The sequence below is a fragment of the Gossypium hirsutum genome, chromosome A10, assembly GCF_007990345.1.
Source record: "Gossypium hirsutum isolate 1008001.06 chromosome A10, Gossypium_hirsutum_v2.1, whole genome shotgun sequence".
Taxonomy (NCBI): Eukaryota; Viridiplantae; Streptophyta; class Magnoliopsida; order Malvales; family Malvaceae; genus Gossypium; species Gossypium hirsutum.
In genome coordinates this window covers 1,296,361-1,418,256 of record NC_053433.1, presented here as the reverse complement: position 1 = coordinate 1,418,256, position 121,896 = coordinate 1,296,361, and the positions used below count along the sequence as shown (strand labels likewise).

The 121,896-nt window shown below is 34.6% G+C and overlaps 14 protein-coding genes across 15 annotated transcripts; 4 read left to right on the top strand and 10 right to left on the bottom strand.

Moving 5' to 3' along the window:
- Positions 1 to 963: 963 nt before the first annotated feature.
- LOC107925037 (cysteine-rich receptor-like protein kinase 10) lies at positions 964 to 10,328 on the bottom strand. Of its 2 annotated transcripts, XM_041079476.1 has the most exons (7): positions 9,382 to 10,328; positions 9,130 to 9,273; positions 3,656 to 3,777; positions 2,195 to 2,405; positions 1,867 to 2,104; positions 1,633 to 1,783; positions 964 to 1,553 (listed from the first exon to the last, which is right to left on the bottom strand). In XM_041079476.1, the coding sequence occupies exons 1-7, from the start codon at positions 10,172 to 10,174 to the stop codon at positions 1,221 to 1,223; spliced, it is 1,992 nt and encodes a 663-aa protein (XP_040935410.1). In that variant the 5' UTR covers positions 10,175 to 10,328; the 3' UTR covers positions 964 to 1,220. The 2 variants fall into 2 exon arrangements, with proteins under 2 accessions (XP_040935410.1, XP_016711094.2); XM_016855605.2 differs by lacking the exon at positions 9,130 to 9,273 and having other exon boundaries at positions 9,382 to 10,322.
- Positions 10,329 to 13,852: 3,524 nt separating this feature from the next.
- Positions 13,853 to 15,508, bottom strand: LOC121208540 (cysteine-rich repeat secretory protein 38). The gene is made up of 3 exons (XM_041079478.1): positions 14,572 to 15,508; positions 14,323 to 14,442; positions 13,853 to 14,241 (listed from the first exon to the last, which is right to left on the bottom strand). The coding sequence occupies exons 1-3, from the start codon at positions 15,365 to 15,367 to the stop codon at positions 14,183 to 14,185; spliced, it is 975 nt and encodes a 324-aa protein (XP_040935412.1). The 5' UTR covers positions 15,368 to 15,508; the 3' UTR covers positions 13,853 to 14,182.
- An 8,011-nt stretch (positions 15,509 to 23,519) lies between these two features.
- Positions 23,520 to 24,700, bottom strand: LOC107925038 (cysteine-rich receptor-like protein kinase 29). The gene is made up of 3 exons (XM_016855606.2): positions 24,632 to 24,700; positions 23,765 to 24,002; positions 23,520 to 23,701 (listed from the first exon to the last, which is right to left on the bottom strand). The coding sequence occupies exons 1-3, from the start codon at positions 24,698 to 24,700 to the stop codon at positions 23,520 to 23,522; spliced, it is 489 nt and encodes a 162-aa protein (XP_016711095.2).
- A 5,419-nt stretch (positions 24,701 to 30,119) lies between these two features.
- On the bottom strand, positions 30,120 to 30,759 carry LOC121208541 (cysteine-rich receptor-like protein kinase 10). Its single transcript, XM_041079479.1, has 2 exons — positions 30,615 to 30,759; positions 30,120 to 30,533 (listed from the first exon to the last, which is right to left on the bottom strand). The coding sequence occupies exons 1-2, from the start codon at positions 30,756 to 30,758 to the stop codon at positions 30,222 to 30,224; spliced, it is 456 nt and encodes a 151-aa protein (XP_040935413.1). The 5' UTR covers position 30,759; the 3' UTR covers positions 30,120 to 30,221.
- Positions 30,760 to 30,770: 11 nt separating this feature from the next.
- LOC107925039 (receptor-like serine/threonine-protein kinase SD1-7) lies at positions 30,771 to 40,444 on the bottom strand. Its single transcript, XM_041079368.1, has 8 exons — positions 40,319 to 40,444; positions 40,118 to 40,176; positions 39,424 to 39,608; positions 37,367 to 38,023; positions 31,935 to 31,988; positions 31,281 to 31,379; positions 31,007 to 31,197; positions 30,771 to 30,923 (listed from the first exon to the last, which is right to left on the bottom strand). Exons 1-8 carry the CDS (start codon positions 40,442 to 40,444, stop codon positions 30,771 to 30,773), a joined length of 1,524 nt encoding a protein of 507 aa, XP_040935302.1.
- Positions 40,445 to 47,624: 7,180 nt separating this feature from the next.
- LOC107925041 (cysteine-rich receptor-like protein kinase 15) lies at positions 47,625 to 48,642 on the bottom strand. The gene is made up of 4 exons (XM_016855608.2): positions 48,609 to 48,642; positions 48,269 to 48,506; positions 48,020 to 48,170; positions 47,625 to 47,936 (listed from the first exon to the last, which is right to left on the bottom strand). The coding sequence occupies exons 1-4, from the start codon at positions 48,640 to 48,642 to the stop codon at positions 47,625 to 47,627; spliced, it is 735 nt and encodes a 244-aa protein (XP_016711097.2).
- Positions 48,643 to 57,037: 8,395 nt separating this feature from the next.
- LOC107924967 (cysteine-rich receptor-like protein kinase 15) lies at positions 57,038 to 61,560 on the bottom strand. The gene is made up of 7 exons (XM_016855546.2): positions 60,675 to 61,560; positions 58,750 to 58,872; positions 58,476 to 58,666; positions 58,163 to 58,373; positions 57,819 to 58,056; positions 57,544 to 57,694; positions 57,038 to 57,461 (listed from the first exon to the last, which is right to left on the bottom strand). The coding sequence occupies exons 1-7, from the start codon at positions 61,474 to 61,476 to the stop codon at positions 57,150 to 57,152; spliced, it is 2,028 nt and encodes a 675-aa protein (XP_016711035.1). The 5' UTR covers positions 61,477 to 61,560; the 3' UTR covers positions 57,038 to 57,149.
- An 11,488-nt stretch (positions 61,561 to 73,048) lies between these two features.
- On the bottom strand, positions 73,049 to 75,670 carry LOC107924968 (cysteine-rich receptor-like protein kinase 10). Its single transcript, XM_016855547.2, has 6 exons — positions 75,535 to 75,670; positions 75,270 to 75,460; positions 74,975 to 75,185; positions 73,846 to 74,083; positions 73,613 to 73,763; positions 73,049 to 73,539 (listed from the first exon to the last, which is right to left on the bottom strand). The coding sequence occupies exons 1-6, from the start codon at positions 75,668 to 75,670 to the stop codon at positions 73,240 to 73,242; spliced, it is 1,227 nt and encodes a 408-aa protein (XP_016711036.1). The 3' UTR covers positions 73,049 to 73,239.
- Positions 75,671 to 75,712: 42 nt separating this feature from the next.
- Positions 75,713 to 76,516, bottom strand: LOC107924969 (cysteine-rich repeat secretory protein 38-like). The gene has a single exon (XM_016855548.2). It carries the CDS (start codon positions 76,481 to 76,483, stop codon positions 75,713 to 75,715), a length of 771 nt encoding a protein of 256 aa, XP_016711037.1. The 5' UTR covers positions 76,484 to 76,516.
- An 11,376-nt stretch (positions 76,517 to 87,892) lies between these two features.
- Positions 87,893 to 88,351, bottom strand: LOC107925042 (uncharacterized). Its single transcript, XM_041079367.1, has 2 exons — positions 88,203 to 88,351; positions 87,893 to 88,112 (listed from the first exon to the last, which is right to left on the bottom strand). Exons 1-2 carry the CDS (start codon positions 88,349 to 88,351, stop codon positions 87,893 to 87,895), a joined length of 369 nt encoding a protein of 122 aa, XP_040935301.1.
- Positions 88,352 to 88,995: 644 nt separating this feature from the next.
- On the top strand, positions 88,996 to 93,614 carry LOC107924930 (putative disease resistance protein RGA1). Its single transcript, XM_016855508.2, has 2 exons — positions 88,996 to 93,114; positions 93,388 to 93,614. The coding sequence occupies exon 1, from the start codon at positions 89,165 to 89,167 to the stop codon at positions 91,295 to 91,297; it is 2,133 nt and encodes a 710-aa protein (XP_016710997.1). The 5' UTR covers positions 88,996 to 89,164; the 3' UTR covers positions 91,298 to 93,114; positions 93,388 to 93,614.
- A 5,713-nt stretch (positions 93,615 to 99,327) lies between these two features.
- Positions 99,328 to 101,842, top strand: LOC107924983 (putative disease resistance protein RGA3). Its single transcript, XM_041079475.1, has one exon. It carries the CDS (start codon positions 99,328 to 99,330, stop codon positions 100,066 to 100,068), a length of 741 nt encoding a protein of 246 aa, XP_040935409.1. The 3' UTR covers positions 100,069 to 101,842.
- On the top strand, positions 100,175 to 101,739 carry LOC121208507 (putative disease resistance protein RGA3). The gene is made up of 3 exons (XM_041079366.1): positions 100,175 to 100,252; positions 100,377 to 100,996; positions 101,082 to 101,739. The coding sequence occupies exons 1-3, from the start codon at positions 100,175 to 100,177 to the stop codon at positions 101,737 to 101,739; spliced, it is 1,356 nt and encodes a 451-aa protein (XP_040935300.1).
- Positions 101,843 to 111,012: 9,170 nt separating the features above from the next.
- On the top strand, positions 111,013 to 112,806 carry LOC107925043 (disease resistance protein RGA2-like). Its single transcript, XM_016855609.2, has one exon. It carries the CDS (start codon positions 111,013 to 111,015, stop codon positions 112,804 to 112,806), a length of 1,794 nt encoding a protein of 597 aa, XP_016711098.2.
- Positions 112,807 to 121,896: the final 9,090 nt, after the last annotated feature.

Below are 121,896 nucleotides of genomic sequence, written 5' to 3'. Positions count from 1 at the left end.
CTCTCAACACTCTCCCCAAGTCAGATTTCGGCGAACCGCTGCAGTATCGTCCGCCGTCGTCGGTCACCGCACGTTATTTTTTATTTATATTTCTTTAATTTATTTTTAATATATATGTGTGTAATTGGTTAAAAGAAAATAAAGGAGTAAATAGATTCGAAAAAGAAAAAAAATAAAAAAGAAAATAGATAAAACCTTTCATTCGAAACCTTTAAACCCTGTTTTGATGTTTCTTGCTGCGATCAAGTGTTTATGTTGGTGTTTAAATATTTTTTATTGTATTTCTACTCTGTTTTTTTGTGTTTGAAAGTCTATTTTAATTTCAAAGGAAAAAAAGGTCCCCAAAGTTTACATTTTTTTGGGGCTTTTATAGCCCGATTTCATTACAATTATTCTTGCTACTTGTTTGCTGTCATTTCTTCTCTGATTTTGCAGGTGGCGGTGGGAAGGGCGGTGCTTGCAGTGGCGGTGCAAGTGGAGGCACCTAGGTTTTGCTGCTTTCATGTTTTTTCTGCTGGTGGTTTGGGCTAGGGTAGGTTGGGCTTAGTTGGTTTAATTAGTATTGGGTTTAGTTTAGTTTAATTGGGTTGATGACTTAAGTTTGGGTTTTGGGTTGGTTGTTGGACTATTTATTTTTTGGGTGGGTTGATTTAGTTTGTACCTGGGCTAAAATTGGGCCTCAACAGGTTCAATGATTAGGTGATTAAAATGAAAGTACTTTAAAAATTGAATATCAAAATTATAAAAAAAAATTTAGTGGCCAAAATGAAGCAGTCCAAAAATTTAGTGACTAACTGAGTAGTTTACCATTTTATTAATGCATTTCTCATAAAAAAGCATTAAGCCTTACAATCATCTCAACCTTTGATTCCTTGAATGAAAAAGAATATTTAGAAGTACGAGGACGCCCAGGAGAACAAGGGCACAAATTCTGGTATCGAACCATAACAAAGAATCCATGAATTGGTAGAACAAAAGGTTTATTCGAGGTTGGCAGATAGCTATCCACCTTGATGTTGTTGATGATGCATCCATTTTTTTAAAGTTGCATTATTACAAATATAGTACAATTATAATACAAGTACAAATGTGTGTTCAAAATTAAATAGCACAAAACATAACAGGCGAAGAACTAGAAAGAACAGGAACAATTTGGAAATAACTGAACAAAGCCTGAACATAGCATATGCACATGGTGGGGTTGCATCCATTAACTTACATTATCGGGGGTGTAATTCAGTAATAGATACCTCATTGATAGACCATGGCATTGATCTACTTGTAGATTGATCAGATTCAAGCCCCTTGTCCGGCATCCTCCCATCTGTTCTACTCTGAAGCACAAATGCTGGCTGTTTAGGCACCGGTAGTGTGACAGAGTAACTGTTGAGCAAGAGAACAATGGTGGCCATCGTTGGTCGGTCAGCTGGATCTTCTTGAACACATAATAATCCGAGCTGGGTGCACCTAATGACTTCGTTTCTTGAGTAATTATCCCTCAAAACAGGATTCAACAATTCCTGGGATCTGTCATCCTTCCATAGCTTCCATGCCTGCATTGGTTCATCAAAGGTTCTATAAGTTCTTAATGAAGGATATTTGAACAGACTAGGCCAAAAGCATTTTACTCACATAGCTAATGAGGTCCTGAGCGCCTTCTGCTTCGTAGAAATCACTGTTCCTTTGGCCACTTATGATTTCAAGGACTAAAACCCCGAAACTGTATACATCAGATTTAACCGAAAATTGTCCCTGCATTGCATATTCTGGAGACATGTAGCCGCTGTTGAGTCAGTAACAATGTCAGTGTAATGGGGGTGTTAGGCCATTCCGGTAAAATTGCTTATGAACAAAGTAAGAACTTACTAGGTTCCAACAACTCTTCTGGTTGTTCCTTGAGTTTGATCAACCCCAAAAATCCTTGCCATGCCGAAATCCGAAATCTTGGGGTTCATATCTCCGTCTAACAATATGTTGCTGGCCTTGAGGTCGCGGTGGATGATTCTAAGCCGGGAATCCTCGTGCAAGTAAAGAATTCCACGAGCAATTCCTCCGATAATCTTGTATCTTCTCGACCAGTCCAATTGTCCTTGTTTTGTAGGATCTAAACAAAAACAAGCAATTGTGTGTAAAAACCACCTCAAAAATAAATTCAAATTCTAGAAAGGGTATTTGAAAAGTATGTGAAAAATACCGAAAACAAAATAGTCCAGGCTCTTGTTGGGAACATATTCATAAACTAGTATCTTTTCTTCTCTTTCCAAGCAAAAGCCCAATAGTCTGACTAGATTTCTGTGTTGAAGCTTAGCTACCAATACAGCCTCGTTTTTAAATTCCTCATCACCTTGTCCTGAACCTCTTGATAACCTCTTAACAGCTATTACTTGTTGGTCAGGAAGGATACCCTGAGCATTTACAAATCATTAACCAATTATTAAATGAATTCTTCGGACTCCGCATGAAAAAAAATGACCAAGTACTCAAACTAGTTGTATAAATTGGTGCTGGTAAGCTATTTGAGTTTGAATTCAAGTAGCTTGAGCTATCGATGGAGCCAAATTTGAGTATTGTGATACTCGATTCAAATGGCTCGCGAGCTTAATCAAGCTTTTGATTTTACTTTATTTTTTATATTATGAAATTACAATTTTACTCTTATTATATAGAAAGAGCTTAAGTACGAACGGAATTAATTGAGCATGAGTATGGAAATTGATAAATGAGCTTAATTGAACTTTAGCATGAGTAGCTCAAGTATGTCTTGAGCTTAGAAATTGATGTTTAAGCAAGCTCAAGCTAAGTATTGAACCCTAAATATCGAGTCAAGCTCGAACTCGAGCTTGAGCTTGCTACTATTTAAGCTGGACTCAACTTGATCACAGCCCTAACTCATAGACATGCCAATTAGACCGATCAAGTTAATTTTGGAAGAGATAAATTTGGATTGACTTAATTTAGGTTTTAAAATTTTCAAGTCATGTAAGTTTGGGCTAGTTTTGGGTTTAAGTTATTTTGGGTTGTCCGAGTCTAAGGGCTTTTCAAGTTAGGGCACTATGGTTTTGAATAATCTCTTGTTATTTGTTTGAATTATTTTAGGTTTAGACTAGTTCAAGGGTTCAAATCTATTCAGGTGATTGTTAAGTTTATATAATAAGGTAATCAGTAATGTATTGATGGATGTATCTTTTTTCGTCCCAATAATGCCATATACAAGTATCCATTTATTTTGTTGTACTATTTTAGATATACTAATATTTTTAAAATATTTTTCATATATATTCGTAGCTTAAATTTTAGTTTCTTTCTAAAGCATATACTATATATATAAAAATATATCTCAAATGTCCATATAAATTTTAAAATTATTAATTAAATTTAATAATTTAAAATTAATAAATATCGTCTAATTTTAAATGTAATTATAGAAAGATTTTAAAGATAAAAAAATTGATTTTAAATATAATTTTTTTTACCAATCGATATTAAACAATATGGATAGATACAATCCAGTATAGACCACAGGCTAAACGTACCAAAATTTGACGAAAACAAAACTTAAACTACCAAAAACCATGTTTTATAGTCAGATTAGATTAAGTCGGATTGATTCCATTTTTTTTGGGTTGGGGTCAGAATAAAAAGGGAGTAACAATACCTTGTAAACCTCACCAAAACCTCCTTCGCCTAGCTTGTTAGCATCTGAAAACTTGTTTGTTGCAGCTTCAATTGTGGCAAAATCATACTGCAAGGCCTCTACAGTAGTTATGTCATACCTTGCTGCACAACACAACCAAATAGCAAAAAACCTCAACTTTTATGTGAAAGACAAGGAAAATAAGATTGTTATTATTGGATACCTACAATCTTTGACTTTTCAAAGATGAATAGTGGCAGAAAGTTGGCACCGAAAGGCACCGAAAGTAGAAAGTAAGATTAGTTGGCATGGGATAATTGCAATTTTGGTCCCTAATTGTATAGGGACATTGCAAGTTGATCCTTAAACCTCAACTATAAATAGGCCTAACCATTTCTTACTTTCTTCATCCCACACTTGCCATTCTCTACTTAAGGCAATTGTTCTCTCTCCCTATTTGTAAACTTTCACTTGTATTTTTGGAGTGAAATATATTTGGTAGTGCCCGAGGACGTAGGCAAAATTTGCTGAACCTCGTTAAAATTCTAGTGTTCTTTATTTTTTTGTTCTGCATATTTTGCAAGTGTCATTGTAGTGATTTATTGTGCTATTAAATTACGATAGAGGGATATTCTGGCTAGGAAAGATCTGGTATGTAAGCGATCCTCGTGATCCACCTCTCTTTCCTGGGAATTGAACTTAGTGTGATTTTTTAGTACAATAATTTTACTCTTTCACACGCTTCCGTGCAACAATTGGTACCAGAGCCAGGTTCGTACTTGGGGAATACGACCGTTTACGGTACTATTCACGTATACGGCACTATTCACATATACGGTACTATTCACGTATATGGCACTATTCACGTATACGGTACTGTTCACGTATACAGTAGTTGGGATTGAGGAGAAAAATGGCAGTAGCATCGTCATCAGCAAGGACTACTGTGACAAATGCAAAATTTGAAGTAGAGAAATTTGACGGTACCAATAATTTTGGTATGTGGCAGTGTGAGATCCTGGATGTCTTATGTCAGCAAGAGCTGGATATAGCCCTTGAAGAAAAACCTGACAAGATGGATGACAAGGAGTGGGCCAAGATCAATAGACAGGCGTGTGGTACAATCCGCCTATGTTTGGCCAAAGAGCAGAAGTACTCCGTCATGAGGGAGACATCAGCGAAGAAGCTGTGGGATACATTGGAAGAAAAGTTTCTAACGAAAAGTCTTGAAAATAGGCTTTATATGAAAAAAAAACTTTTTCGGTTCACGTATGCACCCGGTATGTCGATGAATGACCAGTGAACTCATTCAATAAAATTTTAGCAGACTTGCTAAATTTGGATGAGAAATTTGAAGATGAAGACAAGGCATTATTGTTGTTGAATTCCCTTCCTGATGAATATGATCATCTTACCACCACATTGCTTCATGGGAAAGATTCAATCACATTTGATGCAGTCTGTAGTGCGTTGTATAGATCTGAGACTCGAAAGAAAGATAAAAGAGATCACAGAGATACAACTGCAGAAGTCTTAACAGTAAGAGGTCGTTCACACAGCAGCAAACCTGGTAGAAGGGGTAAGTCCAAAGGGAGACCCGCCAAAGATGAATGTGCCTTTTGTCGTGAGAAAGGGCATTGGAAAAAGAATTGTCCTAAGTTACAAAAGGGCAAGTCTATTTCTAATGCATGTGTAGCGGAGCATGATGAGGAGTCAGACTTTAGCTTGGTTGGCATGGCAATGGCATGTCAAACGGATGAGTGGATATTGGATTCAGGATGTACTTACCATATGTGTCCTAATAAGGACTGGTTTTCTAGTCTTGAAGAACTAGAAGGTGGAGTTGTTTTTATGGGCAATGATAGTGCCTGTAAGACAATGGGTGTAGGTACAATCAAATTGAAGAACCATGACGGTTCAATCCAAGTTCTGACAGATGTTCGCTATGTACCCAGCTTGAAGAAAAATCTCATCTCATTAGGGGCCCTAGAATCTAAAGGGCTCACAATCACTTTGAGAGATGGATTACTAAAGGTAGTAGCTGGGGTATTGACGGTGATGAAAGGCACTAGAAGAAATAACTTGTACTATTTAAATAGAAGTACAGTTATTGGATCAACATCAACAGCTTCTGCGAAAGATGCAGATTCAGAGGCTACCAGGTTATGGCATAGGCGATTGGGACATGCTGGTGAAAAAGCTTTGCAGACTTTGGCGAAGCAAGGCTTGTTGAAAGGTGCAAATTCTTGCAAATTGGAATTCTGTGAACATTGTGTTCTGGGCAAGCAGACGAGGGTAAAATTTGGTTCAGCAATTCACAATACGAAAGGAATTCTGGACTATGTTCACAGTGATGTGTGGGGACCTACCAAAGTGGCTTTTTTGGGAGGTATGTACTATTTTGTCACTTTTCTTGATGATTATTCAAGAAAAGTATGGGTGTATCTAATGAAAAGAAAAAATGAAGTTTTGGATGCATTTCTGAAGTGGAAGAAGATGGTGGAGACTCAGACAGGTCGAAAGGTCAAACGACTTCGATCAGATAATGGTACTGAGTACAAAAATGATCCATTTCTACAAGTATGTCAAGATGAGGGCATTGTGCGACACTTCACTGTTCGAGATACACCACAGCAGAATGGGGTGGCAGAACGCATGAATCGGACTATACTGGAGAAAGTTCGATGTATGTTGTCAAATGCTGGATTGGGCAAGGAATTTTGGGCTGAGGCAGTTACATATGCGTGCCATCTAATTAACCGATTGCCATTAGCTGCAATAAATGGAAAAACTCCTATGGAGATGTGGACTGGTAAACCTGCTACTGATTATGATTCTTTACATGTTTTTGGTTCCACTGCATATTATCATGTAAAAGAATCTAAGTTAGACCCAAGAGCAAAGAAAGCATTATTCATGGGTATAACTGGTGGTGTAAAAGGATACCGTCTCTGGTGTCCTGATACAAGGAAGATTGTTTTCAGTAGAGATGTAACTTTTGATAAATCAACCATGATGAAGAACGAGGATTCACAAAAGGATGACAAAACTAGTAGTACTTTGCAGCAGGTGGAGTTTGAAAAGGTTAATGATGATCCAGCTAATATTGAAAGAACAAATGATGAAGAAGTTTCGACCCAAGAACTTCTACAGCAACAAGATTCAATTGCATATAGGAGGCCAAGAAGAGAGATTCGTAAGCCTGCTCGCTTTGATGATATGGTGGCCTATGCACTTCCAATTGTAGATGATGATGTTCCTTCCACTTACACAGAAGCAATAAGTAACTCTGATGGTGTAAAGTGGAAGCAAGCTATGAATGAAGAAATGCAGTCTCTTCATAAAAATAGGACTTGGGAGTTGGTGAGACTGCCCAAGGGAAAGAAGGCAATTGGATGCAAATTGGTATATGCAAAGAAGGAAGGATTTCCTGGTAAAAATGAAATTCGATACAAGGCTAGATTGGTAGCAAAGGGTTACGCTCAGAAAGAAGGAATAGACTACAATGAAGTGTTTTCTTCAGTTGTGAAGCATTCGTCTATTCGAATTTTGCTAGCCTTGGTTGCGCAATACGATCTTGAACTAGTTCAGCTTGATGTGAAGACAGCATTTTTACACGGTGATTTGGAAGAGGAAATCTATATGACTCAGCCTGATGGATTCAATGTTGCTGATAAAGAAAATTGGGTTTGCAAACTGACAAAGTCGCTTTATGGATTGAAACAATCTCCGAGGCAGTGGTACAAGCGATTTGATCAGTTCATGAAAGGGCAAAGGTACACAAGAAGTAAATTTGATCATTGCGTATATTTTCAGAAGCTACAAGAAGGAACTTTCATATACTTGCTCTTATATGTTGATGATATGCTGATAGCATCTAAGAGCAAAGTTGAGATTGAGAGATTGAAGACTCAACTCAATCTCGAGTTTGAGATGAAAGATCTAGGTGAAGCTAAGAAGATTCTTGGCATGGAAATATGTAGAGATAGAGCTCATGGCAGAGTTAGCTTGTCTCAGAAGCAGTATTTGAAGAAAGTACTACAGTAGTTTGGCATGAACGAGCAGACCAAACCTGTAAGTACCCCGTTGGCTTCTCATTTCAAGCTTTCTGCACAACTATCTCCTTCGACGAATACGGAACGAGAATACATGTTGCAAGTTCCGTATTCTAATGCAGTGGGTAGCTTGATGTATGCAATGGTGTGTACAAGACCCGACATTTCACAGGCAGTTAGTATAGTGAGCAGGTATATGCATAATCCTAGAAAAGGACATTGGCAAGCTGTGAAATGGATTCTACGGTATATTCAGAAGACCGTGGATGTTGGATTACTGTTCAAGCAGGATAATACACTTGGTAAAGGTGTTATTGGGTACGTTGATTCTGACTATGTCGGTGATTTGGACAAGCGAAGATCAACCACCGGTTATGTGTTTACACTTGCTGGAGGACCAATAAGTTGGAAGTCTACACTACAGTCTACAGTTGCATTGTCAACCACAGAAGCCGAATACATGGCTGTGACAGAGGTTGTAAAGGAGGCTATTTGGTTACAAGGTATGGCTAAAACCTTGGGGTTGGTTCAGGAGCATATTAACGTGTATTGTGATAGTCAAAGTGCTATTCATTTAGCAAAGAATCAAGTCTATCATGCACGTACAAAACATATCGACGTACGATTCCATTTTGTGCGGGAAATTATTGAAGAGGGGAAAATTTGTCTTCAGAAGATCAAGACTGCAGATAATCCCGCAGATATGATGACCAAGGTGGTAACAACAACCAAGTTCGAACATTGTTTGAACTTGATCAATATCCTGCAAGTTTAACAGTTGAAGAAGGCACTATCAAGTATTGTTGTTAAAGGTAGAAAGAATTGTGTGAAGATAAGATTATCCTAATCAAATCTTCAAGGTGGAGATTATTGGATACCTACAATCTTTGACTTTTCAAAGATGAATAGTGGCAGAAAGTTGGCACCGAAAGGCACCGAAAGTAGAAAGTAAGATTAGTTGGCATGGGATAATTGCAATTTTGGTCCCTAATTATATAGGGACATTGCAAGTTGATCCTTAAACCTCAACTATAAATAGGCCTAACCATTTCTTACTTTCTTCATCCCACACTTGCCATTCTCTACTTAAGGCAATTGTTCTCTCTCCCTATTTGTAAACTTTCACTTATATTTTTGGAGTGAAATATATTTGGTAGTGCCCGAGGACGTAGGCAAAATTTGCTGAACCTCGTTAAAATTCTAGTGTTCTTTATTTTTTTGTTCTGCATATTTTGCAAGTGTCATTGTAGTGATTTATTGTGCTATTAAATTACGATAGAGGGATATTCTGGCTAGGAAAGATCTGGTATGTAAGCGATCCTCGTGATCCACCTCTCTTTCCTGGGAATTGAACTTAGTGTGATTTTTCAGTACAATAATTTTACTCTTTCACACGCTTCCGCGCAACAGTTATGGCTCATAAAATCACACGCCCTTTACCATTACCCCCCTGGACAGCATTGTATTTCTTTGCTCTCCTCTTTGACACCCAACACGCCAGTAATAAAACCAAAATGGAAGCAGCAATTGGAACAACAATGGCAACAATTATTGGCCATGTTCTCCGTCCATTCCCTCTTGAAACTATAATATTATATACCGTTAAGGTCAAAGTGAGTATCATGATCTAACAAAAAGATCAAGACAAAAGAGCAAGGACCCAAAATCATGAATGAAACAGTAAGGATAAACCTGCTGGAACTAAAGGTGGAGGAGATGCAACTTCTGTTTGATTTAGATTATAGAACAGGTAAGTTTCATATCTGACGTTGCAGCTAGGACTCAACACTCTTCCTCCTTGTCTTCCTCTTGGAAGGTTTCCAGTTACGTATCGCAGGCATCTGTCGCAATCAGAGGTTGGCAAATCCGGTGTACACTGAGCAAGGGTATATAGTGTTCGAAAACTCGATGTAAAATTGGCATCTGCCTCTCTAGTCGCGAATTTTTTAGCACCTGGTGCTGCGTTTGCGGCTTGGCTTGCTGTACCACTCATCACTTCTTGAACTTGGCTGTCGAAACGGACTTGGTCACTGATGTTCTGAAAGTTGAACAAGATAATTGCAGGTTCTTCAGCCACGGCGGAAAATATATTTCTGTCCGAGTATCGTAGGGGGCACTCGTCGTACCAAACCACCGCTTCTATTTCAACAGGACAACGTTGGGAAATGTCAGTAGAGCCAAAGGTGACACACGCTTGACAAACGCTGGTAGAAAGATCCCCACGGCAGAGGAAAAGACCGTAAACCGTGTTGGGGTTTCTGCCTGCGGTTGTGTTGTAGAAACCATTACCACGGCTGCCATTAGACGATAGAGAAGTTAAGAGGGTATCACGGTTGGCTTGGTAAGTGCTGTTTATGGGGAAAGTGGTGGTGTTAGGACAATCGTGGTAGCGATAAGTAGGCGGCTGAGCTTCAGTTACAGGGCTAAGCACGGAAAAGACTATTAATAACAGCCACAGGGTTATGAAAACTGTGGAGCTCTGCATTTCTTTTTTTTTTTTTTTGCTTTACCTCCTTGTTTGGATCATAAGACGAGAGAGCTCAGCTATATTCTGAAATTTTATGATATGGGTGCTTTTAGTAAGGGCTAAAGTTTTGGTCCATCATGGAAGATTATCTGATCCTTAATAAAAAAAAAATGAGTCAAGTCAATAGATTTTTGGATTGTTTGTGTATATCATAGTCTACAAAGATGACGAGTTTGGGTCCAGTTGAGGATAGAAGTGAAATAATATTCAATGTGGCAGTTGGCTACATCTACGTCCAAGACAGTGAAAGAGCTCCATTGACATAGTCACATAGATTACCTAAAACATCTGACATATATATAAGGACTGTAGTATGCAAGACTGCAAGTAATAATCTAATTCGCCTCACTTTGAAATGAGTTTTACTGTGAGGTAGATCTGTTAGGTTCTGTTGCTTCCAGTTAAAAATTTTAAATTATTTGTTTAGGATTAATTTTGGATTTAATTAATATGGGTTTGGATCATTTTAGGTTCTGATTCCTTGAGATTTTAGTATTTTTAAGTTACCCCGCTGGGTCATATTGAGTTTAAGTTGTTTAAGGTTCGAGTAGGTTTGATTTACATAAATTCAACTTCAAGATAAACATATTCTAATCACTTCTATTGTTTTCTTTTTAAATATTTTTATTAGAAGAATAACTTTTGTTTAGAATAATCGCTACTTAAATTAACCGTTGTTCAAGAATAGCTATTATGTTCACAACCGTTGATGCCTATAGTAGCAATTGTTTGAGAATATATAGCTCTTGTTAAGAACAATTAATATTTAAAACAACTCTTATTTAGAATAACTGAAGTTCAAGAATAATTATATTCAAAACACCTATTGTCAGGAACAACTTGTCAATTAATAATTATATTGAGAAAATTCATGCTCAGAATATATTAGAACAATTCTTATTTGGAAACAACCTTATTTAAGAACAAATCTTTTACAAAAACAACTCATGTTCTAAGAGATGATATGCAAAAAATGTTTCACATTATACTACATAACTAAAATAGTTGTGAAAATAACAATAGAATTGCTATACATTGGTGATCACCAACCCGAGTCCTAGATAGGATCCGGGTCACCTACCCGTGACCCGGATAGGTCCCACCAGAAGATTGGTGCGAAGCGAGCCATGAGAGGATAGCAAGGCGAGTTCACGGTCTCAAGGTAGAACTAAGGACCCAGCTTGTAATGCAAGGCCACAGATCCATGTCCTTCGCAGAAAGGTCCATGTCCTCCGCAGGCCACCTAGGCACGTGTCAAGTAGGTACGAAGCCCGCCAAGAATGTCAATCCCAGGAATAGAAAAGATCGCGTGCTCCGTAGACACATGCCTAGCAAACCTGGAGCTTGCAAAGAATGTCAGTACTAGGGATAGAGAACATCAGTACTAGAGGCAGCAGAGTCAAAACAAAATAGGGGAGGCCTAATCATGAGCAGTAATAGCTTTTGTAACAACATATATAAATACTCGAACACTTATATCAATAAGACATGAGAAAATATTACTCGACAAGAATATGATATCCTTCAATTATCTTTATTCTTTTGATATTTTGGAGAGTTTAATTTGGTGTAATAAATCAATCCGTCTATCTTCAACAAAGAAACTTAAAGCACAAGAACTCTTATCGATAGTTAAATGTTACATGTTAACATTTTCTTGTAACATTAAATACATCTTCCATTTTTTTTAAATGGACTATTCACTATTATACAAGACTTAAATTCTTTAATTGTAAAAATGCCTCTTGTTACTCCTATTTAATGTGCAACTTTATTACTCTTGTACCTACAGCCACACTTAGTAAATTTCCATTTCCACCTTATAAACTATCATCTATCTTTACACTTAATGTTATAAAAGATCTGTTCTATTCTTTCTTTACATCGTCTTTTGTTGCATTCCGTTTCACTTATAAAATTCCTTTTTTCCATAAAAAATCCTCTACAGAAATGAGAATATGAGGATACAAAACATGATGCGATTGTAGTAGACAAACAGTGTTGTTTTTTCTGGTACAGCTAATAACCACAAGTTTATAAGTCTTGGTCTTTGGGTTCCTTTGTTTTTGTCAGTAAAGGTTGTGGAAAAATATATGGGTAGAATTTAAAGACATTTTGATCATCTATAATGCAGCTAATAACGACAAGTTTATACGACTTGCTCTTTGGGTTCCTTTGTGTTTTTGTCAGTAATTGATGGATTGCTCATAAAATGGCAATCAAGTTGTGGAAAAATATATGGGTAGAATTTAAAGACATTTTGATCATCTTTAATGCATACCCAACTATCAGACTGCCTTGATTTATGATTTAGGACTTGACTTGATTTCTAGGTGTTTACTATTCTTCAAAATCAAGTTAATTTGGTTACTTTTATTAGAAAAGATTTTTCCAATAAAACTGAAATGCAATGTTCAATTTGGTTGTAGATTATTCATTATTGGATCCATTATCAAATAAATTTTTAGATTTTATAATTTAAATTAACCCATTTTAGAGTATATTTATAAAAAAAACACATGTAACCTTTTGAATTTTTATTTTTAGTATAAAAATTGAACTCTTCCTTACTACTACTATATGTTTTCTAATCGCAATATACATAAGGAAGAAGGTTCGATTGAATAGAGTGAAAAAATTTCGAGTTAATCAAGTTGATGTGTTCTATTTTATCATCTTAATTTGATTTGAAATTTTTTCAAATCGAATTGCGTGAAATGAAATTTAAGTCGAGTCGAATTGAGTAAAATTGTTCGAGTTAAATTAAAAAATTAATCATGTCAAATTAAAATATTATTACAATATAACTAATTTCATGTTTAAGCACGTAAATTTGAAACTGTATATATTTGATAAGAAAAAAAAGAAGATATTTTACTATGATAAACTTGAATAATTAATTAAATTATTTAAGTCCCTAAAATTATTATTTTAGAAAATTTTAAAATTCTAACTTCCTTTATATATTATTTAGAATTTTTTTTACAATTTTTTTTTACAATTCTTTAAAAAAATGTAAAGTTCGAAATTTTTATAAATGTTTTGAATTTTAAAAATTATTTTGAATTTTTTGTAATTTTTGTTAAAAGAGAGACCAATTTGCTCATTTTTAAAATTGACGGAACTAAAGGAGTAGTTATACCAAAATGTTATTAAATTATTCAAGTTATTCGAATTATAAAATTCAACTCGACTTAAACTTGAAACTTGAATTACTTATTTATGTTGACTCAAAATAATTAAATAACTCGATTCAGTTAATTTGAAATTTGAAATTTTTTGATTTTTTTAAATCAAATCAAATTTTGCTCATCTCTAATATAAGTTTGCAGAGCGGATTGAAAGAAGAAAGGGTAGCTAAATTTTGTATATTTTTGGGAGTATAATTTGATGCAAGTTTGAAATTTCTTTACTAGTTAAGTTGCTTCAACACATTAAAAATAATATTCATAAATTGATTAGTTATCAGCTTTATACTAATTTTTACATTATCTTAAAATTAAAATAGTGATCAAATCAGCGAGCTGAAAAAAAAATTCATCATTTGAAATGTGTTTGATTGATTCTGCAATGATATGCCCACAAAGGATGTTGGTTTAATTGCACAAGAAAGCTTTACGGTATTGGTTGCCAACATGACAATAAGAGATGATTTGATTAGTCTGAGTACCAGATTTTCTTGCATGTACAATAACCCAAAATGCATTTAAGCACCTCAAAAATTACACTCGACGGAATAAGGAACTTATCTATTAGCTCTATTCCTTCACCCTTAGATAATAGTTTCCATACCTAAAATTGTAGCTTAGTAGGGAAAAAAGGGAAAAAAGCACATGATTTCATTTTTGAACTCAACAAGCTTTTGATCGGAAGTTCTTGATAGCCTTTTAACTGCAGTTGTTTACCATCCGCTAGTGTGCCCCGAAAGAATACATTTATTTATACCTAACGTTACAAACTTGATTCTCACATATCAATTCTTCCCTCTACCAAGTCAAGTAATTGAATTTCTCTGTACTCTGTATCTGAAATTAATAAAAGAAGAAAGTAAGAAAGTGATCAATATAACAATACAAAACAAATTTGTAATGTTTGCCATTGCATACCTTCATTGTTTCTCCTCTTCCAGATTAAGAAACCTGAGATAGAAACCACAGCTACCCCAAAAATCACTGATAAACTTGCAACAAGTACTGGAGTCCTTTTTGATTTGTTTGGTTCCTCATCTAATTAAATAAGGGCAGAATCAGATTTTCTCGATTCAACAAGAGTGATAGGCTAATATAGTGCCTCCAAATTGAAGCTGTGCTAACAGGTGGTTGGAAGAAGTGACAGTGGAAGGAAAATAGTCGTACCTTCTTTTTGCCGAGCGCCCAAGGGTGACGGTGGTGGTGGAAACTCAGCTCCGGCTTCAACAAAGGGATATGTTTCGAACCTCAAGTTACAGCTAGGACTAAGAACCCGGCATCCCCTCTGCTTAAGGCAACACCGCAGAATCCCGTTGGTTGCTGCCTTATCAAGACAATGATTGCAGTCTCCCTCAGACAAATCAGGAGTGCACTGCACTAGAGCGTATAACCTTTCCGAAGCCCTGAGCGACGAGTTACCTGCTGCATATTTAAGAAGAGCACTCCCTGATGCTGCTTTATTACGCAGGTCACTCAACAACTCTCCCAGTCGGAGCCGAAAGTACTCATCAGCCGTAGATCCTGTATTATATAGACAGGTTTGAGGATTAATTTCCAACTTCTCAGAGAGGTTTGTGTTCGAGTACCGTAACGTGCAATCTGCAGACCATCCGATGGCTTCTTTGTTGTTAGGACAATCCAGCTTGACCCTTGATATAGTTTCATTTAAACAACCAGTGCAAACATCTAGCTTAACATCTGCTCTGCAAAGTGCCATGGCGTTGACTTCGCCGACTTTCTTGCTGTAAAATCCGTAATTCGATTTTGTAATAGAGGTGATCTGTTTGAAGATGGTATTAAGGTCACGCTCGTAAGCGCTATTGGCGGTGTAGTTGCCCATGTTGTTAGCATAATAATGCAGGAAATAAGGGTCGAAGGAAATGGTAAGAGTAACGAGGAATGTAAATGTTAAACCTGAAAACAAGAAGTGAAACAACATTGCTCTTGAAATTTCCGTTGCCATTTTCTCTAGGGAATTCACTTACAAATTAAACGTTTAATTGTTGAAGGTGGCTGTATTTTGTTGACTGGTTCTAACAATACGAAGATGATAAAGCAATTTTGTTATGTAAATTGGTCTACAAGGAGAGTTGGGTCGGCAATGAATGCGTGGGATGATAGATAATTATTCTGTTGCACGGAAGCGTGTGAAAGAGTAAAATTATTGTACTGAAAAATCACACTAAGTTCAATTCCCAGGAAAGAGAGGTGGATCACGAGGATCGCTTACATACCAGATCTTTCCTAGCCAGAATATCCCTCTATCATAATTTAATAGCACAATAAATCACTACAATGACACTTGCAAAATATGCAGAACAAAAATAAAGAACACTAGAATTTTAACGAGGTTCAGCAAATTTTGCCTACGTCCTCGGGCACTACCAAATATATTTCACTCCAAAAATACAAGTGAAAGTTTACAAATAGGGAGAGAGAACAATTGCCTTAAGTAGAGAATGGCAAGTGTGGGATGAAGAAAGTAAGAAATGGTTAGGCCTATTTATAGTTGAGGTTCAAGGATCAACATGCAATGTCCCTATACAATTAGGGACCAAAATTGCAATTATCCCATGCCAACTTTTAACCCAACTTGCCAACCAATTTTACTTTCTACTTTCGGTGCCCACCCTTTTTGACTTTTCAAACAATGGGTGGGTTCCAATAATCTCCACCTTGAAGATTTGATTAGGATAATCTTATCTTCACACAATTCTTTCTGCCTTTGACAACAATACTTGATAGTGCCTTCTTCAACTGTTAAACTTGCAGGATATTAATCAAGTTCAAACAATGTTCGAACTTGGTTGATGTTACCACCTTGGTCATCATATCTGCGGGATTATCTGCAGTCTTGATCTTCTGAAGACAAATTTTCCCCTCTTCAATAATTTCCCGCACAAAATGGAATCGTACGTCGATATGTTTTGTACGTGCATGATAGACTTGATTCTTTGCTAAATGAATAGCACTTTGACTATCACAATACACGTTAATATGCTCCTGAACCAACCCCAAGGTTTTAGCCATACCTTGTAACCAAATAGCCTCCTTTACAGCCTCTGTTACAGCCATGTACTCGGCTTCTGTGGTTGACAATGCAACTGTAGACTGTAGTGTAGACTTCCAACTTATTGGTCCTCCAGCAAGTGTAAATTCATAACCGGTGGTTGATCTTCGCTTGTCCAAATCACCGGCATAGTCAGAATCAACGTACCCAATAACACCTTTACCAAGTGTATTATCCTGCTTGAACAGTAATCCAACATCCACGGTCTTCTGAATATACCGTAGAATCCATTTCACAGCTTGCCAATGTCCTTTTCCAGGATTATGCATATACCTGCTCACTATACTAACTGCCTGTGAAATGTCGGGTCTTGTACACACCATTGCATACATCAAGCTACCCACTGCATTAGAATACAGAACTTGCAACATGTATTCTCGTTCCGTATTCGTCGAAGGAGATAGTTGTGCAGAAAGCTTGAAATGAGAAGCCAACGGGGTACTTACAGGTTTGGTCTGCTCGTTCATGCCAAACTGCTGTAGTACTTTCTTCAAATACTGCTTCTGAGACAAGCTAACTCTGCCATGAGCTCTATCTCTACATATTTCCATGCCGAGAATCTTTTTAGCTTCTCCTAGATCTTTCATCTCAAACTCGAGATTGAGTTGAGTCTTCAATCTTTCAATCTCAACTTTGCTCTTAGATGCTATTAGCATATCATCAACATATAAGAGCAAGTATATGAAAGTTCCTTCTTGTAGCTTCTGAAAATACACGCAATGATCAAATGTACTTCTTGTGTACCTTTGCCCTTTCATGAACTGATCAAATCGCTTGTACCACTGCCTCGGAGATTGCTTCAATCCATAAAGCGACTTTGTCAGTTTGCAAACCCAATTTTCTTTTCCAGCAACCTTGAATCCATCTGGCTGAGTCATATAGATTTCCTCTTCCAAATCACCGTGTAAAAACGCGGTCTTCACATCAAGCTGAACTAGTTCAAGATCATATTGCGCAACCAAGGCTAGCAAAATCCGAATAGACGAATGTTTCACAACTGGAGAAAACACTTCATTGTAGTCTATTCCTTCTTTCTGAGCGTAACCCTTTGCTACCAATCTAGCCTTGTATCGAATTTCATTTTTACCAGGAAATCCTTCCTTCTTTGCATATACCCATTTGCATCCAATTGCCTTCTTTCCCTTGGGCAGTCTCACCAACTCCCAAGTCCTATTTTTATGAAGAGACTGCATTTCTTCATTCATAGCTTGCTTCCACTTTACACCATCAGAGTTACTTATTGCTTCTGTGTAAGTGGAAGGAACATCATCATCTGCAATTGGAAGTGCATAGGCCACCATATCGTCAAAGCGAGCAGGCTTACGAATCTCTCTTCTTGGCCTCCTATATGCAATTGAATCTTGTTGCTGTAGAAGTTCTTGGGTCGAAACTTCTTCATCATTTGTTCTTTCAATATTAGCTGGATCATCATTAACCTTTTCAAACTCCACCTGCTGCAAAGTACTACTGGTTTGTCATCCTTTTGTGAATCCTCGTTCTTCATCATGGTTGATTCATCAAAAGTTAGATCTCTACTGAAAACAATCTTTCTTGTATCAGGACACCAGAGACGGTATCCTTTTACACCACCAGTTATACCCATGAATAATGCTTTCTTTGCTCTTGGGTCTAACTTAGATTCTTTTACATGATAATATGCAGTGGAACCAAAAACATGTAAAGAATCATAATCAGTAGCAGGTTTACCAGTCCACATCTCCATAGGAGTTTTTCCATTTATTGCAGCTGATGGCAATCGGTTAATTAGATGGCACGCATATGTAACTGCCTCAGCCCAAAATTCCTTGCCCAATCCAGCATTGGACAACATACATCGAACTTTCTCCAGTATAGTCCGATTCATGCGTTCTGCCACCCCATTCTGCTGTGGTGTATCTCGAACAGTGAAGTGTCGCACAATGCCCTCATCTTGACATACTTGTAGAAATGGATCATTTTGTACTCAGTACCATTATCTGATCGAAGTCGTTTGACCTTTCGACCTGTTTGAGTCTCCACCATCTTCTTCCACTTCAGAAATGCATCCAAAACTTCATTTTTTCTTTTCATTAGATACACCCATACTTTTCTTGAATAATCATCAAGAAAAGTGACAAAATAGTGCATACCTCCCAAAGAAGCCACTTTGGTAGGTCCCCACACATCACTGTGAACATAGTCCAGAATTCCTTTCGTATTGTGAATTGCTGAACCAAATTTTACCCTCGTCTGCTTGCCCAGAACACAATGTTCACAGAATTCCAATTTGCAAGAATTTGCACCTTTCAACAAGCCTTGCTTCGCCAAAGTCTGCAAAGCTTTTTCACCAGCATGTCCCAATCGCCTATGCCATAACCTGGTAGCCTCTGAATCTGCATCTTTCGCAGAAGCTGTTGATGTTGATCCAATAACTGTACTTCCATTTAAATAGTACAAGTTATTTCTTCTAGTGCCTTTCATCACCGTCAATACCCCAGCTACTACCTTTAGTAATCCATCTCTCAAAGTGATTGTGAGCCTTTTAGATTCTAGGGCCCCTAATGAGATGAGATTTTTCTTCAAGCTGGGTACATAGCGAACATCTGTCAGAACTTGGATTGAGCCGTCATGGTTCTTCAATTTGATTGTACCTACACCCATTGTCTTACAGGCACTATCATTGCCCATAAAAACAACTCCACCTTCTAGTTCTTCAAGACTAGAAAACCAGTCCTTATTAGGACACATATGGTAAGTACATCCCGAATCCAATATCCACTCATCCGTTTGACATGCCATTGCCATGCCAACCAAGCTAAAGTCTGACTCCTCATCATGCTCCGCTACACATGCATTAGAAATAGACTTGCCCTTTTGTAACTTAGGACAATTCTTTTTCCAATGCCCTTTCTCACGACAAAAGGCACATTCATCTTTGGCGGGTCTCCCTTTGGACTTACCCCTTCTACCAGGTTTGCTGCTGTGTGAACGACCTCTTACTGTTAAGACTTCTGCAGTTGTATCTCTGTGATCTCTTTTATCTTTCTTTCGAGTCTCAGATCTATACAACGCACTACAGACTGCATCAAATGTGATTGAATCTTTCCCATGAAGCAATGTGGTGGTAAGATGATCATATTCATCAGGAAGGGAATTCAACAACAATAATGCCTTGTCTTCATCTTCAAATTTCTCATCCAAATTTAGCAAGTCTGCTAAAATTTTATTGAATGAGTTCACATGGTCATTCATCGACATACCGGGTGCATACGTGAACCGAAAAAGTTTCTTTTTCATATAAAGCCTATTTTCAAGACTTTTTGTTAGAAACTTTTCTTCCAATGTATCCCACAGCTTCTTCGCTGATGTCTCCCTCATGACGGAGTACTTCTGCTCTTTGGCCAAACATAGGTGGATTGTACCACACGCCTGTCTATTGATCTTGGCCCACTCCTTGTCATCCATCTTGTCAGGTTTTTCTTCAAGGGCTATATCCAGCTCTTGCTGACATAAGACATCCAGGATCTCACACTGCCACATACCAAAATTATTGGTACCGTCAAATTTCTCTACTTCAAATTTTGCATTTGTCACAGTAGTCCTTGCTGATGACGATGCTGCTGCCATTTTTCTCCTCAATCCCAACTACTGTATACGTGAACAGTACCGTATACGTGAATAGTGCCGTATACGTGAATAGTACTATATACGTGAATAGTGCCGTATACGTGAATAGTACCGTAAACGGTCGTATTCCCCAAGTACGAACCTGGCTCTGATACCAATTGTTGCACGGAAGCGTGTGAAAGAGTAAAATTATTGTACTGAAAAATCACACTAAGTTCAATTCCCAGGAAAGAGAGGTGGATCACGAGGATCGCTTACATACCAGATCTTTCCTAGCCAGAATATCCCTCTATCGTAATTTAATAGCACAATAAATCACTACAATGACACTTGCAAAATATGCAGAACAAAAATAAAGAACACTAGAATTTTAACGAGGTTCAGCAAATTTTGCCTACGTCCTCGGGCACTACCAAATATATTTCACTCCAAAAATACAAGTGAAAGTTTACAAATAGGGAGAGAGAACAATTGCCTTAAGTAGAGAATGGCAAGTGTGGGATGAAGAAAGTAAGAAATGGTTAGGCCTATTTATAGTTGAGGTTCAAGGATCAACTTGCAATGTCCCTATACAATTAGGGACCAAAATTGCAATTATCCCATGCCAACTTTTAACCCAACTTGCCAACCAATTTTACTTTCTACTTTCGGTGCCCACCCTTTTTGACTTTTCAAACAATGGGTGGGTTCCAATATATTCAATGTGGCAGTTGGTTACTTGACCATGTTCGGGTCAATGAAAGCACTCCATTGACTTGGTTACCGAATACATGACATGTCTTCAAGGACTGTAATATGCAAGCCTGCAAGTAATCTAGTTTTAAAGCTTTAGATGATTTCAAGTAGGATTAAATTAGGATTTTGAATTATTTGGGGTTGAGGTACTAGCCTTTTAAGTTGTATCAATATAAATTTGGATAATTTCGAGTTTTGATCTTTTTAGACTTTAGTAATTTTAAGTTATTTATTTAAGTCGGTTTGAGTTTAAATCGATTTAATTTGTATCAATTCAAGTTCAAAATAATTAAATTTGAATTGTTAATTTTTTTAATAATAAAAATCTAATAAAGTCAAATTAGATTCATATTAATCTAGTTGAATTTTCAAGTTCTAATAAGAATTAAGAGATCTAAGTTGAAGGAATAACAAGGTATATAATAAGATAGAATTGTAATAGGTGGACACTAAGTTTTTCCTAATACACGTAGTAATAAAGACAATTTATAGAGTATGAAAGATACTTTTGAAAAGGGATAATTTGAAAAGGGATAAATTCTAAAACTATATATCAACTATAGTTTAATGTGTGTAATTGTATACACGAACTTTGATTTTGTGTAATTTTATATATAAAATTTTGATTTGATCAAATTCTTGTAAATTATTAACACTAACATCATTTTATATTTATATATTGCATACATAAATAATTATATTTATTCAAATAAAAATAAATTGTTGTATTTTTTTAAATGTGTAGGATTAAATCAAAATTAAAATTTCAAGTATACATTTGAACCAAAATTAGAGTTTCACGTGTATAATTGCACCAAATTGAAGTTTATGTATACAATTTTACATTAAATTAAAGTTTAATCATTTATAATTTTAAGATTTATCCCATTTGAACAAAAAAAAGAGAAAATTTTATAAGTCAAGGTCTTATTGAATTTCATTTTTCTATTGTTATTAATTGATACATTTGAGAAAAGATTATGTAGAGTTTAAGACATTTGAAAGGACAATATGTGTGTGATTTTTCTTGGTAAGGCATAGCCAATTATCAAACTATGTAGTTCATTTAATTGATTTTTTGGGAATAAACTTTTCCGATAGAGCTTAAATGCGATGTTCATTTCTGGTGGTGGACATATTATTCATTATTTTTATCCCACCCACCAATAATTCATAGGCACCAACCATTGGTGGTGTAGTTGCCGATGTTAATTTCACAATCATGCTTGTAAAATTTATCGACGGAAATGGCAAGGGTAAGGAGGCATGTAACTGTCAAACCTGAGAACAAGCGTTGCCATTTTCTCTCGCAACTTGCAGTAAGAACGGAATTGACATGCAAATTAAACGTCGATTTGTTGAAGGTGGCTGTGTTTTGTTGACTGGTTCTAACAATATGAAGGTGATAAAGCAGTTTGTGTTCCAGGAAGCTACACTATTCACTCACATCTTTATCAATATGACTAAAATGTTAATTTCTTCTAGAAAAAAATAAGACTTCTTCTGAAGATATTAAAGGTGGGCCACTCTACTGTGACCCCAGATAAAAATACTAATTTCTTCGGAAAAAAAATGGAAAGAGGTGGGAAAACTATTAATAATTTTCAAGAAAACATGAAATTTTCTTGAATTTCATGCCAAATATTTGAAACCGTTATACCATTGGTAAAGCACTAATCTTGAAAATTTTAATAACTTAATATTTGAACAATCATTCAGCTTTCGAATAGTTTTGTCTACAAGGTGAGTTGCGTCAGTGATGAATCGATTATCAATGATTAACGATAGTTTGACCTTTACTAATTCAGGTGCTTTCTATAAACTAAAAACAATATTCATAAATTGATTCATTATCAACTTTATACTATTTTTACATTCAAATATATATTTAACTATAAGTTGTTAAAATTAGAATAATGATAAAATCATCCAATTGCAAATTTTGAAGTTGTGACTTCGTTTATAAAAAAAACTTCATCATTTGAAATGTGCTCAATTAGTTGCAATGATATGTACAACAGAAAATGCTTGTTCAACTGAACCAGGAAACTTTATAGTATCACTTGCCAACATGACAATCACAATGGGTCTTCTTGCACACACCATAAATAAATGTAAATGCATTTACGCACATAAGACACATTAGACGGAATAAATAGCTTTTCTGTTAGCTCCATTCCTTCACCTATACCAAAAATTGTAACTTAAAATTATTTTTAAAGTTATAGCATATGTTATTTTTGATTAAGTTGGTGTTATGAGTAAATTGCGCATCAACTCGTTTAGAAAATTATAAAAATGATATTCTTTATTTAAAATAAATTATATTATTTGAAAGTATTTTAGTTTATAACTCTAACATAAAGAATCTTGGGACATTTCCTTTAATAATATTGAATATTTTCTTTCAATCTAGTCCAATTTCAAATCAGATATATATGTAGGATCAAGCCGAACAAAACGACGTCCAGGCTTCTGTTAGGCATCAATTCATGTACAAGTAACTTTTCATTTTCCCCTGAATAACATCCTACAAGTCTTAATAGATTTCCATGTAATTTAAGCTTTATTTAGTACTAAGGATTGAAAAGAGTGAAGATGAAATTTTTTTCAATCTATTGCTTAAGCTACCAAGTAAGAAAATAATTATAAATTAACAAATTTTCTATCTTCACTCGTTTTCATCCTTCACATTAACATGATTTCACATTAACATTTCAGACAAATCAGGAGTGCACTGCACTAGAGCGTGTAACCTTTCCAAAGCACTCAGCGACGAGTTACCTGCCGCATACTTAAGCAGAGCACCCCCTGCTGCTACTTTACTACGCAGGTCACTCAAAAACTCTCTGAGTCTGAGCTGAAAGTACTCATCAGCTGTAGAGCCTGTATTATATAGACATGTTTGAGGATCAATTTCCTATCTCAGAGAGGTTTGTGTTCGAGCACCATAACGTGCAATCCGTAGACCATCCGATGGCTTCTTTGTATAGTTTAAACAACTAGAGCAAACATCTAGCTTAACATCTGCTCTGCAAAGTGCCATGGCGTTGACTTCGCCGACCTTGTTGCTGTAAAACCCATAATTGGATTTTGTTATAGAGGTGATCTCCTTGAAGATTCTATTCAGGTCACGTTCGTAGGCACTATTGGCGGTGTAGTTGCCGATGATGTTCGCCTGATAAAGCTAGAAATAAGGGTTTGTTGAAGTTAGTTCCCATGCAACACATGCAGCCCATGCAGATTCATGCACGTAAGAATTTATGCACATATATTGTCCGGGTAAAGTACGTACAACAGAAGATGTTAATATGATAATGCTACTGTTTCATCTCAGTTTCATTTTGTTACTTTTTTAACAATGTTTTTGTAATTTAGTTCATTTTGAATGACAAATTGATGTAACTTGATGGTCAAAGAGCTGGTTACCAGCTTTGTTTAAGTGTGCAAGCAAAATCACCTAGTCCCTATGTAACTAGTGGAGTTAGGTAGTATTTAGGTGATGAATTTGTTGATTTTTTGACCAGCTAATGTTTGGTATATGTAATGGATTTAAGCCAAAGTTTCTTTTGAATGAAATCATCAGATTTTACTTCTATATGCTCCACTTCTCTTTGCCTTCAAAATTTTGTTCTCTATTTTTGCAAGAAGCTCAAAGCTTGAATTTTTCAGCATTTTTCCTTTATTCTTTATCCGGGTATAATACACTGCTGTTAAAGTCCAGATTGAAGTTCTTACTTCATCCGGTTAAAGAGTGCCAAATCTCCAACAATTGATATCAAGAGCTCATTTCTTAGTGGACCTGTTCGAGCATACTTTCAAGACGATGGCTTCATCAGGCTTCTCACCAGCTGCACTCCAGTCTTCAATGGAGAAGAATATCATATTTGGGTGGTCAAGATGAGGACTTACCTCCAGGCATTCGATCTATGGGAGGTGGTCAACTCAGATATTGAACCAGCACCACTCAGAGCCAACCCTACAGTGGCTCAAATCAGACAGCACGCAGATGAGAGGACTAAAAGACACAAGGCCATGTCATGCATTCAGAACTATGTTTTTGATGTTATCTTCACCAGGATCATGGCTTGTGAGACTCCCAAGCAAGTTTGGGACAAGCTCAAGGAGGAGTTCCAAGGTACTGAGAGGACAAGGCAGCAACAGTTGTTGAATCTGAGAAGAGAGTTCGAGAACTTGAAGATAAAGGAAGAAGAAACTGTCAAGAAGTATTCTGATAGAATCATGGCTGTAGTTAACAGCATAAGGCTCCTTGGTGAGCAATTTGATGAGGCAAAGATTGTAGAGAAAGTGCTCTCTACCTTACTAGAAAGGTATGAAGCAAAAATATCCTCCTTAGAGGATTCTAGAGACTTGGAAACTATCTCCCTAACTGAGCTCATTAATGCTCTTTATACTCAAGAGCAAAGAAGAGCCAGTAGAATGGAGGAGCATCAGAAGGGAGTTTTTCAAGCCAAGGCCAAAGCAACCTCGAGCACTTTACCTTTTAAAGGCAAGAAGAACTGGAAAAACAGGCCTAAGTCTGATGCTGCAAGAGGAGGAGATCGACTTTGCAGATTTTGCAAAAGACCTGGTCATCCAGAGGCCAGATTCTGGTTCAGGCCAGATGCTGTGTGTCAACATTGCAAGAAGAAGGGCCATGTTGAAAGGGTCTGCAAAGAAAAAGGCAGACCTGGCCAAAACCAACCACAACACAAGAATGAAGAAGCTCGAGTGGCTGAAGACAGTAGTGACCATGAAGAGCAAGTCTTTGCTATTTTTTGCTCAGTTGGCCAGAAGAAAAGTACAAAAGGCTGGTTGTTGGACAGTGGCTGCACTAACTACATGTCACTTGATGCAACCATCTTTAAGACCTTGGATAGAAGCTGCAAGACCAAAGTGAAAGTTGGGAATGGACAGTTCATAAAAGCTGAAGGCAAAGGAGATGTGCTGATATGCACTCCTACAGGCAATAAAGTCATTCCAAATGTGTTGCTAGTGCCTGAGATTAACAGAAACTTTCTCAACATTGCTCAATTGCTTGAGAAAAGTTATTCTGTTATGTTCAAAGGTGAAGAATGCCAGATAACTGATCCAAATGGATGAAGCCTTATGATAGTCACCATGAGTGACAAATGCTTTGAAGTCAACTGGTCAAGTGACTCACACTCAGTCCATGTGGCTTTAACAGAAGACACCAAGCTTTGGCATCAAAGACTTGGTCATGCCAACTTCAAATCTATGGCTCGGATGGTCAGTAAGGGAATAGTTGAAAACTTCACCAAGCCAGTTCAGATTGAAGATGTTTGTGAGGTTTGTCAGATGGGAAAGCAAGCCAGGCTTCCATTTCCTACAAACACCACCTGGAGAGTATCAAACAAGTTGAAATTGGTGCATACTGATGTTTGTGGCCCCATGAGGACTGAATCACTAAGTGGCAACAGGTACTTTATTCTCTTCATTGATGACTGTACCAGATATTGTTGGATTTATTTCTTGAAGCATAAGTCTGAGGTTATTCAAATGTTTATGAAGTTTAAAACTGCAGTGAAAACAGAAACAGGCTGCAAGATAAAGACTATTAGGTTTGATAATAGAACATAGTATACTTCATTCGGGTTTAATACCTTCTGTGATGATGCTGGCATCAAACATCAGCTAACTAATATTTACACACCCCAACAAAATGGGGTTAGTGAAAGGAAGAACATGAGCTTGATGGATATGGCCAGATGCTTATTGTTTGAGAAAAATTTGCCCAAGACTATGTGGGTTGAAGCTGTCAATACTGCTGTCTACATTCAGAATAGGCTTCCAACTAAAGCACTTGCTCACAAGACACCTTTTGAGGCCTGTTTCGGGTTCAAGCCATCATTGGCTCATATGAAAGTCTTTGGTTGCCTATGTTACAGCTAAGTACCAGTTGTAAAGAGAGATAAATTGTCCAAAAGAGCTCTTCTTGGTATTTTAGCCGGGTATAATACGGTCAAAAAGGGTTATAGGATTCTGGATCCTTTAACCAACAAAGTCCAAGTGAGTAGAGATGTGGTGTTTGATGAGAAGGCTTATTGGAATTGGGAAAAAAATGAACCTGAAGTCATTTCTGAAGAACTTATGACAGATTAGTTTGAATCTGATCAAAATGATCCAGAGATAGATGTTGATGATGAACCAGACAGGGGTATAATGACTTTGGTTGATGTTTATGAGAGGGCTCATGTTGCACAAGAAGAACCATACAGTTTTGAAGAAGCTGAAGCTGATGAAGGATGGAAACAGGTTATGGCTGATGAAATTGCCATGATCGAGAAGAACCAGACATGGGAATTGGTTCCTAGACCAGCTAAGAGGAAGGTTATTAGAGTAAAGTGGGTCTATCGAGCCAAGCAAAATACTGATGGGAGCTTGAACAAACTGAAGGCCAGACTTGTAGTCAAAGGATTCAACCAAAAATATGGCCTGGACTACCTGAAAACACTTGCACCAATGGCCAGGCTAGACACTATCAGGTTACTGGTTGCCTTGGCAGTTCAGATGCAGTGGAATATTCACCAGCTTGATGTGAAGTCTGCATTTCTCAATGGTTTCCTTGAAGAAGAGATCTACATTGATCAGCCTCAAGGCTTCATTGTATCTGGCAAAGAACAAATGGTGTACAGGCTTAAGAAGGCATTATATGGCCCGAAACAGGCTCCTAGAGCCTGGTATGCTCGAATTGACAGGTACTTGGTCAATTTGGGATTTCAAAGAAGCCTCAGTGAGCCAACATTGTATGTTAAGAAGAAAGGAGTTGAAACACAGCTCATTGTGTCTCTCTATGTTGATGATCTTTTGGTCACAGGAGGAGACCAAGCAATGTTGGCTGATTTTAAAGCCAAAATGGAGCAGGAGTTTGAAATGTCTGATTTAGGAAGGATGACTTATTTCCTTGGCATGGAAGTGACTCAAGCTCAAGGAGGAATCTTTCTAAGTCAGAGAACGTTTGCCTTGAAGGTTTTGTCCAAGTTCTCAATGCAGAATTGTAAGCCAACAAGCACTCCGATTGTTGTTGGAATGAAGCTGTCAAACCAAGGAAATCATGAACCAGTCGATGAGTCTACATACATGAGCCTAGTTGGTTGTTTGCTATATTTAACTGCTACTAGGCCAGACATTATGTTTGCTGTCAGTTTGCTCTCAAGATTCATGCATTGTTGCAATGAGAAGCACTTTCAAACTGCCAAACGAGTGCTTAGATATATCAAGGGTACTTTAAGCCATAGGATGCTATTTAACAAGGCTGAAAGTTTGAAGCTTGTTGGATACACAGATAGTGACTGGGCTAGTTCAAGTGATGATATGAAAAGCACCTCTGGATATGCTTTTACTCTTGGCTCAACCATGTTTTGTTGGAGCTCAAGGAAACAATCAATGGTGGCTCAATCAACAGCAAAAGCTGAATATGTTGCAGCTTCCAATGCTGTAAATCAAGCCATTTGGTTAAGAAAAATTCTAGCTGATCTTAACCTACATCAATGGGAAGCAATAGAGATCTTTTATGATAACAAGTCTGCTGTTGCAATTGCAAAAAATCCTGTCTTCCCTGGTAGAACGAAGCACTTCAGCATCAAATTACATGTGATAAGGGAGATGGAACAAGCTCGAGAAGTGGAGCTGATTCATTGCAATTCAGAAGAACAGGTTGTTGATATCTTCACAAAGGCCCTTGGTGTGACAAGATTTATAAGACTGAAAAAGTAGCTAGGTGTTACAAGCATGGAAACTAAGGAGGAGTGTTGAAGTTAGTTCCCATGCAACACATGCAGCTCATGCAGATTCATGCACGTAAGAATTTATGCACATATGTTGTCCGGGTAAAGTACGTATAACAGAATATGTTAATATGATAATGCTACTGTTTCATCTCAGTTTCATTTTGTTACTTTTTTAATAATGTTTTTGTAATTTAGTTCATTTTGAATTACAAATTGATGTAACTTGATGGTCAAAGAGCTGGTTACCAGCTTTGTTTAAGTGTGCAAGCAAAATCACCTAGTCCTTATGTAACTAGTGGAGTTAGGTAGTATTTAGGTGATGAATTTGTTGATTTTTTGACCAACTAATGTCTGGTATATGTAATGGCTTTGAGCCAAAGTTTCTTTTGAATGAAATCATCAGATTTTACTTTCATATGCTCTACTTCTCTTTGCCTTCAAAATTATGTTCTCTATTCCTGCAAGAAGCTCAAAGCTTGAATTTTCCAGCATTTTTCCTTCATTCTTTATCCGGGTATAATACACTGTTGTTAAAGTCCAAATTGAAGTTCTTATTTCATCCGGTTAAAGAGTGCCAAATCTCCAACAGGGTCAAAGGAAATGGTGAGAATAACGAGGTATGTAAATGTTAAACCTGAAAACAAGAAATGAAACAATATTGTTCTTCAAATTTCCGTTGCCAGTTTCTTTAAGGAATTCACTTACAAATTAAAGTTCAATTGTTGAAGGTGGCTGTATTTTGTTGACCGGTTCTCACAAGATGAAGTTGATAAAGTAGCTTATGTTCGAGGAAGCTACCCAAGTCAGTCAATTCTTTGTCAATATGACTAAAAACATTAATTTACGCATGTTGAACTATTCTTGCTGCATTTTGTTTAGGGTTTCCCAATGAATGGATGGAGCGGAAGTGAACAAAAAATAATATTCAATGTGGCAGTTGGCTACATGAGGGACAGTGAAGGTGTTCCATTGACATGGTTACTGATATTACTAAAGGTAACAGTTTATTTTCTGATTCAATCATCGGATTTGAATAATGAAATGTTATATTTGTTGTCGAGGCAACATACATCATATAATTTTATAATTTTGTCAAACACAGTTATAATTTCCAATATAATTTAAATTAATCTAAACTGAGCATATGAGAAACTTGCACAAAGTAGCGACACTTTGCACAAGGTAACACGTATCCAAACTCTTAATTTCTAGATGCAAGACTATTCTTTGGAAGTTAATTGGTTTCTTTTATTGGAATTGAATTCCAGATTAAGTGTAAACTAATAAAATAAATTATTGCAACTCCTTTATCATTACAAGAGTATTAAAATCACACTCTTCCCTGCTATATGTTTGTTTCCTTATGCAAATCGCAAAGAATAGCTAAATTATATATACTTTAGAAAGTATAAATCCATATAATTTTCAACTTCTTAGGTGCTTCGATACATTAAAAAAATTGAGTAGAAAATTAATATTCTTAAATTGATTTATCACCAACTTCATACTCAATTTAAAATTCAAATATATGTATATAAAGGTTCAGGTTCAAGTTCTTAAAAATCATGGCTTTAGTATTCATAGTTGTTAATTCAAACTGGGAAATAAAAATGAAAGTTTTTTGATAAACTAGTATTGTTCGTACAACAATCAAATTAGCGAGGTGAGAAATTTGAAATTGTGACCTCATTAACCGAAAAGACTTGATCATCTGAAATAGGTTCAGTTGGCTTTGCAATTGCACGCCCAACGGAAAATGCTGGTTCAGATGGACAAAGAAGTGTTATGGTACTATCACTTGCCAACATGAAAATCACAGATGACATGGTTGGTCTGTCTGCCGGGTTTTCGTGTACACATAATAGCCCAATATGAATGCATTTAAGCACCTCAGAAGCCACACATGAAGGAACAAGGACCTGATCTATTAGCTCCATTCCTTCGCCCTTGGACCATAATTTCCATGCCTACAATTGTAAGCTTAAAATTATTAGTAGAATAGTTAAAACGTATAGTCTAAGAGGAGAAAGGGAGGATAAAAAACATACAAAAGTCAACAAGCTTTCACCATGCTCTAAATGATGAAAACCATTGATATTTTTTCCACTAATAATCTCCAACAAAAGGACACCGAAACTGAAAACATCAGATTTGATAGAAAAGAGTCCTTCCATAGCATATTCTGGTGCCATATATCCACTATTTTAATTCTCTAAGCAACATCCTAAGAGCCTCACAAGGTTTCTATGTTGTAGTTTAGCAATTAACATGATTTCATTCTTGAATTCAACAAGCCCTTGACTGGAAGTTTCTGACAGCCTTTTAACTACAATTTCTTTACCATCTGCTAATGTTCCCTGGAAGAATTCATTCATTTACATAACATATCAAAATTCAAATGCAGGAATATTCACATACTTAATTCAAGTTATATAATTACTTTGTATACAGGACCAAATCCGCCCTGTCCCAGCTTATTTTCATCAGAAAAGTGATATGTCGCTGTATGTAAAACATCCAACTGTATAGAAGGAAACTCCTGAGATCTCTCCCCATTTTCTCCGTTAAAAGTTTCCCTTGAGTTCTCATTTACCAAGTCAAGTAATTGAACTTCTTGGCTGTTTTCTTTGTCTGTAATAAAATCATAATATGATCAGCATAAGAATATAAAAATAAGTTATAATGCTTTTCAGAAATATCACTTCGATGTGTACCTCGACTGTTTCTCCTCCTCCAGGTGAAGAAACCAGAGATAAAAACCACTGCCAGCCCAAAAATTACTGATAAACTTGCAACAAGTATTGGAGTCCTCTCTGCAACAAGTATTTATCAATTAACAGTAAAGATAAACCTGGTGCTGGAGGAGGTTGAGGTGAAACTACCGTTAGATTATAGAAGGGGTAAATTTCATATCTGACGTTGCAGCTAGGACTCAACACCACAACTAGCCCAAAAATCGCTGATAAACTTGCAACTAGTATTGGAGTCCTATTCGATTTCTTTTGTTTCTCTTCTTCTAATTAAACACAAAACCAGATATTCTCAATCAGTTCATTGTAATCCTTACGATAGGGGATATTGTTTCCATTGGGGAAAAAGAAGTAAACAATGAAAACCTCAATAGATTCATAAAATCATAGAGTTCCTTTAGTATATGTAAGGAGGCTAGTGAGATGAACTTGATAAGAAGATAATTCAATCAAGTACTGGAGTCATTTTTGATTTGTTTGGTTCCTCTTCTAATTAAATAAGGGCAGAAACAGATTTTCTCTATTCAAAAAGAGTGATAGACTAATATAGTGCCTCCAAATTGAAGCTGTGCTAACAGGTGGTTGGAAGAAGTGACAGTGGAAGGAAAATTATCGTACCTTCTTTTTGCCGATGGCCCGAGGGTGGCTGTGGTAGTGGAAACTCAGCTCCGACTTCAACAAAGGGATTGTTGAAAAGTCAAAAATAGTGGGAGGTGCAATTGGCACCGAAAGAATAAAGTAAAAAGTGGTTAACAAGTTGAGTTTAAAGTTGAATGGGATAATTGCAAGTTTGGTCCCTAATTTTTTAGGCTATTTGTAAGTTAGTCCCTGAACCTTAACTATAAATAGGCCTAACCATTTCTCATTTCAACTATCCCAACCAATTTTTCTCTCTTAATTTTCTCTCTTCTCCCATTTGAGAATTCTTAAGGAATTCTATTTGTTTGTAATATTTTGGAGATAATAAAGTTATCATCTGGTGTTAGTGCCCGAGGACGTAGGTATAATTTACCGAACCTCGTTAAAACTCTTGTGTTTTTTCTTGTCCTATTTTTCTTTCAATATTTGAGGGTATAATAGTAGTATTTAATTGTGCTATTAAATTATTATAGAAGGAATATTCTGACTAAGGAAAGACTTGGTATTTAAGAGATCCATGTGATCCACCTCTCTTCCCTGGGAATTGAACTTTGTGTGATTTTTTAGTACAATAATTTACACGCTTCCGACCCTATAGGAACAACAAGTGGTATCAGAGCCGAAGGTTAATCGTAGTATGCTCTGTGGTTGCAGTTTAAACTGATCTTCCACATCAGAAAAGATTTCCTTAGGTATATTGAAAGATTATGGAGAAAACGGTCGATTTAGGAGCTTCAACATCGTCCATGTGGACAAGACTGACAATTACAAATGCAAGATTGACCGTGGAGATCTTTGATGGCACGGGCCATTTTGGTATGTGGCAAAGTGAGGTTCTAGATGCCCTTTTTCAGCAGGGTCTAGACATTGCCATTGATGAAGAGAAACCAGATGATGTACAGGAGAAAGATTAGAAGGCGATCAATCGGTTGACATGTGGCACAATTCGATCATGCCTTTCTCGAGAGCAGATGTATGCTTTTTCAAAGGAGACTTCTGCAAATAAGTTGTGGGTGGCACTTGAAGAAATTTTTTTGAAGAAAAACAGTCAAAATAAGCTCCACTTGAAGAAAAGACTGTTTCGCTTCACTTACGTCCCAGGTACCACAATGAATGATCACATCACCAAATTTAATCAGTTAGTCACTGATTTGCTAAATATGGATAAGACATTCAAAGATGAAGATTTGGCTTTAATGCTGTTGGGGTCATTTCCTGAGGAGTTTGAGTTCCTAGAAACTACTCTACTTCATGGCAGGAGTGATATATCTCTGAGTGAAGTCTGTGCGGCCTTATACAGTTATGAACAGAGAAAGAAGGACAAACAGAAAAACTCAATCAGAGATACATAAGCTTTAGTAGTCCAAGGTCGTTCGTACACTCGGAAGAAAACTTAGAAGGGGAGATCAAAGTCAAAGTCCAGACTTGGGAAAGATGAATGTGCCTTTTTTCATGAGAAATGCCACTGGAAGAAAAATTTTCCAAAGCTGAAGAATAAGGGAAAAGCTGTTGTAGATGCTTGTGTTGCAAAGCATGATACCAGTGACTCTGAACTATCACTGGTTTCATCATCATCGTCATTCTATTCAGATGAGTGGATATTGGATTCGGGTTGTACCTATCATATGTCCCCTAACCGGGAGTAGTTCTCTGATTTAGTAGAACTAAATGGAGGAGTTGTTTATATGGGCAATGACAATGCCTGTAAAACTGTTGGGATAGGTTCAATCCAATTAAAGAATCAAGATGGATCAACCAGAGTTTTGACTGATGTTCGGTACGTGCCTAGTTTGAAGAAAAATCTCATCTCATTGGGAACCTTGGAATCCAATGGTTCAATTGTTACTATGAGAGATGAGGTTTTAAAAGTGACATCTGGCGCACTTGTGATATTGAAGGGTATCAGGAAAAATAACTTGTATTACTACCAAGGTAGTACAGTTATTGGAGCAGTCGCTGCAGCTTCCGGTAACAAAGAATTGGACTCAATGCAGTTGTGGCATATGAAGTTGAGGCATGCCAGTGAAAAATCCTTGCAAATTCTAGCAAAGCAAGGATTGTTGAAAGGTGAAAAGGCTTGCAAATTAAAATTTTGCGAGCATTGTGTTCTGGGAAAACAAAAGAGAGTGAAATTCAGCACTGCTATCCATAATACAAAAGGTATTTTGGAATATGTTCACTCAGATGTGTAGGGCCTTCCAAAACACCTTTGTTGGGAGGAAAACACTACTTTGTTACTTTTGTTGATGACTTTTCCAGAAGAGTTTGGGTGTATACTATGAGAACTAAGGATGAAGTGCTTGGATTTTTTCTTAAATGGAAAACTATGATCGAAAACCAGACTGGCAAGAAAATCAAGCGGCTTAGGACGGACAATGGAGGGGAATATAAAAGTGATCCATTCTTCGATGTGTGCCAAGAGTATGGTATTGTTCGACACTTCACAATTAGGGATACACCATAGCAGAATGAAGTGGCAGAGCGTATGAATCGAACATTGCTAGAGAAAGTTCAATGTATGTTGTCCAATGTTGGTTGGGCAAGCAATTTTGGGCTGAGGCCGTGACATACGCTGGCCATCTTGTTAATCGTTTGCCATCATCTGCATTAGAAAGAAAAACTCCTATAGAGGTATGGTCTGGAAAACCGGCTACAGATTATGATTCCTTACATGTGTTTGGATCCACTGCATATTACCATGTGAAGGAGTCAAAGTTAGATCCGAGGGCAAAGAAAGCTCTCTTTATGGGAATTACTTCTGGAGTGAAGGGATTTCGTCTTTGGTGCTTAGACACAAAGAAAATGATCTGTAGCAGAGATGTTACCTTTGATGAATCTGCCACATTGAAAAAGGTAGCAGATAAAGATATTCAGACGAGCGATACTCCACAGCAGGTGGAGTGTACTCCAAAACAGGTGGAGTTTGAGTAGATGGGGATTTGCCCAGTTAATAAGTCTAATTCTCCAGCCACAATGGAGGAATTAGAGGTTGAAGAGGTTCTGACCCAAGAACCGTTAAGTACACCAGAACCAGTTGCAGTTGCAAGACCACGGAGAGAAATTCGTAGACCTGCTCGATTTACTGATATGGTAGCCTATGCCCTTCCCGTTGTTGATGATGATATTCCTGTCACTTATCAAGAAGCAATGCAAAGCTTAGAAAGTAACAAATGGAAAGGCGCCATGGATGAAGAAATACAGTCTCTCTAGAAGAACAATACTTGGGAGTTGGCGCAATTATCGAAAGGTAAATGGGCAATCTGATGCAAGTGGGTATTTGCAAAGAAAGATGGATCTCCTAGCAAGAAAGATGTTCGCTACAAGGCAAGATTGGTAGCTAAAGGCTACGCTCAGAAGGAAGGAATTGACTACAATGATGTATTTTCCCCTGTTGTGAAGTATTCCTCCATTAGAATTTTGTTGGCCTTGGTAGCACAGTTGAATTTAGAGCTAGCTCAACTTGATGTTAAGACGACTTTCTTACATGGTGAGTTAGAAGAAGAGATCTATATGACTCAGCCCAAAGGATACACAGATGCTGGTGGTAGAAATTGGGTTTGTAAGCTGAACAAACCGCTATATGGATTGAAGCAATCCCTGAGGCAGTGGTACAAGCGATTTGATAGCTTTATGAGAATGCAGAAGTACACAATAAGCAAATATGACAATTGTGTGTATTTGCAGAAGCTGCATGACGGATCTTTCATTTATCTACTTTTGTGTGTTGATGATATGTTAATCACTTTGAAGAGCCAAAAGGAGATAGATAAGCTGAAGGCTCAGTTGAATCAAGAGTTCGAGATGAAAGATCTAGGTGAGGCCAAAAAGATTCTCGGCATGGAGATAAGTAGAGATAGACAAAGAGGCAAGCTTTGCTTGAATCAAAAGCAATATCTGAAAAAGGTATTACAATGTTTTGGTGTAAATGAAAACACAAAACATGTAAGTACCCCACTTGCTTCTCATTTGAAACTTAGTGCTCAATTATCTCCAAAGACTGAAGAAGAAAGAGAATATATGGCAAAAGTTCCATATGCTAATGCAGTTGGGAGTTTGATGTATGCGATGGTGTGTACGCGGCCTGACATTTCACAAGCTGTTGGAGTTGTGAGCAGGAATATGCATGATCCTGGAATAGGACATTGGCAAGCTGTGAAATGGATTCTTCGGTATCTTCAAAAAATCGTAGACGTTGGTTTAATTTTTGAGCAGGATGAAGTACTTGGTCAGTTTGTAGTTGGATATGTTGATTCCGACTTTGCTGGTGATTTAGATAAACGTCGTTCAACTACGGGGTATCTGTTTACTTTTGCGAAAGCCCCAGTGAGTTGGAAGTCTACCTTATAGTCTACAGTAGCTATGTCTACAACAGAGGCAGAATACATGGCAGTTACAGAAGCTGTTAAAGAGGCTATTTGGCTTAATAGATTGTTGAAAGACTTGTGAGTTGTTCAAAGTCATATTAGTCTATATTGTGACAGTCAGAGCGTTATTCATTTAGCGAAAAATCAAGTCTATCTTTTAAGAACCAAGCATATCGACGTAAGATATCACTTTGTGCGGGAAGTCTTTGAAAAAGGAAAAATTCTACTTCAGAAGATTCCTACAACAGATAATCCCGCAGATATGATGACCAAGGTGGTAACAACAATCAAGTTTAATCATTGTTTGAACTTGATTAACATCCTGAGAATTTGAGCACCTTCAGATGTATGGCACTCGAGAGCGCATTTGGAGGCACTACAAAAGATAGCTTTATCGAATTTGGGGAGTTGAAAGAAGTATGTGAAGATGTGATTATCCTAATCAAATCTTCAAGGTAGAGATTGTTGAAAAGTCAAAAATGGTGAGAGGTGCAATTGGCACCGAAAGAATAAAATAAAAAGTGGTTGGCAAGTTGAGTTTAAAGTTGAATAGGATAATTGCAAGTTTGGTCCCTAATTTTTTAGGCCATTTGCAAGTTAGTCCCTAAACCTTAACTATAAATAGGCCTAACCATTTTTCATTTCAACTATCCCAACCGATCTTTCTCTCTTAGTTTTCTCTCTTCTCCCATTTGAGAATTCTTAAGGAATTCTATTTGTTTGTAATATTTTGGAGATAATAAAGTTATCATCTGGTGTTAGTGCCCGAGGACGTAGGTATAATTTACCGAACCTCGTTAAAACTCTTGTGTTTTTTCTTGTCCTATTTTTCTTTCAATATTTGAGGGTATAATAGTAGTATTTAATTGTGCTATTAAATTACTATAGAAGGAATATTTTGACTAAGTAAAGACTTGGTATTTAAGAGATCCATGTGATCCACCTCTCTTCCCTGGGAATTGAACTTTATGTGATTTTTTAGTACAATAATTTACACGCTTCCGACCCTATAGGAACAACAGGGATATGTTTCGAACCTCAAGTTACAGCTAGGACTAAGGACCCGGCATCCCCTCTGCTTAAGGCAACACCACCGAATCCCGTCAGTTGCCGCCTTATCAAGACAATGATTGCAGTCTCCCTCAGACAAATCAGGAGTGCACTGCACTAGAGCGTATAACCTTTCCGAAGCCCTGAGCGACGAGTCACCTGCTGCGTATTTAAGAAGAGCACCCCCTGCTGCTGCTTTATTACGCAGGTCACTCAACAACGCTCCGAGTCTGAGCTGAAAGTACTCATCAGGCGTAGATCCTGTATTATATGGACAGGTTTGAGGATTAATTTCCAACTTCTCGGAGAGGTTTGTGTTCGAGTACCGTAACGTGCAATTCGCAGACCATCCGATGGCTTCTTTGTTGTTAGGACAATCCAGCTTGACCCTTGATATAGTTTCATTTAAACAACCAGTGCAAACATCTAGCTTAACATCTGCTCTGCAAAGTGCCATGGCGTTGACTTCGCCTACTTTCTTGTTGTAAAATCTGTAATTCGATTTCGTAATAGAGGTGATATGTTTGAAGATGGTATTGAGGTCACGCTCGTAAGCACTATTGGCGGTGTAGTTGCCGGTGTTGTTTGCACAAGAATGCAGTAAATAAGGGTCGGAGGAAATGGCAAGAGTAACGAGGAATGTAAATGTTAAACCTGAAAACAAGAAGTGAAACAGTACTGTTCTTGAAATTTCCGTTGCCATTTTCTCTAGGGAATTCACTTACAAATTAAAGGTTTAATTGTTGAAGGTGGCTGTATTTTGTTGACTGGTTCTAACAATACGAAGATGATAAAGCATTTTTGTTGTGTAAATTGGTCTACAAGGAGAGTTGGGTCCGCAATGAGTGGATGGGACGGACGAGACCATGTTAAGGTCAATGAAAGCACTCAATTGACTTGGTTACCGAATACATGACATGTATCCAAGGACTGTAATATGCAAGCGTGCAAGTAATCTAGTTTTAAAGCTTTTAGATGATTTCAATTGGGATTAAATTAGGATTTTGAATTATTTGAGTTTTGAGGTACTGACATTTTAGGTTACGTTACTAAGTTCGGATTATTTTGAGTTTTGATCTCTTTAGATTCTAATAATTTTAAATTAATTGTTCGAATCATTTTAAGTTTGAATTGATTTAATTTGTGTCGTTCAAAGTAATTAAATTCAAATTGTTAACTATTTTTAGCAATAAAGCGGGATTAAGTTAGATTAGAAGATAGAATTGTACTGGGTGGACACCAAATAACATTCAATGTCAGAGTTGCCACATGACATGTATATATAGGGACTGTAATATGCAAGCCTGCAAAGTAATCTAATTCGCACTTGAATTGAGTTTTACGAGAGGATCTGTCAGGTTCAACTCCGTCGAGATGGTTTGAAGTTGGATAAATTTGCATCGTGTGAATTTGAGTTTTATAAATTGTAGATTATTTGGATTAGCATCAATTTACGAATATTTAGGTCACTTTGTGCTTGAGTTATTGGAGTTTAAAGTTTCCTTTTCAAATTTAGATAATTTCAAATTTTGATCCTTTAGGTTTTAGTAATTTCAAGTTATTTGTTTGGGATTTTTTGAGGTTTTTTTTTCTAATTCAAGTCAATTATTTGTGCCAACTTAATTGAAAAAAATAGATTCAAATTGTTAACTTTTTTTATAATTAAATCGGATTAGGTCCAAATTAAATTCGAATTAATTAGTTAGAGCTTTCAAATCAAAATAAAGATAAAGAAGTCTAACTTGAGGCTCAACAATGAGGGGAATAATAAAATATATATAACGTGATTGAATTGTAATAGGTGAACATTGATGTTTTTCCCTATACACTTAACAACGACCAAGACGATTTTTTAAGTCTAGGTCATTTAATTCTATGAAACATAGTGAATGTATCATAGAAGAAAATTTGAAACTAAATATTAATGCATCATATATTAATTCTTTTCATTTGGATTTATATTTAATGTATTATAATTTGATAACACAACATAAAAAAAACTTAAAATTAAATTTTTGATAAACTAATATTGTTAGAACAGCTATCAAATTAACCCGTCAAAAAATTTGAAAGTGTGACCTCATTAATTGAAAGCACTCCATCACTTAAGATGAGTTTAGCTGGTTTTGGAACGACACGTCCAACAGAAAATGCCGGTTCAGATGGACGAGGAAGTGTTATGGTACCATCACTTGCCAACATGAAAACCACAGATGACATAGTCGGCTGTGTGCTGGATCTTCTTGCACACACAATAGCCCAATATGAATGCATTTAAGCACTTCAGAAGCCACACACGATGGAACAAGGAGCTGATCTATTAGGTCCATTCCCTCTGTTGGGGTTTTGACAGCAGAGGATGAAAATAGAAGCAAGTAATCCGGATGAAGTAAAGTTAAACTTCAATACTTGAATAAGAAACATGCCTTATACATAAGTAATCCGGATGATGTATGTTGGACTTTGAGTAAAACAAAGAAGAAGAGAAAACGGATACCAAAGTTTGAACAAGAAGAAAACTAAATTTGATCTCTAAAATCTGATTTTTCATTAGCTTGAGATGCATTCATATTAGAAAGAAATAGAGCAGTTATCTAATGTTTAACTGCTCCCACTAAAACATGACTAAGGCTTAGCTAAAATTACACACAAAATGTAGCTGACATACTAGCTATTACATTAAATATAAATCAACAACTACTCCTATTAACTTGAAGTACAAATTACAAAGGAACTATATCAAGTTACAAAAGAACAAGATAAACAAAATGCTGCTGCTCCTTTGGTTCAGCTTGAATGCTGGTTTCCTGTTGCATTGCAGGCCAAAGTTTAACACCCTTACCCTTGGACTATAACTTCCATGCCTATAGTTGTAGCTTAAAATTATTAGAACAATTAGCATATCTGATCTGTAGTTTGAAGATATACAATAGAAGAAGAAAGACATACAAAAGTCAACAAGCTTTCACCACGTTCTGCAAGATCAAAACTATTATTCTTTTTTCCACTTATAATCGCCAGCAAAAGGACTCCAAAGCTGAAAACATCAGCCTTGATTGAAAAGAGTCCTTCCATAGCATATTCGAGTGACATGTACCCACTATTTTAATTTATAAAAAATAGTGAGAAAAATATTAAAACTTTATTAAATATTAATATTATTAAACATTATTGTTGGAAAGCCATTTTACAAACTATAGTCACTTTCTCTACCACTGAAGCTGAGCACATGGCGATTACTAAGGCTTGTAAAGAAGTTATTTGGTAGAAGAGACTATTTAGTGAACTCAATGAATACCTTCAAATCAGTACAATATTTTGTGACAGTCACGGTGCCATATTCCTTACAAGAGATCAAATGTTTCATTAGAGAACAAAACACATTGATATTCAGTGTCATTTTGTTCGTGACATTATTACTTGTGGTGATATTGTTGTAAGCAAAATTAATACTCATGAAAATCCTACAGATATGATGACTAAGTCACTTTCTATAGCCAAGTTCGAGCATTCCTTAGACTTGGTTGATGTTTATTGTTGAAGTTAAACCCTTAAAGGGTTTTATGGAAGAGGTGGAGAACTTATTCATTGAGAGTTCGCGAGGAAGAACTTATTCATTGAAAATTCATGTCAAGTTGGAGATTGTTAGAATGAAGTAACCCGAATTCTTATTTAAATAAAATACAGTGATAACATAAAATAAAATTAAAATCCATATAAAACTACACTCTTTTATTTTATTTTAGAATAAGTTTTTTAAACCTTATTGAACTCCATCTATTTAATATTAATTAGAATAAGGTGTTTCAATCTTACTGCACTTCTATTAGAATATGATTTTACAAGCCTATAAATAGACATAGTCTACTCCTCTTGTAATCATTCGAATTTGACATAGTGAATTTTTTTTTCCTCTGCCTGTGGTTTTTTTCCAAAAGGGTTTCCATGTAAAATCAGTGTGTTCTTTATTTTTATTTCTCTTTTCTTTACTATATATTATCATTATCGACATTCTAATTTTTTGACAAATATAAATTCGGATAATTTCGAGTTTTGATCTTTTTACACTTTAGTAATTTTAAGTTATTTGTTTAAGTCATTTTGAATTTAAATCGACTTGATTTGTGTCAATTCAAGTTCAAAATAATTAGATTTGAATTGTTAATTTTTTTAATAATAAAAATCGAATTAAGTCAAATTAGATTCATATTGATCTAGTTGAATTTTCAAGTTCTCATAAGTATTAAGAGATCTAAGTTGAGGGAATAACAAGGTATATAATAAGATAGAATTGTAATAGGTGGACACTAAGTTTTCCCTAATACACGTAATAATAAAGACATTTATAGAGTATGAAAGATACTTTAGAAAAGGGATAATTCCAAAACTATATATTAACTATAGTTTAATATGCAATTGTATACACGAATTTTGATTTTGTGTAATTTTATACATAAAATTTTGATTTGATCAAATTCTTGTAAATTATTAACACAATTATTAATATAACATCATTTTATGTTTATATATTACATACATAGATAATTATATTTATTTAATATAAAAACAAATTGATGTATTTTGTAACAGCCTCATTTAGACCCTATTCGGAACGGTGATTTTGGAACCACAAATCCGAATCAGAAAAATATTTAAATATTATTTTATGTGTTTATAATGTGTGAATTTATATGTGTGAAATTCTCGTATTTTAATTTTGTTGTTTGAGTGCCGATTTAATAAAAAAGGACTTAATCGTGTAAAATGAAAATTTGATGGTTTAATTTGTAAGGGCCAAATTGTTGTTGTCTTTAAAAATGGAGGCATTTATAATGCAATATTACCATGTTAGCTTGAGGTAGACGTTTATAGCCATTAAATATAATGGTTTTATATTTTATTACCATTAAATATAATGGTTTTATGTTTTATTATAAAGGTTATTTATGTAAAATGGTAAATAATATATGATATAATAAAACATAATTAAAATAAGCATGCATAATCACCTTGTTTTGGCCGAAACTTAAAGAAAATAAAGCTTTAGAAAGTTTTGAACATTCGGCACTTTGGAAGCTTGATTCAAGGTAAGTTTTTGTTCAGTTTTTAATAATTTTTATGTTTTTGAGATCGTTGTAGTGTAATGTACAAAGCCCAAACTTGAATTTCTGATTTTGATGAATATTTTGAATTATGCCATTGATGAATAATTGAGCTTTGTGATGTTAGATGATGAATTATGAAAGATATGTTTTAGATTAATATGTTTTGTATTGGAATTTTTGATGATTTTGAGTAATTAGGGCTAAATTGAAAAAATAATAAATTCAGGGACTAAAATGTGAAATAAATGAAATGTATGGACTTGTATGAGCATGGGTAGTAATGGTGTGTGCAAATTTTGCATGTTTTCTGTTTTGTGCAATTTGGACTAAATTGTAAAAAGTGTTAAATATTAGGGGTAAAATGGTAATTTACCTATTTATGTGTTTTTGGACTAAATTGAATGGAATTATATTTGAATGAGTTTAATTTGAATATGTTTAGATCAAGAACTAAAGAAATTGGATTTGGATCGAGGGAAAACCAAAGTTATCGATTAGTCGTCCCGTTCCGATTATCGTTGTCCGAGGTAAGTTTATAAGCAAATAGATGTTATTTAATTGATTAAATTCAAACTATATATGCTTAAATGAATAATGTGATAATATATATATGATAGCCGAATATGAATATGCTTGAAAGCTATGTATATGAGTTCAATTAGATCGAGTTACAACGTCAGAAAGCCCCGTACGAACCTTAGGAATAGCTAGGATACATATGTCATGACATAGGATTTTCGATATGTGTTCTCATGTAAGAACACGTCTAGGACGTTGGCATCGATATATGTGATTACGTGTAAGACCATGTTTGGGACATCAGCATCGTATTTGATTAGTATAAGACTCTATCTGGGACAGTGGCATCGATATGTGAGTACATGTAAAACCACGTCTAGGACGTTGTCATTGTACAATATGTGTGATTATCCGAGTATCCTATTCAATTCCGAATGGTTCAACGAGCAGTAATAAGTTGTGATCGAATATGTAAAACGAGCTAAAACGATCAGGTATGTGATAATTGGTCTCCTATTTGAAAATAAGATAAGTTGGTTAATTGATATGTGATCTTAAAGTTTGATTCAAGAGTATATGCTTATGATCAGTATATATATTTGGTTATATAATGGTACCATGGTCTTGAAATTGAATATTACTTTGATAATAGACATATGTGTATATTCGGCCAAGGTAAAACTTATATATGAAAGTATATGTTGTATATGAATTTGTAAGCTTGAAATTAAATGTGATTATGATAGCATAAATTGAGTTGATATTGTCATTGAGTTATTTATTTACTTATGACTTACTAAGCTATACTAGCTTACTCTGTGTGTATGTTTGTCTCTGTTTCATAGATTTTGGAGTCAAGTTACATGCTCGGGGATCGTCAGTGAAGTTTATCACACTATCGACTGTTTTCGGTATTTTATAAGTTTGAAACTTTGAACATATGGCATGTATAGGCTTGATATATTAGTATGTTTGGTTTTGAAATTGTATATATTTAGCCATGTGAATATGGCTTGATCATAATGCTTAAATTCAGGTAAATTTGATTATGGTATAAGTTATTTTGGTGATTATGTCTCATGGCATGTATGTATGATGTTTTGATTATATGTCCTTGTTGTGAATGATATGAAAATCTTATAAATGACTTATTTTGATAAGCTTGATATATGGATGATAGATGTGATTTGGGTTGTGATTGTTAATGACTTACTGTTGAGATGTATAATTTGTAACATGAATTAGTTTGGAAATTGTTTATAATGTGCTTGTGTATTCGGTTATGTGATGAAAATATATGAGATGATTATAATCAACTTTGTGATTCGACAATGATGGTTTAAATCATGTAATCAAGTGTTTAGTTAAATGTTAATGTCGAATTTATTGTATCGGTCATGTGTGGACTAAGATAGTCTTGATAATTTGATTAAAGAATGTGGTTATATTGAATCGGTTTGTATTAGTATGCCGGCATTGGTGATTTGGTTTGAAATAATGAATAATGTGTATGAGCATTTTCGGCTTGTTAAATATGTTGTATGGTATATGGCATAATTATATAAATATAATGTATTGAAGATATCTTATATGACCGAATAGGTAGTTAATTTATTGGTTATGTGTATGTATTTTAAGCATGGTATTTTGGCATGTGAAATGGGTGTACTTTTAGTTGTTATTTGTGCTCAAGAGGGTTTAAATTATTATGCATGGTCTTATGTGCATAGACTTGTGATGAGTTAAAATAGCTAGGTATATGGTTTGGTTTGATTATTGAGTATACGGATTAGATGCTATGAAATGTCTTTGATGTCTGAAAATGATTAAAGATATTATAGTGAATTGCTCATGAATTAGTAATATACATGTTTATAATATGAATGTTTTAAAAATATGAATGTTTTAAAAGCCATATGATATGTATTATTTGATTTTATAATTCGAATGTATATAAGCATTTTTAAATGTGCATTAGCCAATTATTTAATGAAATAAATACGTGCAAATTGAAGGTTGTAAAATAGGTGCTTGGTTTTAATTTAGGTAGTCGAATATCATGATTGTGATGATTTGTGCTTATGTTCGTTAATACCTCGTAATCCTAATAAGGCGACGGATACGGGTTAGGAGTGTTACATATATTTTTTTAAATGTGTATGATTAAATCAAAATTAAAGTTTCAAGTATACAGTTGAACCAAAATTAGAGTTTCACGTGTATAATTACACTTAATTAAAGTTGATGTATATAATTGTACATTAAATTGAAGTTCATTCATGTATAATTTTAAGATTTATCCTCTTTGAAAAAAAAAGAAAATTTTATAAGTCAAGGTCTTATTGAATTGCCTTTTTCTATTGTTATTAATTGATGCATATGAAAAAAATTATGTAGAGTTTAAGACATTTGAAAGGACAATATGTGTGTGATTTTTCTTGGTAAGGCATAGCCAATTATCAGACTATATACTTCATTTAATTGATTTTTTTGGAACAAACTTTTCCAATAAAGCTTAAATGCGATGCTCATTGCTGGTGGTGGAGATATTTTTCATTATTTTATCCCATCCACCAACAATTCATAGGCACTATTGGTGGTGTAGTTGCCGATGTTAATTTCACAATCATGCTTGAAAATTGGGTTGACGGAAATGGCAAGAGTAAGGAGGTATGTAACTGTCAAACCCGAGAATAAGCGTTGCCATTTTCTCTCGCAACTTGCAGTAAGAACGGAATTGACATACACATTAAACGTCGATTTGTTGAAGGTGGCTGTATTTTGTTGACTGGTTCTAACAATATGAAGGTGATAAAGCAGTTTGTGTTCCAGGAAGCTACACTATTCACTCGCATCTTTATAAATATGATTGAAATGTTAATTTCTTCAAGGAAAAAAAGAAGACTATTTCTGAAGATATTAAAGGAGGGTCACTCTAGTGTGACCCCAGATAAAAATACTAATTTCTTCGGAAAAAAAATGGAAAGAGGTGGGAAAACTATTAATAATTTTCAAGAGAAACATGAAATTTTCTTGAATTTCATGCCAAATATTTGAAATCGTTAAACCATTGGCAAAATCTTAATAACTTAATATTTGAACAATCATTCACTTTCGGAATAGTTTTGTGTATATTAGTCTACAAGGTGAATTCCATCAGCGATAAATCGAGGGAACCGAAGTGAACAATAAATAACATTCAATGTGACAGTTGGCCACATGACCACGTCCGGAAGAGTGAAAGCAGTAGCATTCCATTGGCTTGGCCCCCAAAAACATGACATGTATATAGGAACTGTAATATTCAAGCCAGCAAAGTAACCTAATTCGCACTTGAATTGAGTTTTACTTGAGGATCTGTCAGGTTCAATTCCGTCAAGATAGTTTGAAGTCGGATAAAATTGCATCGTGTGAATTTGAGTTTTATAAATTTTAGACTATTTCGATTAGCATCAATTTAGGAATATTTAGGTCACTTTGCGCTTGAGTTATTGGAGTTTAAAGTTCCTTTTTCAAATTCGGTTATTATGGATTTGGATAATTTTAAACTTTAAATTTTAGTAATTTCAAATTATCTGTTCGGGAATTTGAGTTTAAATTGTTTTTAGTCCGAATCAGTTTGATTTATGCCAATTTAAGTTTGAAATAAATAGATCCGAACTATGAACTTTTTTATAATAAAATCAAATTAGATTCAAATTAATTAACTCGATTTTTTAAATTCAAGTAAGAATGAAGAGATCTAACTTGAAGGCTCAACAACAAGAGGAATAATGGAATATATATAACGTGATTGAATTGTAATAGATGAACACTAATGTTTTTCTTTGTACACGTAACAACCAAGACAACTTTATAAGTTTGGGTCTTTTAAGGTATAAGTCTTGATTTTTTGAGGATATATAATTCTATGAAACATAGTGAATGTATCATAGAAGATTTAAAACTAAATATTAATGCATCATATATTAATTCTTTTTATTTAGATTTATATTTAATGAATTATAATTTTATACGTCATGATTACACATTATAAAAAATATTAAACTTCTGATAAACTAATATCGTTAGAACTGTTGTTCCAATAGGGTCGGAAGCGTGTAAATTATTGTACTAAAAAATCACACAAAGTTCAATTCCCAGGGAAGAGAGGTGGATCACATGGATCTCTTAAATACCAAGTCTTTTCTTAGTCAGAATATTCCTTCTATAGTAATTTAATAGCACAATTAAATACTATTATTATACCCTCAAATATTGAAAGAAAAATAGGATAAGAAAAAACACAAGAGTTTTAACGAGGTTCGGTAAATTATACCTACCTCCTCGGGCACTAACACCAGATGATAACTTTATTATCTCCAAAATATTACAAACAAATAGAATTCCTTAAGAATTCTTAAATGGGAGAAGAGAGAAAACTAAGAGAGAAAGATTGGTTAGGATGATTGAAATGAGAAATGAGAAGGCCTATTTATAGTTGAGGTTCAAGGACCAAACAATAAATAGCCCATTATCTCAATGACCAAAAAAAATTATCCCATGCCAGTTTTTCAAAGTCAACTTTAGGGTGCTAAACTTGCACCACTTTGTATTGTTTGCCATTAATGTTAACAAGAACAACTATCAAATTAGCGTGGCAAAAAATTTGAAAGTGTGACCTCATTAATTGAAAACACTCCATCATTTAAAATGAGTTTAGCTGGTTTTGGAATCACACGTCCAACAGAAAATGCCGGTTCAGATGGATGAGGAAGTGTTATGGTATCATCACTTGCCAACATGAAAACCACAGATAACATAGTCGGGCTGTCCACTGGATCTTCTTGTACACATAATAGCCCAATATGAATGCATTTAAGCACTTCAGAGGCCACACACGATGGAACAATGAGCTGATCTATTAGCTCCATTGCCTCACCCTTGGACCATAACTTCCATGCCTATAATTGTAGCTTAAAATTATTAGAACAATTAGCATATTTGATCTATAGTTTGAAGATAAAATAGAAGAAGAAAGACATACAAAAGTCAACAAGCTTTCACCACGCTCTGCAAGATGAAAACCATTATTCTTTTTTCCACTTATAATCTCTAGTAAAAGGACTCCAAAGCTGAAAACATCAGATTTAATTGAAAAGAGCCCTTCCATAGCATATTCGGGTGCCATGTATCCACTATAGTGAGAAAAATATTAAAACATTAGTAAATATTAATATTATAATGTTAATTATGACCCATTAGCTTATGAGGCAAGGAGTATATGTATACTTACTATGTTCCAACTACTCTATTGGTATTTGCTTCATTTATATCTTCACCAAAAATTCTTGCCATTCCAAAATCCAAAATTTTCGGATTCATTTTATGATCAAGTAAAACGTTACTAGCTTTAAGGTCTCTATGTATAATTTTGAGGCGAAAATCTTCATGTAAATACAAGATGTCTCGGGCAATTCCTTTAATAATATTGAATCGTTTCTTCCAACCCAGTTGTGCAGCCAAGTTCGAATATGACATAAGTGTGAAAAAAGAAGTAAAAAAAAGTTATTACATTTTGATTATTCATACACTTGCTAAGGTTGTTCATAAGTTAAAAGGTTTAAGGATCAAACCAAACAGGAAGACGTCTAGGCTTTTGTTGGGCATGAATTCATATACAAGCAGCTTTTCGTTTTTCTCCAAGCAACATCCTAAGAGTCTCACAAGATTTTTATGTTGTAATCTAGCAATTAACATTACTTCATTCTTGAACTCAACAAGCCCTTGACCCGAAGTTCTTGAGAGTCTTTTAACTGCAATTTCTTTCCCATTTGCTAGTCCGCCCTAAAAGAATTCATTTCGTTTATGTAACATCTACATATTTGATTTACACAGAGCAAATCTAAAGTTAGCTAAATATTCCAAAGCCATATTTACCTTGTATACAGGACCAAATCCACCCTGACCTAGCTTATTTTCATTAGAAAAGTGATCTGTCGCTGTATGTAAAATATCCAACTGAATAGAAGGAAATTCTTGAGCCTTTCCCACATTTTCTCCGTTCTCATTTACTAAGTCAAGTAATTGAACTTCTTGGCTGTTTTCTTTATCTGTAATCAAATGGAATTGTGATTGGAATTGGAATAGAACGAATTTGTAACGCTTGGTAGGAAGATTACTCCACCAATGCATACATTGATTGTTTCTCTTCCTCCAGATTAAGAAGGCAGAGGCAAAAACCACAACTAGCCCAAAAATCGCTGATAAACTTGCAACTAGTATTGGAGTCCTATTTGATTTCTTTTGTTTCTCTTCTTCTAATTAAAGACAAAACCAGATATTCTCAATCAGTTCATTGTAATCCTTATGATAGGGGATATTGTTTCCATTGGGGAAAAAAGAAGTAAACAATGAAAAACTCAATAAGTTCATTATTGGAACCCACCCACATTGTTTGAAAAGTCAAAAAGGGTAGGCACCGAAAGTAGAAAGTAAGATTGGTTGGCAAGTTGGGTTAAAAGTTGGCAAGGGATAATTGCAATTTTGGTCCCTAATTGTATAGGGACATTGCAAGTTGATCCTTAAACCTCAACTATAAATAGGCCTAACCATTTCTTACTTTCTTCATCCCACACTTGCCATTCTCTACTTAAGGCAGTTGTTCTCTCTCCCTATTTGTAAACTTTCACTTGTATTTTTGGAGTGAAATATATTTGGTAGTGCCCGAGGACGTAGGCAAAATTTGCTGAACCTCGTTAAAATTCTAGTGTTCTTTATTTTTTGTTTTGCATATTTTGCAAGTGTCATTGTAGTGATTTATTGTGCTATTAAATTACGATAGAGGGATATTCTGGCTAGGAAAGATCTGGTATGTAAGCGATCCTCGTGATCCATCTCTCTTTCCTGGGAATTGAACTTAGTGTGATTTTTCAGTACAATAATTTTACTCTTTCACACGCTTCCGCGCAACAATTGGTACCAGAGCCAGGTTCGTACTATTCACGTATACGGTACTGTTCACGTATACAGTAGTTGGGATTGAGGAGAAAAATGGCAGCAGCATCGTCATCAGCAAGGAATACTGTGACAAATGCAAAATTTGAAGTAGAGAAATTTGACGGTACCAATAATTTTGGTATGTGGCAATGTGAGATCCTGAATGTCTTATGTCAGCAAGAGCTAGATATAGCCCTTGAAGAAAAACCTGACAAGATGGATGACAAGGAGTGGGCCAAGATCAATAGACAGGCGTGTGGTACAATCCGCCTATGTTTGGCCAAAGAGCAGAAGTACTCTGTCATGAGGGAGACATCAGCGAAGAAGTTATGGGATACACTGGAAGAAAAGTTTCTAACGAAAAGTCTTGAAAATAGGCTTTATATGAAAAAGAAACTTTATCGATTCACGTATGCACCCGGTATGTCGATGAATGACCATGTGAACTCATTCAATAAAATTTTAGCAGACTTGCTAAATTTGGATGAGAAATTTGAAGATGAAGATAAGGCATTATTATTGTTGAATTTCCTTCCTGATGAATATGATCATCTTACCACCACATTGCTTCATGGGAAGGACACGATCACATTTGATGCAGTCTGTAGTGCGTTGTATAGATCTGAGACTCGAAAGAAAGATAAAAGAGATCACAGAGATACAACCGCAGAAGTCTTAACAGTAAGAGGTCGTTCACACAGCAGCAAATCTGGTAGAAGGGGAAAGTCCAAAGGGAGACCTGCCAAAGATGAATGTGCCTTTAGCCGTGAAAAAGGGCATTGGAAAAAGAATTGTCCTAAGTTACAAAAGGGCAAGGCTATTTCTAATGCATGTGTAGCGGAGCATGATGAGGAGTCAGACTTTAGCTTGGTTGGCATGGCAATGGCATGTCAAACGGATGAGTGGATTTTGGATTCAGGATGTACTTATCATATGTGTCCTAATAAGGACTGGTTTTCTAGTCTTAAAGAGCTAGAAGGTGGAATTGTTCTTATGGGCAATGATAGTGCTTGTAAGACAATGGGAGTGGGTACAGTCCAATTGAAGAATCACGACGGCTCAATCCAAGTCTTGACAGATGTTCGCTACGTACCTAGCCTGAAGAAAAATCTCATCTCATTAGGTGCCCTAGAATCTAAAGGGCTCACAATCACTTTGAGAGATGGATTACTAAAAGTAGTAGCTGGGCAACTGACGGTGATGAAAGGCACAAGAAGAAATAACTTGTATTTTTTAAATGGAAGTACAGTTATTGGATCAACATCAACAGTTTCTACAAAAGATGTAGATTCAGAGGCTACCAGATTATGGCATATGCGATTGGGACATGCTGGTGAAAAAGCTTTGCAGACATTGGTGAAGCAAGGCTTATTGAAAGGTACAAATTCTTGCAAAATGGAATTCTGTGAACATTGTGTTCTGGGCAAGCAGAAGAGGGTAAAATTTGGTCCAGCAATTCACAATACGAAAGGAATTCTGGACTACGTTCACAGTGATGTGTGGGGACCTACCAAAGTAGCTTCTTTGAGAGGTATGCACTATTTTGTTACTTTTGTTGATGATTATTCAAGAAAAGTATGGGTGTATCTAATGAAAAGAAAAAGTAAAGTTTTGGATGCATTTCTGAAATGGAAGAAGATTGTGGAGACTCAGACTGGTCGAAAGGTCAAACGACTTCGATCAGATAATGGTACTGAGTACAAAAACGATCCATTTCTACAAGTATGCCAAGATGAGGGCATTGTGCGACACTTCACTGTTCGGGATACACCACAACAAAATGGGGTGGCAGAACGAATGAATCGAACTATACTGGAGAAAGTTCGATGTATGTTGTCCAATGCTGGATTGGGCAAAGAATTTTGGGCTGAGGCAGTTACATATGTGTGCCATCTAATTAACCGTTTGCCATCAGCTGCAATAAATGGAAAAACTCCAATGGAGATGTGGACTGGTAAATCTGCTACTGATTATGATTCTTTGCATGTATTTGGTTCCACTGCACATTATCATGTAAAAGAATCTAAGTTAGACCCAAGAGCAAAGAAAGCATTATTCTTGGGTATAACTGATGGAGTAAAAGGATATCGTCTCTGGTGTCCTGATACAAGAAAGATTGTTTTCAGTAGAGATGTGACTTTTGATGAATCAACATGTTGAAGTACAAGGATTCACAAAAGGATGACAAAACCAGTAGTACTTTGCAGCAGGTGGAGCTTGAAAAGGTTAACGATGATCCAGCTAATATTGAAGGGACAAATGATGAAGAGGTTCCTACCCAAGAACCTCTACAGCAACAAGATTCAATTGCATATAGAAGGCCAAGAAGAGAGATTCGTAAGCCTGCTCGCTTTGATGATATAGTGGCCTATGCACTTCCAATTACAGATGATGATGTTCCTTCTACTTACACAGAAGTAATAAGTAACCCTGATGGTGTAAAGTGGAAGCAAGCAATGAATGAAGAAATGCAGTCTCTTCATAAAAATAAGACCTGGGAGTTGGTGACACTACCCAAGGGAAAGAAGGCAATTGGATGCAAATGGGTATATGCAAAGAAGGAAGGATTTCCTGATAAAAATGAAATTCGATACAAGGCTAGATTAGTAGCAAAGGGTTATGCTCAGAAAGAAGGAATAGACTACAATGAAGTGTTTTCTCCAGTTGTGAAGCATTCGTCTATTCAGATTTTGCTAGCCTTGGTTGCGCAATATGATCTTGAACTAGTTCAGCTTGATGTGAAGACCGAGTTTTTACACGGTGATTTGGAAGAGGAAATCTATATGACTCAGCCAGATGGATTCAAGGTTGCTGGAAAAGAAAATTGGGTTTGCAAACTGACAAAGTCGCTTTATGGATTGAAGCAATCTCCGAGGCAGTGGTACAAGCGATTTGATCAGTTCATGAAAGGGCAAAGGTACACAAGAAGTAAATTTGATCATTGCATGTATTTTCAGAAGCTACAAGAAGGAACTTTCATATACTTGCTTTTATATGTTGATGATATGCTAATAGCATCTAAGAGCAAAGTTGAGATTGAAAGATTGAAGACTCAACTCAATCTCGAGTTTGAGATGAAAGATCTAGGAGAAGCTAAAAAGATTCTCGGCATGGAAATATGGAGAGATAGAGCTCATGATAGAGTTAGCTTGTCTCAGAAGCAGTATTTGAAAAAGGTACTATAGCAGTTTGGCATGAACGAGCAAACAAAACCTGTAAGTACCCCGTTGGCTTCTCATTTCAAGCTTTCTGCACAACTATCTCCTTCGATGAATACGGAACGAGAATACATGTTGCAAGTTCCGTATTCTAATGCAGTGGGTAGCTTGATGTATGCAATGGTGTGTATAAGACCCGACATTTCACAGGCAGTTAGTATAGTGAGCAGGTATATGCATAATCCTGGAAAAGGACATTGGCAAGCTGTGAAATGGATTCTACGGTATATTCAGAAGACCGTGGATGTTGGATTACTGTTCAAGCAGGATAATACACTTGGTAAAGGTGTTATTGGGTACGTTGATTCTGACTATGCCGGTGATTTGGACAATCGAAGATCAACCACCGGTTATATGTTTACACTTGCTGGAGGACCAATAAGTTGGAAGTCTACACTACAGTCTACAGTTGCATTGTCAACCACAGAAGCCGAGTACATGGCTGTAACAGAGGCTGTAAAGGAGGCTATTTGGTTACAAGGTATGGCTAAAACCTTGGGGTTGGTTCAGGAGCATATTAACGTGTATTGTGATAGTCAATGTGCTATTCATTTAGCAAAGAATCAAGTCTATCATGCACGTACAAAACATATCGACGTACGATTCCATTTTGTGCGGGAAATTATTGAAGAGGGGAAAATTTGTCTTCAGAAGATCAAGACTGCAGATAATCCCGCAGATATGATGACCAAGGTGGTAACAGCAACCAAGTTCGAACATTGTTTGAACTTGATTAATATCCTGCAAGTTTAACAGTTGAAGAAGGCACTATCAAGTATTGTTGTCAAAGGCAGAAAGAATTGTGTGAAGATAAGATTATCCTAATCAAATCTTCAAGGTGGAGATTATTGGAACCTACCCACATTGTTTGAAAAGTCAAAAAGGGTGGCCACCGAAAGTAGAAAGTAAGATTGGTTGGCAAGTTGGGTTAAAAGTTGGCATGAGATAATTGCAATTTTGGTCCCTAATTGTATAGGGACATTGCAAGTTGATCCTTAAACCTCAACTATAAATAGGCCTAACCATTTCTTACTTTCTTCATCCCACACTTGCCATTCTCTACTTAAGGCAGTTGTTCTCTCTCCCTATTTGTAAACTTTCACTTGTATTTTTGGAGTGAAATATATTTGGTAGTGCCCGAGGACGTAGGCAAAATTTGCTGAACCTCGTTAAAATTCTAGTGTTCTTTATTTTTTGTTCTGCATATTTTGCAAGTGTCATTGTAGTGATTTATTGTGCTATTAAATTACGATAGAGGGATATTCTGGCTAGGAAAGATCTGGTATGTAAGCGATCCTCGTGATCCACCTCTCTTTCCTGGGAATTGAACTTAGTGTGATTTTTCAGTACAATAATTTTACTCTTTCACACGCTTCCGCGCAACATTCATAAAATCGAAGAGTTCCTTTAGTATATGAATGGAGGTTAGTGAGATGAACTTGATAAGAAGATAATTCAATCAAGTACTTTCTAATACATTTATAATCACCATTTACAAATATGAAACTCTGCATGTCATATATGTACATGAACAGTAAAGAATATCTTAGAGTGCCAATAAATTGAAGTTTGGATGATTTATCGTATTTTGCATAATAGTATTAAAATGGAACCAAATGAATAAAATTTGAATAAATTAAATATTAAACTTAATTGACCCGAAATCAAAATATCTAAATTTAATTGTCTTAAGTGTTAAATTTCATAAATTTCAAAGCACTTATTAGTGTTAACTTAAGTTGATTATACCCCAAATTATTTAATTTAGATTCTTTCAAAATTATCAAAATTTAGTTAACTGCCACAAATAAACTTAATATAGAACTAAGGACAATTATCAAAGCACTTATTAGTTAACTGCCACGACTAAATTTAGTTAAAGTCTGACTCCTCATCATGCTCCGCTACACATGCATTAGAAATAGCCATGCCCTTTTGTAACTTAGGACAATTTTTTTTCCAATGCCCTTTCTCACGACAAAAGGCACATTCATCTTTGGCGGGTCTCTTCCCTTTGGACTTTCCCCTTCTATTAGGTTTACTACTGCGTAAACGACCTATTACTGTTAAGACTTCTGCAGTTGTATCCCTGTGATCTCTTTTATCTTTCTTTCGAGTCTCAGATCTATCCAACGTACTACAGACTGCATCAAATGTGATCGTGTCCTTCCCATGAAGCAATGCGATGGTAAGATGATCATATTCATCAGGAAGGAAATTCAACAACAATAATGCCTTGTCTTCATCTTCAAATTTCTCATCCAAATTTAGCAAGTCTGCTAAAATTTTATTGAATGAATTCACATGGTCATTCATCGACATACCGGGCGCATACGTGAATTGATAAAGTTTCTTTTTCATATAAAGCCTATTTTCAAGACTTTTCGTTAGAAACTTTTCTTACAGTGTATCCCATAACTTTTTCGCTGATGTCTCCCTCATGACAAAGTACTTCTGTTCTTTGGCCAAACGTAGGCGAATTGTACTACATGCCTGTCTATTGATCTTGGCCCACTCCTTGTCATCAATCTTGTCATGTTTTTCTTCAATGGCTATATCCAGCTCTTGCTGACATAAGACATCTAGGATCTCACATTGCCACATACCAAAATTATTGGTACCATCAAATTTCTCTACTTCAAATTTTGCATTGGTCACAGTAGTCCTTGGTGATGACGATGCTTCTGCCAACAGTGTCGTATACGTGAATAGTGTCGTAAACGGTCGTATTCCCTCAGTACGAATCTAGCTCTGAAACCAATTGTTGCGTGGAAGCGTGTAAAAGAGTAAAATTATTGTACTGAAAAATCACACTAAGTTCAATTCCCAGGAACGAGAAGTGGACCACGAGGATCACTTAAGTACCAGGTCTTTCCTAGCCAGAATATCCCTCTATCGTAATTAATAGCACAATAAATCACTACAATCACACTCACAAAATGTGCAACATAAACAATAAAGGACACCAAAATTTTAACGAGGTTTAGCAAATTTTGCCTACGTCCTCAGGCACTACCAAATATATTTCACTCCAAAAATACAAGTGAAATTTACAAATAGGGAGAGAGAACAATGCCTTAAGTAGAGAATGACAAATATGAGATGAAGAAAATGAGAAATGGTTAAGCCTATTTATAGTTGAGGTTCAGAGATCAACTTGTAAAGTCCCTATACAATTAGGGACCAAAATTGCAATTATCCCATGCCAAATTTCAAACCAAATTTCGGTGCCATAAATACTCTTATTTTCGGTTCCAACTTTCTGACACCCGTAACTTTGACTTTTCAAAGATATGGGTAGTTGCTAATAGAGCTGATCATGGGCTGGGGGCCCGGCCCGGCCCGAAGGCCGCCCGAAAAATGAGAGGGTTTGGGTAAAAATATAGGCCCGAAAAATGGGTTTGGGAAAAAAATGAGGCCCGTTTAGAAAACGGGCCAGGCCTCGAGTAAGAGTTTTTTGGCCCGGGCCCGGCCCGAATTATATATTAATATATTTTTTTATTTTATTTTTAATCATTTTAAAATTTTAATATAACTTTTTTTTATTATATTCTCAATTTGTGTATTGTTTAAAAAATTATTTTAGTATTATTTTTATTTGTCTTAATATTTGTTTTTATGTTTTTAAATATATTTGATTTATTATATTTTTAAAATTTTTTATTTAATGAAATAAGAAAAAAAATTAATATGGGTCAGGCCGGTCCGGACTCGGGCTTAGTAATTTTATTTCGGGCGGGGCCCGGGCCTAGTAAACGGGCTTAAAATTTTATTTGGGCCCGGCCCGGCCCATGATCACCTCTAGTTGCTAATAATTCAAATATAAAGTAATGATGAGAAAATTTGAAGTAATACCTTTCAAATGCATTGCATCAATTGGATTTAGATTTGCTGGTTTAGACAAGAAAATAAAAATGAAAAACTTTTACATAAGCTTGAATGTTTAAAACAACGATCAAATTAGCGAGGTGAGAAATTAGAAACTGTAATCTCATTAACTGAAAAGACTTCCTCACTTGAAATGGGTTCAATTGATTTTGTAACAACACGTCCAACAGAAAATGCTGGTTCAGTTGGATGAGGAAGCTTTATGGTACCATCGCTTGCCAACATGAAAATCACAGATGACATGGTTGGTCTGTCTGATGGGTCTTCCTGCACGCACAATAACCCAATATGAATGCATTTAAGCACTTCAGATGCCACACACGAGGGGACAAGGAGTTGATCCATTAGTTCCATTCCTTCACCCTTAGACCATAGTTTCCACGCCTACAATTGTAGCTTAAAATTGTTAGTATAATCCGTACATTAAATAAATTGTTTGAAGACAAAAGAAAGGATGAAAACATACAAAAGTTAGCAAGCTTTCACCACGCTTTGCAAGATGAAAACCATTGTTCTTTTTTCCACTTATTATCTCCAACAAAAGTACTCCAAAACTAAAAACGTCAGATTTGATAGAAAAGAGCCCTTCCATAGCATATTCAGGAGCCATATAACCACTATTTTAATTCGTAAGAGATAACAAACAAAAAAAGATTAAAAGAAAATTAGATTATATCGTAGCAAATTTTAGAAACAAAAAATTATTAAATACCATCAAGCAATGAGTGTATATATACTTACTATGTTCCGACTACTCTATTGGTGTTTGCTTGGTTTATATCTTCACAAAAAATTCTTGCCATACCAAAGTCTGAAATTTTCGGATTCATTTTATGATCTAGTAAAACATTACTAGCTTTAAGGTCTCTGTGTATAATTCTGAGGCGAGAATCTTCATGTAGGTACATAATACCTCGGGCAATTCCTTTAATAATATTGAACCGTTTTTGCCAATCCAATTGTGTAGCCAAATTTGAATCTGAGATAAATGTGAAAAAAAAAAGAGTAAAAAACAAGTGATTACATTTTCATTACTTCATTTACTTGTCAAGGTTGTTGATTAGTTAAAGGTTTAGGGAGCAAACCGAACAGGAAGACGTCTAGGCTTCTGTTGGGCATGAATTCATATACAAGCAACTTTTCATTTTTCTCTAGGCAGCATCCTAAGAGTCTCACAAGATTTTTATGTTGTAATCTAGCAATTAACAGGACTTCATTCTTGAATTCAACAAGCCCTTGACCCGAAGTTCTTGACAGCCTTTTAACTGCAATTTCTTTACCATTTGCTAGTGTACCCTGAAAGAATTGTTTCAATTATATAACTTCTCTGGAATACTTACATACTTATTGATTCACACAGATCAACTCTAAAGCTACCATATAGATAACTGTAATTACCTTGTATACAGGACCAAATCCACCCTCTCCGAGCTTATTTTCATCAGAAAAATGATTTGTCGCTGCATGTAGAATATCCAATTGTATAGAAGGAAACTCTTGAGACCTCTCCCAATTTTTTCCACTAAAAGTTTCCTTTGAGTGCTCATTTTCCAAGTCTAGCAGTTGAACTTCGTGGATATTTTCTTTGTCTGTAATAAAAATCAAAATGTGATCGGAATAAGAATATAAAACGAATTTGTAATGCTTATCATGAAGTTACTCCATTGCATACCTTCACTGTTTCTCCTCCTCCATATAAAGAAACCAGAGATAAAAACCACAGCTACCCCAAATATCACCGATAAACTTGTAATGAGTATTCGAATTCGGTTTAATTTGATATGTTTCTCTCCCCCTAAATAAGAGCAGAAGTTCTCAATTCAGTTCATGGTAATCCTTATGAACACGGGATTTTTCTCTTTTCTTAACATTGATAGGTTCAAATGCACTTTCCACAGCCAAATTAAACACATCCATCCTATAACACACTCTTGATTACAAGGCAATCGCGATGATAAATGGGCACTTCTGGTGTGCAAAATGCTCGGGAATTATACATAATGTTAATTAATTACAAACCAAACACAACAAAACATTGCCTCCTAATAAAAATAACAATGCTATTGATATTTAAATTTCACCAAATAAGTAAATTCCAAATAATCCATGTGTCAAACTCAATTGATATGAAATCAAATTTATACTAATCAATCAAATGTCGAATCCAAAATATCTCAAAATTTTAAAATACTAATAACCAAATGTCGAATCCAAAATATCTCAAAATTTTAAAGGCACGAATTAGTTTAACCTAATTTAGCTCGATCCGAATTCAATCAAACCCTTCAATTAATGGTTCTAAATTGATTTGTTTATGGATTGGTCTACCTGTTTAAGTTTAAAGGCTTATCCGAAATATGAAAAGTTTGAAAAAAAAATATAAGACTCAAAAAATAGGTTTAGATATAAAATTTAAATCCATTTAAAATGTGAGTCGAATTTGAGCTTCAAAATTCAAGTCTTGATTATGTAATTTATATCATATAAAAGTAAGGCTTAAAATAGCATTTGGTATTCTGAAACTTTTTTTTAGCCCAATTTGGTACTTGAACTTGACACTTTTCCTAATTGGGTACCTAAACTCTTTGTGGACCCAATTTGGTACATGAACTTGGCATTTTTTCCTAATTTAGTGCCTAAATTTTATACCTAAATTTATTAAATGTTATACAAATTACGCAAAATACTAATGGTGTTATTTTTTTTTGTTATGCTATAAAAATATTATCAGTGTTAGAGGAAGTTAATGTAAAAAAAAAAGGTATTGAGCTATGATTAGAGAATTAATATTAAATAAGAAAAAAAAGAGTTCTAAAAACCCAAATTAAAAGAAATTCATAATTTTTTATTAATAAAATAATTAACTAAATAAATAAAACTAAAAGTAATTCAACATATAAAATACAAAAAAAATCATATCATCTGTAACATGTCGATCATACATTGATGCTACCTCATAAAAGAATAACATTGTTAGTGTATTGGAATAATTTGTAAACGTTTGAAAAGTTTAAGTACTAAATCAAACAAAAAAAAAGATTAGGTACCAAATTGGACCCCAAAAAGATTAAGTACTAATTTAAGAGAAAGTGTCAAGATTAGTACCAAATTAAGAAAAAGTGTCAAGTTTTTTAGTACCAAATTAAAAAAAATAGTAACCAAATGGGGAAAAAAATGTCAAGTTCAGATATCGAATATTATATTAAGTCTAAAATTAAATATGTAATAATATAGTACTATGTAAACATTAAATAGTATGCGAGGTTATCTAAATTTAATGTTTTAATAAAAGAAAAACATCTAAAACATTAAATTAAAAATAATAAATTTTAAAAAATTAATATGAATAGAAAATATTAGTAAATTTCAACAAAAATTAAACCTATATTCAAGCACAGCTAGGCCTGGGTAAACATAAATTGCACTCAATGTTTTGGTAATTTCTGGTCCGACTAATTCGATCGTTTGGTGTGATTTTATTAAATAATTTTATAAAAATAGAAAATAGAAAAACTCGATTCAACTAGTTGAGTTTTTTTGGGGGCTAAAATCAATAGGAAAAAAAAAGGAAGAACAAAAAATTATGGTGAGAGAAACCTTTAGCTGGAAGAGCTGCAACCACGGTTAGATTAAAGAAGGGGTTAAATTCATATCTGACGCTACAGCTTGGATTGAAAGCTCTTCCACCTTGCCGTCCAGCCGGAATATATGCTCTGGCTCGTCGCAAACATCTACCGCAATCCGCACCTGATAAGTCCGGTGTACAATCGACCCTGATGTACAGTGTTTGAAAACTAGATATATTCTCAACTCTAGTCACGTATTTTGAAACACCTACCGGTCTACTTTCCGCCATGGCTATAGTTTCATTGATCACCTTAAGAACAAACTTCTCGAAACGGTCTTCCTCGGAGATAGTCACAATCGAAGACCTACCGCTCAAGAAGTAAATTGTAGGGGTTTCAGTCACAACCGAAAAGATGTTTCGGTTCGAGTAGCGTAGGAAGCATTCTTCGTACCAAACCACCGCCGTCTTGTCGAGGGGACAACGTCGGGAAATGTGGGTGGCGGCGTAGGTGACACAAGCTTGGCAGGCGCTGGTAGAAATATCCCCACGGCAGAGGAAAAGACCGTATACCATGTCAGGGCTATTCCCTGCGGTTGTGTTGTAGAAAAAAACGCCACGGGTAACATTAGACGATAGCGAAGACAAAAGGGTATCACGGTTGGCTTGGTAAGTGCTGTTTATGGTGAAAGTGGTGGTGTTTGGACAGGATGGGATTCCAAGTCTATGCTGTTGAGCTTCAGTTGCGGGGCTAAGCAAGGAAAGAACTGTTAGTAACAGCACCAGGTTTATGAAATTGGTGGAGATGTGCCTATGTTTTGTAATAGAAGGCATCTCCTTATTTTACCTTTGCATCATAAGACTGAGAGACCAACTTTATAAATCTGTCCTGTCAGCCATAAATTATAAAGTTAATTCACTTTTGGGGACTATTGGAATCTCTCTAGTTGACCTATTGGTTAAGCGCTTTTACTCTTCGAGTTGTAAGAAATATCTAGTTATGATGTGCATGTGTATTGATGGTGATTTACTTTTGTCAATTGTGTACGAGATTTGTAAAAGTTATTATGAAAATATGTTTCTAAAGTATTTATTTAATTTGTTATATAAATTAAAGATTATTTTAAAATATACTATTAAACATATGGTGAATCACAAGTTAACAACATGATTTAGCCGATAAAAAAACTCTTACTGTGTAAATTAAAATAAAAATGATATATTATAATAAAGTAAATAAGTATATAACCCAATCGAAACACATCGATTATTTAATACTAATTTAAGAATGAAAGGATACAAATATGAATATTATATCCAACACATGAATAAGATAAGAAGTGAAGTTGATAATTGAGACCCAGCATCCTAAATGTGAGTGCTTATTGGACCCTCCACACTACTACCAATAATGTTAAGTAATGATGATGATTTAGTAATTCACCCAATCCTTTTGTTATTGGACGAATATTTTATGAAATTATATTTAATAAATGGGTAAACTTCATTTTATATTTTTGTCATTAAGTTAAGTTTTTTTAAAAGTTTAGTTAGTAAATTTTAAATGACGATTTGACAATTAATTCGATGGAACAGTATTCATTGAATAAAAGAATATATTTTAAATTTAAACTAATTTAATAGTCGATATCAAAAATTAAAAAAATTATTTAAATTTTAATATAACATAACATTAAAAAAAATCATGTTGAGATGTATTTGAAAAAGTCATAATAATTAGCGCAATCTTCATCCATTCTTAAAAATAGAAAAATATAATGAATGCACTTAATTACATTCAATTCGATAAGTCCACTAATACATTATAATATACAGAAACATCACACATATGAAAGAAGGCATTGTAATATTTGAAATACAAAAGGGATAGTCCACTTTCAAGTATTCTTATCATGAGTTCACATTAGTGATTCTACAATATTACAACTCGTGTGCATTACTATTTCTTTATTATAATCCAAACTTTTAAGTAAACTATATGTATTTATAAGATGTGGAAAGTTTTCACTCATCCGCCATTGTTGAATTCTCATTCAATGAATTTGCCCCTGCATTTACGATGGCAGGCTATAGGTGCATTGTATTTATTATCCTTTTATAGTTCATTGTGTTTAAAATCGAATCAAGTAGATTGGATTAATTGAATCAAGAATCGATTGAAATATTGATCTGGAATAAGAGGTTGAATCAATTGACTCACGAATAGAGATGTTCATGTATCAGGTCGAGTCGGATTCAGGTAAAACTTAAGCATGATATTAATTTTTTATGCTTGCCAAGCTCAGCCTGGCCTAAAATATAGGCCTAAAATTTTGTCCAAATCCGTCCATATTTATAAAAGATTAACTTAAACACATTTCAGACCCACTTATATTTTTTAAAAATTATTTTTATTATTTTAATTTAATATTTTTTATTTATTATATTTTTTTATAAAATCATCTTAACATTATTTTAATGTTTACATTAGAATAGTATTATATATTTAGTATAAGTTTATTTTTTTTACTGTGTTATAGATTACATAATACAAAGTAATATAAACTTAAAATCGGGTCAGGTCTGGCTGGGCCAAGGTTGAGCCTTGAATGTTTAAGCCCGAGGCTAACTCATATCTTAAATGGGCCTAATTTTTTTTTGCCAAACCCATTTTTGGGATTAATATTTTTACTCAAACCCTCCCAAATTTCAAACGGGCAGTCAGGCCTGGACAGGTAGCCTGGCCATAAACAAGTCTACTCACAAACCAATTGAATTGATTGATCGAATAGATTGAACCAATTTTTTTATTTTTTATTTTTAAATTTTTTTAAATAATTTATCTAATTAAATCAAATAAACCGATCAAACCAAAATATAGTGGTCTAACCAGTTTGATCACTGATTCGGTTCTAAAAACCTTAGCTAGTTCTCAAACTTTACGAGAACCTTAAAATTTGAAAATTTCCCCCAAAACTAAAATTTATCAACATTTTATTTGAATCTAAAGAAAGAAATATTAAATTATTAACTTATGTTATCATACTAGTTTTTTTTTGTCTATGCACAAGTTTTGTTGTTTATATCAATTTTTAATATTTTGTATTTATTTAATATTTATTATAAAATTTGTTTCGCTTCAATAATACTATGGTTGAGAATGTAAAAATACAAATGTTTGAATTTTAGAATTATACAGTTTGTATTATGATGAATATAAATTAGGAATGGAAAATTTTAATATTTAAAATAAATTTGAATTAATTACTAATATTCATTGAAATTTAAAAAAAATTGTAATGATTCAATTTTAGCCGATGTCAAAAAATACAATTTTGGAACTTAATTTCGTATATCGAGTCTATGAAATATTGAATAGAAAGATTTACATATTTTGTATAAAAATATATTAGTTGACAGTTGAATAATTAAATCGAGAAAGCTATTAATTATAATATAGAGATTAAATTATAATGTACAATCGTTATTAAGTTTTAATTTATAATTGCTTAATTATAATATAGAGATTGTACATTACAATTTAATCTCTATATTATAATATATTAGTTAACCAAAGGACTTAATGGTTATTTAACCATTATTAAATTGACTTAGTGAATGGGCTGATCATGATCATCCATTTCCACTAACTTTGTCATGATTAACTATTAGCCATTAAATTAGAATCAATTAAGGTAAACTAGTGTCTTAATGACATGTTTATAAATATGAGGTGGGAGAGAGAATATATATATATCATCCTCTCCACCATTGTCGTCCATTGCTAGGAAATGAAAAGAAAGAATCTTCTTTTCCTTTTCAATTTGCTCCAAAATCTTTAAGGTAAACATACTTTTCTTTTGAATTCTTTATGAAATTATGGTCTTGTAAACTAGATTTAGTAGACCCATGTGTTTAGAAATTTGAATTGGTTAATGTTCACCAAATTACCATGTTGAACCTTAGTGAAATTTGAGTTGATTATGATGAATTATAACAAAATATGTATGGATTTTGTTGATATTATATTAGAAAGGTAGTGAAATTAGCTTAGTATTAAAGGTTTAAATATATAGTTAATTTTGATATTAGGGATTAAATTGAATAAAATGAAACTTGTTAGAAAATTTTGTCATAGATTGAAAGCTTTGGGTCCCTAATGAAAGAATATGAAACTTGATTTTGATTCAATACTAGATATCGAAACATATGAGCATTTCAAATATAGTGACTAAAATGAATAAAATGTAAACTATGTTTAATTGATATGTTTTTCATGTGATTGCGTGAAAACGAATATTATTTCTATAATCAAATTATTGTGCATAGCTAAAGATGACATCAGGCGGTCTAGAGATAAATAAAAGGTGAAGCCCATAGACAAGTAGCCTATTTCGGTTTGTGCTACCATGACTTGGTTTAGTTCATAGTTTAACTAAATATTAAATTGAGTAAGGAAAGTTAAGTTTTACCTATGACTTAATGTTTAATTGTAATTGCTATTTGATGAAAGATGTTGTGATAACATAAATGATGACATGAATATGATAATTTGATATAAATATGTGAAAATATAGTGTTAGAATTAAATGACCCGAATCCTGATTTAAATAAAATACAGTGGTAAAATAAAATAAAAGTAAAATCCATGTAGAACTACACTTCTTTTATTTTATTTTAGAATAAGGTCTTTTAAACCTTATTAAACTCCATATATTTTATATTGATTAGAATAAGGTGTTTCAGTCTTACTAGAATATGGCTTTACAAAGCCTATAAATAGACATAGTTTATTTCTCTTGTAATTATTTGAATTCAACATAGTGAATTTTCTTTTCCTCTGCCCGTGATTTTTTCCCGAAAGGGTTTCCACGAAAAAATCTGTGTGTTCTTTATTTTTTTATTTTATTTTATTTTATTTTCACAAATTGGTATCAGAGCTTCCGAGTAGTTTATCTCGATCACGGTAATGGCGTCTTTGAATTATAAAATTTCTCTGTTAGACCGCAACACCAGATTTGCATTGTGGCAGATTAAGATGCAAGCAGTTCTTGCGCAAATGGATCTGGAGGATGCCTGCTAGGGATAGATAAGATGACTTCAACATTAACAGATGAAGAAAAGAAGCGTAAGGATCGAAAGGCGTTAACACAATTACATCTGTATTTGTCTAACGAAATTTTATAGGATGTGATGAAGGAGAAGACCGCCGTTGCATTATGGAAGAGGCTAGAACAAATATGTATGTCGAAAACTCTAACAAGCAAGTTGTATATGAAGCAGCGTTTTTATACTCATCGTTTGGAGGAAGGTATGTTTGTACACGAATATTTAACAGTGTTTAAAGCAATTCTCTCAAACTTTGAGGCCATAGAGGTTCAGTATGATAAGGAAGATCTAGGTTTGATTCTACTTTATTCGTTGCCTTCATCTTATTCATCTTTAGAGACATGATTTTATATAGCCGCGAGTCTCTCACAGTTGATGAGGTTTTTGATTCTTTGACCTCGTATGATAAGATAAAGCATCTTGTGGTTAAACCCGACTCTCAGGGAGAGGGTCTCATTATTCGTTAGAGACAAGATCGGAATGCTGATAATGATCGTGGTAGGACACAGGAACAGAATCCTCGTGGTAAATCTAAGGGTAGATCAAAGTCTTCAAACAGAGGTAAAATTTGTAACTTTTGCAAGAAGAAAAGGTACATTAAATCTAAGTGCTATAAGCTACAAAACAAGATTAAAAGGGAGGCTGCAAATCAAAAGAGAAAACAAACAGAAAATTCTGGTGAAGCTGATATTGTAGAAGACTACAGTGATGGTGAACTTCTAGTCGCTTTTGTCAATGATTCTAAAGTAAGCGAGGAGTGAATACTTAATTCAGGCTGCACCTTCCACATGAGTCCTAATCGGAATTGGTTTACAACTTACGAAAACAGTGTCTGAAGGTGTTGTTTTGATGGGAAATAATGCTTCATGTAAAATCGCAGGTGTTAGAATAATTAAAGTTAAGATGTTTGATGGAGTTGCCAGAACACTTAGTGACGTACGACATGTTCCAGAATTGAAGAGAAATTTAATTTCTTTAAGTACTATTGATTCAAAAGGGTACAGATATTTAAAGATTTCCAAAGGTTCCTTTGTTGTGATGAAAGGGCAGAGAAAGACTACCAAGTTATATGTTTTGCAGGGTTCTACTGTTACTGGTAATGCAGCTGTCGCTTCCTCTTTCTTATCAGATAATGATATTACTAAAATTTAGCATATGCGCCTAGGGCATATGAGTGAGAATGGCATGGCAGAATTGAGTAAAAGAGAACTTCTTTATGGGCAAGGAATTTACAAACTGAAGTTCTGTGAGCACTGTATTTTTGGAAGCAAAAGAGAGTTTGATTCACCAGAGGAATCCATAACACGAAGGGAACGTTGGAGTATATTCATTCTAATCTGCACGGGCCATCCAGAGTGCCTCCGAGAGCTGGAGCTAATTATATGCTAACTTTTATTAATGATTTTTCTAGAAAAGTTTGGGTGTTCTTCCTGAAGTAGAAAAGTGATGTGTCTTCCGTATTTAAGTCTTGGAAAATTATGATTGAAAAATAGACGGGAAAAAAAATAAAATACCTCCGCACAAACAATGGCTTAAAGTTCTGTTCTGATGAGTTTAATAGATTGTGCAAGTCAGAAGGGATCGTGAGACACTTGACAATTAGTCATACTTCACAGCAAAACAGCGTTGCAGAATGAATGAACAGAATGATCATGGAGAAGGTTCGATGTATGTTGTCAATTCCAACTCACCGAAGTCGTTTTGGGCAGAAACAGCCTATACTGCATGTTTTTTGATCAACCGATCTCCATTCGTTGCCATTGAAAAAAAGACTCCACAAGAGGTATGGTATGGTAATCCTGCTAATTATTCTTATTTGAATATCTTTGGGTGTCTTGCGTATGCTCATATTGATAATGGAAAATTGGAACCGAGATCTATTAAATGTATTTTTCTTGGTTATAAAGCTGGTGTAAAAGGGTATAATTTATGATGTCCTGAAATTAGAAAAGTTGTTGTACAAGTCCAATTTAGCCTTACCCTAACCCAAAAAAAAACTAAACCCAAATTTAATCCCAATACCCACTAAACTAACCCAACTACCTACCCAAACAGCAAAATAAGCCCAAATGGCCCAAACCCAAACCCATTAGTCAAACTAGAGTTTCAAAAAAGTTGAAACCCTAGCTTATCTTCTGCCACCAGCCGCACCTACCCTAGCCATTGCCTCTGCCATGCCGCAGACGTCAGCACGCCACCGCCCTTTGTCACCGTCCAACTTGCACCTGCAAAACATCAATGAGAAAAGACAGCAAACACAAAAAAAACATGTAAATGGCTATAAAAAGCCAAGCATAAAACCATTGTAAGGATTCGGCAATTGGAGAAATACAAAAAAAGGATTTGATTTTTCTTTAAGAACAAAAAAACAGCAAACAAGCAAATCAAAAAACAAATTCATCGCACAAAGGTTTTGATTTTTTTTAGTTTACTCTTCTTCTTTTTTCTTGAATATACGTATACATATTTCCTTTATTTTCTTTTTAAAAAAAACAACATATATATAGATATATACAAAATACAAGAGAAAAAAGAATAAAAAACGCACCTTTTGGATTTTTCAGCCACCGTGCGCGGTGGCCGGCGACAGCGGCCGACGCGGCAGCGATCGCCGAAGTTCTTGCCAGATCTCGGGCTTGCAGAGAAAACAAAAGGGGAGGGAGAGAATTTGTTTTAGTTTTTTTTGAGGAAGTGAGAAAAATAAATTTTTTTTAAAAATTTTTGGTTTATATAATGATGCAAAACAGCGCCGTTTTGGGCCTTAGCCTTAAGCACCAAAATGACGCCGTTTAAAGCCTTGACCCACACGCTCCGACCCGACCCGCCTCAGGATCCGCGTGTTTTTAAGCGGAAGGGCTAATTGTACTTTTAGCCCTTCCGCTATTTTATTGTTTTGAAATTAGATTTTTCATTATTTATAATTTGACCCTGTAATTTATCTTGACTTTCAATTTGGTCCTTCTTGGTGCTGTGCGTTTTGGGAGGATGGGATATTGCCCATTTTGGTCCTCCCTTTGTTATCCGTGCGCCCAAATTGGTCCTTTTCTTTGTATTTTTATTCCGAATTGGCCCCGAACTTTCATTTTAAGTTCAGTTTAGTCCTTTTAAGTTATTTTTACTAGTTTTACCATTAACATTATTATTATTATTATTTAGTTATTATTATTATTATTGTTATATTATCATTATTATTCTTACTATTATTATTACTACTACTGTTATTTTTATTAACATATTATTTTTTTACCATATTATTATTTCCTTTTTTTATATATTATTATTGATATTAACATATACTATTATTAATGTACTATTATTTTCTATTTATTACTATTATACTTATTACTATTATTAATACTTTTTTTTCTTTAGTACTACCACTATTATTATATTTTTTATCTTATTAATGTACTATTATCATTTCCCACTTAGCTATTATTACTATTATTATTTTTACTATTTAATTATTATTAATATTTTATTATTCTCTTACATTGCTTGTTTGTTTTGTTCCTCCATTTCTGTTCTCATCATTCTTATTATGCGTTTATTTTTATTCTGTTATGTTCGTTAATATCGAAATTCATATTTGTTTGTTCATTCTTCGCTATTCCATTTTACCACGAATTTATATTAACCTTTACCCGACAAAAATAATTCTTTCATAAAAGCGATATTCCGTATTTGAAAATTCGAGAAAATCGTGCCCTAACTTACTGGGTTTCGATTTTTTCTCATTTAACCTAAATAATGGAATATTCTTTTTAATTGCAACACGAGTTTTGAATAAAATACTTATTCTCAGAGATACGAGGTGCTATGTCCTAACTTACTGGATATGACATCTTGTTACCTCGAGATGAGATTTTTGCAAACAAAGGCAGTATTCGGTATTTGGAAGTTCGAGATATCATGCCCTAACTTACTAGGTTTCAATTTCCTTCATTTACTCTAAATAATCGAATACCCTTTAAAAAAAGTTAAAATACACGAATTTTAAGGCAAGCTCATTCTCAAAAAGTTCGAGATGTCGTGTCCTAACTTATTGGATGTGACATTTTATCACTTTGAGACGAGAAGGTCTTTAACATTTGAGTGTATTTTACGAAAGAGGGATCGTATTTCAAAGTCCTTCAAGCTTTCAATTTTCGATACTAAGACACTAATTAATCAACTGGGTACCAATTTTTTGGGCGTATCGAGGGTGCTAATCCTTCCTCCAGCGTAACCAACTCCTGAACTCATTTTCTAATTTTCGTAGACCAAAAAATTATCGTTTTAGTAAATCTTAACTTTTATTAAAATGATTAATTTGAGGTGACCCGATCACACCTCGTCAAAAAGGATTGGTGGCGACTCCCATTCTTTCGTTTTCATTTTCAAAACCAAGTCGACCCTGTTTTTCAAAAAAAATGGTTTCGACAGTTGTGATTAGCAGAGATGTTTTTTTTATGAAACTGCTATGCTATCTAACTTATCTCTTTAAGACTCTTCCAATAAAGAAAATCAAAAGCAGGTGGAGCATCAGATTAATACAGAGTCAACTCCTCAAGCCAGTACAAAAATTGAGAATAGAGTTGCTTCTTCAATGCAATACTCCATCGTCAAAAACAAAACTAAAAGAGAAATTAAACCTCCAAAGAAGTATGCTGAGGCTGATCTAGTTGCTTATGCTTTAAATGTGGCTGAAAATATAGATACGAATCAAGAACCATCTAATTATTCTGAAGCGGTTAGCTGTGAAGACTCAGAAAAGTGGATGTTTGTTATGCAAGAGAAGATGAAATCACTCCACAAAAATAGAACATGGGATCTTGTAAAACTTCCTAAAGTTAAAAAGGTTGTTCATTGTAAATGGGTGTTTAAAAAGAAAAAAGGGACTCCAGGAGTTGAAGAACCCAGATATAAAGCAAGGCTTGTTACAAAAGGTTACAGTCAAATTCTAGGAGTGGACTTCACAGATGTGTTCTCCCCTATTGTTAAGTATAGTTCGATTCGAGCTTTGCTTAGTATTATGGCCATACATGATTTGGAGCTTGAGCAGTTAGATGTAAAAACTTCTTTTATGCATGGAGAACTTGAGAAGGATATTTACATGCAACAACCAGAGGGTTTTACAGTCTCAGAAAAAGAGGACTATGTTTGCTTGCTGAAAAAGTCCTTTGACGGTTTGAAACAGTCACCAAGATAGTGGTACAAGAAGTTTGATTCCTTTATGACTTCTCATGATTTCAAAAGAAGTAGTTTTGATAGTTGTTTTCTTTAAGAAAAACAGTGATGGTTCTTTTGTGTATCTACTTCTTTATGTTGATGACATGTTGATAGTAGTAAAAGATAAAGGAGAGATAAGAAAGGTTAAAGCCCAACTAAGTGAAGAATTTGAGATGAAAGATTTGGGACCAGCAAAGAAGATACTTGATATGGAGATTCTTAGAGATAGAAAAGCAAATAAATTGTACCTAAGTCAGAAGGGGTGCATTGAGAAATTTCTTTGCAGATTCAATATGCAAAGTGCTAAGCTTATTAGTACTCCTTTAGCAGCCCATTTCAGACTTTCATCGGCTTTGTCTTCACAATCAGATGATGAGATTGAGTACATGTCACATGTTCCATACTCTAATGCACTGGGATCTCTCATTTATGCTATGGTTTGTTCACGTCCAGATTTATCATATGCAGTCAGTGCAGTTAGCAGATACATGGCGAATCCTGGTAAAGAATACTGGAAAGCAGCTCAGTGGATTTTAATATACTTACGAGGTACTACTGATGTTTGCTTACAGTTTGGAAAAACTAGAGATAGAGTCATTGGGTATGTTAATGCTGATTTTGCTGAAGACCTTGATAGAAGAAGATCTCTCACAGGTTATGTCTTTACAATCGGAGGTTGTGCAATCAGTTGGAAAGTCACTTTGCAAACTACAGTTGCTTTGTCTACCACTGAAGCTGAGTACATGGCAATTACTGAGGCTTGTAAAGAAGCTATTTGGTTGAAGGGACTCTTTAGTGAACTCAATGAAAACCTTTAAATCAGTAATGTATTTTGTGATAATCAGAGTACAATCTTCCTTACAAAAGATCAAATGTTTCATGAGAGAACAAAATACATTGATGTTCGATATCATTTTGTTCGTGATATTATTGCTCGTGGTGATATTGTTGTGAGCAAAATTAGTACTCATGAAAATCCTGCAGATATGATGACTAAGTCACTTCCTATAACCAAGTTTGAGCATTGCTTAGACTTGGTTGGTGTCCATTGTTGAAGTTTAACCCTTAAGGAGTTTTATGGAAGAGGTGGAGAATTTGTTCGTTGAGAGTTCGCAATGAAGAACTTGTTCATTGAGAATTCGTGTTAAGGTAGAGATTGTTAGAATTAAATGACCCGAATCCTTATTTAAATAAAATACAGTGGTAAAATAAATTAAAAGTAAAATTAATATATAACTATACTTTTTTTATTTTATTTTAGAATAAGGTCTTTTAGACCTTATTAAACTCCATCTATTTTATATTGATTAGAATAAGGTGTTTCAGTCTTACTAGAATATGACTTTACAAGCCTATAAATAGACATAGTTTATTCCTCTTGTAATTATTCGAATTCGACATAGTGATATTTTCTTCTCCTCTGCCTGTGGTTTTTTCCCGAAAGGGTTTCCACGTAAAAATCCGTGTGTTTTTTATTTTATTTTATTTTATTTTATTTTCACAAATAGTTATGATATAAATGAAGTAATAGAAATTGAAAGTATGAACTCATATGTAAATAAAATGTAGACATGGAATTTGATTTGTATGTGATATGTGAGATTCTCGTATATATTTTTCATGAAATTGGAACATAGTAATGATATCTAATGTTAAACAAATGATTGAGTATGAACTGAATTTACTATGTAATGGCTTATAATATGTGGATCTTATATATTTTGAAACATTAAATACTTTATTGATGATCTTGGATAAAATCAGATATAACTGACATATTATAAGATTAATGTATATTGGTGGAGTAACCATCATACTTAGATATTTATACCAAAAGTTTAAGATGTTTAGACGACAGTCTTTGGCCCTTGATAACCCGCGTTGCTACGCTAGTGCTATTCATCATGTTAGATCTTCAAGTACATATAGAATTCCCCTAGCAATTCCATTAGTAATGTTAATACCTTTGCTTCAATTTAATTGTCTAAGTTTCTTTGAATCTGATGCAAAAACAAATTTCTAGTGAAGAATTTGAGTAATTTCCTTACATTAATTAGATTCAATGGATCAAATTAAACATCTGAAACCAAATATAGAGTTAAGAATAGACTAAACAGGACTATATCTATAATTACATTGATTTAATCATGCCTATTCACAAAAACAACCACATCAACATTCCTGTTATATCATTTGAACAAATGGGAAATTGAAATTTCGGACATCCAATCCTACAGTAGTTAGGTTAAATTCTATTCTTACTAGGAGCCAATTTTTTCAGCGGGCCGAGATGTTAGACATTGTCATCTGGTTTATCGACGGATCTATTATTGAAGACTGATAGTTCGTAATCATTCTTCCGACCGAAAATGCAGGTCTTTTGGGTTCGCGAAGCGTAATCGTGTCACTTCCTAAGACAACTACTACATCGGACATGGTTAGTCTATCTGTCGGATCTTCCTGCACGCATAAAAGCCCGACATGTATGCACCTCCTTATTTCGGGTATCGAGCATGATTCCAGTAAACAAGGGTCCATTAATTCCAATTCTTTCCCTTCTTTCCATAGCCCCCAAGCCTGCAAAACCCCAATGCATTCATTTAATCAAAATTCTAGACATCAATGAACATAATGTTACAGCTATACTTACATATGCAAGTAGTGTTTGAGCATGTTTGGTTTGGTAGAAACCGCTGTTTTTTTTCCCGGAAAGAATCTCTAGCACTATCACGCCGAAGCTAAAAACATCGGATTTCACCGAGAATAATCCTTCCATTGCATATTCCGGAGCCATATATCCACTGTTTCACCAGAATGTTTTCTACTTTTAGTAATTAAATATCAAAATTAAAATTACAAAGCAAAGCATATTTAGCTACTCACTATGTTCCCACAACTCTTTTAGTGTTGGCTGCGTTCTGGTTTTCACAAAAGATCCTTGCCATCCCAAAATCTGATATTTTGGCGACCATGTCTTGATCCAACAACACATTGCTGGGTTTTAAATCTCTGTGAATGATTTTAAGCCGAGAATCCTCATGAAGATAAAGAAGTCCTCTGGAAATTCCAGTAATGATGTCGAACCATGTTTTCCAATCAATTTGTGAGCGTTTCTCAGGATCTGAAATTGAAAAATTAAACATCAATTAATAAACAAAATAAAAGGGTTAATTTCACTCAATGTCCCCAATTATCGCCCAGAGTCTAAATTGGTCTCTAACTTTAGAACATTGTAAGTGAGTCATTAAAGTATCAATCAAGTCTTTTTGTCCACCTAACTTGAATATGACATGTAGCATATTTAAAACACATAGATCAATTTGAAAACATGTCTGTACTTATTAATAATTTGGTTTGGCATGTTCAAAAAAGAAATAATCCTCCTCAATTTTATTAGTACGGTCTTTTTTTGGTCCTAATTTGGTACTTGAGTATCAAATTTAAAAACTAAAGTGTCAAATTGAGCATTGAAACCAAATTTAAGTGCTTAATTCGGACAAAAAAACTTAAGTATTAAATTGGAAAAAAATTCAAATACCAAATGGAATATTCAAGCCAAATTAAGGCACCAAATTAGGACAAAAAAAACTTAAGTACAGTATTAACCCTTTACAATTTGATCTACACCAAAGTCAAATTGCTTCTAAGGTCCTTGAAAAATTATAAAATTATAAATTAGTATAATGATAAAATTACCTTTTGACCTTCCAAAAATTTTTAATTAAATTCCAACCCCCTAATTTTTCTTTCAACCTTCACCCCTAATCTACATGTTTCGAATATGCTATATTTCTTATTCAAACTAGCATTGAATGCCTAATTTCACAAGTGGATTGATAAAAGTACCTAATTAATCTAATACTTTGATAATTCAATCAAAACATTTTGAAATTTAGGAAGTAATCTAGAGTCTGCACTATAGTTTTGGGACTTTTAGTGGAATTAACCCAAAACATATAAATAATTTCTAAGCTTCTACCCTAAAGAGAAAGAACAAAAAAAGGGTACCTACCAAAGATGAAGAAATCAAGGCTTTTGTTAGGCATAAGCTCATATATAAGCAACTTTTCATCACCTTCAATTCCACATCCCAATAGCCTTACAAGGTTTCTATGTTGAAGCTTTGCAATCAAAATAACTTCATTCTTCAATTCTTCCAAGCCTTGCCATGATTTTCTTGATAACCTTTTAATTGCCACTTCCTTCCCATTTGGTAACACACCCTTAAAATAATTGAATTCAATTCACAATTTCAGACACCATGAACCAAAATGACAAAAAATTAGACCATAACAACACTCAAGTACCTTATAAACCGTGCCGAATCCGCCTTGTCCGAGCTTGTTTGAATCCGAAAAATCATCCGTAGCTACCCTTATTGTAGCTAAATCAAAGAAAGGAAATTCTTGAGCAGTCACCAATTCGCCTTCTTGTGTTATGATCACTTCTTTGGGACTTGCCAATTCATATAGCAATATTGTCTGGCTTCTTTCCTCATCTGCAAGTACATTTCATAAGTTGATCACTTAATACAATATCAAAGACGGTTTTAAATTTCTTTTGTGATTTTACCCTTTTGTTTCCGTTTCTTCCATCGGGTGTATACGAAACCGGAAACAGCGACAAGCGCAACAACCAGTACGGCGGCACATACGACCGCGATAATCATCCCAAAGCTCCATTTAGACCCTGTTTGGAGACCAAACATGTAAGATAAAATGTTTCAAGGAATGAACAAATTAAATGATGTTCATATACCTGTTTTGGATTCAGCGTATATTAATGGAGAATTCATGACATTATAAAATTTATAAATTTGGAACCTCACGTTACAGTTCCTACTAAGAACACTTCCCCCTGTCCGAGACCGGCAACAGCCATTAAGATCTTTAAGTGCTGAATCTAAACAGCTACGACATGTATCACCAACAATGTCCCTTGTACATTGAACTAACCCATATAATGTTTCCTTTTTATTAACCTTCACTTCTCCAGTTTTGAACATCAACTCGGAATCATACGCTGCATCGTTCGATACATTGTTCATTAAAAACGTCAATACATCATCAAACCGACCGGGATTCGATATGTTTTTCTCTTTGTTGTTCGAATCTGGGTATTTTCCGGTATATACCATCAACGAACTGTTTTGAAATGAGTACTGAACTTGACAATCATCATACCATACGATTGCTTCTAAGGTCTTGCAACCGTCAAGGACGTCTTGGCTAGCGTTTTTAACGCAATTTCGACATAACGTAGCGTTCACGTCTCCCCGACAAAGCGCTCGTGCGTAGACGCGATCGACGCCTTCTCCGATCAAGGTACTATAGAAACCTGTACCCGAAGTATCGGATGGTAAGGAGTCCAGTACCCATTTAAGGTTGTTCTCAAATGTGCTGTTACTTGTGTAATTGCCTGTATTGTCTGAACAAAAAGTATAAAGAGGATTTGAAGAAACTTTAATGGAGAAAATGAACATAATCAACAAAAGCATAGCTGAAAATGCAGAATTGTACATTTTTTAAAAAAGAAAAAAAAGAGAAGAAAATTGGAATATGTTTTCATTGGATTAATTTTTTGTCTTAATAACTGTAAATATGGAAGTCGACTTTGATTACTATATTCAAATTTTTAATATGGTCAAGCTAATGAACGTCACGGTGAAATTTACGCTACAGTAGTGAAGCTGGAAATTCAGGCAGCATTATAGAAAAACTCAGACCAGACCGGATTAAGTCACCCCTGTAATTATTATTATTTAGTCAAAATATGGTTTTAGTTCCTTTACTATACTTTGGGATATGTTCTTTGTATTTTAAATTCTTCTATTTTTATAATATCAAAATATTTATAAATATATTTTAAATATATTCTATATAAAAATTTACTTTTTTATAAAATATTTATAATTTATTTTTTAAAATTTTTATCAAATAATGTTCAAAAAAACATACAGCTCATTTTTTTCAATTTCAAAATAAGTTCAAAAACCTAAAACTAGTATGAAGAAATTGAAAATTAAACCAAATTATAATAGATGGTTCATGTAATTTAAAAAACTTAACCGAACCGAATCAAACCTACCTTTAATGTTATTGGCTAATTCAGATGACCACCATTGTTAGCTTTTTCAATTAAAATCATAACTTAACTTTTCTTAAAAACATCTTTTTTTAAATAAAAAAATTCATGTCAATATTCTTTTAAAAAAAATCCATGTCAATACAAAGGATATTTAAAAGAAATCAACATTAACAATTTAACCATTGAAATTAAATAATAACATTATTTAAATTAAAATAAAGAGACTAAATTGTTTGAAATTAAAATATAAAAATTAAATATCAAATTTCAGCATAAGACAAGGATCAAAATCAAAATTTCGCCTATTTTTTTTAGTTAAACGTGATTCATAACGATTGACCCTAATAGGACGTCTCAAACTTATCCGATGGAATTCATAACGATTGACCCTAATAGGACGTCTCAAACTTATCCGATGGAATTTTCTTAATAACATTTCTATCAAATACTGATTAAAATACAGTTGTAATGATACAATCAAGGGAAAATGACGACTAAAATGGATGGTTGAATTTCTAATTTAGAAATTCCAGGGGCACTTGTTTTTGTTTACAAGTGAGGAAAGCTCATAGTTAGTACTGCACCTATGGGTATTTTATATAAATTTTATAAACATTGAAATTGATAAATTTAAATTTCAAGTTGAGTTAAATTCGAGTTAAATTTACGGAAAAAAATAACTCAAAAAAATAAAATTTGATTTTTCTTAAATAAATGTGATTATAGCGAAATCAAAATTCTAATATCAGAGAATTAATAGTCAAGAAATGCAACCGGAAAAAGACTAGCTTAGGTTAGCTCTAGGTTATGAGGAATAAAATATGTGTACTAATTGTGTAATTGTCATTGTTTTCTCAAGACTAATTTTTTAAGTATGGTCAACTTTTGACTAATATTGTTTTTGTCATTATTTGCTAAGGCAACCAAATTTTTAAGGTCACTTAAATTTACGATTTAATCTCTCTAAATAGTTAGATTAAAATATTACTCTTTTTGATATAATATATAAAATTATTTAAAGTTCCTCCCTACCCATGAATAAGATAATAATGCACTTCAGCGCACTCGAACTCACTTTTTCCGATATTAACAACAATGTCTATGCTAATCAAACTAAGACTCAATTAATTTTTTAAGATATTAATATTTTATCTATGATAGTAATACTATATAAAATACAAGACTTGATTTTATTTTATTTGACCTTTTCAATGTATTGAATGAATAAATTATATATTTATAGTCAATGCTTCTAATTCTACATGAGCACTTAGTTGTTGGTTATGATCAAAACTAAAGGTTTATATGTATGTATGTATGCATGCATTATTTTCATATTAAGCAATTGAATTAAAAATTATCTCAGAAATTTATATTCATCAAATATGTGTTAATTGGATGAGACATCCCTTAGAAACTACTTTGAAAATGAAATTTTGATAATCAATTAATTTCATTTGTTGGAATTAAAAATTCAACTATTATTTTATGAAATTGAGAAAATTGGGTGGATTGATATAAAGTCAAATATTGATCCTAATTAACTTGTTTATCCCCTAAGAATAATAAATTAGAAATTTCAAATGAAAATAAAAATAGTCTTTTAAAGTTTTAATGATTTTTTAACACAGTAATTCTGATAATACTCTAAAATGACGTGTTTTTATATATTAATCATGTATTTATTTTGAGCTTGAGCCTACTAATTTGAGCTATTTATGTCTTTTTATCTTTTAGGGACTAAATTGGAGGCGAAAAGTAAATTCAAGGGAAAAAGCGTCAATTTGGAGATTAAATGGGCCAATATGCAACGTGGGACAAATATGGTGCCAAAAGTGCGAACATGGAAGGCACAAGGACTTAAAAGCAAATAGAAGAGATTTTATTTTGGAAGACTCTATTTTATTTTATTTTATTAGGATAATTAATATTAAGATAATTATTAGGATTATTCAAATTTAGGATTTTATTTTAATTATCTTTGTTTATCTTTAATTAAATGTATTTATCTTTTTAGAATTTAAGTTCAATTAGACTATCTCCCTAGCACTATAAATAGGAGGTGAAGTGACTCTATTTGGGAACATCTTTTCTGTAAACACTCTCCCCCCAAAAGTCTTTTGTTCTTTCCATATTTTTTGTTCTTTCAATAAAATTTCTTTTTCCATAATTTTATTTACTTTCCCACCATTATTATGAGCCACTAAAACCCTTCTAGCCAAAAGTTGTCAATATTTCCCCAAAAAGGGTTCTTGAGGCCTAGAATCTGTACTTAGCCTTCTCGTCAAGTATTCATCGTTTCTCCGCACTACGGGATGACACTTCCGTCCATAGCCCTTAAGAAGTAAGCTTTTCCGCATATGCAAAGGCGGCTGCTTTGCATGTTTTGGAAGGATTGCATAGTCGGTTCGTTAACTTACTACTTCAGAGGTTGGCGAGCCAAAAAAACAAAATGGCGTGGGATTCGCCATTGAGAAACGTTGATCTAGCATAGATTACTGGCTAGAGTTAGGTTCCCTAAAAATCGTAAGTCTAATCTTTGGAGCTAGTAGTCGGAGGCGTCCTCTTCCACTATAACTGGCTTACTTGAGTCAAGAAGGATCATACAAAAGCCAAGGATTGAGCCCAAGGCGGAATGAGACAACCGGAGGCTGGAACTTTCCCATAAGATTTTCTTTTCACTTAAAACTCTCTTTATTATTTTTATTATTTTCGTAATCATAATTTCAGTAAACTTTAAATTATGTTTTTATTTTATTTTCGCTTCCAAAATCAATTCTTAAATTCTGTTTTTTTATTTTTTACAGGAACGCAGGTTTTCTTGGGCACGATTCTGCCCAGGATTTCGAGAAACGGGCATTTGTATAATCCGGTCCCTGAGGATTCGATTAATGTATAAGAATAATTATTTCGATTAAAAAATAAGAATAATTAGAGATTGAAATTGGACCTTCTGTAATACAAATAATTATTGGGCCCGTTAATCTCATATTTGGACCATTGCTTAAAAGTTCCACTTAAAATTGGAGTTGTGCCTATAACGTATATCTATCAATTGAGTGGACCAAGTTGTAGTTTAACTGAGTTAATTCGAGTTCAAGTTATTAAAAATGAAATATTTTAGTTCTATGTATTTAAAAATGATAAAATTGCATGTTAACATTTCTAAATATAAAAAAAAATCTATTTAGTCTCTTGAAAAAATGACATTATAAATTAATACATGGTAAAATTATATTTGGATCTCTTAAAAGTTTTATAATTCAGTTCCAGACCTCTTAAAAAGTTCCTAGCTTGGCCCTTGATTTAGATCACTTCAAGTTCAAAATTTTGAGCTTTTCAAGTTAGGTCATTACAGAATTCAAATCATTTCGGGTGCCGATCACTTTATATTTAGGTCATTTTAGCTCCTTGATCCGAGTCATTTTAAATTCAAGTTGTTTCAAGCTCATGCCATTTTCGAATTTGCATTTGGATTTATGGTCTAATAAACATAATGATATTGCTTCATTTCATCATATGAAATTATATTTATGTAATAGCCTAAATTTTCAGTGGTGTCGGAACAGTGATTCGAGATCACTAAATCTGACAAATGAGTAGAAAATATTAATAATTTAGTGAATATAAGTTAAGTGTGAAGTTAGGAAAATTTTTGAAATAGCGAATAGTGTACTAGAAATAAAAATTTTAAAAATTTGAATCGGAAATGAGATATCAAGAGTTTGAAAATTTTAAAACGAGCCATAAATATTTTTATAAATATTTATGGAGTGTTAATAAGTTAGTATTAAAGTTTCAATAGTTAATTGAATAAAAAGGATTAAATTGTAACAAATGTAAAATTATAAGAAATGATTAAATAGCTTAAATGATAAAAGAAAGAGAGTTTAAAAGGCAAATAGACCCAAGGTCTATTTGGGCTGGACGGCAAGGTGCATGAAATCAGCAGGAAAATTAATGAATTAAGGGCAAATTTGGAATATTGCAAAATTTACTTAATAAACTAGGACTAAAGTGGAATTATCTAGAATTCTCATTATTTTTCTGCATTCTCATCAGCAAAAACACCATAGAAGGGTTTTCTTAAGCTGGTTTTTCATATTTTTACTGCAAGTAAGTTCAATTCTTGATTATTTCTTGAAATTTTTGTGTTTTTATGACTTTTACAACTAGGTCCACTTGTTGAATTCATTAGTTTTTGATTCTATGAAAGAAATTGGAAGTTTTTATGAATATTTGTTGCAATTATATGATGATTTAGCATGTAATTAGAATTTTAAATTGTTTATATGCTGATTTTATTGAAAGAATTGAATAGAAAGTGAATGTTTGGGACCTAATGGTGAAAGAGTTTGAAGTTAGGGTTTTATGTGGAAATTATGAATTTAAATAATTGTGAAATAACTTATAATGTCTAGGTAAAGCATTAATTGGGAAAAAAATTAGCTTCATTGAGGGATTAATTGAGCAAGAACTGAATTGTATGAACTGTGAAATTTGGGGCAAAAATCGAAATCAACATTTGCACTAAAACAGTTTTGGACAGTAGCAGTAGTCTAACTTTGAAAAATCAACATAAATTGTAGAAATTGAATTATAAGATGAAAAAAATATGAAATTAAAGCTTATTGAGTCTAATTTCTCATAGAAGAAACGTGTAAGCAACGAAATTGTAGATCATGAGATATAATAGATTTTGTGAGACAATGTCAGAATGATTTCGGGTTCCCCTGTTTTGACTTTGGAGAATCATAAAAAATTGGATAAAAGTAATTATGGGCTTAAATTTATATTTTTAAAATCCTTAATGAGTCTATTTTCAATAGAAACAAACATTAATATCATCCAAATTATGTACGAAGAGATAATTAATTTTTAGTGAAGAAGGGTCGGAATTGTCAGACAGCAGAACAGGGGTGACTTTAAAGAATAAACTGTACTTATTGGCTAAACCAAAAATTCTAAAAATTTTATGATAAGAATATATATGAGTCTAGTTTTAGGGAAAATTAGAAGATCCTAATTTGGAGTTCTGTAGCTAAAGATAAAAATAATTTAATGACTATGGCACTGATGGACAGCATTGGAATATACATAAGTAAATAATGAAATTATAGATAATATTACTTATAAGCGGGTTGAAGATGAAGTCAATACTGATAAGTGAATGGTTTTACAATGATAGATCGAGAACCCAAAGCAAGTCGAGGAAAAAAAAAAGTAGCTGATTAGTCCTTGAACTTTCACAAATTTTGCAAATCGACCCAGGTAAGTTCATATGGTTGAAGTTTAATGATTATATGTTAATTTTATGAATTATATAATGTAATATGTATGATGAAATATATTTATTGATAAATAGAAAATAAAATAACAACATGAAAATCGAATAAATGATTAAATTGAGCGGAATGTCGGATTTGAGTACTTCTGATCAGTGACAAGTGATAAGTGGTAGCCTCAGCTACACTTATCTGATCAGTGATAAGTGACAAGCGACAAGCGACAAGTGATAAGTGATAAGTGGTAGTTTTAGCTACACTTATCTGATCAGTGACAAGTGATAAATGTGATCAGTGTAAAACCGTGGCAAGACTATGACTTCAAAAGGTGATAAGTGATCATACGCAAGACCATAGTTATACTATGGCAAAGTGAAAGTGAAGTACTCAATTTTCCATAACCATTCCCTAATTTGGTTAAAGAATGATATGTGACAAATGGGCCCAAAAGAATTAAAGGAAATGGATAAGTAGTAGTAAGTTTATACAAGGAAACTCACCAATGGATGTGGTTGACAGGTGAACTTAATAATTGTGTATATTGTATAAGTGTATAAATATTTGGTAAGATTTATGTTTTTTGCCTATGAACTTACTAAGCTTCTATAAGCTTATATGAGTGTAATCAATGTCTCTTGTAGATTGACGTGGAAGTATACGGAGGATCGGATCAACACAGAGGATCACACTATCCAGATTATCTCCGGTAGCTTTTGTAAATTTCTTTTTGATTTATATGGCATGTATAAGGTTTGATGATTATATAAATACTAAGACTTGTTTAAGAAATATACATTAAAGTAAAGAATGATGAATATGTTAAATAGTATAATTATAATAGTAGTATAATTGGGTATCAAATTGATTGAAATGAATGGCTGGTTGGATTGGTCTCGGTTTTAAAATTTTCAGGGAAGGTTAGATATTTATAAAGGGGTTATATTGAGCAAAAAAAAAAACAAACTTTGGGATTTTGCAAAAAAATTCCCTATGGTTTCGATTTAATTCTGGTTTGGTCTCGAAATATGTTTTGGGCTTTGAAGGCCATCTAAAGGATGCCATGACATGTTTTAGTAAATGAATAGTATTTAACTCGTATTAATGGAAAATTAATTCGGTAAACTCCGGTAATGCCTCCTACCCTATTCCGGCGACGAATACGGGTAAGGGGTGTTACAATTTAGATCCCTAAATCCGTGATGGATGAAAAAGAAACTCTCTTCTTAAACCGGTCAACAAAATACAAAACCAAGATTAAAAAAAAACATATTACAACAATAAACATACATAAAGAACCTCAAAAAGCAAATCAAGCACCAACAATGCTTCATAATTTCCATTTTTTCGATGCACGTCGAAGTTTAACCTCCTTATTGTTCAATATCATCCCATCTTTACCAATTCCTATCTTCCCTTCCCTATTAATCCCTTGTTGCTTACTCTTTATGCCCCACGTATAGTACACGATCTTTGTCGACAAATCAACCCTTAATTCAGCTGATGCATTCATTATTGCTTTACGAAGATCGGTCCAAAGACGAGTCTCAACATCCATTTGATCAATCAATCGATGAATTTCACTCTTCTCTCGGTTTCTCCCTTGGTAAAAGCAAGGGATAGTTTTGTTCCCTACTTTATCTTCTCCATAATAGAACGTGAGGAAGGTATCGTCGTACAAGATACAAGAGTCTCTGTTCGGATTTTTGACATCGAGCTTGTACTCTATTCTTCCATGACTGGACCCGTTGTTGTGATTCGTCAACGGGACTGAAAATTTGATGATACTGTAAGCGGGGCTTCTAGGATGTACGGCTAGCCATAGACAAAAAGCAAGAAGGCCTAATATGTAAACAAGCTGGACAAGCCACAAGCAGAGGTTTTTGGTTTCGCACATTATTGCTGCAAAGAGAAATGAAAAGCAAAGGAGGTTTCCATGAATTACTGGAATTTTGCCAATTTGGTTTTAATTGTGCGAGGGTAGAGAAAAAAAAAGTGATGGTTTGAGTGAGAATAAAGTCTAAGAATATTAAGAATTTCATTCATTGATGGACATGGGAAGTTTAGCAACAACTTTTATCAGTGTATTTGGCCTTGGTGTGGGTGAATGAAGAACTACATTCTTTTCTTTTAGAGTGTTGTTTTGCTTTTATGTGATTCAAGCTTTCAATAACTAGCTATGAACATTGTTACGGTGAATGAAAGTTGATCTTTTCGTTGTGTATACTAATAACAATATTGTCTCAAATATTTGAGTTTAATTTTTTTTTCTATACGAGAATAATATACCTTACCATTGCGTTCAATACTACTAAAATTTAAAATTTAATCTCTATTATTTTATTTTTAAGAATTTAGTTTATCTATTTTTCAGATTTCAAAATTCAAATCCAATTGTTGATATGCTTAAATTTTTTCTTAAATTTATTAGCGTGACATTTTAAAATTAAAAAAAAATCTTATTGGTAGCCATTAACTAAAAAAACTGAAATTGTAATGAACTTGAATTTAACGAAATAATTTTTTAATATTGTTAGCAATTAGATATAAATTTTGAAACCTAAAAAATAAATTAACTAAATTTCTAAAAATAAAAGTATAAATTAACTAAATTTCTAAAAATAAAAGTATATATACTAAATTTAAATTTTATAAAAAGTATAATGACTTAGTACATATTTTAACGTTCATTTTACTATATCATACTCTATGTTAACCTGAGATGCCAAGATTTAAAAATAAAAAAAAATTAAAATTAAGAATTTTATATGTTGACTTGGAATATATATAAGTATTTTTTTCAACACTACTAAGTAATAAATAAAAAAGAAAATCAATACAATTTAATCTTTGATGATTTTGAAAGTGAGTAAGTAAGAATTTTTAACCACGATATTGATGCCCTCCATCAATTCTACATAAATTTTATTAATATAATAACAAATTTAGCTTTTAGTGTTTATACATTTTGTCTATTTTGTCTCAATTTTAAAAAATTCTACAAATTTAGCCTCAACATTTACACATGTTGCAAGCTAGATTTGGCAAATCAAGACCAAATTGACAGAATATAAACTTTAAGAGCTAAATTTGTTATTATATCAATCAACATTAATACAATTAACGAAAAAAATATTAACACTATGATCAATGATCCTGAATTACTCATTTTCGAATTACATACATTTTTTTACCAAACAAAACAATAGTACATAGCATTGTTTCATTGCATGTATTGCATTTAGAAACCTAAATCATTCATCCATAAAGTTTTTTTTTTTTTACAATCTAATTAACATATACAACTCCAAAGAGAAAAAGAAAATGGTAATTACGACAACAAATATATAAACAAGATCAAAAGTAAATCAAGTACTTAAGAGAAACCTAGTACTTCGTTGTTTCCATTTTTTTGATGCATGTCGAAGCTTAACCTTCTTCTTCTTGTTCGATATCTTACCATCTTTACCAATAGGTATCTTTGTTGAAAAGACAAATTAAAAGAGGTGTTGAAAAGTCAAAAAAATGGGAGGTGCAAGTGGCACCGAAAGAAAAAAATGGTAGGCAAGTTGTTTAAAGTTGAATGGAATAATTGCAATTTTGGTCCCTAATTTTTTAGGCCATTTGCAAGTTAGTCCCTGAACCTCAACTATAAATAGGCCTAACCATTTCTCATTTACACCATCCCAACCAATCTTTCTCTCTTAGTTTTCTCTCTTCTCCCATTTGAGAATTCTTAAGGAATTCTATTTGTTTGTAATATTTTGGAGATAGTAAAGTTATCATTTGGTGCTAGTGCCCGAGGACGTAGGTATAATTTACCGAACCTCGTTAAAACTCTTATGTTCTTTTTGTCCTATTTTTCTTTCAATATTTGAGGGTATAATAGTAGTATTTAATTGTGCTATTAAATTACGTTAGAAGGAATATTCTGACTAAGGAAAGACTTGGTATTTAAGAGATCCTTGTGATCCACCTCTCTTCCCTGGGAATTGAACTTTGTGTGATTTTTTAGTACAATAATTTACACGCTTCCGACCCTATTGGAACAACAATCTTCCCTTCCTTATTGATCCCATGTTGCTTACTCTTTATGCCCCACGTATTGTACCTAATCTTTGTCGACAAATCGACCCTTAATTCAGCCGTTGCATTCAGTATTGCTTTATGAAGAACAGTCCAAAAACGGGTCTCAACATCCATTTGATCAATCACTTGACGAGTTTTATCCTTCCCTTGATAAAACGAAGGTATAGCTTTGCTCCCAACTTTATCTTCCCCATGATAGAACATAAGGAAGATATCATCGTAGTATATACCGGAATCTTGGTTTGGGTTTTCGATATCGAGTTCGTATTGTATAGAACCGTGGTCGGATTCGTTGCTTGTATTTGCCCCCGGGATTGAAAAGTTGACGATGGTGTAGTTGGGGCTTTTAGGACGCATGGCTAGCCATAGACAAAGAGCAAGAATGCCTAACAAGCCAATGACTTGGAGAAGCCAGAAGTAGAAGCTTTTGGTTTCACACATTGTTGCAAAGAGAAATGAAAATACAAAGGAGGTTTGAATGGGATTTTGCAAATTTGGTTTAATTGGGAGGGATAGAAAAAAGTGATGGTTTGAGTGAGAATAAAGTTTAAGAATCTTAAGAATTTCATTAGTTGAAGGATATGGAAGTTTAGCAACAGCTTTTATTAGTGCTTTTTGGCCTTTCTTGGGGGGTAAAATTGACACACTAAATTCTTTTCTTTGGGATGTTATTTTGCTCAATGGGGGACAAGCTTTCAAGGACTAGCTACTAAATATTCCAAGTCAACATGAAATAACAAATAGTTTAAAATTCGACATATTATTACTTCAATTAAAACCAAAAACTTTCATAGGTAAAATCATATTATTTAGAAATTAAAAAGAATATAGTAGTTTTAAGGAATTTTTTTAATATATTAGCCAAAAAGGGGAAATTTTTCCCCTTATAGCACTTTAGTGATAGGAGGATTGGAATAAAATTAAAAAAATTTGAGGGACAAAACTAAAAATTTCTGTATTAAAAATTAATTAAATTGTAGTTTTAACTTTTGGTTGTGGCTTAAAAAAATAAAATTACAATTTTTTATCTAAAAAAGCTAAAAAAATTAAATTAAATAATTAGAGAGGGTAAAAATACAATTATACTATAAAGTCAATGGTGTCAAAGCCCCTGTTTCCCAACCCTACACCCCTGGTCATGGGACCATTCTAACAGAATTTAAGAACTGAGGCAACTTAATCCTTAATTATTTATATATGCTTGCTGATACAACATAAATGGAGAGATAGAAAGAGAAATGAAAAGGTGAGAAGAAGTGCCGAAACAAAAAGATGAGTAGGATCCTTCATGGTCTGAAGTTTGACTCTAGGATTTGGATCAAAGTCGAGTTATTATATAATAAAATATAATATATATAAAAATTATTATCATCGTAAAACAATGCTAAATACATATAAAAATAATTTTAAAAGTTCCTATCAATCATAATTCCAAACATATAACATTACAAATCAAATAAAAACTGCAAGAATCAACTGAAATAGACAGAACATTTCCTGTTCTTCCAAGCCAGCAATATCAACCCATCTGAACCAACAGCAACATCACAATTTACATGCATTTCATGGTGCACACTCTTCCATGTCGAAATCTTAAATCTAATCACCGACATTATACGTAATCGAAAAACCACAGTTCCATGTTGCCTATCATCGGCTGTTGACAGCAAGCGTAGCTGCACCGACACCGAACTGACCGTACACAACCGTAGTTATCTTTGGTTCTTGGAAAAATGGTTGCAACAATGGGGTCAACCCTATTTGTTTTTGTAATAAACGAACCCTTTCATGGAATTGTAATAGATTCCATTATGCTGGTTCGAATTCCTAGCAGTGACATTGAACGTTATTACAGCATTGTCCAGCCCGGTTTTTGAGCCAAAGTAGGAACCGTGAAATCTATCATGTGGAACCTTGGACGATGAGGGCATAAACTAATCCATACGATGAAAAAAATAATGAGAGCAACTAAAAGGAAAGACAAGAAAATGGCGCATAGTGGTGAAGCTTTCACGAACACGCTGCGCGTAGTAATGGGCGGAGTGGTGGTGTTAAACGGGTTGCGGTTGCAGCCGGGTGTCTCGGATTGGTAACCTGTCGGAACCGGACATCTTTTTTTTTTCCGATGAATTGGAGAAGGGTTTTTCCGAGGAAGCTTTGGTGAATGAAAAGGAAGTATATGTAGGACGGGTGTTTGTATCTAAAGGTGGCACAGGGAAAGAATTAAGGCACGTTAAAAACTTTGGGGTCCTTTTTCTTTTTCTTTTTTTTGCATGGAGATGGCCAAAGAAAGGAATCAGTCTATCTGTCACTCTACAGGTTATCTATGTCTTAAATGATGGTATGCTATTATATTCTACTGCATCAAACTTCATAATTTGTGTTTTGATTATGATTTTCAAATTTCAATATCATTATCGTTATTATATTTTAATACCATAATTATCTGTATTAATCCACTTGCATTTATCTATATTTTGATAATGGAATCACATGCAAGCACATGAATGCGACAACAATACATAATTGAATTATTTTAGTAATTAGCTGTAATGGTCCTCCCGATCCACTTTGCAATAAAAATAACGAAAAGAAACTCGGAATACGAGTTAACTTCACTGTAATCTATGATCAGATCCAGATTTTGACCTTGCCATCAAATTTCTTTCACCACAACCTTCATTCGTTCAGCAAAAAAACCATCCGAAATAGTGTTTCCATCAGCGAAGGAAGAAATTTTGGAAATGGCAGGGGGCATTTTGTTCGATCTTACTAGAAAATTGTTGGAGGCTCTGATATCGTTAGCAGCAGAAGAGCTTGGAGCAGCATGGGGTTTGAAAGAGGAAATCGATAAGCTGGAAAAAACTGCTTTGACTATCAGAGCAGTGCTACGTGATGCGGAAGATCAACGCAACAGAAACAATCACCAAGTACTTCTCTGGCTTAAAAATCTTAAGGATGTGCTTTACGATGTGGAAGACTTGTTGGATGAGTTCTTTTGTGATGCTCTTCGGCAGAAAATAGTGGCAGGCGATGGCAAGCTGAAAAAGGTACGCCTTTTCTTCTCGAAATCAAACCAACTTGCTTATGGTCTCAAGATGGCTCCTAAAGTAAAAGCCATTAGAGAGAGACTACATGCTATTGCAGCTGATAGAGACAATTTTCAGCTCAGTGACTGCCCTGTAAAGACACCAATTGAAATTAGGGAGAGGGACCAAACATATTCCTTTGAGCGTTCTGAAGAAATAATTGGAAGAGATTATGATAAAAACAAAATTGTACAACTGCTGCTGGAATCAGAACCAAAACAAAATGTTTCAATTGTTCCCATAATAGGCATCGCAGGACTAGGAAAGACCACGTTAGCTAAAATGGTGTTCAATGATGAAAAGCTTGGAGATCATTTCGAGCTAAAAATGTGGGTTTGTATTTCGGAAAAGTTTGAGTTAAAAGTCATTGTGGAGAAAGTCATTGAGGCCGCGACTAAGACAAAGCCTGAAAGGGTCCTTCAGCTGGAAACACTGCAACATCATCTTCGAGACAGCATTAATAGAAAGAAGTACTTGCTGGTTCTTGATGATGTGTGGAACGATGATCCTGAGAAATGGCGCAATTTACGGAATCTGCTATCAGGTGGTGCGAGAGGAAGTTGGATTGTTATCACTACACGCAGCGAATTGGTTGCAGAAATCACAGGCACTGTTCCACATCATAATCTTCAAGGTCTGTCAAGAAGTGAATCTTGGTCTCTATTGAAGCAAACGGCCTTCAAAGAAGAAAGTCGAGAATCTAATAATTCACGCATAGAAGCGATTGGAATGGAGATTGTAGACCAGTGTAAAGGGGTCCCTCTTGCCTTGAGGGCAATAGGAAAAGTATTATATAAAAGTACAGAAGCAGAATGGGTAAAGTGGAATAAAAATGTACATAAATATCTAACTCATGAAGAAAATGGCATCATGCCAATATTAAAGTTGAGTTATGATCATCTTCCATCGCATTTGAAACAATGTTTTGCTTACTGCTCTTTAGTCCCAAAGGGTACTTCGTTTCCGGTGCTAGATTTGATCAAGCTTTGGATGGCCCTAGGGTTTATCCAGCCCCTAAGTGAAGACGAAGATCTTGAAGACGCCGGCTATGAGTATTTCAAGTATCTGGTTTGGAGATCATTTCTTGATTGTGAATCAATGGATTATTTAGGTAAGTGTTGGTTCACAATGCATGATCTCATGCATGATCTTGCATACTCTGTTGCTGGAGAAGAGTATTGCATTGTGGGTTTGAAAACAGAAAATGTAAATGGAAGAAGTCGCCATGTTTCATTTGACGCTCATTTAGTTTCCCCTTTGGAAATTCGGAACACCTTACTTAGAGCAACCAAAGTGAGGTCTTTTGCTGGAAATATGAATTTGCCATTGTTTCTTCAGTATTATATGGCTCCAATAGCCAATTGTAAGTATCTGCGCATGTTGGATTTGCCTGGCTCAAATATTAAGATGTTACCGCATTCCACTGGAAACTTGAAGCATCTAAAGGCTCTTTATCTTTCTAATATTAAATCTCTATTAAAATTGCCTAGTTCATTGCCGAGGCTTCAACTCTTGGAAACATTAGATCTCGATTGGTGCAGTAGCCTTGGAACATTGCCGAGCAAAACAAGCAGATTAGTCAGCCTCAAGCATCTTCAACTTGAAGGTTGTGCTGAATTGGATTACATGCCACGTGGACTTGGGAAACTAACTCGCCTGCAAAAATTATCTTGGTTTGTTGTGGGGAGAACAACAGGTAAGAATGTTGGTCAGTTAAGCGAGTTAAATGGGCTGAACAAACTTGAAGGAAAGCTGCATATGTTAGGTTTACAAAATCCTATTGCGTAGCAGGGATATACATACTTGAAAGACAAACTGAATTTGAAATCCTTAGTATTGGAGTGGGGGTGCAGGGGAGGTGAGGATGAAACTGCCCTTGAATGCCTCCAACCACACCCAAATCTAGAGAAGCTGCTGGTGATAGGGTATCCAGGAAGCAAGATGTCAAGCTGGCTGTCTTCAATCACGAATTTAAGTGAACTAATATTAGACGGTTTTGCTAATTGCCAGCATCTGCCACCATTGCATCAGTTGTATTCCCTCAAAGTTATTCGGCTTTCAAGATTAGAAGCTTTAGAGAATGTTTCAGAGACTGAAATGCAAGAAGAGTTGGTTTCGGGGAAATCAACAACAATATTTTTTCCATCCTTGGAAGAACTACAGATAGATGATTGCCCAAATTTTAAAGGATGGTGGAAGGGTGATGTTGGTGAAGCTTCAAATCCACACTTGCCGTGCTTTCCTTGCCTTTCACGTTTAACTATCAATCATTGCCCTAATCTAACCACTATGCCATTGTTTCCATCTGTTACGGAGTTGGAGTTGAAAAATACCAGCTCAAAGCCATTCCAAGAGACAATGAAGTTGAAGCTGACAAAAATAGAAGCACCATCATCAATTCTAGATCCTCGCTCCAGACTGGAATATCTGTACATTGATGAGGTCAAAGATCTTGGTTCTATGTCATCATTGCATCAGTTGTATTCCCTAAAAGTTATTAGGCTTTCAAGATTAGAAGCTTTGGAGAATGTTTCGAAGACTGAAATGCAAGAGGAGTTGGTTTCAGGGAAATCAACAACAATATTTTTTCCATCCTTGGAAGAACTACAGATAGATGATTGCCCAAATCTTAAAGGATGGTGGAAGGGTGATGTTGGTGAAGCTTCAAATCCACACTTGCCGTGCTTTCCTTGCCTTTCATGTTTAACTATCAATCATTGCCCTAATCTAACCACTATGCCATTGTTTCCATCTGTTACGGAGTTGGAGTTGAAGAATACCAGCTCAAAGCCATTCCAAGAGACAATGAAGTTGAAGATGACAAAAATAGAACCACCATCATCAATTCTACATCCTCTCTCCAAACTGGAATCTCTGGAAATTGATGAGGTCAAAGATCTTGATTCTCTGTCATCATTGCATCAGTTGTATTCCCTCAGTTATTTGGCTTTCAAGATTAGAAGCTTTGGAGAATGTTTCGGAGACTGAAATGCAAGAGGAGTTGGTTTCGGGGAAATCAACAACAATATTTCTTCCATCATTGGAAACACTATATATAATAGATTGCCCAAATCTTAAAGGATGGTGGAAGGGTGATGTTGGTGAAGCTTCAAATCCACACTTGCCGTGCTTTCCTTGCCTTTCACATTTAGCTATCGAGCATTGCCCTAATCTAACCACTATGCCATTGTTTCCATCTGTTAAAACGTTGAAGTTGAAGAATACCAGCTCAAAGCCATTTCAAGAGACAATGAAGTTGAAGATGACCAAAATAGAAGCACCATCATCATCAACTCTACATCCTCTCTCCAAACTGGATTCTCTGGAAATTGATAAGGTCAAAGATCTATATTCTCTACAAGAGGAGTTTCTGCAAAACCTAACTTTTCTTCAGATGTTGGTGATTAGAGAATGCATTAACTTGACATCAATGTCAGAGGGGATGCATCGTCTCACTTCCTTGATCTACTTGAAAATTATTGATTGTCCCCAATTATCGAAAAGATGCCAAAGGGATACTGGTCTGGACTGGCCTAATATTGCTCACATTAAACGCATTATGATTGAAGAGGGAGGCATTGTGCAAACTCGCAAGGGTTTCTATGGTACAAACTAAAATTCAATCTTCCTTTTACCAAAATTTATACCAATTCATATATATAACTTTCCTTACTTACCTACCAAAAATATATTAATCATTTAGAATAATGAATGTATAAAAACAGAAAAATTAGTGGAGCTCATCTCACACGCTCACCACTGAAATTCCGTTATGTGATATTGTTGATTTATAGGAACTAATTAATGGAAGGATGGATATTTAGGTGATTTTATTTATTTTTCTCTTTCCTAATACTTCATTTTCAATTGATTTTCAGAGTGAAGAGGCACAGAACTGAAGTGAATGGAACTCTTTTACGAAGCATTAGTGTCGTTTTTTTTTTGAATATGCAACGGTGTTGGTGTTTCTAGGCTTGGTGGTGATAATGTTTCTCTATTCTTTATTATGCTTTGTTGTATTCCCTTTGGTATGTTTTTTACTTTAAGTTTGGACTTGTTTCTGTTGTTGTTGGGTGGTTTCTTCTGATATGCTCCTTTGTTACTACTTTCTTTTGCCTTTGGACTATGCTGTCTTTTGTTCCACGAAATCTCTTTACTTATGTGATCTAATCATAAATCAATTAAAAATTTGAGTAAAACAAGTGCACATATTAAATAGTAGTATAGTTACAGTGAGTAAAGATATCATTCCCACAAAGATTAAAAATATTAGTAATTAGCATCTTTCTATTATTTAATTGATAAATTCAAGTCATTGATTTAAGTATATGCTCATTTATTTTGATAAGTACATATAAAGTATATTAATGGTACCTCACAGTTGTCACCATAGATATAAGTGTTGTGGTCTACTCTATTTATTTTAATTTTGATTAAAATATATTATAAATTATTATATTTTAAAAAATTAAAATTTAACCTTTATATTTTAATTTCTATAAATTTAATAATTTCGGAAAACAATCTCTATAGGGTGCTTAAATATAATCCAAAAATATTACTTTGCGGTATTTTTAAATAGAACGTCTCCGAAACTATTTAACGGGAGGGTTAAAGAAGGCATTAAAAAATACCAGCTTAAAACCCCTCCCAGAGACAATGGCGTTGGAGAAGACCAAAATAGAAGCACCATCATAATCAACTCGACCTCCTCTCTCCAAATTAGAATCTTTAAACATTGAAGATCCAGATTCTCTACAAAGAGGAGTTTATGCAAAACCTAACTTTTCTTCAAAAGTGGGATACTTGTCGGTACTTTAACTTGACATCGATGTCAATGCCAAAGGTGATGCGTCACCTCACCTCTTTGATCAACTTGAAAATTATTAATTGTCCCTAACTTCAATGGGATAATGGTATGATGACTGTCGATTCCACCAATATAAACCTACACCTAGTTTGCAAATTAAAGCAATATAGGGAGTAGGGTCGATCCCACAGAGACTGGAATTACTAAAAATTGTTTGTTTCTTGACCAGATTAGTGTCTGGGCAGTTGTCGTGCCCGCGACGTTTAGGGGGGAAATAAAATATGAAACCTGAAATAAACACAAGAAAACGTAAAAAGTAAAAAGTAAAAGATGAAATAAAAATAAAAAGATGAAATAAAAATAAATAACAAAATAATTTAAAGGAAAATCAATAAAACTTAGCTCAGCCTTAAGCACGAGTTTTCCCGTCTTTGACCCGTTCCTGAAATTAGGTGAACTCCTCTTTTTCGATAAGCTAGTTATAGCTACCAAGGACTCCTCAAACACCAACTCTTCCTTGTGTAAATTAGTTATGGAACGTCCTATAACTAACCCTTACCGATCGAACAACCTACGAAACGTTCGTGATTTAGAACTCCGGCAGCTTTGCGTTCTAGAAGAGCCTAGCTCGAACCAATGCCCTCAAACGTTGAGACATTTAAATCCGGTTACTACTTCCCTTGACGGAACCAAACAGCAATCCCCACTTGGCACGCCAATGTGTTCACGGAAGACCAATTAGACAATCGATCCTTTCGGAATTCCAACTGTACATCTAGTCACACTAACTCAAACGACGTCTTTTTTGACTTAGTGTTGTCTTGACTTTGTGAGTTAACGAAGTCATACTCTTAATCCGGAGAAATAATAAATATCGAAAGTTGGGAGTTAAACAGCTCGGGTTCGTAACTCACGGGTTTTTTGACGGGGTTAACACCGGCTTAAAGCTGAAAGGGGTTTAGTGTGGCATAAATTTAATCATGCTTGAAGGTTATGGAAATGATAGAAATTATATGAAAAAGGTAGTGGAAATGGATAGGAAAAATTGCAAAGAGAATTAGACAAATTTTGTAAAAAGAAGACAAAATAATCTAATGCTCAATTGAATTAAGAAAAAGAAAACAAAATGGATAATGGAATTCCAAAATGAAATAGGAATGTAAAGACAATTAATTAATGGATGATTTCCTAAGAACTAAAACCCCCTATTTATATAGATAGGATTTACTAAAAATAGCTTAAGAAAATTAATATAAAATCTAAAATAATAATAATTAAAAATAAATAAAATTAAAATAAACTTAAAATAGAATTTCCTATTTTTGGCTTTTTACAAAGTCAAATTTATGACTAGTCCTTGGCTTGCTCCATCTTTTCGCTTTAGCCCATTCCAATAATTTTCTTCTAATTTGGCCCCTTTTCAGTTTGCTTTTGATCAATTGCATCCCTGACAAGAATTAAATCATAAAAACACTTAATTAGTGGGATTCAGTTCATCAATAAACCGAATTAAGCATAAAAAATATGCAATTTGACATGTTTATCATGTACTAATATTGCTCACGTTAAAATATGATACTAAGAATTTGTTTTAATTGCATTGATGAGATTTTTAGAAATGAATGGTGGAAGAATCCAGAATATGCTTTGTTGCTATTTGCTAATATTAAGAGGTCATTATTTTTTTTTTTATTCCATGTAATTAGTTGAACCATAGTTTGTTATTTGCTGTATTGAAACATGCATTACAGGGGTTTTGATTCATTATTTTAAAAAGAAAATATATAAATGGATATTGGAATTATTTACTCAATATTTTTTTTAGGTATACTTTAAAATTTTCGGATTGAGATAATCATTGTCGCGAGAGAAGATCAAAAGCTTTCATATTATTACTTCAATTAAAACCAAAAGCTTTCATAGGTAAAATCATATTATTTAGAAATTAAAAAGAGTATAGTAGTTTTAAGGAATTTTTTTAATATATTAGCTAAAAAGGGGAAATTTTTCCCCTTATAGCACTTTAGTGATAGGAGGATTGGAATAAAATTAAAAAATTTTGAGGGACAAAACTAAATAGTTTTTTATTAAAAATTAAGTAAATTGTAGTTTTAACTTTTGATTGTGGCTTAAAAAATTATAATTTTTATCTAAAAAAGTTAAAAAAAATTAGATTAAATAATTAGAGAGGGTAAAAATACAATTATACTATAAAGTCAGTGGTGTCAAAGCCCCTGTTTCCCAACCCTACAGCCCTGGTCATGGGACCATTCTAAAAGAATTTAAGAACTGAGGCAACTTAATCCTTAGTTATTTATATATGCTTGTTGATACAACATAAATGCAGAGGTAGAAAGAGAAATGAAAAGGTGAGAAGAAGTGCCGAAACAAAAAGATGAGTAGGATCCTTCATGCTCTGAAGTTTGACTCTCGGATTTGGATCAAAGTCGAGTTATTATATAATAAAATATAATATATATATATAAATTATTATCATCGTAAAACAATGCTAAATACATATAAAAATAATTTAAAAAGTTTCTAAATACATATAACATTACAAATCAAATAAAAACTAGACAGAACATTTCCTGTTCTTCCAAGCCAACAATATCAACCTATCTGAACCAACAGCAACATCACAATTTACATGCATTTCATTGTGCACACTCTTCCATGTCGAAACCTTAATTCTAATCACCGACATTATACCTAATCGAAAAACCACAGATGTTGCCTATCATCGGCTGTTGACAGCAAGCGTAGATGCACCGACATCGAACTGACCGTACACAACCGTAGTTGTCTTTGGTTCTTGGAAAAATGGTTGCAACAATGGGGTCAACCCTATTTGTTTATCTTTGTAATAAGCGAACCCTTTCATGGAATTGTGATAGATTCCAATATGCTGGTTCGAATTCCTAGCTTGACATTGAACGTTATTACAGCATTGTCGAGCCTGGTTTTTGAGCCAAACTAGGAACCATGAAATCTATCATGGGGAACCGTTGACGATGAGAGCGTAAACTAAGCCATACGATGAAGAAAACAGTGAGAGCAACTAAAAGGAAAGACTTGAAAATGGTGCATAGTACTTTGGTGACTCTAGTGGTGAAGCGTTAACGAACACGCTGCTCGTAGTAATGGGCGGAGTGGCGGTGTTTGATGGGTTGAGGTTACTGCCGGGTGTCTCGGATCGGTAACCTATAGGAACCGGACATCGTTTTTTTTTCCCGATGATTTGGAGAAGGGTTTTTTCGAGGAAGCTTGGTGAATGAAAAGGAAGTATATGTAGGACGGGTGTTTGTACAGGGAAAAAATTAAGAATTTCGAGTCTTTTTCTTTTTTTTTTTTTTTTTGCATGGCGATGGTCAAAGAAAGGAACCAGTATATCTGTTTACTCTACAGGTTATCTATGTCTTAAATGATGGTATGCTCTTATATTCTACTGCATCAAACTTTATATAATTTTTGTTTTGATTATGATTTTAATTATTCTAGTAATTAGCTGTAATGGTTCTTCGGATCCACTTTACAATAAAACTAATGAAAAGAAACTCGGAATACGAGTTCACTTCACCGAAACAAGATGTTTCTATTGTTCCCATAATAGGCATCGGAGGAATACGAAAGACCTCGTTAGTTAAAATGGTGTTCAATGATGGAAAGGTTGGGGATCATTTCGATCTAAAAATGTGGGTTTATGTTTCGGAGAAGTTTGAGTTAAAAGTCATGGTGGAGAAAACCATTGAGGCTGCGACTTAGAGAAAGCCTGGAAGGGACCTTCAGCCAGAAATACAGCAACATCATCTTCGAGACAGAATTAAGGGAAAGAAGTAATTGATTTCCATAATTTAATTACGGTTAAAATCAGTCATAACTCTATTTACTATTCATAAATTTATAATTTAGCCTTTATAATTTTATTTATTAGAATTTAATCAGTTAAAAAAATTATTCAATTTATTGATAAGACATTTTAAAATAAAAAAATACTCATTTAGTAGTAAAATAATTAAAAAATAGTTTTATCATGAATTTAAATTTAATAAAATTAACAGTTAGACTTAAATTTTGAACTCTGAAAAGTAAAAAAATTAAACTATTAGAAATAAAAGTAAATGAACTCAATTTTAAATTTACTAAAAGTTCAAGGACTCATGATATATTTGTAACCTTTAATTATTCTAATAAATGATGATTGGTTGTGAAGGATATCCATATCTACTTTGCAATAAAAATAATAACAAGAAACAAGGAATACGAATTCACTTTACTGTAATTTTGATCGGATTTGACCTTGACCTTGACCTTGGCATCAAATTTCTTTCACCACGGCCTTTCATTCTTTCCGGAAAACCCATCTGAAATAGTGTTTCCAATGGCAGAGGGCATTTTGTTCGATCTTGCTGGAAAACTGTTGGAGGGTCTGGGATCATTAGCAGCAGAAGAGCTTGAAGCGGCATTGGGTTTGAAGGAGGAAATGGAAAAGCTGGCCAAAACTGGTTCGGCTATCAGAGCAGTGCTACGTGATGCGGAAGATCAGCGCAACAGAAATAATCACCAAGTACGTCTCTGGCTGGAAAATCTTAAGGATGTGCTTTACGATGTGGAAGACTTGTTGGATGAGTTCACTTGTGATGCTCTTCGACAGAAAATAGTGGCAGGCGATGGCAAGCCGAAAAAGGTACGCCTTTTCTTCTCGACATCAAACCAACTTGCTTATGGTCTCAAGATGGCTCCTAAAGTTAAAGCCATTAGAGAGAGACTAGATGCAATTACAGCTGATAAAGCCAATTTTCAGCTAAGTGACTGCCCTGTAGAGACACCAATTGAAGTTAGGGAGAGGGACCAAACATATTCCTTTGAGCTTTCTGAAGAAATAATTGGGAGAGATTATGATAAAAACAAAATTGTACGACTGCTGCTGAAATCATAACCAGAACAAAATGTTTCAATTGTTCCCATAATAGGCATCGGAGGACTAGGAAAGACCACGTTAGCAAAAATGGTGTTCAATGATGAAAAGCTTGGAGATCATTTCGAGCTAAAAATGTGGGTTTGTGTTTCGGCAAAGTTTGAGTTAAAGGTCATTGTAGAGAAAGTCATTGAGGCTGCGACTAAGACAAAGCCTGAAAGGGACCTTCAGCTGGAAACACTGCAACATCATCTTCGAGACAGCATTAAAGGAAAGAAGTACTTGCTGGTTCTTGATGATGTGTGGAACGACGATCCTGAGAAATGGCGCAATTTACGGAATCTGCTATCAGGTGGTGCGAGAGGCGGCTGGATTGTTATCACTACACGCAGTAGATTTGTTGCAGAAATCACAGGCACTGAGCCACATCATAATCTTCGAGGTCTGTCAGGAAGTGAATCTTGGTCTCTATTGAAGCAAACGGCCTTCAAAGAAGCAAGTCGAGAATCTAATAATTCACGCATAGAAGCGATTGGAATGGAGATTGTAGACAAGTGTAAAGGGGTCCCTCTTGCCTTAAGGGCAATTGGAAAGGTATTATATAAACGTACAGAAGCAGAATGGGTAAAGGTGAATAAAAATGTACATAAATACCTTACTCATGAAGAAGAAGGTATCATGCCAATATTGAAGTTGAGTTATGACCATCTTCCATCGCATTTGAAACAATGTTTTGCTTACTGCTCTTTAGTCCCAAAGGATACTTCGTTTTTCGGTGCCAATGTTGATCCAGCTTTGGATGGCCTTAGGGTTTGTCCAGCCCCTAAGTGAAGACGAAGATCTTGAAGACACCGGCTATGAGTATTTCAAGGATCTGGTTTGGAGATCATTTCTTGATTGTGGATCAATGGATTATTTAGGTAAGAGTTGGTTCACAATGCACGATCTCATGCATGATCTTGCCTGCTCTGTTGCTGGGAAAGAGTATTGCATTGTGAGTTTGGAAGAAGAAAAGGTAAGTGAAAGAAAGTCGCCATGTTTCATTTGACAATTCCTCTGGGGAAATGGGGAACAACCTCCTTAAAGCAACCAAAGTGAGGTCTTTTGCTGGAAATATGGAATTGCCATTGTATCTACAGAATTATACGGCTTCCATAGCCAATTGTAAATATCTGCGCATGCTGGATTTGTCTGGTTCAGATATTAAGATGTTACCGCATTCCATTGGAAACTTGAAGCATCTAAAGGCTCTTTATCTTTCTGGAAATAGATATCTATTAAAATTGCCTAGTTCATTGTCGAGGCTTCAACTCTTGGAAACATTAGATCTCAATGGGTGCAGTAACTTTAGAACATTGCCTAACAAAACAAGCAGATTAGTCAGCCTCAAGCATCTTCTAATTGATGGTTGTCATAAATTGGATTATATGCCACGTGGACTAGGGAAACTAACTCGCCTGCAAACATTACGTTGGCTTGTTGTGGGGAGAACAACAGGTAAGAATGTTGGTCAGTTAAGCGAGTTAAATGGGCTGAACAAACTTAAAGGAGAGCTGCATATTTTAGGTTTACAAAATGCTATTGCGAAGCAGGGATCTACTTACTTGAAAGACAAATTGAATTTGAAATCTACTTACTTGAAAGACAAATTGAATTTGAAATCCTTAGTATTGGGATGGGGGTGCAGGGGAGGTGAGGATGAAACGGTTCTTGAAAGCATCCAACCACACCCAAATCTAGAGAAGCTGCGGGTGATAGGGTATCCAGGAAGCAAGATGTCAAGCTGGCTGTCTTCCGTCACGAATTTAAGTGAACTAATATTATACGGTTTTGCAAATTGCCAGCATCTGCAACCATTGCATCAGTTGTATTCCCTCAGTTATTAGGCTTTCAAGTTTAGAAGCTTTGGAGAATGTTTCGGAGACTGAAAGGCAAGAGGAGTTGGTTTCGGGGAAATCAACAACAATATTTCTTCCATCCTTGGAAGAACTAGAGATAAAATATTGCCTAAACCTTAAAGGATGGTGGAAGGGTGATGTTGGTGAAGCTTCAAATCCACACTTGCCGTGCTTTCCTTGCCTTTCACAGTTAACTATTGAGCATTGCCCTAATCTAACAACTATGCCATTGTTTCCATCTGTTAAAACGTTGAAGTTGAAGAATACCAGCTCAAAGCCATTTCAAGAGACAATGAAGTTGAAGATGACCAAAATAGAAGCACCATCATCATCAACTCTACATCCTCTCTCCAAACTTGAATCTCTGGAAATTGATGAGGTCAAAGATCTACATTCTCTACAAGAAGAGTTTCTGCAAAACCTAACTTCTCTTCAGACATTGATGCCAGAGGGGATGCGTCGTCTCACCTCTTTGACCCTCTTGGAAATTATTGATTGTCCCCAATTATCGAAAAGATGCCGAAGGAATATTGGTCTGGACTTGCCTAATATTGCTCACATTGAACGCATTCGGATTGAAAAGGGAGGCATTGTGGAACATTAGAGGGGTTCTAGAGGTAGAAACTAAAATTCAATCTTCATTTTACCAAAATTTATATGTATAATTTTACTCTAAATTATCAATGATTGCCCTAATCTGACCACTATGCGACTGTTTTCATCCGTTACAAAGCTGACATTGAAGAATACCAGCTTAAAGCCCACCCCTCCAAGAGACAATGACGTTGAAGATGACAAAAATAGAAGCAACAGCTACCTCCTCTCTCCAAATTGGAATCTCTAAACTGTTGTGCGGAAGCGTGTGAAAGAGTAAAATTATTGTACTAAAAAATCACATTAAGTTCAATTTCCAGGAAAGAGAGGTGAATCACGAAGATCACTTAAGTACCAAGTCTTTCTTAGCCAGAATATCTCTTCATCGTAATTTAATAGCACAATAAATCACTACAATTACATTCACAAAATATGAAAAATAAATAGTAAAGAACACGAGAATTTTAACGAGGTTCAGCAAATCTTGCTTACGTCCTCGGGCACTACCAAATATATTTCACTCCAAAATACAAGTGAAACTTTATAAATAGGGAGAGAGCACAATGCCTTAAGTAGAGAATGACAAATGTGGGATATTGAGAATGAGCAATGGTTGGCCTATTTATAGTTGAGGTTCAAGGGCCACCTTGCAAAGTCCCTATTCACTTAGGGACCAAAAAATTGCTATTATCCCATGCCCAACACTAAATAAATATTTGGTGCCCATAACTTTGACCTTTCCAATGTATAGGTAGGTATGGGAAAGGTATGGGCAAGGTATGGGATATATTCTAATTCAATCTTCATTTTACCAAATTTTATATGTATAATTTTACTCTAAATTATCAATGATTGCCCTAATCTGACCACTATGCGACTGTTTCCATCCGTTACAAAGTTGACATTGAAGAATACCAGCTTAAAGCCCACCCCTCCAAGAGACAATGACGTTGAAGATGACAAAAATAGAAGCAACAGCTACCTCCTCTCTCCAAATTGGAATCTCTAAACATTCAAGACATTGAAGATCTACAAGAAGAGTTCCTACAAAACCTAACTTCTCTTCTAAGGTGGGATACTTGTCGGGGGCTTTAACTTGACATCAATGTCAATGGCAGAGGATGCATCACATCACCTCTTTGACCAACTTGGAAATTATTAATTGTCCCCAACTCCAATGAGTATATTGGTCCGTACTGGCCTATTATTGCTCGTTAAAGCAATTTGTGTTCTTTAATGGAACAACCTCGCATTAGTTATAAACTAAGATCCAGTCTTCCTTTATATAATAATCTTTTAGAATAATTAGTGTATAAATAAATAATTTATAAATATAAATTAATAAAAGAGAGTTGACTTTATTTATGAGAATGAAATATTTAGGTCATTTTATTTATTTTTCTCTTTTTATCTATTTTCATTTTTATTTTAGGTTCCATTTGTTTTATTGAAAATGACCTCCGAAAAATAATTTTCTGAAAAATAATTTATTTTTTTGGATGAATCTGTGTACAATATTTTTTGTTATTTGGTAGATTTCTTAAAAATATTCATAAAAGTTGTTTTCAATTAAACAAACATACATTTGAGATTTTCTTTTTTTTATTGTTTAATTGAATTTATTTTTATCTATAATTGAATATTTTACATTGTTTTTGTATATATTAAAAATATTATGTTAAATTAATATTCACTATAACATCATTTTTAAATTACATTACTACTAAGTGAGTATTTTTTATTTAAAAATATGATGTCAACAAAATTGACAAAAAAATTTAACGATGTCAACAATTGGACTTAATTTTTAAATTTGAAAAGTAAAGGGACTAAATTCTTGAAAATAAAAGTACAAAGACTAAATTACAAATATGTGAAGTGTATATAGACTTATGACATATTTTAACATTTATACTACAAAATATTTATTATTAATATATTTATAATTGTAATAAATATTTATTATTAAAATATTAATATTGAATATTTTCAATAATATGTAAATAATATTATTTAAAATTATTGTTTTTAAAATTTATTATTAAAATAAATTTGAAATATTAATTAATTTATTAAAATAATAAATTTTATTTAATATATTAATAATTTATTATATGACTAAATATTATTAAATATGTATGTTTAATAATATTAAAAAATATAATATTTTAAATATTTTAAATATGTATGTTTAATAATATTAAAAAATTTAATATTTTAAATATTTTTAAAAATAAAAATAAAAATAAAATTTATTATCAATATAATAATATTAAGCTTGATTTAAATTAATTTTTATAAAAAATAAAATTACCTAAAAATAGCTCTTTTTCGAAAAATGACTTACGTCTTTTAAAAAGGTAACAAGAAAGATAGTTTATTTTACCTTAACTTGTAAGTCATTTTTCGTTAACTAAACTATTTTATGTGAAAACGAAAAAATATAAAAAATATTTTTCATAAAATATTTTTTTAAAATTATTTTCGTAAAATCTTTTATATGTAAATAAACATACCCTTAATTTGAAAAAAACACGTAACAAAAGTAAATGGAACTCTTTTACGAAATATTAGTATCCATTTATAAATATGTTATTTCCCTTTCATCAATAAATTTCTGCGTAGCTAAAAAACAGAATATGTATGGATGTATGTATGTGAAGGATATTCATGTCCCCTTTGCAATAAAAATAATAAAAAGAAACTTGGAAAACGAATTCGCTTCACTGTAATCTACTGATCAGATCTTGACCTTGACCTTGACCTTGGCATCAAATTTCTTTCACCACAGCCTTTCCTTCTTTCCGGAAAACCCATCTGAAAGAGTGTTTCCAATGGCAGAAGGCATTTTGTTCGATCTTGCTGGAAAACTGTTGGAGGTTCTGGGATCATTAGCAGCAGAAGAGCTTGGAGCGGCATTGGGTTTGAAAGAGGAAATCAAAAAGCTGGCCAGAACTGGTTCGGCTATAGGAGCAGTGCTACGTGATGCGGAAGATCAGCGCAACAGCAACAATCAACAAGTACGTCTTTGGCTGGAAGAGCTTAAGGATGTGCTTTACGATGTGGAAGATTTGTTGGATGAGTTCTCTTGTGATGCTCTTCGGCAGCAAATAGTGGCAGGCGATGGCAAGCCGAAAAAGGTACGCCTTTTCTTCTCGAAATCAAACCAACTTGCTTATGGTCTCAAGATGGCTCCTAAAGTTAAAGCCATTAGAGAGAGACTAGATGCTATTGCAGCTGATAGAGCCAATTTTAAGCTCAGTGACCGCCCTGTAGAGACACCAATTGAAGTTAGGGAGAGGGACCAAACTGTTAACATTAATGGAAGACATTAATAATGGTTGCCATTAACATTAATGGGAGACAATCAATAATGACAACCACCAACTTTGGAAAAGTGGCAAGGGATAATTTTTTTTTGGTCCTTGAGATAATGGGCTATTTATTGTTTGGTCCTTGAACCTCAACTATAAATAGGCCTTCTCATTTCTCATTTCAATTTATCCCAACCAATCTTTCTCTCTTAGTTTTCTTTTTCTCCCATTTCAGAATTCTTAAGGAATTCTATTTGTTTGTAATACTTTGAAGATAGTAAAGTTATCATCTGGTGTTAGTGCCCGAGGACGTAGGTATAATTTACCGAACCTCGTTAAAACTCTTGTGTTCTTTCTTGTCCTATTTTTCTTTCAATATTTGAGGGTATAATAGTAGTATTTAATTGTGCTATTAAATTACTATAGAAGAGATATTCTGTCTAAGGAAAGACTTGGTATTTAAGAGATCCATGTGATCCACCTCTCTTCCCTGGGAATTAAACTTTGTGTGATTTTTTAGTACAATAATTTACACGCTTCCGACCCTATTGGAACAACAAGTGGTATCAGAGCCGAAGGTTAATCGTAGTATGCTCTGTGGTTGCAGTTTAAACTGATCTTCCACATCAGAAAAGATTTCATTAGGTATATTGAAAGATTATGGAGAAAACGGTCGGTGTAGGAGCTTCAACATCGTCCATGTGGACAAGACCGACAATTGTAAATGCAAGATTGGCCGTGGAGATCTTTGATGGCACGGGCCATTTTGGTATGTGGCAAAGTGAGGTTCTAGATGCCCTTTTCAGCAGGGTCTAGACATTGCCATTGATGAAGAGAAACCAGATGATGTACAGGAGAAAGATTGGAAGGCGATCAATCGGTTGGCATGTGGCACAATTCGATCATGCCTTTCTCGAGAGCAAAGGTATGCTTTTTCAAAGGAGACTTCTGCAAATAAGTTGTGGGTGGCACTTGAAGAAAAATTTTTGAAGAAAAACAGTCAAAATAAGCTCCACTTGAAGAAAAGACTGTTTCGCTTCACTTACGTCCCAAGTACCACAATGAATGATCACATCACCAAATTTAATCAGTTAGTCACTGATTTGCTGAATATGGATGAGACATTCAAAGATGAAGATTTGGCTTTGATGCTGTTGGGGTCACTTCCTGAGGAGTTTGAGTTCCTAGAAACTACTCTACTTCATGGCAGGAGTGATATATCTCTGAGCGAAGTCTGTGCGGCCTTATACAGTTATGAACAGAGAAAGAAGGACAAACAGAAAAACTCAATCAGAGATACAGAAGCTTTAGTAGTTCGAGGTCATTCATACACTCGGAAGAAAACTCAAAAGGGGAGATCAAAGTCAAAGTCCAGACTCGGGAAAGATGAATGTGCTTTTTGTCATGAGAAAGGCCACTGGAAGAAAAATTGTCCAAAGCTGAAGAATAAGGGAAAAACTGCTGTAGACGCTTGTGTTGCTAAGCATGATACTAGTGACTCTGAACTATCACTGGTTGCATCATCATCGTCGTTCCATTCAGATGAGTGGATATTGGATTCGGGTTGTACCTATCATATGTCCCCTAACCGGGAGTGGTTCTCTGATTTAGTAGAACTAAATGGAGGAGTTGTTTATATGGGCAATGACAATGCCTGTAAAACTGTTGGGATAGGTTCAATCCAATTAAAGAATCAATATGGATCAACCAGAGTTCTGACTGATGCTCGGTACATGCCCAGTTTGAAGAAAAATCTCATCTCATTGGGAGCCTTGGAATCCAATGGTTCAGTTGTTACTATGAGAGATGAGATTTTGAAAGTGACATCTGGCGCACTTGTGATATTGAAGGGCATCAGGAAAAATAACTTGTATTACTACCAAGGTAGTACAGTTATTGGAGCAGTCGCTGCAGCTTCCGGCAACAAAGAATTGGACTCAATACAGTTGTGGCATATGAAGTTGGGACATGCCAGCGAAAAATCCTTGCAAATTCTGGCAAAGCAAGGATTGTTGAAAGGTGCAAAGGCTTGCAAATTAAAATTTTGCGAGCATTGTGTTGTGGGAAAGCAAAAGAGAGTGAAATTCGGTATTGCTATCCATAATACAAAAGGTATTTTAGAATATGTTCACTCAGATGTGTGGAGGCCTTCCAAGACACCTTCATTGGGAGGAAGACACTACTTTGTTACTTTTGTTGATGACTTTTCCAAAAGAGTTTGGGTGTATACCATGAGAACTAAGGATGAAGTGCTTAGAGTTTTTCTTAAATGGAAAATTATGATCGAAAACCATACTGGCAAGAAAATCAAGCGGCTTAGGACGGACAATGGAGGGGAATATAAAAGTGATCCGTTCTTCGATGTGTGCCAAGAGTATGGTATTGTTCGACACTTCACAGTTAGGGATACACCACAGCAGAATGGATTGGCAGAGCGTATGAATCGAACATTGCTGGAGAAAGTTCGATGTATGTTGTCTAATGCTGAGTTGGGCAAGCAATTTTGGGCTGAGGCTGTGACATACGCTGGCCATCTTGTTAATCGTTTGCCATCATCTGCATTAGAAAGAAAAACTCCTATGGAGGTATGGTCTGGAAAACCGGCTACAGATTATGATTCCTTACATGTGTTTGGAACCACTGCATATTATCATGTGAATGAGTCAAAGTTAGATCCGAGGGCAAAGAAAGCTCTCTTTATGGGAATCACTTCTAGAGTGAAGGGATTTCGTCTTTGGTGCTTAAGCACAAAGAAAATGATCTGTAGCAGAAATGTTACATTTGATGAATCTGCGACATTGAAAAAGGTAGCAGATAAAGATATTCAGACGAGCAATACTCCACAGCAGGTGGAGTGTACTCCAAAACAGGTGGAGTTTGAGCAGATGGGGATTTGCCCAGTTAATAAGTCTAATTCTCCAGCCACAATGGAGGAATTAGAGGTTGAAGAGGTTCTGACCCAAGAACCACTAAGTACACCAGAACCAGTTGCAGTTGCAAGGCCACGGAGAGAAATTCGTAAACCTGCTCGATTTACTGATATGGTAGCCTACGCCCTTCCCGTTGTTGATGATATTCCTATCACTTATCAAGAAGCAATGCAAAGTTTAGAAAGTGATAAATGGAAAAGCGCCATGGATGAAGAAATGCAGTCTCTCCGGAAGAACAATACTTGGGAGTTGGCGTAATTACCGAAAGGTAAAAGGGCAATCGGATGCAAGTGGGTATTCGCAAAGAAAGATGGATCTCCTAGCAAGAAGGATATTCGCTACAAGGCAAGATTGGTAGCTAAAGGCTACGCTCAGAAGGAGGGAATTGACTACAATGATGTATTTTTCCCTGTTGTGAAGCATTCCTCCATTAGAATTTTGTTGGCCTTGGTAGCACAGTTGAATTTGGAGCTAGCTCAACTTGATGTTAAGACGACTTTCTTGCATGGTGAGTTAGAAGAGGAGATCTATATGACTCAGCCCGAAGGATACATAGATGCTGGTGGTAGAAATTGGGTTTTTAAGCTGAACAAATCTCTATATGGATTGAAGCAATCCCCGAGGCAGTGGTACAAGCGATTTGATAGCTTTATGAGAAGGCAGAAGTACACAAGAAGCAAATATGACAATTGTGTATATTTGCAGAAGCTGCATGACGGATCTTTCATTTATCTACTCTTGTATGTTGATGATATATTAATCGCTTCGAAGAGCCAAAATGAGATAGATAATCTGAAGGCTCAGTTGAATCAAGAGTTCGAGATGAAAGATCTAGGTGAGGCCAAAAAGATTCTTGGCATGGAGGTAAGTAGAGATAGATCGAGAGGCAAGCTCTGTTTAAATCAGAAGCAATATCTGAAAAAGGTATTACAATGTTTTGGTGTAAATGAAAACACAAAACATGTAAGTACCCCACTTGCTTCTCATTTGAAACTTAGTGCTCAATTATCTCCGAAGACTGAAGATGAAAGAGAATATATGGCGAAAGTCCCATATGCTAATGCAGTTGGGAGTTTGATGTATGCGATAGTGTGTACGAGGCCTGACATTTCACAAGCTGTTGGAGTTGTGAGCAGGTATATGCATGATCCTGGAAAAGGACATTGGCAAGCTGTGAAATGGATTCTACGGTATCTTCGAAAAACCGTAGATGTTGGTTTAATTTTTGAACAGGATGAAGCACTTGGTCAGTTTGTAGTTGGATATGTTGATTCCGACTTTGCTGGTGATTTAGATAAACGTCGTTCAACTACGAGGTATCTGTTTACTCTTGCGAAAGCCCCAGTGAGTTGGAAGTCTACCTTACAGTCTACAGTAGCTGTGTCTACTACAGAGGCAGAATATATGGCAGTTACAGAAGCTGTTAAGGAGGCTATTTGGCTTAATAGATTGTTGAAAGACTTAGGAGTTGTTCAAAGTCACATAAGTTTATATTGTGACAGTCAGAGCGCTATTCATTTAGCGAAAAATCAAGTCTATCATTCAAGAACTAAGCATATCGACGTAAGATATCACTTTGTGCGGGAAGTCTTTGAAAAAGGAAAAATTCTACTTCAGAAGATTCCGACAGCAGATAATCCTGCAGATATGATGACCAAGGTGGTAACAACAATCAAGTTTAATCATTGTTTGAACTTGATTAACATCCTGAGAATTTGAGCACCTTCAGGTGTATGGCGCTCGAGAGCGCATTTGTAGGCACTACAAAAGATAGCTTTATCGAATTTGGGGAGTTGAAGGAAGTGTGTGAAGATGTGATTATCCTAATCAAATCTTCAAGGACGAGATTGTTAACATTAATGGAAGACAATTAATAATGGTTGCCATTAACATTAATGGGAGACAATCAATAATGACAACCACCAACTTTGGAAAAGTGGCAAGGGATAATTTTTTTTGGTCCTTGAGATAATGGGCTATTTATTGTTTGGTCCTTGAACCTCAACTATAAATAGGCCTTCTCATTTCTCATTTCAATTCATCCCAACCAATCTTTCTCTCTTAGTTTTCTTTTTCTCCCATTTGAGAATTCTTAAGGAATTCTATTTGTTTGTAATACTTTGAAGATAGTAAAGTTATCATCTGGTGTTAGTGCCCGAGGACGTAGGTATAATTTACCGAACCTCGTTAAAACTCTTGTGTTCTTTCTTGTCCTATTTTTCTTTCAATATTTGAGGGTATAATAGTAGTATTTAATTGTGCTATTAAATTACTATAGAAGAGATATTCTGTCTAAGGAAAGACTTGGTATTTAAGAGATCCATGTGATCCACCTCTCTTCCCTGGGAATTGAACTTTGTGTGATTTTTTAGTACAATAATTTACACGCTTCTGACCCTATTGGAACAACACAAACATATTCCTTTGAGCGTTCTGAAGAAATAATTGGAAGAGATGATGATAAAAACAAAATTGTACGACTACTGCTGAAATCAGAACCAGAACAAAATGTTTCAATTGTTCCCATAATAGGCATCGGAGGACTAGGAAAGACCACGTTAGCAAAAATGGTGTTCAATTATGAAAAGCTTGGAGATCATTTCGAGCTAAAAATGTGGGCTTGTGTTTCGGAAAAGTTTGAGTTAAAGGTCATTGTAGAGAAAGTCATTGAGGCTGCGACTAAGTGTAGACAAGTGTAAAGGGGTCCCTCTTGCCCTAAGGGCAATTGGAAAGGTATTATATAAACGTACAGAAGCAGAATGGGTAAAGGTGAATAAAAATGTACATAAATACCTAACTCATGAAGAAGAAGGTATCATGCCAATATTGAAGTTGAGTTATGATCATCTTCCATCGCATTTGAAACAATGTTTTGCTTACTGCTCTTTAGTCCCAAAGGATACTTCGATTTCGGTGCCAAGGTTGATCCAGTTTTGGATGGCCTTAGGGTTTGTCCAGCCCCTAAGTGAAGACGAAGATCTTGAAGACACCGGCTATGAGAATTTCAAGGATCTGGTTTGGTGATTATTTTGTGAATCAATGGATTATTTTGGTGAGAGTTGGTTCACAATGCACGATCTCATGCATGATCTTGCCTGCTCTGTTGCTGGGAAAGAGTATTGCATCGTGAGTTTGGAAGAAGAAAATGTAAATGAAAGAAGCCGCCATGTTTCATTTGGCAATTCCTCTCGGGAAATGGGGAGCACCTTACTTAAAGCAACCAAAGTGAGGTCTTTTGTTGGAAAAATGTTTTGGGACTTGGATCTATCAACTAGTGGAGCACTCTTTTCCAATTTTAAGTCTTTGCGCATGTTGGATTTGTCTGGCTTAGATATTAAGAAGTTACCGCATTCGATTGGAAACTTGAAGCATCTAAAGGCTCTGTATCTTTCTGGAAATAAAGATCTATTAAAATTGCCTAGTTCATTGTCGAGGCTTCAACTCTTGGAAACATTAGATCTCAAGCGGTGCACTAACCTTAGAACATTGCCGAGTAAAACAAACAGATTAGTCAGCCTCAAGCATCTTTTGATTGACGGTTGTGATAAATTGGATTACATGCCACGTGGACTTTGGAAACTAACTCGCCTGCAAAAACTATCTTGGTTTATTGTGGGGAGAACAACAGGTAAGAATGTTGGTCGCTTAAGCGAGTTAAATGGGTTGAATAAACTTAGAGGAGAGCTGAAATTTTTTGGTTTACAAAATGCTACTGTGGAGAAGGGATCTACTTACTTGAAAGACAAATTGAATTTGAAATCCTTAGTATTGGAGTGGAGGGGCAGGGGAGGTGAGGATGAAACGGTTCTTGAATGCCTCCAACCACACCCAAATCTAGAGAAGCTGCGGGTGATAGGGTATCCAGGAAGCAAGATGTCAAGCTGGCTGTCTTCCATCACGAATTTAAGTGAACTAATATTAAAGGATTTTGCTAATTGCCAGCATCTGCCACCATTGCATCAGTTGTGTTCCCTAAAATTTATAAGGCTTTCAAGATTAGAAGCTTTGGAGAATGTTTCGGAGACTGAAATGCAAGAGGAGTTGGTTTCCGGGAAATCAACAACAATATTTTTTCCATCCTTGAAACAACTATATATAAATGATTGCCCAAATCTTAAAAGATGGTGGAATGGTGATGTTGGTGAAGCTTCAAATACACACTTGCCGTGCTTTCCTTGCCTTTCACATTTAGCCATCGAGCATTGCCCTAATTTAACCACTATGCCATTGTTTCCATCCGTTAAAACGTTGAAGTTGAAGAATACCAGCTCAAAGCCATTTCAAGAGACAATGAAGTTGAAGATGACCAAACTAGAAGCACCATCATCATCAACTCTACATCATCTCCCCAAACCGGAATCTCTGGAAATTGATGAGGTCAAAGATCTTGATTCTCTGTCATCATTGCATCAGTTGTACTCCCTCAGAGTTATGACGCTTTCAAGATTAGAAGCTTTGGAGAATGTTTCGGAGACTGAAATGCAAGAGGAGTTGGTTTCGGGGAAATCAACAACAATATTTCTTCCAACATTGGAAACACTATGTATAATAGATTGTCCAAATCTCAAAGGATGGTGGAAGGGTGATGTTGGTGAAGCTTCAAATCTACACTTGCCGTGCTTTCCTTGCCTTTTACATTTAGCTATCGAGCATTGCCCTAATCTAACCATTATGCCATTGTTTCCATCTGTTAAAGCGTTGAAGTTGAATAATACCAGCTTAAAGCCGTTTCAAGAGACAATGAAGTTGAAGATCACCAAAATAGAAGCACCATCATCATCAACTCTACATCCTCTCTCCAAACTGGTTTATCTGGAAATTGATAAACATTAACTTGACATCAATGCCAAAGGGAATGCATCGTCTCTTCTCCTTGATCTACTTGAAAATTATTGATTGTCCCCAATTATCGAAAAGATGCCAAAGGGATACTGGTCTGGACTGGCCTAATATTGCTCACATTAGACGCATTCAGATTGAAGAGGGAGGCATTGTGCAAACTCGCGAGGATCTCTATGGTACAAACTAAAATTCAATCTTCCTTTTACCAAAAATTATACCAATTCATATATACAACTTTCCTTACTTAAATATAGTAATCATTTAGAATAATGAATGTATAAAAATGGAAAAATAAGTGAAGCTCATCTCACACGCTCACCACTGAAATTCTGTTATATGATATTGTTGATTTATAGAAACTAATTAATGGAAGGATGGATATTTAGGTGATTTTATTTATTTTTCGTTTTCCTAATACTTCATTTTCAATTGATTTTCAGAGTGAAGAGGCACAGGACTGAAGTGAATGGAACTCTTTTACGAAGCATTAGTGACGTTTTTTTTAAATATGCAACGATGTCGGTGTTTCTAGGCTTGGTGGCGATAATGTTTCTCTATTCTTTATCATGCTTTGTTGTATTCCCTTTGGTGTGTTTTTCACTTTAAGTTTGGACTTGTTTCTGTTGTTGTTGGGTGGTTTCTTCTGATATGCTCCTTTGTTACTACTTTCTTTTTCCTTTTGGACTATGCTGTCTTTTGTTCCACGAAATCTCTGTACTTAGTTGATGTAATCATAAATCAACTAAAAATTTGACTAAGATAAGTTCACTTATTAAATAATAGTATAGTTACGGCGAGTAAAGATATCGTTCCCACAAAAATTAAAAGTACTATTAATTATCGTCTTTCTATTATTTAACCGATAAATTCGAATGATTGATTAAAATTAAAATTAACTAAATTAATTAACTAAATAACACAGCAAAGAACAAAGCAGGAAAATATTAATCGATTAACAACCAAAAAAAAGACAATAAAAAAAATATCCACTTAGACTTCATCTGTTATTATCAATTTGAATTACGTAATTTCTTCACTTAGTATCTTAATCCCTAAAAATTCCTAAATTATGTTTATATTTTTGTTTAAGATTAAGAGCAACTAATTCTAGTTTGATTAATTGAAATTTCTTTCTAATTAAAACTCCTATCATCGCATTAACTCGATCTATAGATTCCCCTATTAGATTTGACTCTAATATGGTAGATTTATGTTGTCCTATTTCTAAGATTACATATAACTCAACTCAATTACGTTAGATCTACTCTTAAACATGGTTTATTCCTCCTCCGAGTTAAGCACATCAAACATGGATTAATAGTCTAGAAATATTCAACTAAGAATTAAGCACACATAATTGAGACTAAGATCCAAGTATTTATTGCATAAAAAAAGAAATCAAATAGCAGAATCTATCCTAGGGTTCATCTCCCTTGGTATTTGGAAAATTAGTTCATGATAGCAAATAAAAACATCCCAAAGACAGGATAACCACAATAAACAAAGAAAATCATAATAAACTTCAAAGAAATCAAAAGGAGATCTTATATCTTGATGGAAATTTTGTTTAGAGTCGGCTTAAATAGTGTTTTTCGAGTTGTTTTCTTAAATATTCTATGATGACTTTCTCTCATATCCTTATTTTTGTCATATATAGGTCTTAAAATGCCAAAAAAACTTATAAAATGCATTTTCCCACATGTTTGAAGTGCGATTCGCGATTTTCACACGCAAATCTTGATTTTTGCTTATTTTTCATTCATTTTGCTCCTAAATACTCTCCTAAGTATAGAAATATGAATTTAAATGATTAGGAGCATAAAATTCACTATTTTAAATCGAATAATCATCCAAAAACGCAATAAAAAATGAAACTAAAATATGTTACTTTTTAACATTTATCATTATGCTTAGCTAAAAAGATATGTATAAATGTATGCATGTATGTATGTAAACTATTAAGAATCAGTTTTGATTGCAGTGATGAGATTAAGAAATTAATGATGGAAGAATTTATACTATGCTTCGTTGCTAATATTGAGGACGCTATTTTTTATTTGATTACTGACCATATATAATTTGCTAACTTTTCGTGTAAAATGTCAATTCCAACTTTTAGTGCAAGTTGCTTGCTGTATTGAAACTTGAATTACTTTGCGAGTATATTATTTTCAGATGCTTAAGTATATGCTCATTTATTTTGATAAGTACATATAAAGCATACTAATGGTACCTCACAGTTGGCACCATAGATATAGGTGTTGGGGTCTACTCTATTTATTTTAATTTTGATTAAAATATATTATAAATTGTTGTATTTTTTAAAAATTTAAAATTTAATCTTTATATTTTTATTTCTATAAATTTAATAATTTCGGAAAACAATCTCTATAAGGTGCCTAAATATAATCTAAAAATATAATACTTTACAGTATTTTTAAATAGAACGTCTTCGAAACTATTTAGCGGGAGAGTTGAAGAAGGCATTAAAAAATACTAACTTAAAGCCCTTCCCAGAGACAATGGCGTTGAAGAAGACCAAAATAGAAGCATCATCATCATCAACTCTGCCTCCTCTCTCCAAATTGGAATTTTTAAACATTTAAGAGATTGACGATCAGATTCTCTACAAGAGGAGTTTATGCAAAACCTAACTTTTTTTCAAAAGTGGGATAATCACTGGTACTTTAACTTGACATTGTTGTCTATGTCAGAGGTGATACGTCACCTCACCTTTTTGATCAATTTGAAAATTATTAATCGTCCCTAACTTAAATGGAGATATTGATATGTAGACATTAATATTGCTCACGCTAAAAATATGGTATTGAGAATTTGTTTTAATTGCATTGATGAGATTTTTAAAAATGAATGATGGAAGAATCCAAAATATGCTTTGTTGCTATTTGCTAATATTAAGAGGGCATTATTTTTTTTTTATTATTCCGTGTAATTAGTTGAACCATAGTTTGTTATTTGCTGTATTGAAACATGCATTACGGGGGTTTTGATTCATTATCTTAAAAAGAAAATATATAAATGGATATTGGAATTATTTACTCAATATTTTTTTTTAGGTATACTTTAAAATTTTCGGATTGAGATAATCATTGTCGCGAGAGAAGATCAAAAGCTTTCATATTATTACTTCAATTAAAACCAAAAGCTTTCATAGGTAAAATCATATTATTTAGAAATTAAAAAGAATATAGTAGTTTTAAGGAATTTTTTTAATATATTAGCCAAAAAAGGGGAAATTTTTCCCCTTATAGCACTTTAGTGATAGGAGGATTGGAATAAAATTAAAAAATTTTGAGGGACAAAACTAAAAAAAAAATATTAAAAATTAAGTAAATTGTAGTTTTAACTTTAATTGTGGTTTAAAACATAAAATTATAATTTTTTATCTAAAAAAGCTAAAAAAAAATTAAATTAAATAATTAGAGAGGGTAAAAATATAATTATACTATACAGTCAATGGAGTCAAAGCCCCTGTTTCCCAACCTGACACCCCTGGTCATGGGACCATTCTAACAGAATTTAAGAACTGAGGCAACTTAATCCTGATTTATTTATATATGCTTGTTGATACAACCTAAATGGAGAGATAGAAAGAGAAATGAAAAGGTGAGAAGAAGTGCCGAAACAAAAAGATGAGTAGGATCCTTCATGCTCTGAAGTTTGACTCTCGGATTTGGATCAAAGTCGAGTTATTATATAATAAATTAAATATAATATATATAAAAATTATTATCATCGTAAAGCAATGCTAAATATCATATAAAAATAATTTAAAAAGTTCCTATCAATCATAACTCCAAACATATAACATTACAAATCAAATAAAAACTGCAAGAATCAACTGAAATAGACAGAACAGTTCCTGTTCTTCCGAGCCAGCAATATCAACCCATCTGAACCAACAGCAACATCACAGTTTACATGCATTTTGTTGCGCGGAGGCGTGTGAAAGAGTAAAAATATTGTACTGAAAAATCACACTAAGTTTAATTCCCAGGAAAGAGAAGTAGATCACGAAGATCATTTAAATACCAAGTCTTTCCTAGCCAGAATATCCCTCTATCGTAATTTAATAGCACAATAAATCACTACAATCACATTCACAAAATATGCAAAATAAATAATAAAGAACACCAGAATTTAAACGAGGTTCAGCAAATTTTGCCTACGTCCTCGGGCACTACCAAATATATTTCACTGCAAAAAATTACAAGTGAAATTTACAAATAGGGAGAGAGAATAATGCCTTAAGTAGAGAATGGCAATTATGGGATGAAGAAAGTAAGAAATGGTTAAGCCTATTTATAGTTGAGGTTCAAGGATCAACTTGCAATGTCCCTATACAATTAGGGACCAAAATTGCAATTATCCCATGCCAACTTTTAACCCAACTTGCCAACCAATCTTACTTTCTACTTTCGGTGCCCACCCTTTTTGACATTTCAAACAATGGGTGGGTTCCAATAATCTCCACCTTGAAGATTTGATTAGGATAATCTTATCTTCACACAATTCTTTCTGCCTTTGACAACAATACTTGATAGTGCCTTCTTCAACTGTTAAACTTGCAGGATATTAATCAAGTTCAAACAATGTTCAAACTTGGTTACTGTTACCACCTTGGTCATCATATCTGCGGGATTATCTGCAGTCTTGATCTTCTGAAGATAAATTTTCCCCTCATCAATAATTTCCCGCACAAAGTGGAAACGTACATCAATATGCTTTGTACGTGCATGATAAACTTGATTCTTTGCTAAATGAATAGCACTTTGACTATCACAATACACGTTAATATGCTCCTGGACCAATCCCAAGGTTTTAGTCATACCGTGTAACCAAATAGCCTCCTTTACAGCCTCTGTTACAGCCATGTACTCGGCTTCTGTGGTTGACAACGCAACTGTAGACTATAGTGTAGACTTCCAACTTATTGGTCCTCCAGCAAGTGTAAACACATAACCGGTGGTTGATTTTCGCTTGTCCAAATCACCGGTATAGTCAGAATCAACGTACCCAATAACACCTTTACCAAGTGTATTATCCTGCTTGAACAGTAATCCAACATCCACGGTCTTCTGAATATACCGTAGAATCTATTTCACAGCTTGCCAATGTCTTTTTCCAGGATTATGCATATACCTGCTCACTATATTAACTACCTGTGAAATGTCGGGTCTTGTACACACCATTGCATACATCAAGCTACCCACTGCATTAGAATACGGAACTTGCAATATGTATTCTCGTTCTGTATTCGTCGAAGGAGATAGTTATGCAGAAAGCTTGAAATGAGAAGCCGACGGGGTACTTACAGGTTTTGTCTGTTCGTTCATGCCAAACTGCTGTAGTACCTTTTTCAAATACTGCTTCTGAGACAAGCTAACTCTATCATGAGCTCTATCTCTCCATATTTCCATGCCGATAATCTTTTTAGCTTCTCCTAGATCTTTCATCTCAAACTCGAGATTGAGTTGAGTCTTCAATCTTTCAATCTCAATTTTGCTCTTAGATGCTATTAGCATATCATCAACATATAAGAGCAAGTATATGAAAGTTCCTTCTTGTAGCTTCTGAAAATATACGCAATGATCAAATTTACTTCTTGTGTACCTTTGCCCTTTCATAAACTAATCAAATCGCTTGTACCACTGCCTCGGAGATTGCTTCAATCCATAAAGCGACTTTGTCAGTTTGCAAACCCAATTTTCTTTTCCAGCAACATTGAATCCATCTGGCTGAGTCATATAGATTTCCTCTTCCAAATTACAGTGTAAAAAAGCAGTCTTCACATCAAGTTGAACTAGTTCGAGATCATATTGCGCAACCAAGGCTAGCAAAATCCGTATAGATGAATGCTTCACAACTGGAGAAAACATTTCATTATAGTCTATTCCTACTTTTTGAGCGTAACCCTTTGCTACCAATCTAGCCTTGTATCGAATTTCATTTTTACCAGGAAATCCTTCCTTCTTTGCATATACCCATTTGAATCCAATTGCCTTCTTTCCCTTGGGTAGCTTCACCAACTCACAGGTCCTATTTTTATGAAGAGACTGCATTTCTTCATTCATTGCTTGCTTCCACTTTACACCATCAGGGTTACTTATTGCTTCTGTGTAAGTGGAAGGAATATCATCATCTGCAATTGGAAGTGCATAGGCCACTATATCATCAAAGCGAGCAGGCTTACGAATCTCTCTTCTTGGCCTCCTATATGCAATTGAATCTTGTTGCTGTAGAGGTTCTTGGGTAGGAACCTCTTCATCATTTGTCCCTTCAATATTAGATGGATCATCGTTAACCTTTTCAAGCTCCACCTGCTGCAAAGTACTACTGGTTTTGTCATCCTTTTGTGAATCCTTGTACTTTAACATGGTTGATTCATCAAAAGTCACATCTCTACTGAAAACAATCTTCCTTGTATCAGGACACTAGAGACGGTATCCTTTTACTCCATCAGTTATACCCAAGAATAATGCTTTCTTTGCTCTTGGGTCTAACTTAGATTCTTTTACATGATAATATGCAGTGGAACCAAATACATGTAAAGAATCATAATCAGTAGCAAATTTACCAGTCCACATCTCCATAGGAGTTTTTCCATTTATTGCAGCTGATAGCAAACGGTTAATTAGTTGGCACGCATATGTAACTGCCTCAGCCCAAAATTCCTTGCCCAATCCAGCATTGGACAACATACATCGAACTTTCTCCAGTATTGTTCGATTCATGCGTTCTGCCACCCCATTCTGCTGTGGTGTATCCCGAACAGTGAAGTGTTGCATAATGTCCTCATCTTGACATACTTGTAGAAATGGATCATTTTTGTACTCAGTGCCATTATCTGATCGAAGTCGTTTGACCTTTCTACTAGTCTGAGTCTCCACCATCTTTTTCCATTTCAGAAATGCATCCAAAACTTCACTTTTTCTTTTCATTAGATACACCCATACTTTTCTTGAATAATCATCAACAAAAGTAACAAAATAGTGCATTCCTCCCAAAGAAGCCACTTTGGTAGGTCCCCACACATCACTGTGAACGTAGTCCAGAATTCCTTTCGTATTGTGAATTGCTAGACCAAATTTTACCCTCGTCTGCTTGCCCAGAACACAATGTTCACAGAATTCCAATTTGCAAGAATTTGCACCTTTCAACAAGCCTTGCTTCGCCAAAGTCTGCAAAGCTTTTTCACCAGCATGTCCCAATCGCATATGCCATAATCTGGTAGCCTTTGAATCTACATCTTTTGTAGAAACTGTTGATGTTGATCCAATAACTGTATTTCCATTTAAAAAGTACAAGTTATTTCTTCTTGTGCCTTTCATCACCGTTAATTGCCCAGCTACTACTTTTAGTAATCCATCTCTCAAAGTGATTGTGAGCCCTTTAGATTCTAGGGCCCCTAATGAGATAAGATTTTTTTTCAGGCTAGGTACGTAGCGAACATCTGTCAAGACTTGGATTGAGCCGTCGTGATTCTTCAATTGGACTGTACCCACTCCCATTGTCTTACAAGCACTATCATTGCCCATAAGAACAATTCCACCTTCTAGCTCTTTAAGACTAGAAAACCAGTCCTTATTAGGACACATATGGTAAGTACATCCTGAATCCAAAATCCACTCATCCGTTTGACATGCCATTGCCATGTCAACCAAGCAAAAGTCTGACTCCTCATCATGCTCCGCTACACATGCATTAGAAATAGCCTTGCCCTTTTATAGCTTAGGACAATTCTTTTTCCAATGCCCTTTTTTACGGCAAAAGGCACATTCATCTTTGGCGGGTCTCCTTTTGGACTTTCCTCTTCTACCAGATTTGCTGCTGTGTGAACGACCTCTTACTGTTAAGACTTTTACGGTTGTATCTCTGTGATCTCTTTTATCTTTCTTTCGAGTCTCAGATCTATACAACGCACTACAGACTGCATCAAATGTGATCGTGTCCTTCCCATAAAGCAATGTGGTGGTAAGATGATCATATTCATCAGGAAGGGAATTCAACAACAATAATGCCTTGTCTTCATCTTCAAATTTCTCATCTAAATTTAGCAAGTCTGCTAAAATTTTATTGAATAAGTTCACATGGTCATTCATCGACATACCGGGTGCATACGTGAATCGATAAAGTTTCTTTTTCATATAAAGCCTATTTTCAAGACTTTTCGTTAAAAACTTTTCTTCCAGTGTATCCCATAACTTCTTCGCTGATGTCTCCCTCATGACAGAGTACTTCTGCTCTTTGGCCAAACATAGGCGGATTGTACCACACGCCTGTCTATTGATCTTGGCCCACTCCTTGTCATCCATCTTGTCAGGTTTTTCTTCAAGGGCTATATCTAGCTCTTGCTCACATAAGACATCCAGGATCTCACATTGCCACATACCAAAATTATTGGTACCGTCAAATTTCTCTACTTCAAATTTTGCATTTGTCACAGTAGTCCTTGCTGATGACGATGCTGCTGCCATTTTTCTCCTCAATCCCAACTACTGTATATGTGAACAGTACCGTATACGTGAATAGTGTTGTATATGTGAATAGTGCCGTATACGTAAATAGTACCATAAACGGTCGTATTCTCCAAGTACGAATCTGGCTCTGATACCAATTATTGTGCGGAAGCGTGCGGAAGAGTAAAATTATTGTACTAAAAAATCACACTAAGTTCAATTCCCAGGAAAAATAGGTGAATCACGAGGATCACTTAAGTGCCAAGTCTTTCCTAGCCAGAATATCCATTCATCGTAATTTAATAGCACAATAAATCACTACAATCACATTCACAAAATATGAAAAATAAATAGTAAAGAACACCAGAATTTTAACGAGGTTCAACAAATCTTGCTTACGTCCTCGGGCACTACCAAATATATTTCACTCCAAAAAATTACAAGTGAAATTTACAAATAGGGAGAGAGAATAATGCCTTAAGTAGAGAATGGCAATTATGGGATGAAGAAAGTAAGAAATGGTTAGGCTTATTTATAGTTGAGGTTCAAGGATCAACTTGCAATGTCCCTATACAATTAGGGACCAAAATTGCAATTATCT

Bases quoted from the DNA above. Each gene is read 5' to 3' on its own strand.
- LOC107925037 (XM_041079476.1), bottom strand. From the start codon at position 10,174: ATGCAGAGCTCCACAGTTTTCATAACCCTGTGGCTGTTATTAATAGTC. The intron at 2,105-2,194 runs GTATTTTTCACA...GTTTTTGTTTAG, and splicing joins CCTGGACTATTTTGTTTTCG to ATCCTACAAAACAAGGACAA. The intron at 1,554-1,632 runs GTGAGTAAAATG...GAACCAATGCAG, and splicing joins CTCAGGACCTCATTAGCTAT to GCATGGAAGCTATGGAAGGA.
- LOC121208540 (XM_041079478.1), bottom strand. From the start codon at position 15,367: ATGGCAACGGAAATTTCAAGAGCAATGTTGTTTCACTTCTTGTTTTCA. The intron at 14,443-14,571 runs GTACGACTATTT...TTATTTAATTAG, and splicing joins GGGCGCTCGGCAAAAAGAAG to ATGAGGAACCAAACAAATCA. The intron at 14,242-14,322 runs GTATGCAATGGC...TATTAATTTCAG, and splicing joins GAAGAGGAGAAACAATGAAG to ATACAGAGTACAGAGAAATT.
- LOC107925038 (XM_016855606.2), bottom strand. From the start codon at position 24,700: ATGATATTCTTCTCCATTGAAGACTGGAGTGCAGCTGGTGAGAAGCCT. The intron at 24,003-24,631 runs GTATGCTCGAAC...CCTTATTTCTAG, and splicing joins ATGAAGCCATCGTCTTGAAA to CTTTATCAGGCGAACATCAT. The intron at 23,702-23,764 runs GTGCTCGAACAC...TATATAATACAG, and splicing joins TCTACGGATTGCACGTTATG to GCTCTACAGCTGATGAGTAC.
- LOC121208541 (XM_041079479.1), bottom strand. From the start codon at position 30,758: ATGGCACCAGAATATGCTATGGAAGGACTCTTTTCTATCAAATCTGAT. The intron at 30,534-30,614 runs GTATGTTTTTTA...TTACAATTGTAG, and splicing joins GTGAAAGCTTGTTGACTTTT to GCATGGAAATTATGGTCCAA.
- LOC107925039 (XM_041079368.1), bottom strand. From the start codon at position 40,444: ATGGAAGGACTCTTTTCAATCAAGGCTGATGTTTTCAGCTTTGGAGTC. The intron at 39,609-40,117 runs GTAACTTGATAT...GTGTGCAAGAAG, and splicing joins TTTGTTTATCTTGTTCTTTT to ATCCAGCACACAGCCGACTA. The intron at 38,024-39,423 runs GTTAATTTGATA...TCTTGTTTTCAG, and splicing joins ACTTTCAAATTTTTTGACGG to GTTTAACATTTACATTCCTC.
- LOC107925041 (XM_016855608.2), bottom strand. From the start codon at position 48,642: ATGCCCAACAAAAGCCTAGACGTCTTCCTGTTTG. The intron at 48,507-48,608 runs GTTTGATCCTTA...CACTTATGTCAT, and splicing joins CCTAGACGTCTTCCTGTTTG to ATTCGAACTTGGCTGCACAA. The intron at 48,171-48,268 runs GTAAGTATACAT...TTCTCACTATAG, and splicing joins AATAGAGTAGTTGGAACATA to TGGATACATGGCACCCGAAT.
- LOC107924967 (XM_016855546.2), bottom strand. From the start codon at position 61,476: ATGCCTTCTATTACAAAACATAGGCACATCTCCACCAATTTCATAAAC. The intron at 58,374-58,475 runs GTAATTACAGTT...CAATTCTTTCAG, and splicing joins GATTTGGTCCTGTATACAAG to GGTACACTAGCAAATGGTAA. The intron at 58,057-58,162 runs GTTTGCTCCCTA...CATTTATCTCAG, and splicing joins CCTAGACGTCTTCCTGTTCG to ATTCAAATTTGGCTACACAA.
- LOC107924968 (XM_016855547.2), bottom strand. From the start codon at position 75,670: ATGTTTGGTCTCCAAACAGGGTCTAAATGGAGCTTTGGGATGATTATC. The intron at 75,186-75,269 runs GTACTTGAGTGT...AATTATTTTAAG, and splicing joins GATTCGGCACGGTTTATAAG to GGTGTGTTACCAAATGGGAA. The intron at 74,084-74,974 runs GTAGGTACCCTT...TTTCAATTTCAG, and splicing joins CCTTGATTTCTTCATCTTTG to ATCCTGAGAAACGCTCACAA.
- LOC107924969 (XM_016855548.2), bottom strand. From the start codon at position 76,483: ATGTACAATTCTGCATTTTCAGCTATGCTTTTGTTGATTATGTTCATT.
- LOC107925042 (XM_041079367.1), bottom strand. From the start codon at position 88,351: ATGCCCTCATCGTCCAAGGTTCCACATGATAGATTTCACGGTTCCTAC. The intron at 88,113-88,202 runs GTTCGTTTATTA...GTGTACGGTCAG, and splicing joins TATTACAATTCCATGAAAGG to TTCGGTGTCGGTGCAGCTAC.
- LOC107924930 (XM_016855508.2), top strand. From the start codon at position 89,165: ATGGCAGGGGGCATTTTGTTCGATCTTACTAGAAAATTGTTGGAGGCT.
- LOC107924983 (XM_041079475.1), top strand. From the start codon at position 99,328: ATGGTGTTCAATGATGAAAAGCTTGGAGATCATTTCGAGCTAAAAATG.
- LOC121208507 (XM_041079366.1), top strand. From the start codon at position 100,175: ATGCACGATCTCATGCATGATCTTGCCTGCTCTGTTGCTGGGAAAGAG. The intron at 100,253-100,376 runs GTAAGTGAAAGA...TTGTATCTACAG, and splicing joins TGAGTTTGGAAGAAGAAAAG to AATTATACGGCTTCCATAGC. The intron at 100,997-101,081 runs GTATCCAGGAAG...GCAAATTGCCAG, and splicing joins GAGAAGCTGCGGGTGATAGG to CATCTGCAACCATTGCATCA.
- LOC107925043 (XM_016855609.2), top strand. From the start codon at position 111,013: ATGGATTATTTTGGTGAGAGTTGGTTCACAATGCACGATCTCATGCAT.